The sequence below is a fragment of the Aulonocara sp. 'chitande type north' Nkhata Bay genome, linkage group LG15 (genome assembly GCF_057382095.1).
Source record: "Aulonocara sp. 'chitande type north' Nkhata Bay isolate Kocher_YH1m ecotype deep benthic linkage group LG15, A_spYH_male_GT1.1, whole genome shotgun sequence".
In the NCBI taxonomy this organism is placed as follows: Eukaryota; Metazoa; Chordata; class Actinopteri; order Cichliformes; family Cichlidae; genus Aulonocara; species Aulonocara sp. 'chitande type north' Nkhata Bay.
This window is the reverse complement of record NC_141358.1, coordinates 26,571,091-26,704,933: the sequence shown is the minus strand read 5'-3', so window position 1 is coordinate 26,704,933 and position 133,843 is coordinate 26,571,091. Positions and strand designations below refer to the sequence as shown.

The 133,843-nt window shown below is 42.5% G+C and overlaps 4 protein-coding genes and 2 long non-coding RNA genes across 15 annotated transcripts; 1 reads left to right on the top strand and 5 right to left on the bottom strand.

Annotated features, from left to right (window-relative positions):
- Positions 1-3,641: 3,641 nt before the first annotated feature.
- Positions 3,642-21,379, bottom strand: tiam2b (TIAM Rac1 associated GEF 2b). Its single transcript, XM_086265262.1, has 22 exons — positions 20,267-21,379; positions 17,791-18,259; positions 16,994-17,172; positions 15,662-15,886; positions 14,470-14,655; positions 14,239-14,382; positions 11,562-11,627; positions 11,349-11,427; positions 11,129-11,218; positions 10,670-10,894; positions 10,344-10,438; positions 8,041-8,229; positions 7,296-7,364; positions 7,080-7,205; positions 6,446-6,554; positions 6,186-6,365; positions 5,948-6,066; positions 5,750-5,858; positions 5,607-5,665; positions 4,827-4,917; positions 4,636-4,723; positions 3,642-4,550 (listed from the first exon to the last, which is right to left on the bottom strand). The coding sequence occupies exons 1-22, from the start codon at positions 21,377-21,379 to the stop codon at positions 4,004-4,006; spliced, it is 4,557 nt and encodes a 1,518-aa protein (XP_086121388.1). The 3' UTR covers positions 3,642-4,003.
- Positions 21,380-39,907: 18,528 nt separating this feature from the next.
- Positions 39,908-41,251, top strand: LOC147313227 (uncharacterized). The gene is made up of 4 exons (XR_015125178.1): positions 39,908-39,980; positions 40,270-40,493; positions 40,662-40,861; positions 40,983-41,251. It is a non-coding gene; the product is annotated as an uncharacterized LOC147313227 (long non-coding RNA).
- An 8,281-nt stretch (positions 41,252-49,532) lies between these two features.
- On the bottom strand, positions 49,533-58,784 carry LOC147313226 (transcription factor E2F6-like). Of its 2 annotated transcripts, XM_086265282.1 has the most exons (9): positions 58,523-58,784; positions 54,865-55,149; positions 53,611-53,642; positions 53,471-53,499; positions 53,154-53,340; positions 52,689-52,843; positions 52,174-52,289; positions 51,944-52,103; positions 49,533-50,112 (listed from the first exon to the last, which is right to left on the bottom strand). In XM_086265282.1, exons 1-9 carry the CDS (start codon positions 58,637-58,639, stop codon positions 50,084-50,086), a joined length of 1,110 nt encoding a protein of 369 aa, XP_086121408.1. In that variant the 5' UTR covers positions 58,640-58,784; the 3' UTR covers positions 49,533-50,083. The 2 variants fall into 2 exon arrangements, with proteins under 2 accessions (XP_086121408.1, XP_086121409.1); XM_086265283.1 differs by lacking the exon at positions 54,865-55,149 and having other exon boundaries at positions 49,534-50,112; positions 58,523-58,782.
- A 900-nt stretch (positions 58,785-59,684) lies between these two features.
- On the bottom strand, positions 59,685-79,312 carry LOC147313225 (uncharacterized). Its single transcript, XM_086265263.1, has 15 exons — positions 79,230-79,312; positions 73,397-73,499; positions 73,155-73,286; positions 71,864-71,974; positions 67,918-68,049; positions 67,136-67,234; positions 66,760-66,811; positions 65,597-65,822; positions 63,595-65,392; positions 63,325-63,498; positions 63,061-63,234; positions 62,737-62,910; positions 62,450-62,623; positions 62,032-62,078; positions 59,685-61,924 (listed from the first exon to the last, which is right to left on the bottom strand). The coding sequence occupies exons 2-15, from the start codon at positions 73,483-73,485 to the stop codon at positions 61,398-61,400; spliced, it is 3,909 nt and encodes a 1,302-aa protein (XP_086121389.1). The 5' UTR covers positions 73,486-73,499; positions 79,230-79,312; the 3' UTR covers positions 59,685-61,397.
- A 14,522-nt stretch (positions 79,313-93,834) lies between these two features.
- LOC147313224 (uncharacterized) lies at positions 93,835-102,077 on the bottom strand. Of its 3 annotated transcripts, none has more exons than XM_086265267.1 (11): positions 102,000-102,077; positions 101,594-101,751; positions 100,554-100,600; positions 100,257-100,359; positions 99,620-99,757; positions 99,430-99,528; positions 99,262-99,343; positions 98,665-98,887; positions 95,701-97,540; positions 95,205-95,251; positions 93,835-94,967 (listed from the first exon to the last, which is right to left on the bottom strand). In XM_086265267.1, the coding sequence occupies exons 3-11, from the start codon at positions 100,576-100,578 to the stop codon at positions 94,432-94,434; spliced, it is 3,093 nt and encodes a 1,030-aa protein (XP_086121393.1). In that variant the 5' UTR covers positions 100,579-100,600; positions 101,594-101,751; positions 102,000-102,077; the 3' UTR covers positions 93,835-94,431. The 3 variants fall into 3 exon arrangements, with proteins under 3 accessions (XP_086121393.1, XP_086121394.1, XP_086121395.1); XM_086265268.1 differs by having other exon boundaries at positions 101,594-101,820; positions 102,000-102,062; XM_086265269.1 differs by having other exon boundaries at positions 100,554-101,751.
- A 585-nt stretch (positions 102,078-102,662) lies between these two features.
- Positions 102,663-129,133, bottom strand: LOC147313223 (uncharacterized). 7 transcript variants are annotated; one of them, XR_015125171.1, is made up of 19 exons: positions 127,182-129,133; positions 126,840-126,997; positions 125,800-125,846; positions 123,013-125,605; positions 122,681-122,907; positions 121,641-121,687; positions 118,864-121,446; positions 118,466-118,623; positions 117,426-117,472; positions 114,649-117,231; positions 114,249-114,406; positions 113,209-113,255; positions 110,432-113,014; positions 110,034-110,191; positions 108,994-109,040; positions 106,217-108,799; positions 105,817-105,974; positions 104,777-104,823; positions 102,663-104,582 (listed from the first exon to the last, which is right to left on the bottom strand). It is a non-coding gene; the product is annotated as an uncharacterized LOC147313223 (long non-coding RNA). The 7 variants fall into 7 exon arrangements; XR_015125172.1 differs by having other exon boundaries at positions 118,466-118,692; positions 122,681-122,838; XR_015125173.1 differs by having other exon boundaries at positions 114,249-114,475; positions 122,681-122,838.
- Between the last annotated feature and the right edge of the window lie 4,710 nt (positions 129,134-133,843).

Genomic DNA, 133,843 nt, shown 5'->3' with positions numbered 1-133,843 from the left:
TGCAGGATTCACAGATAGAATAATCACTGATTTATTTTTATGCAGAAAGGTAAAGAAAACAAAAGCAAAAACAGTCACTGAGAAAATACACTGAGAGAGGACACAACAAAGACCAGATGCAGGAGATGTATATAGATGCAGATAATATATAGACACGAGAACATTAGGACAGAGTAGACACCCCTGGGAGCACAGTTGAACACGATGTAACTAGATAGGCATAAAAGGATGAAACACAGATTGACGATCGCAGGAAAGAGATGAATACCAGGACGAAAGACATAGCCAAGACAGGAAAACCACAAAAACACAGAGAGCAGAACGACACGGGGACAAAACTGGGGAGACGAAAAGGGTAACAAAGCACGGAGATGAAACTGGGACAGGCTGGACACGAAAAGGGAATCAAACAAGATCCAAGGAGTAGAAATATAAAAAGCTCAGAGGTTTTTGTATGTAAAAATGTCTCAAATTCAAGGGAACAAATACAGAGCCCTCCCACCACCAGCAGTTTCTTACAGCTTCTGACATCAAAGTATTCAAGCTTTCCGAATGGATGGTGAGAGTTTAAGCTAAAACCCTGTGAGCTCCTGTCCTGTATGTGTGTTTAAATGTCCTGCCGCTCACACTGACTATGAAAGCCGAGAGTGAAGTTAAAAACTCCGGGGCTTCATCAGGCCCCCAGCTCTTTCGGGGTCTCTGCAGGTCTTCAGAGGTTCCTCAGTCGGGATTAAAAGTCTTAAATGTAATTAACAGAAGCCTGACTCTGTCTCTGTGCTGCAGATGGAAACATCAGGTCTAAATGTTCCTGCCGATGCTCTTTGCCTGACGTGACAGTAACTGTGCAGGAGGATTTTTTTATATTACTGATAAAAAAAATAATAAAAATAATGATAGGATTATATGATTATATGATAAATAAATTAAAAAAAACAAAGGACAGGGAGCGCTGCGTGTGTTCAGCTGCACAGTCTCTCCTCTTTTACTGGTAGAAATGCTTTTATTCTAGATACTACAAAGTTGTGCATATATATATTTATCACACTATATTTCTGAATAAACAGGTTGTTTTAAAGAGCTCTCTGATTTCAAGTGTAGGGCTGAAACAGAATGCCACCACCACAAGTTATCTCCCTCTTAGATAGTCAAAACCCAGCTAGTGATGAACTTTACGGGGAGCGACTCAAGAGACGTCCAATAAGAGTGAAAAACACTGTTGATTGACATACGACCTGTGAATAAACACGTTAGAAGTTCACCTAGGCAACCGGAGCCTGAAATATCCTCACATGACCAGCTTTCAGCTCCTCAGTGACCATTAGGTGAACTGAGCGATGAGTGTTTAAAGCCTTCAAAGGTCTGAAATTATGTCATTTGGTGAGGCAAGCTGTTCAGTCTCCAAATAGATGCAGAGTTTTTAAAAGGTTTTAAAAAGCTGTAAATTTATGATAAATGTGCCAATTTTCTTCCTCCTTTCTACAGCGGTTACTCTGGCAACAAGAGCTGAAGAGACAACACACACCATACACACACACTCAGTTTTTACCTTCACTGCTTTTTAAAATTTAATTTATAGATCCAAAAGTGAGCTGAGCGTCCTGTTCCCCTGAAGGTGAAGTCAGACTGAAATGAGTGAAAGGAGGAAATCTGAGTATCATCACAGGAAATGATAATGTTCATGAAACAAACACGACTTCATGACAAGAACAACGAGAGTCTGCTGGGTTAGGTATGCCTGTAGAGTGTCTGTAGCTCGTGGACCGCTGCACAAGGTGTCGGTGTTTTAATGTTGGAGGGTAGAGCGCAAAGTGGAGAACTGGAGGCAAGGGGAGGATAGCTGCCCAAGACACATACAAATTCTGAAAGAATAAGATTTTATTATCTCTTTACATTAATAATGAGACCTGCAGAGAGCACAGGGACCTCAGCTTTACTCAGCAGTGCACAGACAGAGCTCTGCAGCATCACAAATCCACTTCAGTGAATCTTTTCTGTTTTTTCCCTGACAGCTTTACAACTACTCAGTGAGCAGCTGGGGCGAGTTTTGAGAAAAGTCAGCGTCTTCTATGCAAACCACGGCTAGCCGCAGCTAACCACCCACTAGCAACCAGTGGTTGCCAGGGGGGTTTCAGCTGGTCACAAGGCCTTGAAGTTTTCTGTTCAGAGACTGAATAAACAGCAATAGGAGGAGCATTTCAGGTCAAAAATCTTTAATTAAATATTTTTTTCATTTATTTGCCTTGAACAAATATTTAAGAAAATAAATTACCAAATACTTTAACATTTTAGAAAATATAAAACACAAATATAAAATAAAAACACTGGTGTCTCTCTAGTGCTTGGTCAACAAAACATTACAAATATATAAATATAAAAACTCGACTGAAGGCTTTGATCCAGCAGCTCCAGATTTTTCCAGAAACTGCTTTTGTCAAGAAAGTTTCTCTGTTAGACAGAAAAGTTCAAAATGAGTGCTGCACACAAGAATATTTACAACACAAGAGTTTGACAGCTGTCGCCGAGTTCAGGCAGCAAGTCCAACATTCGGTTTGGTCCATCATTAGCGAACAAGATGAAACTGAGCTGGTTGGACCCTTCAGAGAGACGCTTGGTTAAGTGAAAAGAACTGAGCACCATGTTCTCTCGAGGAATTTTTAGAAAGAACACTCCAGTTTCTGGAAAGTTTTGTGAGGTCTGCAGTTTGTCTCTGAGACAAATGATTCTGTTTGTTCTTTGAGGTTTGTGAGCTGTGTTAGCGAGATGCCTGAGATGGGTCTACAGTTTCAGAGCCTCTGTTAGAGAAAAAAGACTGAGAATAAAGTTGAAAAATTTGGTATAAATTTACATTTTAAAAGACAGATTATTATAAACTCGTGTAAAGAAAAAGACACTTTTCAGGCTGAATTTCATGCAGGAATTTCAGTAGTTTGAAGATAAAATTGTTTTTTAGAGAAAGCTATATTTAAAGATGTTGATAGAATAAAGTTTTACTGTGAGGGCAACATAAATGTATTATTTCAAAGCTGAAGTAATTTATTTAAAGAAAATGTAAAATTAAAAAAAATTCAGAAAGAAAAAAAAAACACTCAAAAAAAATTTTAAATGAAAAAACTAAAAACTGCTTGCCAAATGTTTTTTGGGTTTTTTTTGCATAAATAACGGTAATTTTAAAGGTTAACAGGTAATGATATTGATATTTAAAAAAATAAAGGTGCACTTTTGTGGAAAGAGGTCACATTTCTGAGAGATCAACCTGTAATTTTATGAGAATAAAATCTTATTTTTAAATATAAACAAATCAAATTTCTTTTTGAGACTAAAAACAAACAAACAAAAAAAATTCATAAATTAAAAATGAATTTTAGGAATTTAAGAACTTGCATGAACTGATGTTTCAAAGTGTTACACGTTTTCTTTAAATTTACATTTTTCTTGGACTTTATTGTCAGACTCTTTTCTCTCACTTTCCGGTGACGTTCGACTGCTGTTTATTTTTGTTACCATTAAATCACTGGTGAGCTTTTAATGCTGAATCAGAGAGATCAGTAAAAAAAATCCCAGATTGGCTGATATGACTTCCTCTTGTACAAAAATTTGTTATCAATCCACCTCCAGACCTTTTTTATTTGTTGAAGGTTTCAGTGTCATGAATCTCGCAGCCAATCAGAGGGCTGGACAGATGTCCTGCTATCTCATTGTCTCACTGAGAACAGTTCAAGTGTTGGAGAGATGAAGATCCTCTCAAAGGGTCAGTTAGTCTGTCAGCATTTCCTTTGGTGTAGTGACCTGTGATGACCTGCAGGAGGCGATGTGTGAGGAATGAAGCTGCTTCACACTCTCGAAAATGACCCGAACCTCGTCAGATGGCACCTTTTGGTCAGCGTGGACCTCCATGTTCAGGTCTGTGGAGCAGGTGTGATAAACTTCCAGCTCAATCGTCTGGATTTATTTAGACTCCCCACATTGTGACCATCCTCCTTGTGTTAGCATGTTAGCTTTGTCCCTACACTGCGGGCATGGCGGCGGTCGTCTGTAACCCCAGGAGGGGGTCATAGAAGCAGTCCTCGTTTATCATGGAGGTCATGCTCTGAACGCTGAAGTCTCTCTCCAGCAGGTTGCTGAGGTCCTGCAGATCTCCAGGACTTCGCCGTAGGCTAGAGCTCCGCTTATTTTTCTCCTCCTCACTTATAGATGTCCCTCTTTGTTCCACCTCCTCCTCTCTGAAGTTGAGCCTCTGCAGCTGGGCCTCCAGCTCGCTAGTCAGGGAGCAGAGTCTGCCTCTCATCCCTGCAGCGGCACTGGAGCTGGAGGCGTGGCTCGGCAGCAGAGGCTCTGAGCATGTGTCGCCCAGGACGCCGTCAGACCTGCAGCTCTCCTGCAGCTGGTGAGGAATTGTCTTCTGGGTGTCAGAGTGGCGCTGCTGCCTTCTCCTCCAGGAGGTGCTTCTCTCAGCCGTAGACAGCCTGCTCCTCCTCAGGGATCCCACAGGAGCTCGGTCTCTGAGGAGCAAGCGCAGGGCTCGCAGCACGCTGGCCTTTGTCTCCAAACCGCTGAAATACAAACACAGAGCTGAAGCTTAACATCATCATGCACAGAGTCGAGAACCACCACAGGAACTTGATTGGCTGTCCGTACCTGCTGCACAGCTGGAACACCGTCTCTGGTCGTCCCTCCACTTCAGACCGACTGTGAACCAGCTCCCACACACATGAGTCCTCAGAACCTACACACACAGCACAGTGAGCTCAGACCGTCACAGCGCCTCCTGCTGGAGAGCTGTTGCACCAGCACTGCAGTAACAAACCTCACTCTGATTGGTCACTCACCTGTGATGTTAGCCGGTCTGACCTGGACCGCTGAAACTGGGATTAACCAGCGGAATCTGAAGGGGTCAAGGTCAGCTGATCGGGACGAGGTCTGTGAGAAAAAAACATAAAAACTGACAACAAGAACAGGTGGAGGTGTTTTTTTCTTTTATTCAGTGACATCGCGTTGATGTGTTTACAGCTGAGGAGCCAATCAAGGACGAGGATTACATTTGTAAAGACAAAGAAGCAGATCATCTCTCCAGAACCAGGTTAAAGTTTTTCTGAGATGATCTTTGAAGAAATTAATAGAAACCAGCAGTTGTATGGAAGCCCATTACTGCCAATACAGGAAAAAACAGATTAAGCCAAATAGATTTTTATTGATATTTGACTTAAAAACTAGACATTTTTGGCCTCCATCTTTCTTTTAAAACCTCACAGTGTTTAGATTTATTTAAATGTGATGTTATCTCTCATATGTTTGGTTTTACTTTATCAAAAAATGAAAAGAACAACAATATTATAGTTGAAAAGGAAATTTTAAGTGATTTCATTTATGGGATTTATATCTTTGTTATGATCATTATTTTGATATTCTTTTGATATTTTTAAATATTCTTTAACACATAACACATATTGTTTTACTTTTTAATTGACAGATTTGCATTTTTAATATCATTTTTTTAACACTTTGTTAATTTTTTTGTCACTGTATTTTTTTGTTTACATTGGTATAAATAGACATACAAATCTGTTCAGTTATACAAATTAGGAGATGAAGAGTAGACGTGCACTCACCATCTTCTTCTTCAGTTTGCTGTTCTCACGGTAAACCAGGATGACGGCTCGTTTGAACACTGAGGACAAAGACAGACTTGTGTTATTCTCCATCAGTTATTACCTGTGCAAGTAAAGAAGTGTGAAGAAGAGACTTCACCCACCAAACAGCGTCAGCTCTGGTTCCTTCCTCAAGCGACCCAGAGAGGGCAGTGGGTTCAACCAGACCACCGACGAGTGGACCAGAAACTCCCCCATCGAGATCTCCGTCACCTGAGGGTGGAGGAAAAAAAAACCCTTCAGGGTACGTGATGCACACAGGTGACGCTCAAGTGTGTGTGTGTGTGTGTCATTGTGTTTACCTGTTTGTCGGCTCCACTCTGCTCTGCTGCCAGCTGGTCAAACACGCAGCCGTAATCCTCATAGATCTTCTGCATCTCGTTGATGTGACTCGCCACCTTTTCCATTGCTCGCAGCGCCTCTGAGTGGATGACAGTGGAAGTGCAGCTGGTCACAAAACATGTTTAAATACAATACTGTGAGGTCTGTTACCTCTCAGGTGTGTGTGTGGGTTACCTGTCAGGTGTATGTTTGGGTTACCTGTCAGGTGTGTGTGCTCGGGGCTCTCTGCATCTGTCAGGGACACGAGCTCTCGGAGCAGCAGCGGATACTTCAGGACTCTCTGAACAGGTTTGATCAGGTATGATTCCAGGGAAGACGAGTGCTGATTGGTCGGATTTCTGGCCTCCAGGAACTGTTTGAAGGCTGCGTCTGTTTTGGCTGCGTCACAGGTGGTCAGGGTTAAAGGTTAAATGGAGTGCTGCTTAAATGAGTTTAAAGTGCTCAGACTGTGTTTTCACCTCTTTCCAGAACTTTCTGGACTTTGATGTGATTCGCACAGAAGCCACTGTAGAGCTTGAAGTGATCGGCGTAGTACAGAAATGATCCACCCAATGGGAAGAGGAGTTTCTGAATGAAACACAAATGAGGTGTGAAAAAACTAAACCCATCGAACAAGCAAATAAAAACTTTTGTTCATTAAAATATGGAAATTCCGCATTTAAAATATTGAAACATTTAAAAAGGAGAAATATGTTAACAGCTTAAAATAAATAAAATAGAGTTAATAAATGAATAAAATGTACAAAAAAATAAAAAAAAGATAAACTGTGAAAAGACAAAATATCTCAAAAAATATATACTATGTATATAATGTAATTAAATAAATTGTTAAAAAATAAAAAAACTAAGTAAAAAATAAAATAACAATAATAATAATGGACCCGAAATGGAGTATATAATAAATATATCAGTTTTAACAATTGGGGAAAAAAATGCATAAAAGTAAAACATCACAGGGCCAAAATAAATCACTGGAGCTTAAATAAATAAAACAATAAAACTTGCATGCATGCACAACTAAAACAAAAAGAATAAAATAAAAAAATAAATGAAGGAAATAAAATCTGTCTGAACCAGCTGATGGACCTTCACCTTGAACTGCTCGGGGGTTTCCAGGCTGCTGAAGTTCGGACAGGCGGCGATTCTCTCCTCCAGCGTTTGGAGAAAAACTCTCTGAAAGTCCAACATCTCTGGCAGACTGCCGAACAGCGCCTCCATCTGACAGAGTGACAGAGAGACACACTGCGGTCAGAGTCACAACCACAACCTTCACTTCACAACCGTCACTTACTGTCGGCTCGTCTTTACCTCGTCTTTACTGAGGAACGTCTCCTTCTGCAGGGGGGTGAGGTAGATGTCGAACAGACAGACGAGATCCTGAAACAGAACCAAAAAAATGTTCTGATATTAATCAAAGTCTAATTTCTTTTTTCAAATTTAATTATCGGCTCGAATCAAATAGTAAGATCTTTCCAGCAGTTTTAAACACACAGGTTTGAAGATATAAAGATGTTTAAGCATACACTCTAATTAAGACAAAAATATTAATATAGCAGATTCTTTTAATATTTGTAAGGGACCCATTTTATACAACCATTTAAAACTAAAACTGTACAAATTGTGTGTAAAATCATAAGAATAGATTTCTTTATCACTTTAACATAAAAAAAATAGTTTCGGTTTTATTTTATTCTATAAATAAACTGATAAAAAACTGGAGTTTCACACAGTTTTTTCTACTCCTGGTTTAGTATGATGTCACAGAGAGGGGAAATCCCCAAAATGGTAATATCAGGGGCAGCCAATCAGAAGAAATCTAGACATAAGTGGGAGGAGCTAAAACAGCATGTTTCAGACAAAGGAGAGGGTAAAAGGTTGAAGGACCAGAATAAGATAAGGAAGGATTATTTTGAACTGAATCATGCAAAGCTACTCTTGTAGAGACAAAGAATAAAAACATGGAGCTGAAAATGAGTCAAAACGCGTCCATTAACATATCAGATGTACTAGCAGTAGTACCACAGTAGTACTACTGTTGCTGTTGTATTCTGACCTTGACGTAGGACTTCTCGGTGTCGACCAGCTCCTGGATGACCTTACGCAGACGCTGACACACACTTAGGTGGGTGGGGCTCACCGGCTGCAGGCTGACCTCTCTGCCGTACGGGTTTTTGGGGTTGTCGCCATCTCCTGTCTGGCCTTCTGGAAAGGTCTGGTAAAGCGAGTAGACCTGGTCTAAGTTCTGGGAGGGAAACACAGGAACCAAAGCTCAATGAAATCATTCAGGACAACACCACTGTTCATGTGCTTGACAATAAAGAAGAAAAATCAGAAAACAGACCCCACCCCCCCGGTCCTATTATAGCTGGGGTATTCTTCAGCTCCCACATGACCGTGAATTAGATAAGCAGAAGAAGATGCATGGATCCCAGGTGGAAGTCCAGTAACTGATTTTTGTTCCACTCACACTCAAACTTGAGTGACAAACCGGAGAGAACTGTGGCTCTGAGTCAGGAGAACGAGGATCAGTGGAGCAGGAGGTTAATCTCTCTGCTGGATTTTGGGGAGGTCTGGGAAGCCGCTGAGCCAGAGATGAGGTTAAACACACAAACACCAAAATCCAAACAGACAAACACAAACCTGTTCCCAGTCTGAGCGCCGCTGCTGCTATGACCCTGACTGAGGACGAGCTGCTAACCAATTGGCTGCCTCATCCGTCATCATAATCTGGGCTGCCAGCCTCTAACGCAGCGCCGACAGCCTGATGAATTCTGAGCTCCAATGCACTCACCCTGAAGCTGCAGAGCTTTTGATAAGCGGTGAGGAAGCGTCGCTGCACTTTAAACTCGAGGAAGGAGGAGTGCCCTGAGATCTGAACATGTGGGGAAAAGACTGCCCAGACATGTTCAATTCAACTGTTCATGGAGGTGAGGAGCAGTTTCGATGAAGAACTAAAGACCCACCTCCAGGTTTCAGCAGAGCAGATAATGAACTGGAAGATGATCAAACACGGGATATTAATGTGCAAATAAGTGCATCAAAGGCCTAAACAGCAGCAACTGGTGCTTGTTTGGAGTCGAGTTGAAAGAAACCAATGAGCCTTTGGATGGTCGAGAGTGCAGGATTGACCTTTGACTCCAAAAACACTGAAGATGAAGATCTTTAGGTTAGCGCGATCACAGCGTGACAGTTTTATTAACTCGAACAATCAATTAGTTCATGAAGAATCAAAAGATGCTGTGTAAACAGAAGAACCTTTTAACAGCTTCACTTTTGAGCTCCAGGACTTGTTTTTATCTTAATTTTTTAAATCAATTAAATATCTTTCCTTTTCAGGGTGATTATAGTTGATTTTATCTCACTAATTGGAATATTAGCCTCAAATATTTGATGTTACTTGATGTTTCAACAAGAGGTTTCCCGCTCCTCCAGGAGGATCCTCGTCAGTCCTAAGGTATCTAAACTGTTTCACGAAGGAGCAGCTGTTTGACTCTGAGCCGCCCGGGACATCTGAGGCTGGGATTACTGTCCTGTGCTGACATTCTCTCAGGTGGTGACTTGTTCCTATTGTCCTACTTTCTGTCTGAGCAGGTACAACATAGTCCTGTGGGCGTCTGCACACGTAACGCTGTGATAGTGGCGTGTACAACCGTCTCACACTGAGAAAATCTAAAGCACAGAAAACACTTGTGATCATTTCCTCTACACCAAGTTTCAGCTCTACACCAACCAGCAGCCCGTTTACCAGCAGGACGACGCCGTCAGCGGGACGCCAACAGCCCAGGCAGCTTGCCACCTTGTCCAGGAGCCTCAGCAGCCGCTCCAGGAGCCCCACCCCGGGGAACACCTCCCTTCCATCCTCCTCCTCTTCCTCCAGAGTCTCCCAGTCCTCCTCCATCGGCAGTACCCAGCACAGAGCACCCATGACAAAGGAGTGAAACAACGACGAAGAGGATCAGTTGGGGCCGGAGGTCACCTGATACTCCTTCCGCCGTCGTCAGAAATGAAGAGGCGGTCAAAAACAACACCTACAAGTTGTGTTTCTCCAGGGAAAAACGTTAATCCCTCAGCTCTGACTTTACAAACACTCCTGACTGTGTAAGCTGGATTATCAGGCTAACCAAAGGTCATGTGCACAGAGGTGGGGGGTGGAGCTCCAGGAGGCACAGGAGGATTTCTGCAGGTAAGTCTGAGCTGCCTTCTTTGGAAACCAATCACATCCTCATAAAACTTCTTGATTTCATATGACGGGGTTATCGCCGATCAAAGCAAAACACAAGTGGCTTGGTCATGAATAACATACAACCATTTAAAAAAAATCCAGATGTTCTCAGACTGTCACAGACTGAAGCTCACCTCCTCTGAGGGCTTGGTGTCCTGAGGTATCCTCGAAGAAGTGTCATCGAAAACGGGAGGCAGGATGCTGTCTGCATCTGTGATGACAGAGGAATCTGTGAGATGAAGAAGAAATGTGATCTGTGATCTTTACAGGAGAACTCCTGCTGCTTTAACTGGCCTTCACAATAAAAGCCTTTGATTCTGGTTTCTGTAAATGAATCTGATCAATAAAACAGCTGTGACTAAAATGGTTGAGTTTATATTTAAAACTGGAAATCGGTTTGATATAAATGTGAAATGTGTTTGAACATTATGATGCTGTTACCAGAGCGTCTCTGCTGTACCTGTGATCCAGGTGTGGATGTTCGTGGCCGGTGGTTGGCGGCCGGGGTGGAAGGGGTCAGCGTGGTCGGGCCAGAGGTCGGCAGGCTCTTCGGCCTCAGGTGACTCATCCCTCCTCAGCAGCAGCTGCAGCTTCTGATGTCTGAAGAGACTCTGCAGGAGGTCCAGGTCCAGTCCAGACACAGGAGCGCCGTTAACAGCCAGGACCTCGTCTCCGGCCCTGAGGCCTGATTGGAAACAGAAAAATTAAACTGCATCTTTTAAAGTTTTTTAAAGTTTCTACATTTTTTAAAATCCTAAACACAGACAGGGTTTTTCCCATTCTGGAGGTGTAGCGCTGCACAGGTGACAGCCTGATAGCAGAGCCTCGAGCGCCCCCCGCTGGACACCTTCAAAACCTCAAACTGTCAGAAATGCAGGGTCTCCCTCAAAATAAAACCTGAAACCATTCTCTGTTTTACCGTCTCTGGATGAAAGTCCCAGCGGGTCCACCTCGCTGACAAAAACATGACTTTTTCCCGCTCCGTCCACGTGACCCGTCACTGCAAAACCTGCAGATTCACAGAAGAAGAAGCACATCACACACAGGTAAATATGCTTATTATTTATCCTCTCAGAAGACAAACCAGTCATGTTTTTATACGAATTTTATTTATTCAGTGATGAGTTTTTCTTTCTCACCGAAGTCTTTGTGGCCGTCAGGTCGACAGATGTTCAGAGTAAAAACACCAACAGCTGGAAGCTGCTGTTCATCACGCAACTGAAAACACACACAGAAGAGTGAACCGGGAGAATGACCTCGCAGGAATCATGTGAATACAAATCCAGTAATTATCATCATTCTGCCCGCAGAAAAAAATTAAAGAGAAGTTGTAGGTAAGTCAGTGAACACACCGGCAGATCTGCACTATGACCGGCAGGGGGCGCTGCCTCCATCTGTTTGGGAGCGCAGTCCAGATTCTGCAGAAGAAGCACAGAGGAAGAATTTTACTTTCAATTAAACTTTTAACTCATCAGCACAGGTTTTAAAGGACTGAGCGACCTACGAGGTTTACCTTCAGTTATTATAACCGATTAGCTTCTATAAGCTCTGATCAGTAAAATCATCAATGCATTTGATAAAAACATAGATAAACTGAAGCTTTAAAGGCAGAAAACTATAAAATCATTAAACTAATAGGCAGGTGATTCTTAAAATTCAGACTTTCTCCACAGGACTTAAAGCGACGAGGTGGACTGGAAAATAAGAAAAGCCTGTGAAGAATCCGGAGCTCTGATTGGCTGAAAAGATCACAGGAGATGAAATATGGAGACAAAAGGGTAAAGAGGAACAGTGGGATACAGAGGAGACACAGGGGGAGGAAGGAGGTTAAAAGGGGAGCAGAAGAAAGAAGGTGGAGGTCATGTGACAACAGGAGGTGGGGTTTGGTGGGGAGGTCATGTGGAGAGGAGGTGTTGGAGTCATCTCCTGCCTCCTGTGAAGGATTAACTCTCAGGAACAAAGAAATCCTGGCAGAATAAAACAGCCTGGAAGCTTTTAATTCTCAATCACCTCCTCCCCTTCCTTCTCCTCCTCCCACCTCCTCCTCTTCAGAAGGTTGTCCTCAAAAAGCTGTGCAGTTAAACAAACTGTCCTCCTCCTCTTTCTCCCACCTCCTCCTCCTTTTCCTCCTTGGTGAGTTTGATGGGTGACAATTTTGAACACAAGTATCAGTGTCACATCATCTTCCAGCTTGAGTCGTCTTTTCTCTGAGCGATAACCTGTTTCATATTTGCTTAATCAGCAAAAGATCAGTGACTCCTGCTTCAGAGTCGCTCACATCCACCCGAGTGTTTCCTGACGGTGCTTCAAAGGAGCGACGCGACTTCTGTAAGCGTCATGATCTTTAACCAGTGAGCTGCTTTCTACAAAGTCCACATAATGTACTGCTGTAGTCAAACACAAACACACAAACACAGTCATGACTAAAGACAAACTAAAAATACTCCCTCCTATATTTAAACGTAATTAAAAATGATAAAAGACTTGGGATGTTTAATTCTGTCCTGCATCAAAACCTAAATTAGCCCCAGGGAATCATGGGAAAAAATGAGCAGGTTGAGCTGCACTGAAATTACAGGTTTGTGAAGCCGCCATCAGCCTGCCTGGAGTCTGGGACCACCGACTGACACTGAACACATCGGCATCATCATCATCGTGGACTCGCATGCCTTTCCTCGACACCACCTTAAAACATCCACAACAGTCGTAACTGTGGTCTGAGTGGACGGTTGGACACAGTGAGTCACATGATGACTGGAGACCAACATTAAGCAGGAAACACTCGTCAGTACGAAAACTTCTGTTTTCTGGAAGGATTCAAGGATTTTACAGTAATGACCCCCACCCCCCGACATGGCAGTGAAATGGAGGCGGCGAGTTCCGGTAAGTGTATATCTCCTGCAGAGTTGACACAGCGAGCAGCAATCAGCTCCACATGTCCTCTAGTGGAGCTGCTCCACCCGGAAACCACAGCCTGCAGCATCAGATCTGATCTGAAAGCAGAACCGGAATGGAGATCCAGCTGCACACAAACATGCTGCAGGTCTGTCTGACCACAAGTGCTCAGCACAAAGAACAAGCTGCCGCAGGCTTGACTACGAACACCTCCATCAAGCCTGAAGACGTCTCTGTCCACAGAAAGACCTTTCTGTGTTACCGTCTGCTGGGCTTCAACACACAACAAGTAGAGGTGCAGCAGCTCAGAAGGCTTTATTACGCCCTACATTCATTACATTTCGAAGAAAAATGAATTATGGTAATAAAAAGTTGCTGGAAATAAATCATTCTGACTTTCAAGAGCAGGACAGCATACAAAAAGCCCTCTGAGCTCTCTGATTGGTCGGTTTTGTGTAAGATGAAATAAACAGCTGACTGATTAGGCGTTCAGCTCGAAGCAGGACTCTCAGTCGAACAAAGGCAGAATGTGGCTAGAATTCCCCTCACCAAGGTATCCACAGATGTTTGGCTCAGAGCGGGAGTTACTGCTTGGAAGCATCCTGCGCAGTTCCTTGCTCAAGGGCAGGAGGGAGCAGGTAACGTGCTGCGATCCTGTAGACGCTGCAGCTATGAAACTATGAGGCAGTTTTTCCACTGAGCGTGTATTGGCTCAGTTGAATTGCGAGAATCCACGACAAAGCAAAGTGGCGCTGACAGATTTATCCTCCGGACCCTCAGAGGCCAAAAATAACCCACTGTTTATCACGAGGGGACCGTCAGGAGCCAGGCATGATGGTAACTGCAGCTGGATGATGCACTGAGGAGAGGCTAAACTTAGCCTCGTAACGACAGATGACAGCACGCTTCTTCTGGGCTGTTTTTAGAGAGCAGAGAGGAACGATGAGTTCAGCCTGAATCAGATGAGCTGGTTTTAGTCGTCCATGTGAAAAGACTTCAGAGTAGAACGTTTCTTAAACCTGTCTCTGACTCCATGTGAATATTTCACCTTTCAAACTATTTTCAGAAGGGTGCACGCTGCCTCTCACCATACTACAGCACTGAACTGGACAAGAAAAGGGTGCAGTGTAATACCTGGTGAGCTGAGTGTTTGCCACCCCTGCCGCGCCTGTTGAGATCATCCAGGACCTTCAGGGAGGACGGCAGACCCCTCCTCCGGTTTCCTCCCGAAAGAGACCGGCAGCGCCGCCTCAGTGTGGCCTCTTCTCGGCTGCACACCTGTGAGAGTCCAGAGAGGCAGATTTGGTTAATTTCCTTCTTCCTTTCTTTTTTTAAAAAAAAGGGAAGCGTCGAGCCTCTACTTACCAGAGCATGGAAGGAGGACACGGAGAAGACTCCCAGGCGTCCCAGCATGCTCTTGGAGGGCCTGCTGGCCACAGCGAGGAGGCTCTTTGGGTTTGGGAGCTCGCTGCCCTGCAGGCTGGACAGGTAGCACCTGAGCCTGAACAGATCCAGGTTCAGTTTCTCCAGATTCTGCTCCCACTGCTGGATCTGAGCACACACAGGGTCACACATAAACACAGCTTCTGTATAAAACAATGATAATAACTCATCAGACGGCCATGAAAACCATGAAACATGGTCAGTGAGTCATGGCAAGGCGCTGAGAGAAGCCATCTTTTCTCCATTCACTCATCAGGTAAAGTGTATTTCCTGGGTGGGGCAGACTGCTGCTGCTGTCAATTCCTGCTTCAGTCTCTGTTGTGATGAAGTTATTTTGTCCCTTACTGTGTGATTATCACCCATTATCCCTCATCCCTCCATCCTGTCCTCCCTTTCATCTCCTCTCCTCTCCTCCCCTCCTTCCTCTTCTCTTGCTGGACTCTCTCCAATAAATCGAGGCTCTCCTTCTCCTCCTCTGTTTGCCCTCCCCTCCCTCTCAGTAAATGTGTAATTGAATGTTGAGCAGGAAGATTAGCCTCTAATCTCAGAGTTCAAACTGCAGCGCTGGGATCAGTTTCACAGTTCAGAGGAAAGATTAGCAGGCTGCTAAATGATACGTTCTCTGTCTGCACATTGCTGTCACTGGAAATTAACAACAAGAACAAAGAAACCCGCAAAACAGCCTGAAGCTAATCTGTGGCACAACAAAGTCCATCCACAGACTCAGAAACTGCACGTTCATCAAGATTTACTGACAGTTCTCCTCTTACAGCTGTTACCTGATGTCCGTTGAAGCAATGCTGATGAAACCTAACTGACTCACACTGATGCTGAGCAGAAAAGAAACCCTTAAACTGAAACACAGTCTGCTGCACAGTTTCAGGATCGTCTAATTTCTCTGCAACAAACACAGAGACAGCAGCAAACTTCAGACACTGAAGGTATCGTGAAGCTCAAAGACAACAAGGCGAGAGTCGGGTCTGATGTTCATGTGTGCTTCACTCAAAGATGGCTGTGAGGGTCATTCTAAAGCATTGCCCATATTCAGGACCGGTGTAGGTGATAATACCAACGTGCTGTCCGCCCTGACCGGACCACTTCTCCCCGCACTCACCTGGCTCTCCACCGCCTTCCTGCTCTTGGGCTCCTTGATGATGGACAGCTGCAGCTCGGCCATCTTCTTCATCTTCCCATCCATGTCAATCTTGTGGAGCAGCGAGCGGCTCTGAGAGCGCAGGAGGCGCAGTGTGTCCTCCTTCTTCTGACGCTTCACCAGCAGAGAGGCACTCGCCGAGTGGATTGCCGTCACCCAGTTCTCCAGGTCAGTCTGGCTGGTGGCCTGGAGGGCGAGACAAGATGTAGTCAGACAGATTTTAAGCAACAGAACAGTATTAAACTTTGAGCCTCCTGCTTTATTAACTCTGAATATTCAGCTGCTGATTGCGCTTTGTTTTAACAACAAAAACCTTAAATACAGAAACTTTTAAATGTAAATTTGCTGCTGAAAGCAGGAAGCAAGGCTCAGTCATCCTCTGATGGTCTGGTTTCTGCGTTTAAGCAGCAGACTTAATGTCCTGATGTTAACAGCTGTTTTTGTTTACGAGGGGACGTGTGGCAGGGTTTAAAACTCGCTCTTCATCAAGTCATCATCGTAAAGAGGAACATTTGTTGCAGTAATTAGCTGGGTGTCGTGATTCCCATTAGCAGGCTTTCAGCCTTCTCCGCTCGTCATCTTCAGCTGCTTTCAGCCCTTGACAAAGCCTCCACCTCCTCCTCTGGGAGGAAGGTGATTTGTGTGTCTGCAGACTCTGCTGCATTAGTCAGAGTGACTCTGGGAATCAAGAGGAGCTCCTAAAAGTTTGAGGAGGTGATCACAGAAATAAATTATTAAATTACATGATGACATCACCTTTACCAACGAGAGTACAGGTAATAATCGGCCTCTCTTTTTATCCCCGCTGACCTCTGACATCCAGACTTTTGCCGCTCATGTCATTCAAGATCGACTAGAAGGAACGCCACGAGTTCATCCGGGGCCTCGACACATCTGTGCCTCCTCTTCTTTGTCGGAGTAAAAGTAAAATCTACTCTTTGTTTGTCTGCTTGCTCCTCGGTGTGGGTGGTGTGGAGCTGGCAGCAGAGGGGGAAATGCTCACAGTCATTACCAACAGAAAGACACGCAGAGAAAGTCCCACAGTGTGGATGTTTGTGGTGAGAAAACCAAATGCTGGTGTGACGCCACACCCCGTTCATTCACGCTGCTCACAAATGAGCCACAGCGATGGGAAAAAAGATGGAGGCAGCAGTTGGAGGAAAGCGATCACAGAGTGAAAGAATGAAGAGAAAACCTCAGAAATGTCCCAACACCACAGCTGCTTATGCTGGTGCTGCATTCAAGGATACTCCAGTAAAATCATGTTTCTCAGTGTGCTGGCGGTTCCCTCACCTGGAACAGGTACACGTCTCCATACGAGTTGCTCAGACAGAAGACATGCTCCTTCCTTGGGTGCTCAGGGACGGCCTGGACGATGCTGTCATCAGCCAGGAGAGCGTAGCGAGGAGAAAGCTCCTGGTCGGCGCTGCCGCTGCTCCTCCCATATGTCTCGTAAAACAGCAGAGTGCAACCTGAACAGACAAAATCCATCGTTAATTCTACGTTAAATAGTTTATTTCACAGAGATTTATAAATTTTAGCTGTTGATGCCACAGATGGTAAAGACTTCAGTAAAATGTTTAACATGAAACAGAACACTTTTTTTTAAAATCAAGTTTCATTTAGAAGTGCCTAAACTACATTCTCTCTGATGCCCAGCAGGGGGCGACTCCTCTGGTTTAAGAAGAAGTCCTAACCTTCTCTGTGCTGAGAGCAGAAGTGATAAATAGTTGTTGGTCGGTTAACAGTCAACTCAAAAACTACTCGTCAGTATTTCCTGAAACATGCTGAATCTATAATCAGCTGGCTGATTATAGACCTTCCCACTGCCTAACTGGAAACATCCTGGTTAATGTAACCCGAAAGTGACACTGAGGAACCTGGAAACTCACACTGTGCCTCAGGTGCACAAAGACTCTTTTGCTGCCTTGTATGCAGCATAAGCCTGGTTTCAGCTCTAGCAGTGGCACTAAAGGCATCACCAGACTTCTCCTACGCAAGTTTTCTGCCCTTCACTGAAAATAAGATCAGATCTAATCCTGAAACTTGAACTCAACTTTCTGTTTTCTGGTCCTTGCAGGCGGCCGTACCTTTCAGTGTGACCCAGTAGTGCCTCCACTTGCGGCGGGCGACCAGCTCCAGCTTTCTGTCCTTGTTAACAGTGATGAGAGGTTTGAAAGAGAGCCATCCGGCCCGCCGCACCACACCCTGCTCCTTCTCAAACAGGACATCCAGCTGCTCCCCTTCTCCCACCTCCACATCCCCATCTATCTCTTCCTCGTCCTCCTCACCCTCGTCTCCGTCCCCCTCTGATGGCTCCGTCCTGTCAGCCGTACTGCTGCAACCCATCTCCAGCTCCTGCATGAAGTTCTCATAGATGTTCTGCCGCTTAGCATCACTGTTCTGGTTCAGACTCCTGGAGGAGCCGCAGTGGAGCGTTGGGAACTGGTTGTGGTTCAGGGAGTGGAGAGGGTCGGAGGAACACAGCGTGCTGCAGCTAACAGCCCCAGCATTCAGTCCATTGATGAAGACATCGGCTGTGTCGGTGGCAAACGGCTCCTGCAGAGAAATCAGAGAGGACTTTATTTGACTGCTGTGATTCCGTCTGCGGCCACTAGAGGCAGCCCTCAAACACAGCGCCCAGCACCAGGCAGTATTATTCCAAACCACAATTTTCCCCTCTGTTAGCATTAACGGGGTGTGAATATGCTTCACGCTGCAGTGTCAGCGTTAAACAAACAATCCATCACTGCTCTTGAGCCAATAAGACAACCTGCTGGTTTTAGAGGGCGCGGGTTTGATGCCCGCTCTGACTTTACTTTAAACCTCCAACTGAGTGACTCGTCCAGGTTTGTGCAACACTTTTGAGCAGTTTTCCACATTTAACCGTCATTGTGAAGTGACAGTGACGACATGTGGAGACTTGCTGTTTATAGACAGGCAGAGTGAGTTGGTACAGAAACGCACAGTTCTTATCAGTCAGGGCGTTAAGCTGTTTGTTCTTTAGAGAAAATCTACCACGCAGGTCTTTTATTCCTGAGATAATAGTGGACTTAAAGGATCCTGGATGTTTACTGAAGTGCTTGTCCATGCAATCACTGTATCAAACTCCCCCGTATCAAACACAGTGCTGTGATTGGCCGAGCAGAGCCAAGCCCTCACGGAAATCTAAACAAGGGGTAAATGAAACGTAAGCCCTCAGATCGGTCTGGTTCCAGGTTCCCAAACATTTCTTTCTCCAGTGTCACTATGTGATGTTTTTGTTTTGGTGCTTTCCCATGAAAAGCTCCAGGAATTTTCCAAGAGATCAAAGTTCCTCCAGCACTGTGATTTGTTTTTGATGAGCGGGATCAAAGCCCCGGAAAGACTGAACAATAAAAAGTCCACTGTGATGTATCACTAGGACATCAATCTCAGAGAGCAAAGATGGATTCTCCTGTGACTGTGACACAAAGCTGCAGAGGATTTAAGCTAGACTGATGCTTTCAAAGGGTTTCTGTTTTGTTCCTCTGGGATTAATAAAGTTCTCTGATTGTAATTAATAATCCGGCACACAGACTGCGGCACTCCAGTGAAACATTGACGCAGTGCAAAGAAAGCTTTTTGGGTTAAACATCTTAAAAACCTTGCAGACGAAACAAAGACAATCAAGAGAGCAGATAATAAAAGTTTATTCGTCAGTCCTTTGATGTTTGACGTGCATCTGGAGGAACTCAAGTGTGGGAAAACGAGTCCTCATGAGGTCACGCTGATGTAAGGGGGTTACCCAGGTTGTGGGGGGTGGGGTGTTTGGGGTTTCCAGTGTGAGGAAACTACATCAGCGTCTGATTTCATTATCCCCGTCATCATCAGCACTGAGTTAAAAAGCACGAACAACAAGCTTCACTACTCCAGCTCCCTCACTGCAGACAGGATGTGACCTCATTCTGCTGGCTGTAAACAGGAAGCCGGGCTTTTTTGGACCAGCTCTCACAGAGAAAGCTTACCATCAGATTACTGATGTGTGATGATGTTTGAAAATGGCGTTCGTACTTAACTCCATGTGTAATGTTGTTAGTCATGATGAGACTTTAATCTAGTTCGACGACTTGTTTAAGTCTGAGGATTAAGGAAGATATTAATTTTAAAACCAGTTTTAAGTTTCTCAGAATATATTAAAAAAATGATCTACTAATGAGTTTATAAAAACTTTTAAAGGTTTTGTTTTAGACTGAGTTTACTTTGAAGACATTTTAAGATATTCTGATGATCTTTATTGACCTTGTTCTTTCTTTCTTTCTTTCTTTCTTTCTTTCTTTCTTTCTTTCTTCTTGTTTACAGGCTGTGATTATGTTCAAGTGATAAAAACATATACCTCTACTTTGTCAAACACTAGAATTCAAAGATTTAAAAAAATATTATGATTTTGTGCACTTTTATCAGGGATGTCAGTTCATGTTGAAAATCAACATTCTTAAATGTAAAAAGTCAGAAAACAAAAAATGATGTCATTTTGTCCATCATCAGCAGGTGGCAAACCACTGAGCTCCGCCCACAGCATGACTTCATCATCTTATTGTTTCTCACCTGGATCCTCCTCTTCTTCCTGCTCAGACTTCCTGTCCAGTCGCTCAGACGTCTGATTCGGCTCTTCAGGAAGTCTTTTCGGTTATTCCTGGCAGAGGCGGCGCTCGCAGACTCCACATTTCGGCAGGGCAGCGTGCAGGAGGAGTAATGCTCCTCCATATCACCGGCTGATCCCTCCTCTTTCTGTGTGACATCATCCAGCAGCGCTGCCTCCCCGGCGGGGGTCCCAGCGTCGGTGGGGAAGGCGGGTAGCGTGTTGTGACTGCTGTAAACCCCAGGAGCTGAAATCAGGCTGAAATCCGTGAGGTCCGGCTGCAGGAGCTCCGAGTCTCCAATGCCGCTATCCTCCGTCCGGCCAGAGGAGCAGGTGTTGTAACCTGCAGTTGCGGCGGTGAATACATTAGTCTCTGTGGTGGGGAAGAGGAGGCTGGAGCTAAATCCAGGTGAGATGTCCTCACCCTGAGCGGAGAAGAAGGTGTTGTAGCCGCTGCTGCTGGTGGCAGTGGTGTAGCCGCTGCTGTTGTCCGCGTTCTGCCTGCACACAAACACGTTATCCGTCAGCTCGCTGTTCCCCCATGGCGAGTCGTACCAAGAGCCATCGGAGCTGAGCGAGCTGCCGTTGCTGGTGCGCAGTGACACCTCTGCGCTCGTGGTGGTGGTCGCTGCGGCAGTGATGGCGGGGAGCCCACTCAGACTCTCTGGCTCCACCCGAGCTTTGGTGAACTCCACCCTCATGCTGCCATCTTTGCTGAGCAGCACCTTTGGGCTGCCGCTGCTTTCCAGAGACGCCCGCTCACCCCCCCCAAACTCCCCCCTGCAGAGCCTCTGAGGAGACCCCCCTCTCAGCTTGGCGCCTCCTCGGGCCGCTTTAGGGGCTGGTTCGTAACGCCATGAGGTGTAGGGTGAGCTGGCCATTGGGTGGTTCAGGTAGCTTTTCCCTCGGCTCCTGCAGCCTCCCTGGCTGCTCCTCCACCAGCTGCGAGCCGATGTCACCTCCTCCCTCCTGGAGGAAAACCTGAAGGAGCAGGAGGGCTTGGCAGGGGAGACGAAGCTGCTGTGGCTGTCTGCGTTTCCCATGATGACCTGGAAGAGGATGGAGGAGGATGACATCATCAGATGTGAGGCACAAAAACGAGCGACACAACAGCCAGGAAACAAACACACACACACACACACACACACACACACACACACACACACACACACAGCATGTATTAAAGCAACAGAGATTTCTACACACAATACTACATTAAATATTACAGTCAGTACTAAAATACTACATCAAATACTATGGGCAGTATTATAATCAGTCCCACTGGAAGCCAAAGATGAGTTAAAGACTCAGTGACCCCACATTTGTGAACACACATTAAACATTCACTCATTTACTGCAGTCCATTCTCAAATGCACAAAATAATTGAAGCATCTAAACTTCCTTCTTCCTTATCACAGCAATATTACCCAGATGTCACATGTTTATTTTCTGGTAGATTTGCAGATGATATTTGTAAGACAGCCGTCCAGCTGCAGTTCCTCTGGTGGCCACTTGAGGCCGGCTTCAGCCATGAGTCAGTGCCTCCCATGCTAAAAGCCTGTGGACAGCTCGCTGTATTAGCATGAGCCGATAACGGAGGTCATCTAAACGGTCAAACCAGCTCTACAGACAAGTGTTGAGGCTTTAAAATGCAAATTTCAAACCATCAAAAGACGACGATTGCTCAAACACACACACAGAAATGATCACTGCACCGTTTCTATCAATGCGACATCCTGAAGACCTTCAGTGCACCAGCTGGATGTATACACACTGCTGTTTGCTGATGTTAAGTCACATGACCGGTTCCTTTATCACCCTCAAAGACCTTTAAAACTGTGATCTGACTGAACACCAAACATACGATGGAGCTTCATCACGGACATTAAGCACACAGCTAACCTAATAGCTGCCTTCAGGTGAACCAAGGAAACTAAGTTTGGACCAACATGCTTATATTTGCTGTGTGTCAAACCATTTTTACACGTTCTCTGAGTGAAGTGACCTGAGCCTGCAGCATGACCCTTGACCCTGAACCGAGTCTGCACAGCTCACAGTACCACCTGCTGCTCTGACACCATGACTGCTGATGTGCTTCACATATGTTTTCTTCTTTATTCTGTGCAACCCACTATTCATTTTCACACATTCATTCACAACTTTTAAAACTTTAATTTTCTGAAATTTTCTTGCAAACAGCTTTGCTCACACTGCTCTGCTGCTCAAACTAAAAATGCAGAAAACAGCAGGACTATTTGGAGTTTTAATTTGAGACTCAGAAGACTAATGAAACTGCTCAGCAGAGCTTTGACTGTCGGACAATCAGAAAAATCAATTTTCACTGAAAGTGAAGAGGAGAGATCTAAATGTGACATTTCTTGTAAACCTTTAGGAACTAATCTAACGAGGACAGATTTCTGAAACAAAGTTTTTTTTATAAATGAATAAAGTTTTTTTACCTGTTTGTGTTTCAGACCCTCGGCAGCGTCTTCATCCTCCGTCCTGCTGCCTCCTCTCTCTCGTCTCTAATGAAGCTCTCTGCTCCGGCTGCTCTCGCGCTCTCCCTCCCCCTCTGTGTTAGTCTATGTGGATCGCCCTCTTTCTTCGCGCTGGCTCATCTGTTGGAGGAGAACAGAGAGAGGGAGGGGCCCGGTCAGCACACAGACTTTCCTTTTGTACGACTCCCCCACCCCACCCCTCCCCTTCCTCCCCTTCCATGACGTCTCCGCTTGAGTTTTTTTTCTTCCTGAAAACCAGACCCCGCTCCGTCCTCTGTTTATTTTGGTTTTCAGGAATGCTGACCAATTTTCTCCACGTTTTCTCTCTGTTTTCTCTGTGACATTTTTTTGTAACCGAGCAGCAGGCTGAGGTCATCACAGAGGAGCAATTTTAAGACCCTCAGCGTAATCCCAGAGATCTGGCCGCACATTCCCACAGCGGGACAACAAACCGAAGGGATGCCAGTGACAATTACAGTCCTTACTGATTAATATGACCATCACCTTCCCCCTCAGCTCCAACGATACTCAGACCCACAGACGCAGCACATAGAAAAATCATTACACAAGTCATGTTTGATTGGAGAGCTGCTGAGATCTTTGTGTTAACTCACAGCAAAAGTAGATCAAAGCCTGTTGTACAAAAACCAACCAGAGAATCAAAGTGTGATGTTTATATTTCCAAACATGTGAAAAAGACTGTTTTCCACAGGAGAGTATGCCTCTGCCCACTCAACAGACTCATCACGTGAGCATGATCCCCAAACTGCCCAGAGATGCATCGCTTCAGTCTGCATGACAAAAACACTGTGTGAATGAAACGAGCCAACAGTTTGGGATCTAACAGCCGGCCTGTGTGCAGTGAGGCAGCAACGAGCTACTAACATCTGTGAGCAGAGGAAAGCTTTTTCTGTTTGAGATTATTATTAATTATTATTCCAAGATTCGTTTTTCCTGTCGTGTTTGCTCTGATTTCCACTGCAGCTGCACTCGTCAGCAGTGTCTAAAACCCCCCAGAAAAGGTTTTAGTCTTCTGCAGTGCGATAAAGAGTTCCCTGGACTTATTTCCTGAGTGAGCACGGGAAGGGTCAAAGGTCATGGTGGACTTGATTTTCAGTGTGTACAGACAGCTAGCTCGGGCAGGACGACACCCATCCTGTCCCACAGGTCAGGAGGAAGGACGGGGGACGAGAGAGGAGAGAAGATGACAACACAACGCATTGCTGGCTCCCAAACGCATCACTGACCTTTGACCTTTATCCACTGAACCGAGACGGAAAGTGGTGAAGAGAAACCTCGACAGCTGACAGATGAAGAGGGGCGAGAGAAGTTTAATTAGAGAGAGAAGAAAGGATTTAAGGAACCTCCCACCAGGTGTCAGTGTCCTGGAGCTTCATGAGCAAACACTCCGTCCGTCAGTGCTCCCTGGGTTGAGTCTGAGGAGGTCAAGACCCGATCAGATCAGAAAAATCGGATCAATCCGGCCTTCAACCGCCAATTCTTAAAGGTACTACATCTCACAGCACATGAATCTTCAAAGGACTAATGTTTGTGCTCATCATGGCTTCTGTCCTTTAAAATGTTTGTTTTAATCTGAAACAATTCATTAAGGGAAACTTTAGCTAATCCATCCACACACTGAGGTCTGAGCATCTTTGCTAACCTTAAACCCAATGGCACGCTATGAGGAAACAAGAGAATGATAAGGTCACTGTTTAGGATCTAAGTTATGGACATTTCATTTAAAAATCACAATAATTTCATGTTTATGTGAAGCTAAAGTGAGCCTTCAGCCATCCAGGTGGGTTAAAGCATAAAACACCCTCCAACGCAGAGGAGGAGCGACTATAAAGTCTTCTCAGAGACATCCAGCATCCCAGACTCCGAAAGATCTTTCATGGCTCATTTTAAGGCATATAAAAAAGGACTGAAGATGTTTTCTGGTTGAGGACACTGACAGAGTTTAGGACACGGAATATTTCAGAGGAATGACTTCATGACACCCACGTATGATGATGGTGGGCCTTCACCCATCACTCCCTCCTCCCACCTCCCCCTCCAGCTGGTGCTGTTTTGTGTCTTGCTCTTCAGACGAGAAGCTCTGAAAGGAGAAAAGTCTGCCGGAGACTTTTGTCTGCTTGTCCCATCGGCCATCTGCCGGCTCACAGGACGCCCCGCCACGGGCAACCTCTCACATTCTTCCAAAACAAAGATCCCTCTGACACCCCACCCCCCACACACACCCTCACCCCTCCTCAGGCAGGCGCACGGCTGCCATATTGGAGGAATTCATCAGATGTGCATTGAAAAGAATCTGATTAAAGTGCAGATTGAATCTCCTCTGAGTCCGTTTGGAGGAATGCCACCTGTTCACCAAACGCAGGTCCAACAGTTTCTTTATCTGGTACTCGTGACGAGACACGCAGACCCCACCCCCATGTTTACAGCTGAGCTTTTCGACTTTTGTTTTTACGTTTTACAAATGTAATTTTACTTTATGTTCAGCGTTCACTGTGATGGAAGCCAAAATGCACTGTACACACTTTCCAACGGCCACAAAGACACAAAGAAATTCAGGGAAAATGTCTCCTGACTTCGTTGGAGTAGAAAGAGAGTGAGACCTGTGCGGGTTTGTAGGTAGTAAAAAAAAGTTCTGCTTCACCATCAGCTGAGGATAAGCTGCAACCAAAAACTGTACATGGCTGCTATGAAGCCTCCTGTTGGTTCATGAAGTTCGCTTGTGAAGCTTCATGCTGGGTGTTTTAGCCACTGTGGATCTGACACTGCATACGGTTACAACCTGTCAGTCTCAAGGCCTAAATCCTCCCTTGGTGTTTGAGTCTAATGTGACTTTCACTTCCAAAATTAACTTCACTGAATCCACAGCTGGCAGGAAGAAGGCTTGAACTCACTGACCAGCTGTCTGTTTCTCTGTTTGCCTCGCTGATGATTGTAAATTGGCTGCAGGTGTGAATGTGATGGACAGAGTCTACTTTGTCTCTCCCACTGTGACATTTGCAATAGGCTCCGCCCCATCACCACCCTGAAATTATTGATTGACCAAAGTGTTTTTGAGCTCAAAGATCAGATAAGCAGGAGGCTCATCTTCTCATAGACTTGTGAGAGGAGTCCCCTGCTGAACTTTACACAGAATGCAGCATCGATTGGCTACGCCCATCTTTACGTAAAGTTGATGCTGCTTTGCTGCACGTGCAGAAACCCCCCCCCCCAAAAAAACTCATGTCTGCATTACAATCTACGATCAGAAACAGGACAGACCATGACCGACCTCAGATTCGGAGCTCCCCCACTGCCAGCTGCTGGTTTCCAGTTCTTCATATGTTCAGATCACTTTGGGTTTCTGGTGATTTTAACATGAGTCAGACATAAGTGAGTGAAACAAACAAAATGTCCTGCCAGTGCAAAAAGAGATCCTATGAAGGAGAATGACTCAGAGCGAGCGTTCCTGCGTTTAACATCACATGTTAGGCGTTTTCTTTTCCCCTCCTCAGTGCAGAGAAGCTTTTGTGTTGAGGCTAAGGGGACGCAGGAAACAGGAAGTCCAGATCAGCCGTAAATAGCAGGAAACTGAGACGGCTCCTGCAGCAGTGGATACACAAACACGCTGCAAACACTCAGCTTTTGTACTTGATATGCTGATCTTTGCTTTTATTAATCTTTAATGAAGTATAGTATGGACTTGATGAGAGCCGATAGATGAGCCTTTGTGTGGGAAAGATTAAAGAAAGGAAATGATTAATCAACTGATTATCTGTAGCAGTCAGTTTTTCTTCTTTCAGACACTCGGCGAGGCCATCGTGTTTATGAACCGACGGATGGGAAAACGAGCACCATCCATCAGGCCGCTGTTCCAGCGCGCATCCCGTGAAGTGAAAACTCAATGGTGTAATTCAAACTTGAATGAAAAACTGCGCTCATATTTTAGTGTCATTTTACACATGTTTATTTTCCATGTACTTTTCAGTCCAGTGGTCTCAGCAAAGGCCTTAAAAATGTGCCGCAACTGGCAAAACACACTTTTTCTTGCCAGGAAAATGACGAGGCTCCGCTCTGTGACTGCTCCAATATGAATCTAAAGTTTCAGTTTAACACAAGAAGAGGTGGAAATGCAACAAAGTGAAAATACTTTCAAGATAAAAAAAACTGCTCTTCTCTCTGACAGGTTGTTTGAGGTCCCTCGGTGCTGCAGTGCCTCTGAGCAGGCACAACATCCAAGAAGACGTTGTGCGTTCTGCCGCTGTTGCCTGCCAGCTTGCTTCTCCACGTCCAGACTCCTTGCTGATGGGCCCAGACTATGTACTGGGAGAAAAATGCTGTTAATGGTGGTGTAAAGCCGCCCTGATGGCGTGTCCACAGCATTGGACCGAAGCCGCATAAGACCCTGAGGTCAGTGGGTGCACGCAACCAAACATGGAGCATTGATTAAATGAAGCCGGAGACTTTTTAAATATTAAAACTGAAAATTTAAAAATTTGTTTGCATTTCAAGAAGAACCTAAATATAAATGAGTGTGGTGCTACAGAGGAAACGTCCTGACATCATTCACATCTAAAGAATTCATCCTCAGGAGATGAAGTTAGATCAGACTTGTTTTAACACGTTACTGATGGTCCTGGAACCAGAAATGGCAAACATGACTCCAGCAAACGGGCTTCCAGGCAGATTATCTGTTCTTGATTTATTACTCAACCCTCAAAGACCCAACAGTGTCTGAACAGCACCAGAGAAAGAGCTGAGTTCACAGAAAACTACAGATTTGTGGCAGCTGCTGAATTGTCACTGCTGATTGTTTCAGTAAAACAGGAGGTGAAGCTTTTAACAGACTCAGTTCCACACTGCTCACCATACAACCAAACTTCATTCCCAGTTATGTTTTCAGAGAAACACATTTACTGTGACGTGGACAGGAGGATGACGGAGACACTGAAACTACTCATCTGGATCAGGACCAGTTTAGTTTAATACACCAAAGGTAACCATGCTTGGGTGGGTTTGTGACAGTGTTGTGGTCAAACAAAGGCTACAGGCGGTTAGCGGGACATCGTCTGCATGCTGTAGCTGTGCACTGTCACCAGGGAGCAGTGCCGGAAACAAGCGATCTGTGTGCTACTCTTACTTTCAGAAGAGCAAAGTGTTAAAAACAATGAGAAGAGTCACGGCAGTCACCGCCTGTGCTTCTCCTGTTCACGCGAGCTGTGCCGTTGGTTCTCCAGTTCACAGACTTTTGTGTTGGTTGCAGGCAAACATCTACACAACTGGACACAAACGTAGCACCACAGACCAGCCTTGCGACTGGGATGTAACTTAGGCTCAGCTGAGTGATTTATTGATTGATAAGATATAATAATATTAATAATAATTCATTTTTGTAACGCGTTACAGGAGAAATACCTCAAAGATAACAAAGAGGATGCAGTTTGGATATGCGGGAACATCAGTGCCTCCACATCGGCCTCGGGATTTACTCCACAATGGAAGTTAAACTGCTTTCCCTGAGCTGCAGACTCACAATTCTTCTTTTTCTTGCACTTTTTTGGGATTAATTGTTCAGCACAAATGGGGGGTTGGGGGGTGTTTGTGGAGGAAGATGCCAAGGAGCAAAATGAGTGCTCCCCCCTCCCCATGGGAAAGCACAGAGTGAGAGTTCGATAAGGAGGAGGAGGGGGTTGGGCTGCAGCCGCTTTCTGTGCATCAGGGGAAGTGTGCCTGGAAGGGAGGGGTGGGTTTTTGGGAGGGCGGTCTGTTTCCTGCCCTGGCTGACTGGGGTCCTTGTGTTGGCTCTGTGGGCAGACGGGCGGTGGCCCTGGACTCAGGTGGGGTTGAGTGTTGGGTTTGGTGTGGTCGCTGCAGCTGCTTCCTCCTCTGGAGATCCTCAAACCTCCAGCAGAGCTCTGCAGATGCAGGTCTGATGGATCCCACATGCCTGTCACAGCCTGAAGTCTGCTCCATGATTCAGCTTCATGCTCTGAAACCAGTGAGGAGCTGGTGGTACGATCGCATCGACGAAGAGCTGCAGCAGTCACAGCACACCGACAGACCCCATCACTTCATTCATCAACAAACAAACAGCCAACGCAGTATGATCGGTGCAATCAACAAACAACAACACACACACACGCTCTGTCCACCCCCACTTCCCACCACCCACATTACCATCATGCCTGCAGCTGCTGTGATGGATTGATCGTCTGGCTAATGGTCGGTTAACTGGATGAAGCATTTGTTGGTGTCGGGGCAGCTCACAATACTCGGGCCATGCTGTAGAGCTAAACAGACAGTAATCAGGTTTGAGTCCAGATCAAATGCGGTTTCAGTTCAGCCGGCAGGAGGTTATCCGCAGGTCCTGAGTAAACGGCCGATAAATCAGAGTTAGCATGTCAGGCCTCACACCCCCATAGTCTTTCCTCCTCACAGAATTCAGCCAGTGTTTATCGAATACTTCTCCTTAAAAACATGAAGCTTAGTAGCACACTGCATGCTAACAATGAATGAGTTACAGAACAATATCTGTAACTCATTCATCAGACTGTAATCACTCTTTGTTCAGTATGTGGCTGCTCGAGCATCCAAGACTGACAGATTATCTGGACAGTGATCATTTTATTTTCTATCAGTAAGCTGTTTCTGCTTTGGACTGTCAACATAATTTTATTGATACCTGAACAGCAGGAAGAAGAAAAAAATTCCCACATGTGGGACTAACAAAGGTTTATCTTATCTTAAATCCCACAGTGATAAAATAAAACTTTGCTTTTTGGGACCAACATTTTATCCTCTCATTTTTTTCTTAAAAAAAAAAAAGTGCTGATCAAACATAAAAAGATGAAAGTCGAGAGTCTGACTTGCAAACTTCCTCAAACAAATGACATCTACAATAAAACAGGAAATAATAAACACAGAGGGAGAAAAGATGTATACGTTCATCTGGTTGGATGAGTTAAGGAAGCGTGCCGAGGGGCAGATGTGATTTCTTATTAGTAATTCATGGTATAAGATTATGTCTCTTCCTCCGGTTCAGTAATTAATTGTAACTGAGTCGTGGACATGTCATAAAAAAGCCAAACACAGGAACAGGAAGTGGACTTTTCATTGCTCAGGACCGTCGTCGTCTTGGCTCAAACACGATGATGCGCTAGGTTGGTCTCAGGCTGACCGGCTGAAGCTCTGGGTTTCTGGAAGATTGATACTTCTGACTGTAACTAATGACATAAATTTTCTTCTTTCATATTTCAACATTACTGCTGCTGAATTCAACAATGTTTTGGCAACTCAGGGCTTTCAAATCATATATCAGGGTGACTCCCGTGGCCCCCTGGGGACTTGCAGAGGCCCCCGGTTCACTTAAATGATCGAAATAATCCAAACATCAGTTGACTGGAAGCTGACAGCTGACGGCCTCTCCATGACCGTGTACTCAAGTGTGTGATGGGTGAACAGAAGATGTGTGTGCGGGCCTTTTAAACCTTTCTTCCTCCTACTTTGTCCTTCAGCGGGTGAACTCAGAGGCAAAGGGGGGATGGAACGGAGACGAGTGTCCACAGCTCGTCCTTTCAGCCGCCAGATGCTGCTGCTGCTGTGAAGGCCTTTTTCCACAAAACATCCATCAAAACACAGAAAAACAGAGATGAGAGTACAGAGCGACTACGTTAAACCTTATAGGACTTATCAGCGATTAGCGTAGCTGCACACAGTGTCCAGGAGGCTCATTCTAATCATTCAGCTTCAGACAAATTGAAGTAAAGAGTAAAAACACAGAGTTCAGCTCAGTGCTGTGGTGCTCAGCAAGTCAGAAAAGCTGCTGCTGGATTTTCTATTTTAAAAAGTTGAGTTGATGCTCAGCTTTCTTATCCTTCAATTCTATTTTCCTGCAGATTAAATGTGTCAGATTACTCTACGTGCAGCAGCAGCCACTGCCTGGATGGATCGTACCTGAAAGATGATACAAAAAACATCCTCATGCAGCACAACCTACAAAACCTCTGCGTGGTTAAATAAACCAATCAGCCGCAGGATGAAATCAGATGGTCTGATAATGTGCACACCCACGATAGGCAGCTAAAACCATCTCCAAACAGTCAGGTGTGCTTATGGGAGAAGGATCCTTGTGGTCCCGTAGGCTGTGGGGTGGCCTCCATGGATCCAGCTTAGAAGTACTCAATGAGACACTCATGCCGTAGTGTGTTTCGCACATTCAGACTGAAGCGATATTTTTAGATGCCATTTTCTGAGAGTTACTCAGAGAGCACGAGGACTTTAATAGAGTTTTATCACATCTGTTCATGTACATGGACATTTGATCGAGCCAATTTAAATGATTTGTCCTCCATTTTAAATTGCAGTGTATGCAACTTCTTTTGTTGTTCTGCAGCTAAATGAGTCCAGAGCAGAAAGGAGTTTACTTCTCTCCGGGGACTCTGAATGTAAAACCATCAGAAGCGTTACACACAGTCACGGTCCCGTACGGGCGATTTGGACAAAAAGCCTTCATTTAAACAACACGTGCTGTTTCCCTCGGAGATAAAACTGCAATTAACTCCGACTGAAAGGAAGCAGTAGACTCAAAGGAGACGAAATGACACTGAATGATTACGTTGGTCACAAAACCCTCGCTGGGTAAAAGGAGCCATATGTTGGCAGCGGTACTCTGAGCCAAGAGTTTGCCAAGAGGCGGAGATGTGATGGAAACAGACTGTCGCCTAAGAGCAACAAATCAGAGTTCTGATGATGGTCCCGTTTATCGGCTGCATCGTTCACCTTTAATTGGTCTGAGTCAGACTGCAGATTCTTCAGGTTCACATCAACCTGCAGACAAGTTTGTGCAACGGCAGGACACCTGGCCAGGAGCAAAATTACACCCCCACACACATCGACAAACAGAAATTAACAGGATTCAGCGGTTAGACCAAAGTTCGTGTCAACAGAGCCCGACCACAGAGTAAACAGAGGCTGAAGGAGCAAAACAGACGGCATCTGTTAAGCTTCAAATCTACATCTCGATCTGCATCTAAATATACAACCATGAGGGGCAGGTGCCAGTTTTTATTCCATTTAAGTAAAGGCACGTCATTAGGAAAAGTGAAAACATTCCAAAAACATTCCAAAAATCCAAACGCAGGAAAATTCCTGGATTCACATCAGAAACTAATCACTTCTTCTCTGGCTCAGAGGATGTTTTCCAGCAAATCTCACTGAAATCTGACCACGACAGAAACCTGATCCTCCCTGGTGGAAGCGATTTAGGCTGTTTAATCCAGACCTGCTGAAGGCTGATGGTTCATGTGGTGATGCTCTGCAGGCTCTGTGGTAAACAAGACCTCTTTATATCCACCGGGAAAAACCCGGCATACGGCTGCTGTTTCAGGGGGCATAGGACATGTACTAGTTTCTTTGGGGAATAACTTCAGAATCCATTTGTCATCCACTGGGATCTTATCTTGGCTGTTGATCCAAATTTACCCACAGGCTCATCAATTACCCTCCAATAGCTGCCTTCTCAGTAATTCGTGTATATGTTAAATGAATATCTCTCTGTGTGTAACACAGGAATGATTAGTTTCACATAAACATAGCAGTTCACACAATCAGGACATCTTCAGCTTCATTCATCTGTTATAAATAAGGATTTTACTCCTAATTATTCATTCTGTATATAGTTGTAACAAAATTGCAGATACAAATTTTGGTGTCTGTTAAGTTACGTAAAGAGATGCTGAACGCAAAACAAACAAAAACAGAGAATTTTACATTGCATTCACAGGGAGATGATGAAATGTTCATAATATATATGAAAAGAATTAGGACTTTATAAATCTTTTTACAAACATATAGATGTTAATAATCGCTGCACGTGTGACGATGTTCATGCAAACTTTATTCTGATGGCCGTCCTGTGAATGAGGGACTTCTGTGCACACTGAGATGTTTAACCTGAGCTCAATCATTTGAGTATGAATGTGAGTGCTCCTTCTGTGAGCTCTCCTCAGGGTTTTGCTTATATAGACAGTTTTCCTCATTTTTCAGCTTTAATTTTTCTTAATTATTTTCGTTTAGCTTCTGATTTCATCTGCTTAGGCGGCACTGATGAAGGTGGACTTGCATTTATCATCTGTTTCTCTCTAAATGCGGTCCACACCCAAACCGACCATGACATTGTTTCATTGGTGCGATTACGTCAAACATCATATCTGATAGGAACAACTGCCAGAACACAATTAAGACTACAAAGGAAAAAAAAATTATTTTTCAAATCTCTGGCTGACACCTCCGCCCTCAGCCTGCTCTCCACAATGTTTGTGACATTTAGATGTTTGGTGGAGGCCGTAGAAGGACAATGTTCTCCTTGTTGTCTGTGATTGAAGAGCTTGTGTACAGTTGTAAACAAGCACAGCGTCCTTTAAGTGCATCTAAGAGGAAAACCAGAGAAAGGAGTGTTTGTGTAAGAGCAGGTAAGGCTGTGATTTACGGCTCTCTGTGGTTTGTTTCAGCCGGGTTTGGTTCTTGGAGGTCGGAGCCTCTGAGCATCAGAGGAATGTGAAAGCTTGTACAGTAAACTCACTGAGGTGAGCAAAGACAAACGCTGCAGCTGCGACTGCTGTGCGTTGTGTTTTCGGGCCTGTTTTGTGGGCAGAGTCATGGAAATGATCCTGATGTGACTGAGCAGCCAGACCGAAGCTGAGAAAACACCTCTGACACCGATGCAGACCAAAGACGAGCCGACACAAAGAGGACCGAGGGAATCTGCTGAGCTGACAGTTTGTAACGATGCTCTGAGGTCTGACCCAAAACCATCAAAGCATCACGGAAGGGGTTCATCACGAAGCGTGGACCATCCAGCTGATGTTTCTTGAAACACTTATGACGTTCATGGTGTAGCCCTCCAAGTCAGTCTGTGCGGAAGCCTCAATTCAATTCAGTTTTTTGTGCTGACTCGCTGATTTTTATACAGTGCCAAATTATAACAAAAGTCACCTCAAGATGCTTTACATTGTAAGGTAGAGCCTTCAATAATACATACAGAGAAAAACCCAACAATCATTTGACCCTCCTATGAGCAAGCACTTTGGCGACAGTGGGAAGGAAAAACTCCCTTTTAACAGGAAGAAACCTCCAGCAGAACCAGACTCAGGGAGGGGCGGGGCCATCTGTTGTGACCGGTTGGGGAGAGAGAAGGAAGACAGGATAAAAGAAATGCTGTAGAACAGAGACAGAGATTAATAACAAGTATGATTCAGTGCAGAGAGGTCTCTTAACACACAGTGAGTGAAGAAGAAACACCCAGTGCATCATGGGATTCCCCCAGCAGCCTACACCTATTGCAGCATAACTAAGGGAGGATTCTCTCTCAGTTTTATCTGAATTTAGAAGCAGAGCATTAGAGGTCAAGAACTTAGCGACGCTAGATCCAGACTTCAGGCTGACAGCTCTCCACATGGTTGACTTTGTGAAACATTAGCACTGCGTCGCTTTCTGTGGCTCATCACTGCAACAACTACCAATGGGAACAAAGAATACTGTCAGAATGTCATCTACGTCATCTACACAATTAGTTTGCACCATCCAGAAGCCAATCCTGTTACGAGTAGGGATGGGTATCGTTTAGGTTTTATCCGATACCGGTGCCAAACCGGTACTTTTGAAACGGTGCCAGTGCTTAAACGGTGCTCGAACCGGTGCTCAAACCGGTGCTTAAAGAATGGAGAACACAAAATTGGTCCAAAAACCTCTCATGTTCAGCTGTTTTTTTGTAAAAAGATAACAATGTTAGCCTTTTCTGCAGCTATATGGGATTTATGGCATCACTCTTGGCTGGAAGCAGTGCTTATACAATTGAAAAAACACAAACTTTGTCCAAAGACCTCTCATGTTTAACTGTTTTCCACTTTTTCTTTGGTCATTTTAGCCTTTTTGTCCAGGGTGAAGGGAGAATCTGCCATCAAACAAGAAGACAGCCGCATGTAGCTATGATGATGTTTGCTAGTTCACCTTACATGCATTAATTTAATAAGTGGTTAGCCTACTCAACGTAAATTACACACGAACAACATTACGCTACTCACGCAGAGAAGAACGGCTGCTGCTGCCATCATCATCCGTCATCATTTCTGCTACACTGGCAGGGCTAGGGGCCAGGACTCTCCTCTTCGTGTTTTTGGGGGATGTTGCTAACTCCGGGTCCGATAACAGGCAACCCACCCGCAGTAGATGTGCTCGGTGTGAGGTCTCGCAGCAAGCTATCAAATACGGCGCATTTCTCAGCTTTTAAAAAAAAAAACGCTATGAGTCGCCAGGTGTTTCGTTCGGATTTGAAGTGTTACCTCCTTTGACAGTATCACAGTATCAGCTTAAAGCACTTGTTGCAGGCTGCTGAGTTTGCATATTTTGCTGTGAAGTACAGCCAGACTTTTGACCGCTTCGCCTTGGGCATTTTTAATCTGTAGCTCTGCTCTAAAAGAACGTACGTACCTGGACCCGCCTACTATCCTCGGAAACGTAAAATGATTGGCTAGAAGTGTATCACAGCTCAGGAAAAAAAAGCACCGAAATAAAGCACCAAAATGTGCGCTGCTTTTCGGTCTGGTTACTACCGTTTATGTCAGAACCGGTACCCATCCCTAGTTACGAGTTCAAATGACATAAAACAACAACACAGCAAACTAGTGGAAATGGTTGACTAATGAAATGTAAGCTATTTCTCTGCAGGCAGCAGCATGAATGCATTTTAAATGGTTTCATTTCTTAAAGGCTAAAGAAATTTGTGCACTTGCTTTAACTAATTGTCCAGAAACAGTCATATGGCAGCCCAGAGGAAAATAAAAGGACCAGATATTCAAATAAATTCAAGGGCAGAGTCTAATTTGACTGACAAAACTTTAATTTGGGTACAGTCCTCGCAGTCAGACGGTAACTTCAAGGAGGACCTGCTCAGCTGTCTTATCAGAGGCTGACACTTTCTCACCTGTCTGAACCAAACTGGCACACAGAAACAGATTCAATCAGGCGGAACCACCTGTTCAGTTTTTTGAATTATCTGTTTTTTATTTGCACACACAGGTCTTGTGTCTCTGTCGTAGAAACGCTACCTGCACAGCTACAGCTTCGGGGACGTGAAGCAGCAGAAAGACAATAACAGCACAGCGATGAGGGAAGGTGGCGAAGGACAACAGTTTCCCGACACATACATCAACAGATCGGGTCACCTACACTCAGTCACAACAACATCACACAAACCCTTTTAAAACCTTCAGAAACACCACACAGGAACCAGAAACCTGTTACTATCATGTAATCTTCAGTAACTGAATCACTGCACTGTGAACACTAACGCTGAGGAGTTCAAGACAGTCGAACTCGTTAGACAACATTTCACAGCCAAGCCTGAGAAACAGGACAGTAGCTTTTCAATCCGGATGAGTGGATGTTCAGGTCGGCTCAGGATTGCCAGCTTCCTGCTAAACAGACCTGAAGACAAACTGCAGCAACATCTGGCTGCAGCTGCAGGAATTTCCTACCCTGCCTGTAAACATTGTGACATCAGAAATGCACTCAGACACGCACAACACAGGACATGCTGATTTCCTCTGAGCTGCACTTGATTCGAGCACCTCTGAAGGGTCAAACATCCCATCACATGCTTCCTGTCCTGATGTCACCATACGGACATGGCAACCTTGGTGAAAGAGAAAAATACACTGCTGGAACAAAGACTCGCCTGGACCATTATATTTGTGAAGTCACAGTCTCCGTTCCTGCTGATAATTTTCCAAGGATTATTCCTAAATGCTGATCAGTTTTAAGCCTGGTTTCCAAAATGGCTTGCAGATATGCAGCAACCACAGGCACTCAAAAGCAGCTCTATTATTGCAGCCTGTAGAAGATCTGCCAACAGGACACACAGGGCCAGATTTACTAAAGCAGCACAAACTGGACTTTGGCATAAAATCAAAAAAGGAACCGTCAGTATTTTCAAAGAGAACAATGTGATAAGTGGTGGGAATGAGAGCTGATTTACAAACCTTTATGACACACAGTTTAACACTAATCACTCAGATATTTAACACAGAAAAAGGTCTTTTACTGTGCTTGATATTGAAATGGACTGACTGTTTTAAATCACCTGTAAAACTAACTACGCCTACAAGCACTATTCACAAGTTTAGTTCATCTGGCTCATGAAAGAGAGTCAGCCAATCACGTGGGCTTGCACTGAGCTCAGCTGAGCATGACTCTGGGGTCTGTTCAGTCTCTGTCTGTCATCCTAAAGTCAATTTTTATCAAACATCATCAAATCTTTGAATCTTTGAATCTTTTTGGATACATGGTGTACATGTTTTCAGCCAGGAGCCTCCAGGCTGAATGCTGGGAGAACATAAACGTCCCTCAGCAGGTAGACATGGTTGGCTTAAAGTTGGGAGCCACCCTGTCCAAACACTGTTGGAGGAACAAAAAGGTGTGACTCTGAGACTTTGTGTTATTTACTTAAATGGTGTCCAAAAGGTGATTCTGTTCATCTGGAAGTAGCGCCCACTGAAGGAACAATGGGCTCCCAGCCCATGTGGGCTGATTTCAGTCATTATGCAAATGCACTGTTTATAAGATTTGGGGAAACCTGCAGTCAGCTGAGACTGAAGAAGTCACTTGGATGAGTGACGAAACGTTTCTCCCACAAAACGCTACGTCCAGATGAACAGAATCAACTTTTGGAGATTTATTTTCCTGGATGATTGAGAATGCATCAAGACATACTTATATGATGGTTGTTGTACTCTTTGCTTACTGGAACTTATTTAACAGCCACCATAATTAAAAACACACCAAACATGTTAAATCCTGAGCAGAACCTGTTGTCTTACATAAGAGCTGCCCCGAGCCAGAGAATACCAAAAGGGCGAGAGTCACCAGAAACCACAGGCAGCCGAGTGCCGACTCGCTTTGCTTGTTACACAACAGTTGGAGGAGCCGGAGCTGGAAAACAATGAAACATGGAGAGAAACTGGAGGAGGAGAAAAGATGGAATAAACCGAGCAACAGTGAAAATATAACGGGAATATTACATAAATGAAATCACAGGCTTTAAAAATTTACACGGTTTCATGGTTCAGTGGTCGATAAAGCCTCCAGCCCTAATGATGTGAAACCTTCCCATGAATCCACCCTGCATTAAAGCTTTTATTTTGAAGGAAATCACTTATTATTTAGCTAACCTATTTAACTTATTATTTATTTATGGCTGCAGGCTGAAAAAGTGGCGTCTCACCACAAAGTAACTACCAGGAAAATCTGCTTCAGTGGTTTGATTTCTGTTTCCACACCAGGCCCAGTGAAAGTGTTTGACAAAAAAAACCTTCCTGTTCCTTCACAGTAAACTTCCTCAAGCTGCTTCGCAGTGCATGAACTTCTGCATCAGAGTGAAAGATCAGCCTTGTGTCTGAACTGGATTCACTGAAAATAGAAAATAAACTTTTACAGCTCTCATTAAAACAAACAGGAGCTTCTATCCTTACATATTTTAATATTTAGTCCAACTTTGGAGGCTGAAGAATGAAGCTACTAACTGTGGAGCTTTGCTGTGTGCAGCTTCTTTTCAGCAGCTTTTGTTTTTCACAGCTGGGTGGTGATCAAGACCCGGATACATCTGGGAGCTTCACCAGTCAGTCAGTATACCGTCACTAACCAAAGTGAATTCAGAACCTGCTGAGCAACAACGGAAAACAGCCTGAACAGAGCCAGCAAGACAACGACACAATGCTCGAAAGCAGTGGAAACAAAAGCCACAACACATCAGGACTCGTTTTCCTGAAGAACCGAAGCTGGAAGGACGGATGGAAAGATGTGTCCAGGATATAGGAAAGAGGATAACTGGATATATGCTTTTCCAATCCGTACAAATCCTATATGAAGACAGAGGAGTTTAAAGAAGGGCCGGGGCTCTGCATGAGTCTTTTTATAAAAATGTAAGAGAGGAAAAAAAGGGACCTGGGACCTTGTGCACCTGGTGACCTGGTGCACAAAGAAATGAAAAACTAGAGTTCACCTGATGGGTCTTCCCAACAACAGTCACACTTCCTTAGAAAGTAACGAGGTACAAAAGAAAACAAAAAAAAGTTCATCATAAAACAACTGAAAACAAAAACAAAATACTCTGGAGTAAAACTTCATGGGTGCCATCACCATGTAATTTAGGGTAAAGCCACAAGTATCTGAACACTGAGTTTCTGTCCTGTCACAGCTAAATGTGACTGCGAGCGTTTTTACTTTCACACAGACGTTACTGACTTCACGCCAAGTCCACTTGTATGACTGTGGACGGGGAGGGCCAGCAAGGGCAGTTTATCATGATGTGGGAAAACACACACAGAGGAAGGGAGAGAGAGAGTATTATGTGAGTAATTGGAAGCAGCTGTGGAGGGAAACGCTGTTTGGTTGGAAGCTGTTCTGAGAACAGCAGCAGCAGGGTGATGTAACACAGTGACAGCCACACAATGCTAACACAAAGAGGTTATGGGGCTTTTATACAGGAGCTTTTTAAAATCTGATACCAAGCAAGCACTTTGGCGACAGTGGGAAGGAAAAACCCCCTTTTAACAGGAAGAAACCTCCAGCATAGTGGTATCCAAACCCAGGCCTTGAGGGCCAGTATCCTGCAGGTTTTCGATGAGTCCTTGATCCATTACAGCTGATTTAATTGGCTAAATGACCTCCTCAACATGTCTTGAAGTTCTTCAGAGGCCTGCTAAAAAAGTAATCATGTGATTCAGGTGTGTAGACCCAGGGTGAGATCTAAAACCTGCAGGACACCGGCCCTCGAGGCCTGGAGATTAATAACAAGTATGATTTAGTGCAGAGAGGTCTTCCTGAGCCTGGTTCTGCTGGAGGTTTCTTCCTGTTAAAAGGGAGTTTTCCTTCCTGCTCATAGGGCAGGGGTGGGCAACTCCAGGCCTCGAGGTCCAGTGTCCTGCAAGTTTTAGATATCACCCTGGGTCAACACACCTGAATCAAATGATTAGTTCATTACCAGGCTTCTGGAGAACTACAAGGCATGTTGAGGAGGTCATTTAGCCATTTGAATCATCTGTGTTGGATCAAGGACACATCTAAAACCTGCAGGACACCGGCCCTTGAGGCCTGGAGTTGCCCACCCCTGTCATAGGGGGTCATATAATGGTACGTTTTTTCTCGGTGTGTATTATTGCAGGATCTTCCTTACAGTATAAAGCACCTTGAGGTGACTGTTGTTGTGATTTGGAGCTGTATGAAAATAACACTGAATTGAAAAATCCAATAACTGTGAAGTTTACCTGTTTAGAAATGGAGGATGAGTTCTCAGATAAATTTTAGTTGGCCTGGACGCAGAAACAAAGCTAACACCTCTTATATGTTTATATTATTATTATTGTTATATACATTATTAGAAGAAGCTGAAGCCTTTTGACTTTCATGGGTATCTTTGCAGCCATATTTGGAATTTCATTCATATTACAGGATTCTGCTCCTCGTCATCAAGCCCACCACAGCGGTTCCCATTTCACGGTCATGTTGAGATTTTCCACTGCCGTCTTCACCCTCAGCAGGCCGACCAAAGCCTTTCAGACAGACGACTCCTGAAATTACAGCTGCAGGCACCCAACAAACCTCATTATCACGAGCTGTACTATTACAGTTTCCTCCATCCTCCAAGTAATCAAAGCATGATGAGTGTGTGTGTGTGTCTGTGTGCGTGTGTTCAGCGGCCCCTGATGTTTGTGTTTATTGTGTTTGGAGAGTGATGCTCTGTGATTCAGATGCTTGTTTGATTCTCAATTCAAAAATTTTCTCCAAACTGCGTCTCCTTTGTCTTTTGTTCAGAGACACTTTAAATCGTCTCTTTGCTCCAGTAAACTGGAGTCTGAGCTGTTTGCAGTCCACTCTGAATGGGTCTTTTCGTGAGCACTGCCCCACACTCAGCTGAGTCCACAGCACCGCAACCAAAGCCACAAAGTGGGAAAAAAAGAAGCAGCAGCGGTTTCTGCCAAGAACAGCCCCGGCCTTGTTAAATTCAGGTTGAGGTATGCTGGCTGACAGCTCCGTCCACTTTCTGTGTTGACGCTGAAGGCCACAGAGCTCGAACAGATTTAATTCAACAGCACGTGAGCCTTTATGACGTTCCTACTTCTTTGCTCTCCTCAGACTTGGAGCCAGCAGGAGGTGCTCGAGTTGGTAAGACTGTTCTAAAACTTTAGAAAATGAAGACAAACATAACTGAAAATGAAAGAAAGATTCAGATATATATGTTTCATTAAAAAAAGAAGCATCTCGACTGCAGCCGCTGTGTCTCTGCACTCCAACGTCAGTGAGAAAACGGGCAGACATAAACCCACAGAGAAATTTGGATGGGCCCTGCTCTAACTGGAAAGTGATCAACATCATGTTAGGATTCTTAACCATTGCCTCATAGAGTCATTTAACACCACAGCTTCACAAACAAAGCAACTGAAGCAACAATAAAGCAATAATGTTCTTAAAAAATTATAAACTATCAGGATCTACTCATTTAAGATGTTTTTGGGTAGTTGGAGCTGCACTTTGGTCTTTTGGCCTTTCAGTATTTTATTCTGGATTTTCTGTAAGCTCTCAGCTCTGACCTTCTTAAAAGGCTACTCATTTTTATATTTTTATCCAGTGTTGATTGCAGTCTTGTGCTCTCGGTGTAAAGAATCTCAAACATCCAGCTGAACCTCCTGCCCGTACCAGGACGACAATCATGGTGAATATGTGATCCAATTAGATTTATTATCCTGGAGCGGCTTCACTCTGTGGTCTAACGGAGTTCTGCTTGGCTGAGGCGGATCTTATCAGCTTGGTCTTGTGCCTCGTGTATGAACAAAACCTCTCAGTTGCTGGACACTGAAAACTAAACAGCTTAAAGAAAGAACAACAGAGCGGCTGAGCCTATCGCCTGTTTCCATCGAGCAGAAAGTGGTGGTCTTGCACGACAACGTGGAGGTTAATTAGGTGGAAAATCCACTGCACATTCCAGCCGAACACAGACACCTTTTTTCTTTGAATCATGCTTGGTGCAGCAGCAGTGATCACAGCAGCTCGTGACCTGAGCCACAGCCTGCTTAAAAACTGCAGAGAGAAGCAGCTTTAAAGTTCTACCAGGTGTTTTCAACTTTAACAAAAGCAGGAGTTATTGTGTGTTGCTCTGATGTTGCACATATATGACTAAAATCATGACTTAAGTGATAAATGTGGATTATTTTTGTCTGCTCTGGTTCCCACTTCAGTTTTTGAGATATAGAAAAACATGGAGATACACACTTCGGATGTATATTGAGGAAAAGAGCAGGAAATCCCTGCAACATCCTCCATCTGTCCCCCAAAATTAAATTCCATCGATCGTTGTTTACATGGAACGTCTGTTTTAAGTCAGACTGGAAGAAAAACAAATGAACTGCCTATAAACTGAGCAGCTATATTTACTGGAGGATTTCCCCATGGACCATTGTAGTGGAGGCTGCAGGTCATCTCAGTTTGATGGCCGGGTGTATCTACTGGACGTGGAGTTCACAGATGAGAAGTTTGTGGAGTTGGAGGCAGAAAGACAGCAGGACATCCTGCTACTGTGCTGCTCAGAATTGGACCTGCTGATGGAAGAGTCCTCACAGATCTGGAACTAAAACTGCAGCTCTGATTAACATGTCTGTCACTGTAATGGTGATGTACGTCCCCATAGTCAGCCAGGAAAGGCCCATCAGTGAAGGCCAGAAAAAAAAGTTTGCTCTTGTCCGGGATGTGTAGTCTGATACGACCTCTGCAGTTAACATGTCGATCTTTGAATATTACACAAACACTGAGTGGAGGTGTTTGTGTGGAGCACCCACCCAAAAACCTGATGTGTTTGTTCAGTCTCCAACATCTGAAATGATTCATGCACTCTGATACATGCTGTTTTGTGCAACTCATCTCCCAACAGACACAAATTAGCCTGACAAAAAGCAACGCAGAGACGTATTAATGGACAATGAAGCAGCTGAAACTGAATCATCAAAACAAACAAACAAAAAAAAAAACAGGCATAAAAACACAAAGAAATCTTGAATCTCTCAGGTTTTTACAGTTTTCTCCAGGTTTCGAGGAGCAGGCGTCCGTATCTGTGTTTAGAATGCAAACAGGAACAAATACGTATAAAAACAAACTCCAAAGGTGCATCTGTGAAGTGTGATGTGAAGTTTTTTCTTTCATGACTGAAGTTGACAAAGACATAATTCTGATCCACATAATTCTGGGACACTGACTCTCTCCATCAACGGACCTAAATCATTATCACACCGAGAATCTTGCCATCTTTCACTGACTATACACTGACTCTCATTAGCACACAGCAGAGCCTAATGATGCTACTCTGTATTCATTAACATGCTGTTTAGATGTCATGTGACATACGGACAGCCAAGACCAAACACTCGACTGACAGAGCATCGAGCTCAGTAAAATCAGGTTCTATTGTTGGTCAGAGACCTAGGCTGATCTCTGGCCTCCCACATGTCACGCTGATCACTGAGGTGTTTCAGTTATTGATCTCTGAGGCCTCCATAGGGGATCAGTGTGGCTTTTATTCTTACTCATGCTGAACAAAACATCCTCCTTCTAGCTTTGGACTGACCTCCTTCTTTCCTCACTCACAGAAGCTGTTTTTATTTTACTGGTAGAATCTGTTTGCAAAGAAATCCTGAAATCTGTCTACTATTCAAGTCATCCATCGGTTTGTAGAGACTTTTAGAAACGTTATTTGCAGGGTAGGGAGGGAACGTTCCTGGCGTGATGGCACCACATTCGTAGCAATAAAAACGTGAGCTTTGGTTTCCTCCAAATATATTTTGGTTCTGGCCCAAAACGCTGTGAAAATATTGGTGTGTGTATACAGCATGTTCATTTTGGCATGACTTTGGGCCTGCAGCTTCCACAGTGGTTTTCTGGACAGAGCGCTGCAGTGTTCGACCCGCTGGGGCGTTTCCCCGCCACCGCGCTGCCACCTGAGCCGCTCGTCTTACAACACAAACAACCACAAACCAGGTCAGCGACAGCGCAGGAAACTCACCAGCAGCCATTCCGTCAGGAGGGCAGAGAAGCACGCAGCGCCAGGGTTTGTTTACAGCTTCATCTGCTTCACACTCCTACAAGAAGTGTGTAAACTCACTGATGTGTGAAACTAATCACGTCTGGCTTGACCGACTGCAGACGTGCGGGGTGCATCATGCCAAAAACTTCTCAACACTCCATTTTAAAGTTTGGGCTCATCTTAATGCTAGAACTTGTGATAATATACATGTCTGCATACCTGTGGCCACTGGATGTCATCACTAAACCCAAGTGTGTGTGTGTGTAACTGTGACTGAGGATGAATCTGAGCTAACACCATGTCTGAGTCGAAGTTTAACTGAGTCGAAGCTTTGGTGCTGCTGATGGGGAAGACCCATCATTTATGATCACAGCTGTGACATTCATGTTATACACCAACATGTGTTCAGAAACTTTACAACACTACACCCACAAACCAAAGCCTTCATGCGTACCTGCTTCAGAATAAAAATACCAATTTAGTTTCCTGACAAGAACACCTGCTGAGCTTTGAACTCCTCACAAACACACAGGTGCTCACCTGTGCAGGACCACATGCAAGACTCTACTGCGAATACCTGAGCTTGCTGAAATGTGTGCACCTGAGGTCTTATGTTGATGCTGCTGCTTTTAAAAAAACAAAAGACATCACAATTTCATTGTTTAACAATGACTATATTGAAGATCAGTGAATAACAGCACAGGTAAATGTGCCTTTTAGTTTAAGAAGATGCAGTTCAGCCAAAGTATGTTGTAAATAAAGTTTTCTACAGAGATTTTATTCAAATGTTTTTGAGAGATGCTCTGTTTAATATGCTGCTGATAGTCTGCTGCTGTTTCAGAAAGAGAGATCACAATGGAGACCCAGCATGTCCGTCTGCAGCCGTAAACGCATGATGTGCGAGCGATCCAAGCAGCTTTTGGATTCAGAGTTTAGGTTTACAAGCAGGATGGGCCCCAGAAATCCATTATACTGATGAGGGGCCTCAAAAAGACAAAAGCATGAATATGCGTGTGTGTGTGTGTGTGTGTGTGTGTGTGTGTGCGCGCGCACGCGCGCGCGTTTTCAGGTCCTGAACTCTCCTCTCTGGAGGTTTTGGGGGCACTACAGGACGCCACTTACCCTTTAATGAGCCTGCTCTTTAGTTTGTGCCTCACACACACACACACGCATCTGGTTTGCTATCCTCGTGGGGACATCCCATTGTCATAATGCTTTCCCTAGCCCTTAACCCTTACTAAACCTAACCATAACCTAATTGTAAGCCTGACACTAAAACCACATTTTGAGTGTGAAAATTGCTTTCAACCCCGAGGGGACCTGGATTGTGGTCCCCACTGAAAGTCCCCACCAGTATAGTAAATGTCAGATTTTGGTCCCCACCAGGATAGTACGCACGCACGCACGCACGCACGCACGCACGCACGCACACACACACACACACACACACACACACACACACACACACACACACACACAACAAAGCCACCACAGGGGCCTGCTGGGGTTTATTTAACAGGGTTTCCCCTAATAGATAGATAGACAGCTGTTGGATTTCACGCTCAGTTTCCTGCTGTGAAATTCGGGGAAACAACAAGTGAAGAAAGGCTGTGGATCATCAGGAATTTAATGAAGAAGAGTTTGTGCAATATGTTTTAGGCCACATGAAGAAGATGGTAATTTTATGACATATAAAATAAGTGTAATAAGTCTTTCTTAATGCGCCACAGCGGCTTTGATGTTAATTACGGCCCTGACATGGACACAAACCGCAGTGATACATCAGTCCAACGATGTGAAGAATGCAAATATGTGGCATTCTGTGCTTCTGTATCTGAAAAGTAAAGACCATCTGCCTGCATTGTTTTTAATGGCCTACAGGGGGCAACTTCCCTGGTTATAAAAACTATTCAGACTATACTGAGTTTTTGCACATGAAGCGATCACTAACCACATGTTATGTTGTTTGATATTTTTGACATGTGGCAATCTAGGATCAAGTGAAAAAGGCTCCAGTCATATGAGCCTAAAGACTGATCTGCAACCAGCTGCCAACAACCCAGTCACCAGGGAAAAATTAGTATTTCCTATAAAATATATCCATCCATCCATCCATCCATCCATCTTCTTACGTCTATCTGGAGCCAAGTCGCGGGGGCAGCAGCCTAAGGAGAGAAGCCCAGACCTCCCTCTCCCCTGCCACCTCATTCAGCTTGTCGGGGGAACACCAAGGCATTCCCAGGCCAGCCGAGAGATATAATCCCTCCAGCGTGACCTCCTTCCAGTGAGGCATGCCTAAAACACCTCACCCAGGAGGCATCTTTGTCAGATGCCACAACACCTCAACTGGCTCCTTTCGATATGGAGGAGCAGCGGCTCTGCTCTGATGGCTGAACTCCTCACCCTATCTCCAAGGGAGAAGCCAGACACCCTTTGGAGGAAGCTCATTTCCACTGCTTGTATCTGCGATCTCGTTCTTTCTGTCACTATCCACAGCTCGTGAGCATAGGTGAGGGTAGGGATGTAGATCGACCGGTAAATTATTATAATAATATTATGTTATTAGTAGGGATGGGTATCGTTTAGGTTTTATCCGATACCAGTACCAAACCGGTACTTTTGAAACGGTGCCGGTGCTCAAACGGTGCTCGAACCGGTGCTTAAAGAATGGAGAACACAAAATTGGTCCAAAAACCTCTCATGTTCAGCTGTTTTTTTTGTAAAAAGATATCAATGGTAGACTTTTCTGCAGCTATAGGGCATATATGGCATCACTCTTGGCTGGAAGCAGTGCTTAAACAATGGAAAAAACACAAACTTTGTCCTAAACCTCTCATGTTTAGCTGTTTCCCACTTTTTCTTTGGTCATTTTAGCCTTTTTTGCCAGGGTGAAGGGAGTATCTGCCATCAAACAAGAAGACAGATGCATGTAACTACGACGGTGTTTGCTAGTTCACCTTACATGCATTAATTTAATAACGTGGTTAGCCTCCTCAACGTAAATTACACACAAACAACATTAAGCTACTCAAGCAGAGAAGAACGGCTGCTGCTGCCATCATCATCCGTCATCATCTCTGCTACACTGGCAGGGCTAGGGGCCAGGACTCTACTCTTCGGGTTCTTGGGGGATGTTGCTAACTCAGGGTCCGATAACAGGCACCACACCCGCAGTAGATGTGCTCGGTGTGAGGTCTTGCAGCAAGCTATCAAATGCGGTGCATTTCTCGGCTTTTAAAAAACCGTTATGCATCGCCAGGTGTTTCATCAGATTCGAGGTGTTACCTCCTTTGCACAGTATCACAGTATCAGCTTAAAGCACTTGTTGCTGCTGAGTTTGCATATTTTGCTGTGAAGTACAGCCAGACTTTTGACCGCTTCGCCTTGGGCATTTTTAATCTGTAGCTCTGTTCTAAAAGAACGTATGTACCTGGGCCCGCCTACTATCCTTGGAAACGTAAAACGATTGGCTAGAATCTAAAGTGTATCACAGCTCAGGAAAAAAAAGCACCGAAATAAAGCACCGAAATGTGCACTGCTTTACGGTCTGGTTACTACCGTTTATGTCAGAACCAATACCGGTACCCATCCCTAATTATTAGTATATGAAACTAAGTAGTTCCTGGAGGTTGATAACTGATGATGGTTGATGGGATAACAAAGGTTAGTCACACAGGCCAACACCTTGGTCAGTGACTCTCTGGCACCACCGGTAGCTAAAAACCACCACAACCTCATGTGACTGCTAACAAATGAACTTCAAATACCAACCAGCTGCTCTTCAATCTGTAGATAAACTGAAAACAACGCAAACCATAGTTTCTTTAAAGTAGAAGTTGCACCTTTTGAAACTGAGGCACGTCTTTTACTTTGAAGGCGAAGTTTCTTTATGTCCAGTCTGTGTTATAGTTTTATAAGTTTCACTGCTGTTCAGCTGGTAGTTAGTATTTGCAAACACTTTCCTAATTAGTCGCTAGTTTCAAACTTCAAACAGTACAAGATGATGTTGATTTTTTTCATTGTTGATTGCACCATGACACATTCCTTGTTTGTGTAAATATGATTGTGATACACATGGTATCTGTGAACTGCCACCAGGGGGCATTGTCCACCGGAGGCCCTGTCTGAGTGGCTAATGCTGCTTTTTGATTTGTAGTTTAGTTTTGTGCTTTTTCCTCATTGTGAGGATCTCTGCTGTCACTCATCACCCAGTTAAAGCCAAATTTTCAACCAATCAGAAATCTACATACAGTGTCACAGCTGCTTTAGTCAGATCTCCATCTTTTATATACAGACTGTAGTAATAGTGAGCATGCTGTGGAGGACAGAGGAGGTTAGCAGAGGCCCCAAACACATTTTACTCCACAGGCTCACTGGAGAATAATGATCACTAATTATAAGTCATTTAATATTTCAAAGATCCCAAACCACAAGCAGAGAAGAATGCTCTGATGATGCATTTTCCTGCCATCAGTATACCTCAGAGCTGATGGTCACATGTCTGTAAAGTTTCAGTCCAAAGAGGAAACATCTGCTTACAGCTGCTGCTGGAGGAGGACATGCCATGTCTACTCACGTTATGTAACCAGTTTCAGTCTGCAGACACACACACCAACCTCCAGGACCTGCTGCGCACTGTTAGCACTCTGCTCACATTACACAAGCACAAGTCATCTTCTTTAAGGACTGTCCGAGAGAACAGCACACAAAACCTGCAGCTTCTGCTCAAAAACACCACAAAACACTCACTCCTACAGACTCACTGCTGTGGGAGAACACTCCCACACAAACATCAGTAGAGAAAAGACAAAAACTCACCCAAAGTAAAGTCCTGGAATAAAAAGAATTATGTCCGAGGAACGATCCTGGACTTTTCCTCCGCTCTGCTCACATGTTGTGTTTCCGTCCTGACAGCAGGAGGGCGGGGTCCTGCAGCTGGACCACGACCAGCCACACGAAGAGGAGGAAGATGATGTGCTGTAACCAGGCCACCCCTCTCAGACTCAAGTAGATTTCTTAAAGTCAGTTCCACGGTGAGCTCTGTGTCCTCTCACCGTCCACACAGCGGGGTGAAGGCTGTTCCCCGAATGTTGTCTTTAAGACAGAAGAAATTAAACTGCAACAAGTCTGACGAGCCTTTGGGACACTCGGAGCTTCATAACTCACACGATCACAAATATGAATGCAACACGTGAGAGTCATTTAAAACATTCTAAAGCTGCAAAAACAAAGCTGAGAGAGAGGAACATGGATTTCTTACTGATGACGTATTTATTTATTTACAGCTGATTGAACTTTTTTATAAACTCGATCAATGCGATCAGAACCAGTTCATTATTAAATGTAATCAGCTCGAAACACGAGATGAAGTGAATACACATTAGGTGTAGTATACTGCCCCCTGCCTGCTGTACCTGTGTATTACTACAAGCAGAAAGCAGCAGGAGCTAGTGGCTCATGCTGACCTGAGACTCCAGACAAAAACAAAATGTGTGGTAAAATAAAAAAGCCGAAGCACAGAACATAAATTCACATTTATTTTTATTATGAAGTTTTTCTTTTTGAACCATTAATATTATGACCATTTGTTAAGTATTTATTTTTATTGGAAATGCTTATGGTATGTTCTAGATTCTAGTTGATGCCACTAAAAACTCCTTTATTATTACTTCTGATTTTCAGCTGTGCACTTCAGGAAATTTTAAAGGGAGGAACAGAGTATTGGGACTTTCTGCTGCTCAACACTTTTGTTGGAGCTTTTTTTTTTCCTCATGAATGAAAACAGGAAGTGATTCACAACTTTAAAGTAAAACTTTATTGGTCCAAGTATATTTGAGGTATTTGTGAGATGAAGAAGTAAACATTTATACATTAAAAACACAAAGCAAAGGACAGAAAGACAAACAGTGAAATACAGGCACTGTGCATCAGACTGAGCTCAGCAGGTTAAAGCCGTTTCATTGGTCCAGATGAAAACTGTTTTTTTCCCTTTTCTGTGCTCAGACTGTTTCCTCTGGTAGGAGGAGCTTGCTGCTGTCATGTCGTCACAGCATCAAGCATGAGTTAAAGTGAGCCACCGTCAGCAGGTACTTCCTCATGTTCTCCCTGTGTGCATTTATCAGACACATGCAGCAACACGCCGGCACCCCTGGAGGTCAGCTGGTGTTCATGGGCTCTCCAGGTCAGTGAGTGACCCTGAAAACAGCAAACACAGAATAACTTCAGAAATGAGACCAGAGACAAGCTGCCAGGTGACACACCCCCCCGTCCCAAATGAGCCAATCAACAGGATTGCAGAGTCATTTTCACTGCAGCTTCAAAGTAACTGGCTGATAGCTGTGTGACGTCTTCATTTTGAGGGACACTGAAGTGAAGATGTTAGTATCTCCATAACAAACACACCAGGAAAAGAAGGCAGGATTCACAGCAACCTCACGTGCTCGCGGTTGGCACTGATGCCAAATAAAGATGGCACGATACCACTTTTTTATGTCCGATACCGATACCGATATCATAAATTTGGATATCTGCCGATACCGATATGAATCCGATATAGTGTTTTTTAATCAACAAAACAGTTTTTTAAATATCTTGCTGCATTTTGTATAAGTTCATACTCAAGTTTAAAACAACAACTACACTAAAGCTATTCTGTTATACCTGTATGCAAAAAAAAATATTTCATAGTTCAGCAATACTGATCAATCTAATAAACTTAAACCTACACCATCCTCACTATTCTGGTATTTTAAAGAGTACTTAGCATAAATATTAAGCAACCTAACTAATAGGGTTCCAACTCCCAGCAACAACAAAAATAAATAAATAAAAAATAGGGAACCACCCCTCACGCTCCACCTCATGATGCTTAATCGACGTAATCAACCTTAATTTGATGCAGTGTGAAAAAAAATGCACAGAAATCAATTATTTTTCAAGAAATATTAAATAGATTCAACATCTTTCTTCAACAAAATTGCAGACTGCACAGATGGTACCTTCCCAAAGGAAAAAGTACTATAGCTTACTAGGGTATATATATTAGACTTAATAGTCACTATATACAGTAATTGACTTCTATTCATTTTACATCAAATTAAAACTTTGGGTGTCAGATAATTATTTATTAAAAGCTAGACATTTTAAATGAGAATAAGAAAGAAAAGTATGTCTTTGTGCCCCCTTTTCCCTGTTAATGCCCTATCGGCCCCCCTGGCTAAACTTTGCTAGATCCGCCCCTGCACAGTTACCAGCGTCAGCTACGTAGAAAAAGATCCTGGAGTAGAAAGTAATATTAAATACATTCTAACAACAGCTGATCAAGCTTAAACGTGCTGCTGTTGTTCAGCCGCTGGTTTCCTCTTTCTGGTGCAAAATGGGCCAAAAGCAAACTAGAGACACGGACTCGCGACAGAAAAGCCGATCAGCTGATCGTTAAGCAGTTTCATGATTGAAGTAGCAGCAGGAGAGGCAGTCGCTTGTTAAGCTTAACGCAGGAATGCTTTACAAACATTCAGAGATGGACTTACACACTTGCTTTACTTCTCTCGGGATAACTTTGTCGGAGATGAAATGCCGGGTTGCTAGCGAAGCTCCAAATGCTATCCAGACCACCGACAGGTCCTGCATGCCACAGCCGCTCTATCACGTGATGCATACTGCTCCGACGTGCTAACGTTCTGAGGTGAGTTACGGCGTGTTGCAAGTTTTGTGAGGTGCTTTCGTGATATTTAATGGATCGGATTACATTTTTTATTTTTCTCCGATATCCGATCCAGTAATTTAGGTCAGTATCGGACCGATACCGATACGTAATATCGGATCGGTCCATCTCTAATGCCAAATGGCCGATTGCTGTTTGTTCGCACGGCAGACAAAAAAAAAAGTTCTGGACAGATGTGCATGGAAACTTTAACCAGAGGTGGCTGGGGTTTAGTCATTAACCTTTAGAGGTGATCTGGAATTTTTTGACAGATTCTTTTTCAACATCGGAGCCAAAAGAAAAAGCAAGGGTTTCTTTTCATACTTTCGTGCAGCTCCGTCGTCCTGATGCGGCTCTCGTTCAGAGTTAAAAATGAGGTAATCCTCTGCATGGGGTCAGAGGTCACAGCATTGTCAGAGCCAACCTCACAGGTCATCACCAAGATGGGACCTTTCACTGCCTTCAGCCAGAGTTGAACGCTCTCCTAAAGAAACACAGACACACTTATAAATGACTGAGGCAGCAGAGACGTGGCCGTCTGAACTCTGCATCACCTCTGTAGGAGCAGGAACGTCCAGCTTAGTGTCCTCGGGAGCTTTGACAATGATGGCCGTCTGATCCCGGTACACTCCAAGTCGACTGATGTCCTCGAACGTCACATAGGCAAGCGTAAAAAAGGGTTAAAGAAAACTTCTCACTTTAAAGAAAAGAGCAAAAATCTGTAGACTTAAGGCACTTTTATATACCTGATGCTGAGCAATGTGACTGATTCTCAGACTTATTATAGATTTTTCCTGCAGTTTCACTGAACCCAGGATCTCTGCATTATTATTTTCATATTTCTGGAGATGACTCTTTCAGCTAACAAGAAAGAAATCGAGAATGCTAATCCTACTACTTTCTTAAAATACCATAATAATCCAGGAAAATGGGCTCAACAGGAGACCCTGGGCCGGACTCGGCACATGTTTGGAGCTCGCATGAGGAGCTGGAGGACGGTGGCCTGTCGAAAGGCTGACGGCCTCTGAGAGGGGTGACCTCTGACCTCAGTCCCACATGGAAGGATATGAAGAGTTTTCCACGTTGTCCGTAAGGCTGAAAAGCTGCTGGGCACAGCTTCTGATGAAGCCGTCCAGCGCTTCCTCCACCAGCTTCAGCTTCTGAATCTCTCTATGGAACTTCTGCTGGTTCCTCCACAGGAAGCTGGAGATGGAGCTCCAACCTCTGCACACAGAGAAGGTTCATGCTAAAAGAGGAACTACCAACTCCTAACCCGAACTGGAAAAAACATCTTCAGCTGCTCTCACAGTCTCCTTGCACACTGCGTTTAACCTGCAATTTAACCTGAAGATGATTAACTTCCCTCCAAACCTGCTGTTTATCAGTGAGAGGCACTCAAACAAAAACTGCACTGCAGAACAAACCTGCACAAATTTGACTGGAGGAAAATTAGAATCACATAAAAACTTAATTTATGGAAAAAGATAGTGAGGCAGATCCTAACACATCCATCATGCTCTCGTTCAGGACTCACATCCACTTGATCTTGTGGGCCGACTCTCTCTGGATGAGGCTGATGCCGTCCAGGACCCTGGCGATGGCGTGCACTTGCTGCACGGAGGTCTGCAGGTTCGCTGCCACCTGCCTGATGTCCAGGGAGCCGTCAGGAGCTGCCAGCAGCAGCTCCAGGAAACCGCGAGTCAACGAGCCCAGAGGTTTGCCTGAACACAACGGAGCCGTTTGCTTCACAGTGCCGAGCTTTCACCAAAACTGTGTCTGATTCAGTAACAATCATTCAAAGGTACTGCAGTAGAGTCCAGGATTAGAAATGAGTAGAATACTAAGACTCACCGCGCTTGATGCTCTGCTGGAGGGAAGCACTGCAGAAGAAAAGAAGACTGCATTTGAGACTGTGCTGAACTAACAAGCTGCGAGAGGCAGTTAGAACTTTTTAATTAACAGACAACACAAAACACAGAGACGTAAGTTACCTGATATTGTCGTCCCAATCCCAGCCCGGACCCTGGAAAACAGAAACTATAAAATGAATCAATCGAATCACATTAGAGTCAAGATCAGGGCCAATGTTTCTCACTAGGGCAGCTTTGCATGACTGACATGTTCATCCTCTGCAGCAGCTTTTTTTTTTTTTTTTTTTTAGCTCCTATCGCTTTAAAGCTGCACTACTGTACTACTTTTCATTGATTAGCCATCCTCTGGAAGCCTACTGAGGGGCAGTTTATTTATGTGTAAAAGATGATGGCTGAGCAAGAAAAAAATGGAAACCAGATGATTGATGAATGAGCCTCGGCTTTTAATGCTTGACTCATGTTGATGACTTTGAATTTGGCTGGAATAATGGCACCAGTGTGACAGGGCTGCTCATGTGTGGCTCTGCTTTTGTGACCCATGTCATTCATGAAACCAAGTCTCTGTGTCATTGCTGCCACTGTAAATGAAATGGTCAGTGAAGCTGAAGTTTCACCAAGGAATTTTTCTCCTGTTTTCCGAACAGCGCACGGATTGTTCCTAAGAATTTTGTGTCTGTCTGAGCGACCCCTGGATCCTGTTGATGCCTGCTTGGTGCCCGTGCACTAATGCTCTTTAACTGCATGCTTCTGGCATGTGATTCTGGTAACCACATTGTTCTGGTCTTGCTTCACCTAACAGCTGCCTTTGACACAGTAGACTACAATAGTCTACTATCTAGATTAAATGATCTAGTGGGCATTGGTGGCACTGCACTTAATTCGTTTAGGTCACACTTAGCAAACAGAACTTTCTCCACCATCCTTCTCGGTTCTGAATTGTCTTCTGCTTCTCTGTCATTAGGCGTCCCACAGGGCTCAATTTTAGGGCCACTTCTGTTTTTGCTGTATTTACTTTAGTTTTTCTTTTAGTTAATTGACCTTTCTAATTTGGTGATTGAGTTGAACCAGATTTATGAAAGAACAGCAGTAAATCTCATTAGAGACTTTCCGACATACTTTTTATTTCACAGCTTTAAAGATGATTCATTTTCTTAAAATATTAGCTAATTATTATCAGAGAAATGTTTCAGCACACGTCAACACGCTGCTCATTCCTCTTCATGTCCAACTAACAGTGAAGCTGCTGTCATTTTTCTGCACATGTGCTGCGTGTGTGCAGTTTGTCCAAAGCACGCAGCTATCCACAGAGACCTTCAGTTCAACCTCAGCAGTTTCTGAAAAATCACAACTAACCAAATCAGAACAGACTCCCACCTGTTGCTGTGGATTCGGTGCAGTTGGACGTTCCTCTCTAAATTCATCTTCCTCTCTGTCGTTACTGCAGCCTCCGGCGTGCCACTGCTCGTCTTCCTCAGAGGAATCGACCTCCCAGGCACTGAGCAGACCCAGCTGCCCATCCAGGCAAGGGGGCATGAGCGGAATGGCATCACTGGTGACTCCCTTTCTGCAGATATCCTCCGGCAGGAAGTGGTCTTCACAGATTAAAAGGTCCTCTCCAGTGTCCTGCCTGTGCGTCTCCCTCAGGGCGGCCAGCCAAACCTGAGCATAGCCGCCAGAGTTACTGCAGGTCAGTTGGACCTGATCACCCCACATGAGGCACTGCAGGGGAAACTGCACCACACCTCAACACAGTGATTTCATGACCTACACCAAAGTTCTAACGCCTATTTCATCTTTTATTCCATCTGCCTGCTGCCGCACGCCCTCAGAATCACAATAACTCATCTCTAATGAAATTAAAAACCAGCATTATTAGTTCATGGTTTGGTCCATGAACTAATTTGGCAAATTTGGCAAATTTGATCACGCCGCCATCTTCCTCGTGCCAAAATACAAACAAAGGCTGAAACAGGAAGTTCCGGTTCAGAGGAAGGTCGCGCGCTGGACGGATCGATCGGTGGCCGCTTTACAGGACGCACTCGATGACGCACACTGGGGCATGTTCAGAAACAGCTCCGATAATGATGTCAACGTGTTTACGGAAGCGGTTGTGGGATTCATCGGGAAACTAGCGGATGATACCGTGGAGACAAAGACTGTCACAACGTTTCCCAACCAGAAGCCGTGGGTGGATAAAACCATCCGCGACGCTCTGAGATCCCGCACCGCTGCCTACAACACGGGACTCACGACGGGGGACATGGACCCGTACAAAGCTGCGTCATATAACGTGCGGAGGGCGGTGAAAGAGGCGAAGCAGCGCTACGGGAGGAAACTAGAGTCACAACTGCAACAGAGTGACTCTAGGAGCCTGTGGCAGGGACTAAGGACAATAACGGACTATAAAGCACCAACAACCGGTATGACGAACGCGGCCGTGACTCTGGCAGATGAGCTGAACACTTTCTATGCTCGCTTCGAGGCTGCAGCTAAGGACTCCAACAATGCTAGTGCTAGCAGCGCTAACGGCTGCAGACAGGAAGATACTGCCAGCACCGGAAACGTGCTCGTCATCTCCGAGCATGAAGTAAGGAGAGCCTTCAAAAGAGTGAACACCAGGAAAGCAGCAGGACCAGACGGCATCCTAGGTCGTATCCTAAGAGACTGCGCATACCAGCTAGCTCCTGTGTTCACTGAGATATTCAACATCTCTTTATCTCAGTCGGTGATCCCCACATGCTTCAAAGACTCCATCATTGTTCCTGTGCCGAAGAAACCCCACCCTGCTTCTCTCAATGACTATCGCCCTGTAGCCCTCACCTCAGTAGTGATGAAGTGCTTTGAACGCCTGGTCAGAGACTTCATCATTTCTTCACTACCAGACACACTGGACCCACTACAGTTCCACAGACGATGCCATCTCTCATCTCCTCCACACATCACTCACTCACTCACTTGGACACTAGAAGGGGGAATTATGTTAAAATGCTCTTCATAGACTACAGCTCTGCATTTAACACCATAATTCCCTCCACACTCACCACCAAGCTGGAGCATCTGGGACTCAGCTCATCTATGTGTCAGTGGATCTCCAACTTCCTAACTGGCAGACCACAGGCAGTAAGGATGGCGGACATGTCTCAGCCTCCACCACTCTCAGCACTGGAGCCCCCCAGGGGTGTGTCCTGAGCCCCCTGCTGTACTCTTTGTACACATATGACTGTGTGGCCACTACCAGCTCCACCATCATCAAGTTTGCTGATGACACCGTCGTGGTGGGCCTGATCTCTGATAACAACGAGACGGCCTACCTGAAGGAGATTAGGAATCTGGAGAACTGGTGCCAGAGGAACAACCTCCTTCTAAACGTCAGTAAGACAAAGGAGCTGATAGTGGACTTCAGCACTAAGCAGGAGAGGAACTACCAGACCCCCGTCATCAACGAGTGCCCAGTGGAGAGAGTGGACAGCTTCAAATACCTCGGAGTTCACATCACGCAGGACCTGTCATGGTCCTGTCACATCAACACCGTGGTGAAAAAGGCCCGTCAGCGTCTCTACCACCTCAGACGCTTGAGAGACTTCCAACTGCCCTCCAAGGTGCTCAGGAACTTTTACTCCTGCACCATAGAGAGCATCCTGACGGGAAACATCTTAACCTGGTTCGGGAACAGCACCATGCAGGACAGACGAGCTCTACAGAGGGTTGTGCGATCAGCTGAGCGCACCATCCGCTCCGAGCTCCCTGACTTGCACTCAATCTACAGCAGGCGGTGCTGGACCAAGGCCAGGAAGATCGTGAAGGACCTCAGCCATCCCAACAACAGACTGTTCTCTCTGTTGAGGTCAGGAAAGCGATTCCGCTCCCTGAAGACCAACACAGAGAGACTGAGGAGGAGCTTCTTCCCGCAGGCGATACGGTTTCTCAATCACACCACCACACAGTACTGACCCACACATACAGTTCTTACACACACACTGGACATTCTGGACATTGTTTTCACTTCATCACTTAAATCACTTTAAGCATATCTGCACTGTACAAGACATAATGTGGATTGCACAACACTGGACATTATATTCTTCATTTCCAGTTAATACTTGTACAGCTGCTGTTATTGTGTATATATTTATTTATATTTCTTCATACATTCTTATATAGTTCTATATTGTGTATTTTGTTGTACAGTTATTTTATTTTCAACTTTAATTTATATATTTTATCTTATTCTTTCCCAGTTAAATTTACCCTTCATTCTAATTTGTGTTGTACAGTTATTTCATTTTTAACCTTAATTTATATTTTATTCCTTCCTAGTTAAATTTACCCTTTTTAATTCTTCATATTAATTTCCTATCTTATGATTTTGCCTTTTCCTTTTTTGTTTTCTTTAGGTCACGAGCAGTTGTCCAAGCATTTCACTACATATCGTACTGTGTATGATTGTGTACGTGACAAATAAAATTTGAATTTGAATTTTTAATCAGTGTTTCATGAGAGCAAACAGCAACGGTTGCTTTTTGGTTGATTTTTTTATGTTTTAGCTTATGTGAAGCACTTTGTGATTTTTATCTTGAAAGGTGCTATTTAAATAAAATTGTACTCACTTACTTACTTTTACTTGCTGACGTCACTCAGTTTGGTTTTCATGTGTTTTTAAAAAAAGTTTCCAAACCATTTCTTTACTTTAAAACTAAAAACAAAGACGTAATAACGTGAGCCTGGGAATGTTTGCAAACTGAGTTTGAAAACTCAGTCAGTCAGTCTGCCCCAGGGCAGCTGTGGCCACAGCTGTAGCTTGCGTCCACCAGTGTGTGAATGTGAGAGTGAATGAATAGTGGAATTGTACAGCGCTTTGAGGTTCTCGAAAAGCGCTATATACATGCAATCCATTAAAACATTTTCATGGTTTAGAAGGAAAGGTTTGGAAAAGTCTTTGAATGTTTTGGAAATTTTTTCAGGATAATAAAATACTTTTTTCAAAGTAAACCTCCTTCATACAAAGCCAGCGGACACACAGCGGAGCTCGTACCTGGACCCGAGTCGGGTCTTTGGGGAAGCTGAAGAACCTCTTGGGGGGTGGCTGGAAGGCCCCCCGGGTGTAGTGAGCTACGCGGTTCGGACACCCAGAAACCACACACTTCACCATGCTAACCGCCTCTCCAACTGCATCCGGGATCTGTTTGTTACCGGTAAGACTCACAATCCGGACTTAACCCACGTACACCCGCCGCGTGCCGTTTGTTTATGTCTCGTGTCACCGGAAAAACACGTGCATGACCCGGATGTATAAATGCGGAAGAAGGTAAAGTAAAGAGACACGCCCCCTCTTCCTGCGCAGATTATAAAGCAGAGATTTAGAGTTTAAGACCGACGGAGACAAACTCCCCAGAGGTCTCCGAGCACAGTGTACATGGCTTCAGTGCTGGATCAGTGGGACAAGTAGGTCCAGATCGCAAGAACAAAGTATGTTTCCTTCTTAAAGTTAATGAGCCTGAACTTCAGAAGCCTAAATACTGAGGTTAGATTTGGATGTTTGGAGTTTTTACAGGGTGGGGTTGCTAGCCCCACGCCCAACCCTCCTCCTTTATCATCCGGGCTTGGGACCGGCAATGGCAGAGTTATGGAGATCACTAGCTGCCCGATGCGCCGCCCGGCATAGGAGGAACCAAGTGCTAAGATTTGGATGATCCTCCGTGTTTTCTGTGACAGTGAGACTGAAACTCTGGATCAGCCGAATCTTCCTGTGATTTTGGATCAATATTCAGTGCATTCCACAGTGACGGCTTCTGGCCGTGAAAATAGTCTGGAAGTTATGTGACCTAAATCTGAACAGTTTTATCTCCTAAAAAAATAAAGTTTCACATGACAGGAATCATAGGAAAGCCTTCAAGGTTAGTTTCTTTAGTTTTACATGAGTCTGAGATGAGCCCTTCTCCGAGGGACAGCTCATAATTGAGTTTGATTTTATTGCTCTATTTGTTTATACTTTAAAAATACATCTATACACACCTGTCAGCATCAGCTATTGTCCCTCTGACAGATCCATTTTAGAAAATGAGACATCTTCAGCATGGAGACCTATGGTTGATTCCTGGGCCACAGGCAGGAGACGGGGGAGAAGTCAAGGTACAGAGTAGGGAAAAAGAAAAGCCAGAGTCCATCCCAGTAATGCTTTATTAATGTCTCACAGGCATAAAAGTGTCCAATATTTTTTAATGGAACTACTTTAAATTAAAACAACAGGCTGTGCATTTTTAAAATTTCACAGTGAGAAAGAATGAAGGGCAGATCACGTAAAATGACAAAAATAAAAATTCAATTTAATTCAGTTCACTTTTATTTATATAGCACCGAATCACAGCAACAGCTGCCCCAAGGTGCTTGATAATGTAAGGCAAAGACCCTACAACAATGCAGATAAAATGCCAACAATTTACGAGCAAGCACTTTGGCGGCAGTGGGAAGGAAATGCTTGCTTTTAACAGGAAGAAACAGGCTCGCAGAGGGGCGGCCATCTGCTGCAGCCAGTTGGGGGTGAGGAGAGAGAATAATGTATAAAAAATAAGGGACACTCTCATCATGGCCGGGGTTTGGCTGCTTCTTTTATGTGTTCAAGGTTAAAAACAATTATGCAAAGTGTACGTGTCCTTGATTATAGCTCCTCCTACAAGTGTCCTCTGTCGTCCTGAAACATTTTACGATTCACAGACTGGAGGACACAGGGACAGTGTCTATAACAGTAAAATTAACATAAAAAAACAATAAAGCACTTTTCAAAATCAGTCATAAATCACATAGAAGTGCATTTATTGCTGCAGGTCTCTAAGTAAAGACAACTCACAGAGTGGGAGTGGACCAACACAAAGGTATCTGCACTTTGATGCTTCCTTTACAAGAGGATACACTAATATACCTTTTGGAAAAGAAAACAAATCCCACAATTCAAAGTGTTAAGTGCTTATTTGGATTTTAACGAATGAATTCAACTTCAGTAATAGAAAAGCTGGATAGCGACAGATGTCACACTGTTACATCTCTGCAGCAAAGAGAAAAAAAATGAGAGTGAATAATATAAACATGATAAATTGGATACATCCTCCCTCTGTGTGATGGTTGCCATTATTGCAATGCTGTGTGGACTGTGTGGCAGCTGAAGGCTCTCACAACAACGGGTAGTGTAGAAACAATGGCAGACTTTAAAAAAGGCTCACATTTCTCTAACGGAAGCAGGTACCTCTAATAAGCATCTGTGCTGATGCACAAAAAAACCTGGTCTCACAGAAATAGATCTCCTAACACTGTTTTAATGTTACAATGTCAGAGCCACGTTAGAGTCAGTTGTGAAGTCTGTAGTAGTGCACACATGAATTATTTCATGTGAGCTAGCAGTATTGAATAATTATGTCTGTCAGTGATGAATCATTGATTTTTGATTTTTAAACTTTTTCAGTCAAAGGTAACTCTGATGCTTAACCCTCACCAAACCAAACAGACACTTAAACAGACATATCACTGATGTCATTGATGTGTCTGTTTAGGTGAAGAATTTGTTGTAGTTCAAGATTCATTCAGCTTTTTTGGTACGTCGTATGTAAGGTCATGGTATGTTGTCATCTATTATTATCTATTGCCTGCCTTTTATTATTGTTTTATTTTAAAATTTGTGTTTTGACTATTAGTTCCTGAAGATTAATACTTTTACAATGACCATCTTCTTTTTGATTGCTAGATGTTAGTAATGGTAAGACTACTTCTAGTAATTTCCTCTTATCTAAGATATGCAGTTAGTGTTGAGCTGGTCTTCCAGCGTCGATACGGAAGATGACAGAGCGCAAGTGGAAACCCAAGTGAACCATCATGCATCATCAACATTATCTGAAGCTGCGGTCATTTCCCACAGACTCTTACACAGAACACAGAGACACTGAGGAGTCATATGACCTAAGTCTAAACCCAGCGTACAGACTTTCAGTGAATGTGGTGCTGAAGGTGTGGAGGTGAATCAGAGTGTCAGAGGAGACTGTATAGAAAGACAGAGTGCCAGCAGGACAGTCCACATACACCCCTACTCTGCTCTTGATGAGGGAGGAGGAGATGGATGTTTCCCGGTTATTGTGCCACACAGAGTAACCACCATCAGAGCAGCTCAGACTCCAGGACTGATCATTCCAGCCAAACCTGCAGTCGGTCCTATCTGCTTTTCTACTGATTCCTCTGTAACTTACTGCTATAAAGACCCCCCCACTCCACTCGACCTCCCAGTAACAGCGACCAGTTAGAGCATTTCTACACAGCAGCTGAGAGCAGGTATCAAATCTGTCTGGATGATCAGGATACGACTGTTCCGCTCCCACTATCACCTTCCTGTTGTTGTTAGCAAGTTTGAGCTTCCTGTTTACTGAGTTTGTGTCCAGTTCAAGTTCAAAGAAATCTGATGGAAGAAGAGAGGAGACATAATAATAACTAACAAAAATATCATTTAAAGATAGGGTTTAAAGACAAACTGACAGGTGGCTTTTTTTCAGCAGTCAAACTTACACTTCCTAACATCAGGTTTCAACCTGTGTGCTCCACCATGCTCCACCCTGGATGAAAGAAGAGTTGGGATGACCATCAGCACCATCATGAACATAAAGAGTGATTTAACAGACATCTGTACCCTGACCTCAGTTTACATTTTACATTTTTTTGAAACCTGCTTGTGTTGCTTATAACCGTATCATGATAATAATCCAGTGTATTTCACTGGATTATTGACAAAGTTCACAAAAGAATACTCTGCATTATAGATGCATGTTGCACATAATTATGACCATTAACCAATCTATTCAGAAGAAATATATTACACAAAAAATGTGAAAAGTATAAACTTCTTATGTGATGTAGATTCATTCTTCGGAAACCTCTGTGGTTCATCTGTGAAAAGAAATTTTAAGATCTTGTCATATTCCTGTACCTGAGAACATCAAGTCTCCAGTGTGAATCCTTTACTCCAGCCCATAGCTGTTCCACTCCTAAGTGTCCTGGATGATTGTAACTCAGATCCAGCTCTCTCAGGTGAGACGGGTTAGAACTAAGAGCTGAGGCCAGAGAAGCAAACCCTTCGTCTGTTACCAGACAACCTGATAGACTAGAGTTAGTAAAAACAAAATTCAAGCAGAAAGTAAAGAAAAACCTACACGTATTGACCATCTGCACCATTGGATGAACATTAAGATAGATTTAAGACAGTTGTATTCTGACCTCAGAGTTTCCATTTTACAGTGTGGACTTTTTAGTCCAGCGGAAAGCAGCTTGACTCCTAAATCCAGCAGATTGTTGTTGCTCAGGTCCAGATTTCGTAGATGAGAATGATTGGAGCTAATAGCTGAAGCTAAACAACCACAGCCTTCATTTGTGACCTGACAACCTGACAAACTGGATAAATAGAGGTCATGAAGTTAAAAACAAAGAATAAAACAAAACAAAAAAAAAAACAACCCAACAAAAACAACAAAAAACAGATGTTGGCCACCCATTTCAACATTTGGACATTTTCACACGAGCATTAGTTGGCTATATTCTGACCTCAGAGATTCAATTTTACAGTGAGGACTCTCAAGTGCCATCGAAAGCTGCTGTACTCCAAAATCTTTGAGATTGTTGTTGCTTAGCTCAAGCTTTCTCAAATGGGATGAGTTGGAACGAAGAGCTGAGGCCAAAGGAGCGCAACCTTTTTCTGTTACCAGACAACCTGACAGACTGAGATTGAATCATGATTAAATCACACAACATTAAAGAAAAACCTTTAAAATAAGTCAAAATCTAAACATTAATTAATTGTATCCTTACCGGAGTGTTTCTAGTTTGCAGTGAAGACTCTGCAGTCCATCAGATAGCGGCTTCAATCCGGAATCCTTCAGGTTGTTGTTACTTAGGTCCAACTCTCTGAGACCAGAAGGCTGAGAGCTAAAAACTGAAGATAGAGTTTCACAGCTTCTCTCTGAAAGGTTGCATCTGTTGAGCCTGGGGAACAATTGCCAATGAAGACAAAGTGATTTATTTAAGTCATACAAAATAAAAAATATCCAATTTCCTTGACCTATTCACAGATCCACCTACAGAGCTCTGTTGGAAGCTTTGATGACTGGCAGGAGATTTACAAGAGCCTCATCTGAAGCAGAGTATTTCTTCAGATCAAACACTTCAAGTTCTTTTTCAGAAGACAATAAGATGAAGACCAGAGCTGACCACTGAGAAGGAGACAATTTTTCTGTGGGGAGACGTCCTGAACTCAGGGACTTTTGGATCTCCTCCACTAGAGAATGATCATTCAGCTCATTGAGACAGTGGAACAGATTGATGCTTTTCTCTGCAGACAGATTCTCACTGATCTTCTTGATGTATTGGGCTGTTTCCTGATTGGTTTGTGAGCTACTTCCTGTCTGTCTCAGTAGACCCTGTAAAAGAGTCTGATTTGTTTGCAGGGAAAGACCCAGGAGGAAGCGCAGGAGCAAGTCCAGGTGACCTTTTGGACTCTTTAGGGCTTTGTCCACAGCACTCTCATGGAGATGTTTGAGTTTAGATTTGGGTCTTACTTTAGACAGCAGAGATGTTGTTTGTTGTTCTCTCAGCAGGTTGACTCCAGAGTTGATGAAGGTCAGATGGACATGAAGAGCAGCCAGAAACTCCTGAACACTCAGATGGATGAAGCAGAACACCTTGTCCTGGTACAGTCCTCTCGCCTCTTTAAAGATCTGTGTGAACACTCCTGAGTACACTGAGGCTGCCGTGATATTGATGCCACACTCTATCAGGTCTGATTCATAGAAGATCAGGTTTCCTTTCTGCAGCTGATCAAAAGCCATTTTCCCTAGAGACTTGATCATCTTCCGACTCTTTTTATTCCAGTGTGGATCTGTTTCAGCTCCTTCTTCATACTTCACATTATTCACTTTGGCCTGAACCACCAGGAAGTGGATGTACATCTCAGTCAGGGTCTTGGGTAGCTGTCCTCCCTCTCTGGTTTTTAGCACATCCTCAAGAACTGTAGCAGTGATCCAGCAGAAGACTGGGATGTGGCACATGATATGCAGGCTTCGTGATGTCTTGATGTGGGAGATGATCCTGTTTGATTTTTCTTCATCTCTGAATCTCTTCCTAAAGTACTCCTCCTTCTGTGGGTCAGTGAATCCTCTGACCTCTGTCACCATGTCAACACAGTCAGGAGGGATCTGACTGGCTGCTGCTGGTCTTGTGGTTATCCAGATGCGTGCAGAAGGAAGCAGGTTCCTCCTGATGAGGTTTATCAGCAGCACATCCACTGAGGTGGACTCTGTAACATCAGTCAGGGTCTCAGTTTTGTGGAAGTCCAGAGGAAGTCGACACTCATCCAGACCATCAAAGATGAACAAAACCTGGAAGTCTTCAAAGCTGCCGCTATCTTCTTCTTTGGATTCAGGAAAGAAGTGATGAACAAGTTCCACCAAGCTGAACTTTTTCTCTTTCAGCACATTCAGCTCTCTGAAAGTGAATGGAAACATGAACTGGATGTCCTGGTTGGATTTGTCTTCAGCCCAGTCCAAAGTGAACTTCTGTGTTAGGACTGTTTTCCCAATTCCAGCCACTCCACTTGTCAGCACTGTTCTGATTGGCTTATCTTTAACAGGTGAGATTTTAAAGATGTCTTCTTGTCTGATTGTTGTTTCTGGTCTGTCTGATTTCCTGGATGCTGTTTCGATCTGTCTGACCTCATGTTCATTATTAACCTGTGCAGTCCCTCCCTCTGTGATGTAGAGCTCTGTGTAGATCTGATTCAGAAGAGTTGCATTTCCTGCTTTAGCAATTCCCTCAAAAACACACTGGAACCTGTTCTTTAGGTTAGCCTTGACTTGACGCTGGCACTTTGCAGTCTGAATTCCTACAAAATAAAAACAATGACAAGTTAATAAAGCTTAATAAAAGGTCAACTTCTTTTTTTTTAAACACACTCCATTAAATCTATTCTGCCAGAAAACTTCATAGATGTGATGGAGATGCGTAGAATCTATACAAACAGAGTTTGAAATGTCAACTTTTTCTGTTGCTTCTTTTTCTGCTTTCCATTGTGTTAAAATTCTCTTACTGCACTGCAGACGGTCAGCCAACTCTTGCTGCTTCATTCGCTTCAGGAAATCCACTGTAATTCTCAGAAATGACTCGCTGGTACTCTTCCTCTCCTCCTCGTCAGATTCCAACACCTCCTCATTTTCCTTCAGATTCTCTGCATTTTTGGGGTAACCTGGACTCAGAATGTTCTGGATCTTTTTCAGCTCATTCTTCACAAAACTGAAAATGTTTTCCTCCAACATCTGGAACCCAGAAAAAGGTTGTTTAACTTCAGTTGAGACTGACGAGAAATGTACGCCTTTGTAATAATACACTACAGTTAATGTGCCAGAATTTATTCATTGCTTCCATTCATCCTCCCTCTTCCGCTTATTTGAGTCACAGAGGAGCTGGAGCTGATTCCATGAGGTGAGAGGCAGTGTGCGCCTTGATCCAGGGCTAACTCAGAGAGACAGATAACATTCACACCTATTGGCAATTTAGAATCAAATTAACCTAACCCCAACAACTGCATGTCTTTGAACTGTGGGAGAAAGCCAGAGCACCTAGAGACAAACACAGGGAAAACTTTACACAGAAAGCCGCTGGCCAGATGGTGGAACAGTGCTACCACCACACTGAACTGCTGAAGTTATAATAAAAATAAAATCAAATAAATTATTTATATTTATATACAGGCATAACTAAACAATGTACCCAGTTGTCACGGCATGGGTCTAGGGGTCCAAGGCTCATGTGTTTATTGTGTTCTGCTATCTCTCTCCTGTTACTCAGTCTCTCTGTGTGTGTTTGTGTGTGTGTTATTTACATCCGCGTAAATAACATACACACGTTTTGGTTTGCTGGAGGAATTATTCCTGAGCTGGAGGCAGCCACACCTGCCGTTCGATATCCGTGGCCAGCTGATTACCGTTGTCAGGAGCACTGGCTTTAAGAGGGTGGCTGAGCTCCTGCCGGCGTCAAACACTTTAAGTACAGCCGTTGACTAATGTGTGTTAAAGACCTCGCTATAGTGGATTATTCTGCTGAGCTGTGTTTTTTTGTGTGCCACCACGAGTTGGGAGCGGAGTGCGTCTATTGTCATGGAGGGAAGTCACGGTTTGGAACTGGGGTTTTGGAACATAATAAAATAAAGTTTAATTACTTTACTTCTAGAAAACAATCTAGACTTCCACTCACCATAAATACGTAGTCCAGATGTGTTTGATGGTGCAGGACCTGCTGGTCAACACTGCAGAACACATTTAACTTTAGTATAAGTACAGTTTGTTTAAGGGGTTCCTTTCTATAATAAATTCTGATGGAAACAAAGTAAATACTTGTATGTGATCCCAAAAGCTTGATTCTGTTCATCTGGATGTTGTGTTTTCAGTGGGAGAAATGTTTCATCACTCATCCAAGTGACTTCTTCAGTCTCAGCTGACTGCAGGTTTCCCCAATCCCACTGAAAACGCTACATCCAGATAATCAAAATCAACTTTTGGGGACTTACTTATCTAAATGTTGGATATGATGTATTCAAGGAGGACGCAAAATGAAATTCTTATATTCTTACCTGTTATCAACAGACTGGGGTCCATCTTGTAAAAATATCTTCCATTCTATAGACCCACAGCTGGGTGCAAGCTGTGCGTCTGGACTTTCCTGAAGGACACTGTTAGAAGTACACAGATTTAACACACTCCACTGAAAAATTCAGCATAAAACATCTACTGAAAAAAAAAGTAGGGCATGTAAGGTAAAAACTTGGTGTGGAGGCAAAAAGTAAAAACATGCAATCAAACCAAAAAAAACTGGTACCACATGGATCAAATGATTTCAGTACAAGGAGGCATACTGAAGGAGTCCTTAGGAAGGATCTCCAATGATGCACTGAGCACTCAATCTTCTCCTTTACTCTCTATACTTTTATATGACGCTATTGCATGTCACTATATTTGTTCCAGCTCTTTCTTGTAATCTGCAGTCACACAGATAATTGTACTTAGTGTTCTTGGAGCTGCTTTTTTCAGTGTGTAAAAAACTTCTGGTTTTATGGACAAAATTTCTTGGTGTAGCCAAGAAGAGGGTTTCCAGACAGATATTACCTTTTTCAGGATTATCTGACCATCATGAACTCTCCTTATGAGGCCATTGCTCTCAAAATGTGTGAATACAAATTTTTTTTTTTTGCAACATCATAACGAAACAAAACCAGTGGGCGCAAGAAACTATATCAAACACACATATGCAAATGCACGCACGTACACACACACACACACACACACACACACACACACACACACACACACACACACACACACACACACACACACACACACACACAGTGAAGCTTACTAGTTTTTAGACAACTGCCAGCTCTGAAATTTGCTGCGTCTGTCTTTCGTCTGTTCGCTCTTCGCGGACTCGCAACTTGATTCAGGTCCAGTTTCTGTTACAGCAGAGTCCAAGCTGCTCTGTGTCTTTTTGCTTAAACACAACACACACACACAGACACACAGACACACACACACAAGTGAATACAGAAGAACAAGAAGACTCAGCACAAAACAAACTGTATCAAACTTTAGGATTGTTGAGTTATTTTTTGAAGGAGGAGAATTAGTAACATTGTTAACTTCACCATTGTAATCTCTGCCCCACATTTACTTTGTTCCCATCTCATCACCTAAAGCTTGGGGCTATTGTGCTGCATTGGCTGTGCACAACATGCAAATCACTACTAATCAGTAAAAGAACTTGAAATTTAACAGGCTGTGAGAGAAGAAGTTGATGACATAGAGCTACATTCCAGCTTCCGCTTGTTAACTGATGCTATAAACCACCGAGTTAAAGTGCTTTAAGAGCACAGGTGGAAGACGTGTTATGTTTTTAAGTGATGATGAGCTCCTCTTCTCCTCTTGCCTGGCAGCTACATATTCACATCCTCTGTCTCTGCTCTGCACATGTCCAAACTGTCTTTACTCATCTCTAATCTTTCTGAAAATCTGAACTCGGACTTGTCCCTTCTTTATAATAGTTTCTGTCTCCATATCTATTTTTTTTTTTTTTGTGTGTCCCGTTTGGATCTTTAGCCATCAGAATTGTTGTCTTAAGGCCAAGAAAGATGCCAAGCGGATTTATTTTACCAAGTGGATCATCATGGCCTTGCCATATTGGTCCATTTGATTGACCTTTATTATAATTATGAATTTATTTTATTTTCAGTTGCTACAAACTGAAAATAAAATAAAGACATGACTGGGGGATAGGACAGGGAGAAAGAATGAAAAGAAAGAATGAAAGAAAGAGAGGGAGAGAAAGAAAACCAAAGGGGAGAAGAGACGGTGAGAAGGGGGGGAAGAAAGAGAAAAAAACAAACAAACAAAAAAACAAAACACCTGGGTCACCTGTATGGAGAAAAAAAACAGAAGAGAAAGCAAACAGCAAAGAGCAACATAATAAAAAAACAGCACCATCACAATAAACTAGCTAGCAGTAGATATCAGTAGATACTAAATAATAAACGATATTGTGCAGCACGCAAGATAGACAGCGCACAATGTGCTTTGAGGCAGCAGCCAAGAAAGCTGTAGTCCGCGTCTGTGAATACCCGTGTGTACACCTGTGTGCATACCTGTGTGGATCAGCATGCTTGCATTCCAAAGGTTTCTCCATGTAATGATCTGCTAGGGAGTGTGGGGAGCCACAGCCCCGTCCTCCAGGGTATGAAGCAGGTATGGAGGAGATCAAAACTCCAGACATCCAGAGGCCCCCAGAACACAAGAGACCAAGGAAGACCAACAGAGGGGCAGCTGCGCCACTGTCCCAGTAAGAGCTGAGGAGAGTCCCAGATGAGGGCTCACTCAGCAGCCGCGGAGCAGAAGCCAGGGGGAGTTGCAGTGACGCGCCCGTGAGCTCCGCCGGCAGCCAGCTGTGCCTGAGTGACCGAGCCCCAGGCCGAGAGGCCGGGGGCACCCCACCTCTGAAGTGGCCCGAGCGAGCCCCAGGCTCCAGGCCCCGATAAGCGGCCGCCAAGGAGTGAGCTGGTGTGTACCCGGACGCCCACCCCCAGACACAAAGAACCACCAACGCACCGACACCTGAGGGAGTCCGCCACTGGCAGGGGAAGTGGTGGTGGGTGGAGATAGGCCTCCAAACCTTGGAGGGCCTGAGATGTCCCCAGAGAGGTGGCGTCTGATACCCAACCTGACATATAGACACAGACATACAGCCACACACAGACACAAACATCCATTCCCACCCTCATGCTCTCATATGCACTTACTCCACACTCAACCAACGTGGAGACAGACATAAAGAGACGCTGTACACACGATCACACTCCCCAAGCGTACTCTACGAACCGGGTCTAGGTACCCTTGTATCTCCCCCTCCTGCAGAGAGTTCCTGGCACAGAGAGTTCCATATCTACTGACATTCCTTTTCTCTCTGGAGCACACCTCCACCACTCCACGCTCTCTGATCCACCCCACTGACCCCACACTGATTGTTATTAACTTTACAAATTATCACTTCTGTAGTTTGTTCTACATCACCTCAGAGATGTCCACTACATTCCTGCTTTATTGAAGTTTATGCAGGTGGATGCTTCTCTAGTGTCCTGGATTGTTGATTACCTGACAGGAAGACCACAATATGTACGTCTCCCACAGTGTGCGTCTGACAAGGTAATCAGCAACATAGGGGCACCCCTTCCTCTGCACCCTCTACACCACAGACTTCAGCCACTGCACAGAGACCTGCCATCTTCAGAAGTTTTCTGATGACTCTGCGGTGGTTGGATGCATCAGCAGGGATGATGAGACAGAGTACCGGGCTGTGGTCGACTCCTTTGTCACGTGGTGTGAGCAGAATCATCTGCAGCTCAACGTGGCAAAGACCAAGGAATTGATCGTGGACTTTAGGAAGACCAGGAAATACTTGACCCCTGTTTCAATCCAGGGGGTCAGAGTTGACATTGTGGAGGACTATAAATACCTTGAAGTACATATCGACAATAAACTGGACTGGGCTACAAACACCACAGCACTTTACAGAAAGGGCCAGAGTCGTCTCTATTTCTTGAGGTGACTGAGGTCCTTCAACATCTGCCAGAAAATGCTCAGGATTTTCTACGAGTCTGTTGTGGCCAGTGCGATCCTCTATGCTGTTGCATGCTGGGGGAGCAGGCTGAGGGTCGCAGATGCCAACAGACTCGATAAACTGATTCGTAAGGCCAGTAATGATGTGGGGATGGAGCTGGACTCCCTCAAGGTGGTGTCGGAGATAAAGACAATGTTGGATAACACCTCCTACCCACTCCATGACATGCTGGTCAGTCACAGGAGCACGTTCAGTGAGAGACTGAGATTACCGAAAAGCACCACTGAATGACACAGGAAATCATTGCTGCCTTTGGCCATCTCCCTGTACAACACATCCACTTAACACACTGTTTACTGCAACAGGCATTATCGAATTTCCCAGAGGAACCCACCCGAGGGATTAATAAAGTTCTATCTTATCTTATCTTATCTTAACAGCTACACCCTTCTTGCACATGTTCTTTTTCAGCTATTTATTAATAAGTGACTTTTATGTATATATATATACCTGTATATATTGTGCTATTCTTAGTTAGAGTATTGTCTGTCTTTGTTAATGTTTGTTTATAATGGAGCACTGTAATAAAAAATAATTTCCCCTAGGGATCAATAAAGTATTCTGATTCTGATTATTAAATCTCATCACTGTGTCCTCTTGAGTCTGCATTTGGGTCCACCCCCAAACATCCGCCCCTAGGCCCCCTCAACACTGACCTTGTTGTTTTTGTAAAGTGCGCCGAGATTAACCTTGATTTGTATGAAGTGAACTTTAACCCTTTCTTGCATGAATTATGACAACCTCAACCAGGATTTTTTTCTTAAGTATTTTCATCCATCTTTAAACATGAAGATTTTTGAACTTCTTTTTTTTTTAAACATGTACTTTTCAAAGAGTTATTTTTTTTTTAACCCATAACAAGGGTTAAGGCCGCAGGAGTAGAAGAGTAATTGGTTCACAGGGAACTGAGACATGTAATTTTGACATGTTTAGCTCTAAGATTTGCAGCAGCAATTTAACTCAGACTCAGTAACTTTAAAGCAAAGTGGTTAGCAGTGCAAAGAGTGGAGCTGTGCTTTATTTAACTCATTGGGTTTATATGGGACATGTTATCATTTTACACACATCGCTCTGGTCATAACATGCTAACTTCTGAATAATAACTGATTAATTATTTCTGTATAATAAACAGACTTACTGTTTTTTAAATAAGGGCTTCTTTTTCAGTCTGATATGATGTTTGCTGCTCGCTGACATGGGTTCAGGTTCAGATCCAGCAGAGTATGATTTGTACCACAGCTTTTTTCTTCTACATAAAACACACACACAGATTTGAGTGATGACATCACTGCCTCATCGGTCAGACATGAGCATCTCTGATCAGTTTGGACTCACAGAGGTTACAGCAGTGTAATGTGGAGACAAAGGCTGTATCCCAATTCAGGGTCTGCAGCCTGAAAGGCCGCATTTTAAGGCCGATTACGTCACAGCGACGTGACGAAGGCTGTCCCAATTCGAAGGCTGCTCAAAATGCGGCCCTAAAATGCGTCCTTCATTTCCCTGAATTTTAAGGACGTGGCGGTGTAGACTTCTTGGCCCAACATATCCCAGAATGCATAGCGCGGCGGTGGGTGTGGATAATTTTGCCGAAAAAAAAACGCGGATGAGGGGCGGCCGAAGAGTAAACTTTAAGTAAGTACTGAATATTATGTCACTTATTTATGTGCAAATGTTTAATAACAAAGAACATTAAACATTACTGTTGGCCACATGTCGGCAAAGTTATGTGACATTAGTGACGTTTGTACTAACTTGGTTTTAAAGCCTTTACTTTAAAATATACGCCATTCAATAGCTGACCTTAATCTTACAGAGAATGATCAAAGCTCATGTAGAAACAAACAAACAAGTGAACAAAAGATTTTCTCTTTCATTTCTGTCAAACAAAGCTGTATGAAACGTTTCCAGCTGTTACTATCATGGTTGCTAGGCAACCTGGGCAGCGCAACGGAGGCTAGACTGTCCCATTTCACAAGCCTCGCACTTCTGGCCTTAGCGGTCTTTAAGTACGCGGCCCTTGAGGATCGTTGAGGCTGTGTACTTTAAGGCTGCAGACCCTGAATTGGGATACAGCCATTGAGCAGTAGTGAAAAACAGGAAACCAGTGAGAAGGTTTACTGGGAAACAATCAGGATGTAATTTCTGTGTTCATGTTGCTTTCAGGCTCCTCTTCTGTGGAACCAGCTTCCAGTTTGGATTCAGGAGACAGACACTATCTCTACTTTCTCATAGGAGATTATGATTGTTGGGTCTAGATTACAGTATTAAGGGCCTGAGGTGACTGCTGTAATATCTTTATTCAGAACACTGAAGTTTCACTCTGTCAGTGTAAAATTTGTATCTCTCTGTTTAATCCAACCTCATGTTGGTGTAGTGCCCTGAGTCACTGTCCTCTGAAACATATACATGAAAACAAAAACTTACAGTACCTTTTAGAACTTTTTGAAGACCATTGTTCTTTATAATCAATCGGCTCGTTGAGGGACCTGTCACTCTTTACAGACACAGAGCTGGGTTCATGTTCAGGTCCAGCAGAGTGTGATTTGAACCACAGCTTTGGTCTAACACAAACACAAACAGAGCTTTGAATGTGAATAATGATGGAGCAGTGATGTGAGTGCTGAGCTGTGACATGGAGAAGAGTCCTGATAGTCAGAGACGGTCCTCTCACCTCTGAGCTTTGGTCTGGCTCTCATGTTCCCCACACAGAGTGGCTGCAGAGGGAGGGACTCCCTCCTCTCTTTGCTCACACTGATCCATAGCAAAGCCCACACCTTCACACGGAAACAGCAAACTAATAGTTAACAGTGAAAGAAACATTGGTGAGACAAGCTGAGACAGGCTGGACAATTATGGACAAATGTATTAAACCCTCCAAAATAGGGCTAGCCAGCGTTGGGACCAGGAAGTAGAGTTGCAGTCTTACACGCCTCTCTGCAGCTTCTCTCCTCCTGTTACCCTCCCCAAAACCCATCTCCATAGAGACTGTGTCAGCTCCCAAACAGACAAAAAACAAACATAAAAAACACAAAGAAAGAACAATACAGCATCCACATCTGAACTAAAGAGTAAAACAGTGAAATGTGGATTATTAAACATTAGGTCTCTCTCTTCCAAGTCTCTGTTGGTACATGTCTTAATAATTGATCAATAAATCGATGTCATATGCCATGGGAGTGTCTGGTCGGATGTGGTCCAGGTTCCTGCGGTGGAGTTGGCCAGCTCATCACCTGCTTCCAATTTCCGGGCCTCCATCTGGAGGGTTTTTAAGCCAGCGTTTCCTGCCACTCCTTGCCAATTCATCCTGCTACCACTAGTGGTAAACTTGGCCTCCGCTGTGTTTGGACTCCGTTTGCCTGGATCGTGGGTTGATCCTGTGTTCTCCAGATGCATCACCCGTCGTGCTCATCAGCAGCGCTGGTTCTGTTTCCACTCCGTTCTCCAGTCTGCCTAGAACCCTAGGACTCACCATCTCCTCGGCCTGCCCTCCAGCCCGTACTTCAACGGTGAATTCCTCTCCCCTGGACACCCTGGAACCTGGACCAGCTTCCCCGCATTCTCAGCCATCCCTGGGACGCTCCCACGGCAACCCCTCCTCTGCCTAATAGCCGGTGTTTTCAAGTAAGCACAAGACTCTCCACTAGTACCACTCTAATTGTTTTCCAGATCAGTAAAACCTCGTGTTCTCCTTGTGTTCCACGTCCGTTTCTCCATCCTCTGGTCTCCCTCAGTTCCTGCGTATAGTTTCTGTTAGAATCAGCCTTGTTTAAGTACTTTTTTCCTACAAATAAATTGTACATAGTTCGAGCAATTGAGTCTGCTCTTGAGTCCACAGCATCCTTGTTTGAGACAATCAATTTACTTTACCTTACAGAAACCTGGTTGCAGCAGGATGATTATGTTAGTTTAAATGAATCAACACCCCAGAGTCATTCTAACTACCAGAAACCTCGAGGGGGCGGCCTGTGCTTTACCTCGCCATGTATGACACTGGATAAGGCCTCAAATCAGATGTGCTTGACTCCCTGTTTCAAGGTACTGGGTCGTGTGACCCAGTGTTTGAGTTTTTATGTATCTTACCTTTTGTATTCATTTGTGTTCTAGTTTAGCTCATCTAGTTAATTTCTAGGTTACAGTTTAGTCCTTTGTTTCTTAGTTGTTTCTGTCATCTCCCCCTCTACTGTCTCCTGGGCCATGCGTCTACCTGTCATGTTTCATGTCTGTGTGGTCCTTGTTTTGAAGTTTGTGTCATGTCTATGTCTCAATGTTTCCTGTTTTATTTTGAAAGAGTCTGGTGTTCTTTGTTCATTGTATTTAGTTTTCACTTCCCCTATCCTGTCATTAGGTTCATGTGTGTCAGCTGTTCTTCCTCGTGTGTTTCCACTTCCCCTGATCATCCCTGTGGGTATTTAGTCTCTGTGTTTCATTCAGTCTGTGTTGCATTGTCTGTTATCATTCCTGTCACTCTAGCTACACGTCATGAGTCATAGTTTTTCGAACTCTGTTACTAGTCATGTTCATAGTAATCTGCTCCTGTCATGTTTTCATAGTCTTTCATGTACCAATCCAGAATTCTGTTCTTAGCTTTTTCATGTTGTGTTCATAGCTCATAGTTACAGTTCAAGTCAGAGTCTTAGTTTGTCTTAGTCTTTAGTTGTTTCCCAGTTTAGGCTCTTTGTTTAGGTCATTGCCTTAGTTTATTTTTGGCTATTTTTGCTTTAATGTTTACCGGCCCTAATAAAGGCTGGCTTTGAGTTTAGTAAAAGTTTTGCCTCCTTCGTCTGTGTCCGCACCTGGGTCCTCCAAACACCCTCCACATGGTCTGCCCCCGCTGACTGTGACATTCTGGTATAATTCTTAAACACGTAACCTAAAGCAGATAACTCGTAAGCTGGAGAGGAAATGGCGTGTCACACATTTAGAAGAGCATCATTTATCCTGGAGAAATAGTTTGCTGCTTTATAAGAAAGCCCTCCGTAAAGCTTACTATTCGTCACTGATTGAAGAAAATAAGAACAACCCCAGGTTTCTCTTCAGCACTGTAGCCAGGCTGACAAAAAAGTCAGAGCACTGTTGAGCCTATTCCTTTTCCTTTAACATTAACTAGTAATTCTTGAACTTTTTCACAAATAAAATTTTAATCATTAGAGAAAAAATTACCTATAATCATCTCACAGATGTAATATTATCTACAGCTACTTTTAGTACCATTGATATTCATTTAGGCTCTTTTTGTCCAACTGATCTTTCTGAGTTAACTTCAATAATTACTTCCTCCAAACCATCAACGTGTCTTTTAGATCCCATTCCTACAAAACTGCTCAAAGAAGTCCTGCCATTAATTAATTCTTCGATCTTAAATATGATCAACCTATCTCTAATAATCGGCTATGTACCACAGGCCTTCAAGCTGGCTGTAGTTAAACCTTTACTCAAAAAGCCATCTCTAGACCCAGCAGTCTTAGCTAATTATAGGCCAATCTCCAACCTTCCTTTCATATCAAAAATCCTTGAAAGAGTAGTTGTCAAACAGCTAACAGATCATCTGCAGAGGGATTGATTGATTGATTGATTGAATCTTTATTTTGAACATGTTGAAAAAGTATAAAAAAAAATAGAATTAAAAGAGACAAATGAACAAAGCAAACAAAAGGAAAACGAGCAAACACAACTCCAAATAACGTCCATGTTCAAAAAGGAGCAGGAAGAAGCATAAGCTTATTTAATCCCACCCCTTTTCCACTATCTAGTATCAATAGACTACAGAAATACCTCCTTGCAATTACATTATATGTTATGTGTAATTTTTAAAAAAAAAAATATACACATATATGTTTCTATCTATCCATACATACGTATATACACACATACGCACATATACACATTTTCAATAACCCCATTAACACCTCAAGGATACACAACCTACAATTATATATATATTATACCCATACCAACAAACCCGTGCATGCGCACACACATGAAAATATTAGACAAGAACACCCTATCAAATCTCTACCTTTTCCCTGTACCCTGTAAAAACCATATCCTTAAACCACTTTTTAAACTGCGCCATGCTTGGACATTGCTTCATATCTTTACTTAGTCTGTTCCACAGCTTCACTCCACACACAGAGATGCAAAAACTTTTTAATGTTGTACGGATACGAGGATGTTTTAAATTTAATTCCCCCCTCAAATTGTATCCCCGTTCCCTTTTAGAAAACATTTTTAGAATATTGTCAGGAAGCAGGTTATTTATTGCTTTATATATAATTTGTGCTGTGAGAAAATGAACCAGATCTGTGAATTTTAGAATTTTTGATTTTAAGAATAGTGGATTTGTATGATCTCTGTAACCAGTTTTATGGATTATCCTTATGGCCCTTTTTTGCAATATAAAGATTGATGATAGCGAACATTTGTAAGTATTGCCCCAAACCTCTGCACAGTAATTCAAATACAGTGCAATCAGGGAACAATAGAGAATGTGGAGTGATTTGTGGTCCAGAATGTGTTTTACTTTACTCAAGATTGAGACACTTCTTGAAATTTTGTTATGTATATGATTTATATGAGACTTCCAGTTTAATTTATCATCTATAATCACACCAAGAAACTTATGTTCAAGTACTCTTTCAATTTCCACACCATCTACATGAATCTGCACTTGTGCATTTCTAAGGGAATTCCCAAATAAGATAATTTTAGTTTTACTTAGATTTAGCGATAGTTTGTTCCTGTTAAACCATTTTTTAATTTTGCACATTTCTGAAGTAATTGTATCCAGCAGCTCCTTTAGATTCCCCCCAGAACAAAAAATATTTGTGTCATCTGCAAATAATACTAATTTTAATATATCAGATGCCTTACAAATATCATTTATATAAATAATAAATAATTTTGGACCCAGTACAGAGCCTTGTGGAACACCACAAGCAATGTCCAAGCATGATGAGGAATGGACACCCATTTGGTTTATTTGAAGAGTTTCAGTCAGGTTTCAGAGCTCATCACAGCAGAGAAACAGCTTTAGTGAAGGTTACAAATGATCTTCTTATGGCCTCTGACAGTGGACTCATCTCTGTGCTTGTCCTGCTAGACCTTAGTGCAGCATTCGATACTGTCGACCATAATATCCTATTAGAGCGATTAGAACATGCTGTAGGTATTACAGGTACTGTACTGCAGTGGTTTGTGTCATATCTATCTAATAGACTCCAATTTGTGCATGTAAATGGAGAGTCCTCTTCACATGCTGAGATTAATTATGGAGTTCCACAGGGTTCAGTGCTAGGACCAATTCTGTTTACATTATATGTGCTTCCCTTAGGCAGTATCATCAGAAGACATAGCATACATTTACACTGCTATGCAGATGACACCCAGCTCTATTTGTCCATGAAGCCAGATAACACACCAATTAGTCAAACTGAAGGAATGTCTTAAAGACATAAAGACCTGGATGGCCACTAACTTTCTGCTTCTTACTTCAGATAAAACAGAGGTTATTGTACTGTGCCCTGAAAATCTTTGAAATATGGTATCTAATGACCTTGTAGTACCATATCACCCCATTAGAGCACTTCACTTTCACACTGCAGGCTTACCTGTTGTTCCTAGAGTATTTAAAAGTAGAATGGGAGGCAGAGCCTTCAGTTTTCAGGCCCCTCTTCTGTGGAACCAGCTTCCAGTTTGGATCCGGGAGACAGGCACTATCGCTACTCTTAAGATTAGGCTTTAAACTTTCTTTTTTTGCTAAAGCATATAGTTAGGGCTGAATCTTCCCTTAGTTATGCTGCAATAGGCATTTTTACTGTGTAACTGGAGAAAGCGTCTTAGATTACTGTTTTCTCTCTAATAGAAACTGAGACTGTTGTTGAAAATCTATATGTTGGAACTTCAAAGTCCAAAAACTTCATAACCTGTATAAACTGTGGCAAAATCCACTCAGTATGTGTGACACCTAATAGGATGTTATGGATCAAATGCATACAGCTAGTGAATCATTATGTAATAATAATATTAATAATAACTTTTTATTATATTTTTACTATGATGTAACTAGTATATTATTTCACTTTGGTGTCCCAGAGCTTCAGGCGTCCACCCAGGGTGACTGATTTAAAAATGTCTCTTTATGCTGAGCTTAGACCGTAGACTATTTAATCCACACCTTGTGAATTAAAATTGAACCTCAGCCAAGCTTATGTGGGCCGTTCAACCACTTCACACATTCTCTACATTTTTCCCTGCAGACTTAGGTTCAGATTACAATCAAACTGTAATTCACATTACCTGCTAATCACAACAAGAACACATGAAAATCACTGGAAAGTCATTGTTCTTTACCTCAGAGAGAAGACCTTTACAACATTTATACCCTAAAGCAGCAAACAGCCAATCAGCATGAAGAGACATCTCTCCTGTACAGCCGGTGATCCAGCTCACTGTGATCAGACTGATCCTGTTCGCACATTTACAGATTTCTCAGGTGGGATTCTTACCCGCTGATTTCACTTCACATCATCTTCCAGACACTTCCCAGCTTTCTGCGTGGAGGAACCATCTGGAGAGAAGTAGCTGCTCATTCAGCCCGTTTGTTAGTCCTGGTGTCTGTGAGCGTCTGATCTGATGACACTGACGTGTTATCGTAAGTTAACTTTAGAGTGACGTCAAAACCAGTTTAACCTGTAGAAACTGAGCAGCTAAGTGTAACCCTGGTAAGATTCACAGCAATCAGAAGTACAGGGTTCTTTAAATGCATCATAGTTTCCCATATTGTAGCTCTTGTCTGATAGTTTAATTTCTGATCTTGCCCTGAAGGCATTACCTGCAGCTTGGTGCGCGTGAAGGTGTGGTGCAGAGGAAAAAGGACGGCAAGGAAAAACTCCAGTTAAAAGGGAAAAAGAGGTTCCATTAACATTTGTGAGAGAGTTTCCGTTAGCGGTGAACCACAGACGGGTACCTACCTCAAAGGAGTCGGAGTGTTTCTTTGAACCTTTTGAACCATTCTGAATGTTTTTTTTTTTTGAGGGACAGTTCCATGTGTGCCGAGTGAAGAGCTGGTATTGTGGATCTAGGACACTGTTGCTGCTGTGGAGAGCTTCTGTGTGTCAGGACGCCGACACATTGATGCCTACCGTACCAGGAGGGCGGTAGGAGAAAAAACAAAAGGAAGTCCACCTGAGAGATACCTTATCATTTTCTTTTGCTACTTTTTTCTTCGCCTGGGACTCAGGTTGTTTTTTGTTCTCAAACCCAAATAAACTGGTAACTAAATGAAACTGACATCATAAAAACTGACTGTTGACAACCAGTAAAAGTCCAGTGGTACCACATTTTCCATTCTTTTTCCTTTTCTTTGGGGTGTTGAAATATTGTTTTTTCTTTCTTGTCTTACATCTGTTTTGATTGTTTCAATTACTTTTGTGATGCATTTGAGATGGTTACTGCATTTGAAGGTATCCCTACATTGAGAATGAGCAAAGGGAACTGATCCAAAGAAAATATATATAAAGCAAGGGCGTAGATTTGGCATGGACGGAAGGGACATGTCCCCACCAATATTCAGCGATTATTGAGTTGTCCCCACCAATAATTTGATCTATTCGAGTAAAGAAAATCAAACCCGATAGAAAGAAAAAAAAAACAAAAAACGATCTGTCAACGTCTCATTTACCCAGCGGTGAGTCCTACTGGAGTCCTACCTCATGTGACAAATATGGCCAATGTGAATGGCTGTGCCTTTCACAGAGCTCTTCAGGTTGTTTTGTTGCTATAATTAATTTATATTAACAATAATATAAAATTATGCACAAAAAAAGTGGTTTTATTTATATATGTTTATATATAAATATATGTGGTGGCCCCTAGAGACAAAACACGTACAAACTCCAAAACACATTTCTAGCATGAACTGAAATTCCAAAGCAGAGCTACTAGATCACTTAAATTACACAATTGAAAGCATGTGTGTATTGTTTGTGTATTTATACACAGGCACTCATATATATTCAAATAATTTAAAAAAAAATGTTCATTTACCTGTTATTACCACACACCAAATCCAGTCGTTGGTACTTGCTGGCTTACCTAGTGGCTACAGCCACTAGGTAACAAAAGCTCAACCCTAGCATCCTGGAGCACTTCTGTTGTCTTTTGTATGTGTTTTGAGTTTTTATGTGCTTCTGAGTTCTGAGTCAGCTTTTTCCTTTTACAAATTTAAAGTGAAACAACACAAAACACTGCAAACCACAACACAATTAAATATAAATTAAAATATGAAAACAAAAAGAACATGCACATTCTCTGTCATATGGACCTGCATGAATAAACTTTCTGAATCCTTTATCATCTGCAACTGAAAATAGTTGTGGATGATTACTATACCTTTCTAATGTGACGTTGTTGTCCCTGGCTCTCTTTCTCTCCCTCTGGCTCTGTTCCTGTGCTACTGAGTGTAACTACCGCCCCTCCCCCCTCTGCCCAGCGTAAAGCACAAGGCTGAGTGAAGCAGAAAAAAAGTGCGAGAGAGAGGCTGAGAGAAAGAAAAAAAAAAAACCCACGTGATGGCTTGCGATAAGGAGCCGGCTCGCGTCGTTCACGTCAAAGAGCCGGCTCTAAGAGCTATTTCGTTCGCGAACGACCCATCACTGCTGTTTAGTTTTAGCAGCGGCAAACCTGCGCTGCGAGGAGGAGAGGAGGACAGCAGCAAAAAGGAAGAACCTGGATATAAGTATTTTTCAAAGAAACCTGCAAGTTACTTAAAGCCAAATTAACTCATAAAATGTGTCCGTCATAATAACGTTACAGGCTATGCTAGGCTTTGGCCCACATCAGTCTAAAATTGTATGTAAGTATGAATAACGTGTTTTGGAAACGAACTGCACAACATGCAGCACTATTAGTTATCTCAGTCTCCCACAGTAGCATTTCTAATTTTGATTGAAACTTTCAGAGAAAACAGCAGCTTTGAGCAAGCCAGGATATTAGTTTACGGAGGTTGTTAAAATTATATGTCTAACATTAAAATGTTGGTGACACAATAATTTCATCCTAATGGTACTGACATATTCATAGGGTTAATTTTTGAGACAAAATGTCATGAGGTAGTCATGATTTTGCAAATATCCACCTTGTAGTGCAGCACACAAATGATAGGTTTTATATTTGTATAAACATTTTTATAAACAGTGCAAAAAGCACATTAAAGTAATCCCACGACCCCTTTACAGGAAGTGTGTTTCGTGTAGGGGTGACGGGCAAAGGCTATTTCATGTCTTTTCATGTCTTCATTTTATGCTTTTTGACTTCAGTTAGATTTGTCTGTAACAAATCCTCACAAGAACATTTAGTTTAATCATAATCACTTTTAAAGCAGTCACAGGAATACTTGTCAATCCCAACCCTAACCCACAGATTAAAGTTTCCTCCAACTTTTCCGTACAATCCACTTTTTACTAAATCACTTTAAAAGTCAAAGTGTCGTGTGTGTGCTCTCATTCACTCTCATATCTGTCAAGGCCGTTTCTACCCAGGCTTTCAGTTAGACCAGAGTTAGACCTGTCTTGTCACAGTGACCGGATGGGACCTCAAGCGCAGACTGAAAATGACAGTTCAAACAGTTCTTTATTTATAGAAAACACCAGGTGCTAGATATGTACAGGTGAGGAGAAATCCGGGGTCCCAGGGGTCCAAAGGGATGATCCAGAGAGGGGAGGTCGCTTACTCTAGTGCTCCACAACACAGTTCCACACAAAAGGGAATCATCACTTAGCCACAACAGTAACTCCTGAGAGGCAGGGTTGTTCAGTCAGGGGAAACTGTTCTCAGGATAAGGGAAGTCAAAACTAGGAAACACCTCCTGAAGGTAAATCTTAGATCTTTTCACCAAGAGAGAATCCAACACTAACGTGTCAAGCACAATCATCCAGCAATGAGAGAATCTGAGCCCCGGCTTTAAATGGCACAGGAACACAATAGCTGAGTGACTGGAGACAGGTGCGTGGGACAAAGGCAGAAGCCCGCAGTGAGCTCCGCCCAGGCAGAGTGATGAGAGAGAGCAGTATTACAATAAACAAATGTAGCATCACTGGGCTGGCCGGGAAGACACAGGGACCATGACATGTCTCTAGAATCATTATTATGTTTGCCAACATAAACATAATTATATTTAACTTATGATGTTCTGATCAGTATTAAACATAATTAACTATCAGAAAAGTCACATCTGAATCATAATCTTGTGTTTAACCTTTGCAACATTTAACTTTAAAAGTATAATGATGAGTTTGTAACAGAGTTCTTATCTTTAGTTACAGGCTGATAACACTCAGTCTTTATAGAGACTGGTGTCATAGACAGAGATGTTCCTCTCACCTCTGACTCTCATGTTCCCCACACAGAGTGGATGCAACTGTTTTTTCAGATTTACAGTTAAGTGGAAACTGATATTCAAGAGGAACAAAATGTAATACAACATCAACTTTAAATATAAACTAAATATGTTCAATATAGTTTTTGTGCCTAAGCTACTCATTTAAAAAAAATCTCTCTCTCTCTTTTTTGGGGCATTGCCACTTCTCCACACCCACCTTCCTTCTCTGTGCGTCATCAATTCTTACATTGGACCATTACTGCTCATGCTTTCTAATGATGGACCCTAAAGTTTGGTAAAGCTCGCCTTCTCATCTTTCAATAACCGTTTGAAATATCTCTCTTGACCAAATGCTCGAGAAGTTACATTAGTGCAAGGCGCACATGGTAAAATCTAGGCGGAATTGAGTTTTCCTTCTATGTTCAGATAGCAGTAGGTTGTGAATGTTTTGAGCTACCATAATACACCAAATATCGCTGTAAAGCGCAGCTTCACTTCTTTCTGAAACCATTCGCATTTTTGCTCTAGCGTGAACAATGACGAAGTTACAGTTGTTTAAAGAGCACTTGTAAAATGATCAATAAAGGTTCAAGGTTTATTTGTCACTTGCATAGTTATACAAGTATAACACACAGTGAAATGTAGCCTGACACGCTCCTCGACATGTGCAAAAAAATTGGGGGGGGGGGGGGTTGAGAGGAAGAACATTATATATATATAGTATATACATTGGGTGATTGTGCAGTAGTAGCAGCAAGCAGGTGAATTCTGTACATTAATATGAATAGACATCTGAGTATTTTACAGGATAGACAATATAAACATATTTAAAATTAAAGGAATTGAAATGTACATTGTGCCTTGGTTTAGTGTCTGGAAGAGTCCTGTCTCAGTCAATTATAGATGATGTGAGAGGGCGGGTGTGTGTGTTTAGGGCACGGATGGCTTGGGGATAGAAGCTCCTCTTGAGTCTCTCTGTCCTTGCCCGGATGATGCGGAACCTTCTACCAGATTGCAGAAGTTGGAACAGTTTGTTGCCAGGATGGGACGGGTCCTTCAGTATCTGCGCTGCTCTAGTCCGGCATCTCCTGGTGTAGGTGTCCTGAAGCGGGGGGAAAGCAATCCTGCAGCAGCGTTCTGCTGTACGGATCACTCTCTGGAGAGCTTTTTGGTCCTTCACACAGCTGTTCCCAAACCACGATGTCATGTTCTGTGTGAGGATGCTCTCCACAGCGCCTGTATAGAAAATCCTGAGGATCTTTGGGGAGACCCTGAACTTCCTCAGTTGTCGTAGGTGATACAGGTGCTGCCTAGCCTTTTTGGTCTGGACCAAGATACTTGAAGGACTGCACCCTCTCCACTGGAGCTCCATTGATGATAATGGGCGTGTAGTCTCTGTGCTGACTCCTTCTGAAGTCCACCACCAGCTCCTTGGTCTTGCTGACGTTCAGCTGGAGGTGGTTGTCCTGGCACCATGATGCCAGATTCGTCACTTCATCCATGTAGGCCGTCTCATCGTTGTTGGAGATGGCACCCAACACCACTGTGTCGTCAGCAAACTTCACAATGGTGTTGGAGCCATGGGTGGCCACACAGTCTGAAGTGTAGAGGGAGTAGAGCAGTGGCGAGAGGACACATCCCTGAGGTGCTCCTGTGTTGATGGTGATGCTGTTGGAGAAGCACCTGCCCACCCTCACCACCTGAGTTCTGCCAGTGAGGAAGTCCAACACCCATGCACACAGACGGCTGTTAAGTCCCAGATCCCTCAGCTTTGTGAACAGTCTGCAGGGCACTATTGTGTTAAACGCTGAACTGTAATCAACAAACAGCATTCGCACATAGTTACCCTGTTTCTTGTCCACATGGCTGAGAGTGGTGTGTAGGACGTGGGCAATAAAGTGTTAATGGTTATTTTTAACATATTTTGAAAAGATTAGATCCCAAAGTCATCACGATCCCATAAACAAGGCACGCCCACCATTTTTATTTTACAAGGTAACTTTCCAGTTTTTAAAGTTGTGTGTTTGAAGCAGGACTGAAGATTTTACAGAACAAGAATTTTAAAACCCTAAAAGGTATTAGTTTCTCACTAAAAGCAGTAAAAATAGCATCTTATTATTATTATTGAAAAGATGTTCAACATGAGGAGGTTGCTGAGAGTTTGAGTGCTTCACTGCTTTCTCAGTCTGATCAGTCTGAGCTTCATGTGCTTAGTTTCCTCCTCCTCTCACACTTCATTCGTAGATGCACGCTTTCCACCACGTAAAGGTCCTTTAAAGGAATCCAGTCATTCAGGATGGAAAACCTGTTTAAGAGTTATTCCTGTTACAAATGTAATGTGGACGTTTTTTTTTATTTTTATGATTGTAACAGACATTTCCCTCTAAAGTACCGGGAGCTGAAGCAAAAACATATACAGTGTTCGTATGAGCCAGAATACACCTGACAACATACATTCCTTCATCACGCTCTTGCTTCTGTTACCAATAAGACTCAGATGAGTTCAGCATCAGTTCTGGCGTCACTGCTGCGTTTAATCCAAAGTGTCAGTCGAGCTGATCCAGGCTGTTTTACCAGTACACAGTCTCTTCACTTTTCACTGCTGACTCCAGATCACATTACAGCCAACCTACTGTTCACTTTAGTATCAATCACTTTGAAGAACTTAAAGGAACAGGAAATACATAAAAGTCACACAAGGACAAGATGCCAGATTTTTAAAAAGAAGTTAGTGTCTGTAACTCATAAACACGAAACACCATTCTTTAACTCGGAGAGAAACTGTTCACAGCTTCCAGAAACTGTACAGTCGGTGATTCAAAACAATAAGACCTTAGTCACAACAAGGAAGCAGCGGAGCAAAGTGCTCTGTCAAGGTAATAATGTATAACCTTAGATGTGAGGAGCAGGATGACGAGAAATATGTCCTCTCTATCTAGATCAAGCATTTTGGATCAACTGGAGTTTTTTTTTTTTAAATTAAATTTGAGAACTTTCTCATAACGGTGAGTTACTACATGTAGTGAAGTAGATTCTGGGGTAGGATTTTATATGATGTCCACAAATGCACCACTGACATCCACACATTCCCAGCCGATAATTAGCAGGCTTATAAGAAACAGCTGCGCTTCACTACCAGAAGGAGGCATTTGGCAGTCTTGTTCATCCAAGGTGGCTGAGAGGGGAACCTGTTTAGCAGGATTTGAGAAATTTTTTTTTTTTTTTTGGGCGTCGTTCCAGACCGTACTCCATACCAGTTGGTGGCGGTAATGCACCTTTCACTTGTTTGCCAACCGCCAATATAACTGTAAGAAAGAAAGAAAGAACGAAGGTGGCTGAGAGCATTAGGCAGTTAAGTGCTGCAGATCTCTCAAGGAAAGCTACTCAGTTTAGTATTGCCCTTTAGAGAGTGGTGAGTGGGACTCTTGTGTTCATCATAACGTGGCATACAGTAGGGTGGACTTTAACAACTGTTTCCCTCTTTTGTTGCAGGTTTGCACTATACTGCTGCTGTCTTGTCATATGCTGTTTTGTTTGTTATGTGATGCTTTTATAACGAACAGTACTTTGGGGTGTATTTGTTTCATGTAGATCTTTTATTAATGTGTGTAATGTTTTATTGCTTTAGTGGAGGTGCGGCCGCTTGCTGAGTGGCTAGGCACGTGAGGTGGAATCCCCTTCCCGATGCATGCGAGTGTACACACCGGGCATAGGTAGATTGCACCATTTAGAGTTTAGTGTGAGTGACAGTGAGGTCTGCAGTGAAGTTACAACGGTGAGTAATTGGTGGCACCCTTGGGCACTCCTCCCTGTCGGTTGCCTCCTCAAGTGGCCGGTCTCCGCTATTTTGTTTAGTTATTCTTTTATCATGCTGTGATTGTTTTAGGGTAGCATTGTGAGAGGGAGTCTGGTCATTTTAATCATCGTTTGTTAATAAAGTGTTTTTATTAACTATTTTGCCGTCCCCAACCCTGCTACCCTAGGTGCCTTCCTGTTTTTATACAAGGAGTGCAGAATTATTAGGCAAGTTGTATTTTTGAGGAATAATTTTATTATTGAACAACCATGTTCTCAATGAACCCAAAAAACTCTTTAATATCAAAGCTGAATGTTTTTGGAAGTAGTTTTTAGTTTGTTTTTAGTTTTAGCTATTTTAGGGGGATATCTGTGTGTGCAGGTGACTATTACTGTGCATAATTATTAGGCAACTTAACAAAAAACAAATATACCCATTTAAATAATTTATTTTTTACCAGTGAAACCAATATAACATCTCCACATTCACAAATATACATTTCTGACATTCAAAAACAAAACAAAAACAAATCAGCGACCAATATAGCCACCTTTCTTTGCAAGGACACTCAAAAGCCTGCCATCCATGGATTCTGTCAGTGTTTTGATCTGTTCACCATCAACATTGCGTGCAGCAGCAACCACAGCCTCCCAGACACTGTTCAGAGAGGTGTACTGTTTTCCCTCCTTGTAAATCTCACATTTGATGATGGACCACAGGTTCTCAATGGGGTTCAGATCAGGTGAACAAGTAGGCCATGTCATTAGTTTTACTTCTTTTATACCCTTTCTTGCCAGCCACGCTGTGGAGTACTTGGACGCGTGTGATGGAGCATTGTCCTGCATGAAAATCATGTTTTTCTTGAAGGATGCAGACTTCTTCCTGTACCACTGCTTGAAGAAGGTGTCTTCCAGAAACTGGCAGTAGGACTGGGAGTTGAGCTTGACTCCAACCTCAACCCGAAAAGGCCCCACAAGCTCATCGTTGATGATACCAGCCCAAACCAGTACTCCACCTCCACCTTGCTGGCGTCTGAGTCGGACTGGAGCTCTCTGCCCTTTACCAATCCAGCCACGGGCCCATCCATCTGGCCCATCAAGACTCACTCTCATTTCATCAGTCCATAAAACCTTAGAAAAATCAGTCTTGACATTTCAGCTTGTGTGTCTTGTTCAGTGGTGGTCGTCTTTCAGCCTTTCTTACCTTGGCCATGTCTCTGAGTATTGCACACCTTGTGCTTTTGGGCACTCCAGTGATGTTGCAGCTCTGAAATATGGCCAAACTGGTGGCAAGTGGCATCTTGGCAGCTGCACGCTTGACTTTTCTCAGTTCATGGGCAGTTATGTGGCGCCTTGGTTTTTCCACACGCTTCTTGCGACCCTGTTGACTATTTTGAATGAAACGCTTGATTGTTCGATGATCACGCTTCAGAAGCTTTGAAATTTTGAGACTGCTGCATCCCTCTGCAAGATATCTCACTATTTTTGACTTTTCTGAGCCTGTCAAGTCCTTCTTTTGACCCATTTTGCCAAAGGAAAGGACGTTGCCTAATAATTATGCACACCTGATATAGGGTGTTGATGTCATTAGACCACACCTCTTCTCATTACAGAGATGCACATCACCTAATATGCTTAATTGGTAGTAGGCTTTCGAGCCTATACAGCTTGGAGTAAGACAACATGCATGAAGAGGATGATGTGGACAAAATACTCATTTGCCTAATAATTCTGCACTCCCTGTAGTTATATGTTTTTAGTAGTTCCTCTTAATAAATTTTGATTTGGTAACTTCCTTTGTCTCACCTCTGCCGTTAATAACGAGTCTGTGGGCTTTGGTAGCCAGTGCAACACGTACATTGGCTAGAGAAATCTTTCCTGGGGTGTAACGCCCTCCCCCAGGTGGCGTTGTCAATATCTTAGTTACCGTCCCCGGTTATTCCTCAATCGCGACACCACATATAGTCCAGTGAAGAAGCAATATGAACCAGGAGGGATCTGGTCAGATGTGTAAATTAACTCACCTGACTCCTTTCAGGGTGGAGGAGTAGCAGCTGTACCCCGATTGAACCTCAACTCTAAGGGCTAGCCACTCTTCGGAGAACGCTGCCTATATTCGCAATCTCATTCTTTCACTCCGAGAGCAACTCGGGGTTAGTATGTTGCCCAAGGATATTTGCAGCCAACAACCAAACAGCTGATTACTACATGACCTGCTCTACCTACTAGGCTACAGCCACCCCTCAAGAAGGAAGGTGACTTTGTGAGCAGTGTTGGGGAGTAACCAGTGTTGGGAAGGTTACTTTTAAAATGTATTCCACTACAAATTACAGAATACATGCCCCAAAATGTATTTTGTAACGTATTCCATTACGTTACTCAATGAGAGTAACATATTCTGAATACTTTGGATTACTTAATATATTATCATGCTTTTTACAACTACATGAATGTACTATTGCTGTGTGATTTATTACTATTACTGAAGGTCCGCGGCTCCAAACCATAGTAAAGGGACCTCTGGCTAATACGTCGGGTTCCGTGTCGGGGTCATAGCCAAAAAATAGCTTTACTTTGTTGTCTGGGTCAACTTTGCTTGCGAGAGACAGAGAGGCATTGAAAGGCTGCTCCAATGGAACTTATAGTTTTGGAGGAAAACACAAACACAATGTACAGTCGAGTCTTAATAGCTTACTTACAACTGGGCTCGTCAGGCACTCTTCTTGGCTGCAGTTGTTATTATTAGAGATGGCACGATACCACTTTTTTTTTATGTCTGATACCGATATCATAAATTTGGATATCTGCCGATACCAATATGAATCCGATATAGTGTTTTTTAATCAACAAAACTGTTTTTTTGTTTTTTTTTTAAATATCTTGCTGCATTTTGTATACCGTATTTTCACAACCATAAGGCGCACTTAAAAGTCTTAGATTTTCTTCAAAAAGTACGGCGCGCCCTATAGCGCAGTGCGCCCTGTGTGTTGTAATGAGGACGTAGTAGAGAACACCATGAGAACGCTAAAGGGTGAAGTGTGTGCGTTGACTTTATCGCACATACCTGTATAAAAGAACAGGTGTGTGCGTTATGCAGGACATCGTTGTTTTAACAACCCTGAAAATGGCAAAGAGACACGCTTACAAAGCACAGTTTAAACTGAAGGCCATCAGCTACGCGGAGGAACATGGAAATCGAGCAGCGGTGAGAGAATTTAAGATTAACGAATCGATGGTTCGCAAATGGAGGAAGCTAGAAAACAAGCTCCGGCAGGTCAAGAAAACGCAGCTGAGTTTCCGCGGACATAAGGCGAGGTGGCCCGAGTTGGAGGAAAGACTCGAGCGGTGGATCATCGAGCAAAGAACAAGCGGGAGAAGCGTTTCGACGGTCACCATTCGGCTAAAAGCAGTTTCACTTTTTATGAAACGGTGCCATTTTTCCATCCGGACCAGGACTACGGTAGCGCAGCAACTTCCAGCGGATTATAAGGAAAAGCCGGCCATCTTCCGCTCCTACTGCAGCAAACACATCGGCGACAAACACATCCAGCGATGGATGACCGATGGAGACCACAGTTTCACCAAGAGTGGAAGGCAGCGCCCGGCGAGTTACGCCACAATTTGCCAATGGATTGTAGATGCTTGGGCTAACATGTCTGCTGGCACTGTTGTTCGAGCTTTCGCAAAAGCCGGCATCATTTCCGAGGAACCGCACGGCACGGAAAGTGACTCTGACAGTGAAGAAAGTGAACCTGGGCCCTATTTCAGGAAGCCGGTTTAGAAAACTCAGAGTGAAAAACGATACTCAGGGTTGAGTAACCCCGAACTGTCCAACTCGGAATATTCGGTTTCAGAAAGGCTGATAACAATTAGTTCAATCAACGCGGAGTTGCTTTAACCCCAAGTTAAGCGCGCGCACGAGGATACATAAAGCCCTGATTAGTGGAGCACAGATTAAGCGAGTCACCATGGAGACGGAGGGAAAGAAGGCGCGGTCAATGTATTTTACAGCGCTTGAGGCCGAAATTCTGATGGCAGTATAGGGCTTTGGAGTGTGATGTCACGGGGGTGGGCGATAACATGCAAATTTTGCGGAAAAAAAGTAACACAGCCTCAGCTGCAAAAGAACACAAATTAGCATCCATTACTATAATGAAATAATTTGTTAGTTTGAAATGCTACGGGGAACTATGTACCTGTACATTAATGCTGTGGAAAGACGTCCTGTTCACATAGTCTCCTTCATTTACTGAAGGAGCAATGATTGGAATGTGAGTGCCATCTATACAGCCAATCACGCCTGGGAACCGTGAGAATAAATGTAAAATTTAAGTAGTAGTTCAAGTATCACCACATCATGAATTAAGTTTTGGTCATCCTGATACCTGCAATTTTGTGGAATCCCTCTTTGATAAATCTTGTGGGTCTATGACCGGGGAACACCACAAACGAGTACAGGAGACGTTTCAGTGCAACTGTAACATTCCTGACTGCCCGACAGACGGTAGCCTTGGAAACGTGCTCAGCGTCACCAATATTATACAGAAAGCTCCCGTTTGCAAAAAACCGAAGTGCAATACAAATAATATTTACAGAACTGAGAAGATGTCCGCGATGTGTCACATGAGCAATATTAGTCCTGAGGATGTTATTCAAATAAATTATAGATTGAACGTTACCGTTTTTCAGCACACACAGGAAATCATCAGGAAATGATAAAATGTCCGAACGCGCTCTAATCACTCTCTCCCGGCGGAGAGCTCTGCAGAGAATTTGGGCTTCAACATCTACTGGCTCTTCAAGGAAGGAGCACGCCATGTCTGACACTTCCTACAGTCAGGTTTCCGACAAAGAGGCGGAGAAAGTCAGGGTTAGTTGAAGTAAACCTGCTAGGGGGCAGGTTAGCTTCACGGAGTGTGTTGTCATAGTAACTCACTCAGAATTAATCTAAACTCGCTTTGTGAAACCGAAAACCCAGAGTTTTCGTTAACTCAGGGTATACTTACTCAGAGTTTGCTCTAAACCGGCTTCCTGAAATAGGGCCCTGGCATGTTCGATGGAGATTTAGCGCAGCTGTTCAATTCAGACACAGAGGATGAGGACTTCGATGGGTTTGATTGATGATAAAAATGTGAGTACCAAACTTTGTTTTGCTACTGCTTTATTTTTAAATACGCACACTTGTATGCTTGTGTGTTGTTGATGATGACGATTACTGGTAATAAAAATGTGAGTAAGGTACCGAACTCAGGTTTGCTCCCGCTTTATTTTTAAATACGCATACAGTACTTGTATGAGCCCTATGATCCAGTGCGCCTTATGTGTGTGTTAAATACAGTAATGGCACACATAACTGAGACTGCGCCTTTTAGCACAGTGCGTCTTATGGTCGTGAAAATACGGTAAGTTCATACTCAAGTTTAAAACAACAACTACACTAAAGCTATTCTGTTATACCCGTATGCCAAAAAAAAGAAAAAAAAAATTTCATAGTTCAGCAACACTGATCAATCTAATAAACTTAAACCTACACCATCCTCCCTATTCTGGTATTTTAAAGAGTACTTAGCATAAATATTAAGCAACCTAATTAATAGGGTTCCAAATCCCAGCAACAACAAAAATGACTAAATAAAAAAATAGGGAACCACCCCTCACGCTCCACCTCATGATGCTTAATCGACGTAATCAACCTTAATTTGATGCAGTGTGGAAAAAAAAATGCACAGAAATCAATTATTTTTCAAGAAATATTAAATAGATTCAACATCTTTCTTCAACAAAATTGCAGACTGCACAGATGGTACCTTCCCAAAGGAAAAAGTACTATAGCTTACTAGGGTATATATATTAGACTTAATAGTTACTATATACAGTAATTGACTTCTATTCATTTTACATCAAATTAAAACTTTGGGTGTCAGATAATTATTTATTAAAAGCTAGACATTTTAAATGAGAATAAGAAAGAAAAGTATGTCTTTGTGCCCCCTTTTCCCTGTTAATGCCCTATCGGCCCCCCTGGCTAAACTTTGCTAGATCCGCCCCTGCACAGTTACCAGCGTCAGCTACGTAGAAAAAGATCCTGGTGTAAAAAGTAATATTAAATAAATTCTAACAACAGCTTATCAAGCTTAAACGTGCTGCTGTTGTTCAGCCACTGGTTTCCTCTTTCTGGTGCAAAGTGGGCCAAAAACAAACAAGAGAGACGGACTCGCGACAGAAAAGCCGATCAGCTGATCATTAAGCAGTTTCATGATTGAAGTAGCAGCAAGAAGAGGCAGTCGCTTGTTAAGCTTAACGCAGGAATGCTTTACAAACATTCAGAGATGGACTTACACACTTGCTTTACTTCTCTCTGGGATAACTCTGTCGGAGATGAAATGCCGGGTTGCTAGCGAAGCTCCAAATGCTATCCAGACCACCGACAGGTCCCGCATGCCACAGCCGCTCTATCACGTGATGCATACTGCTCCGACGTGCTAACGTTCTGAGGTGAGTTACGGCGTGTTGCAAGTTTTGTGAGGTGCTTTTGTGATATTTAATGGATCGGATTACTTTTTTTTTTTTCTCCGATATCCGATCCAGTAATTTAGGTCAGTATCGGACCGATACCGATACGCAATATTGGATCGGTCCATCTCTAATCTGTAGTGGAATACATTTTAAAAGTGACCTTCCCAACACTGTTTGTGAGTTGTCACGCTCACAAGATTTTCACAAAACCTGACCGCTGACATGACTGTACTGAATCCTAAATCATTTCAAAACACAAATAAAATCTCAAAGACACTCAGTATTTGAACGCATCTCAGCATTTAGTAAAACTGAAGTAAATTTGCATATACATACTGTGCACAGTGGCTTTACCAATAACTCTGTATGACAGACAGTACAAAAGACAGGACAGACACACAAAAAGGATAGTAATCACAATAAACATTTAATATAAAATTTAATGGAAAAGAAAAAAGGGAATGCTCAGACATCCAGTCATCCTTTGATCTCAGATTATCAGAAACCCTATAAAAACATTTCTGGAAGAACCTGTTACAACATGTTATAGTTACACCAAAATCTCTGTGGGAGGAGAATACTATGAAAAACAATGTGCTGCCGATACTGCAGTACCATTATTTGATATGATAAGAGACTTTAAGGCATGTATGACACTTGACTTCGGTTACTATGACTGGTTATTCTGCCAACAGAAAAAAATACAGTTTGACCGTCCTTAATGCCTGGGCCACGTGATGACACGTTATCATTTATGAACATATGCATTATTCATTATTATCAACATACACACACACACACACACACACACACACGCATTGACATGACATCATCAAATTTCAATGCTGTTCCATTCACTGATTTTCTATGTTGATAATTTCGTACATTAAAAACATTTCTGCCCTTTAAAATAAAATTTGAACAGTCAAATATCTCTACATGATTCTCTTAGCTGGTCTAAGCAGCTGCAGTCAGTCAGCAGTGGGAACATTTTTCCACTCATGCGGAAACGCTCCCTCCTACACAGAACACAGAGACACTGAAGACCCATACCACACTTCAAAACCAGGATAAAGAGGTTCGGTGAATGTGGTGTTGAAGGTGTGGAGGTGGACGAGTTTGTCAGAGGAGACTCTGTAGAAGGACAGAGTGCCAGCAGGACAGTCCACATACACTGCTACTCTGTTAGAGACGGAGGAGGGTAGGGCCAAATCTACGTCCTTCCTAAAGTTGTTGTGACAAGCACGGTAACCATCTTCACAACAGTTCAGACTCCAAGACTGATCGTTGGAGCCAAGCTTGCAGTCATCGCTGTCTCCTCTCCTTTGAATTTGTCCGTAAGTCACTGCGACGTCAATCACTCCTCTACACTCGATCTCCCAGTAACAGCGACCTGTAAGCTCATTTTTGCAGAGAAGCTGATTCCAGTAGTCAAATCTGCCTGGATGATCAGGATATGGCTGCACCGCTCTCACATGTGTCACCCTCCTGTTGTTGTCAGACAGTTTGAGGTTTCTGTGCGCTGTATTTGGGTCCAGTTCAAGTTCGCAGAAGTCTAACAGAGAAAGTACAATGTAAAAGCAAAGACATTACAATAGTAGTTTATAGATCTTAATTCTTGCACAGTCAAGCACGAATAGAAGATCAGTTCCACAATCGGTGCCCCTTCAGAGTGCCAGCAGAATGAAAACCTTTGAGAGTAAGCTGAATTATCTAATCAGCTTCTCACTTGCATCTTAAGTGATTTAGGAATTTGAATTTAATAAGAGATGAATAAAAAGTGCAAACTTACATTTTTGCAGTGCAAACCTTAACACCTGCTCTGTGCTGTGGTCCACTCTGTAGATAAGTATAGTGACAGCGACATACAAATTATCAAGCACAATACATTAGTCATGAATGCAAAGAATTCAAATTTCCTGATATGAGACACTGTTTTAGATCAAATTGCTATTTTACTGATGGGGGCGAACAAGTTACTTTTGTTGGTGATGTCAAATTGTAAACCACAAAAGTGTTTTAAGAATCTAAGAAGTGCAAAAGAATCTGACTTTGATTTAAAAAAAACAAACAAAAGTGCATAAAAATGTTGGTCTCAATAGTTTCATCCTATAAAATGTGAAAGCCAAAAAATAACCTTTGAAAATGCGTTCGAGTTCAATGTTTTTATGAGTCACTTGCTAACAAAAAGAATTAGCATAGTATGCTACTATACTGTATCATTAATGAAAACAGCAATTGGTTTAGAGTATAATTTAAAAATGTTAATTTATATTTCCATTTTCTACCTCTTTAGTTGTTTCGGATACTCCATACGTCTATCAACGTGCTGAGATTTATTAGTTTTCACCACTGGCAGCAGCCTCAGAAGAGCCTCCTCAGTAACTGAGTATTTCTTTGAGTCAAACACATCCTGATCTTCTTCTGATGACAGTAAGATGAAGACCAGAGCTGACCACTGAGAGGGAGACAGCTCATCTTTGGAGAGACTTCCTGAAATCAGGGACTGTTGGATCTCCTCCACCAGAGAACGATCATTCAGCTCGTTGAGACAGTGGAACAGATTAATACATTTCCCTGCAGACAGTTTCTTGCGGAGTTTCTTCTTGATGTACTGGACTGTTTCCTGATTGGTCTCTGAGCTACTTCCTGTCTGTGTCAGCAGGCCTTGTAAGAGACTCTGATTGGTCTGCAGGGAAAGACCCAGGAGAAACCGCAGGAACAAGTCCAGGTGTCCATTTGGACTCTTTAGGGCTTTGTCCACAGCACTCTCATGGAGATGTTTGAGTTTAGATTTGGGTCTTACTTTAGACAACAGAGATGATGTTTGTTCTTCTTCTAACAGATCAACTCCAGAGTTGATGAAGGTCAGATGGACATGAAGAGCAGCCAGAAACTCCTGAACATTCAGATGGATGAAGCAGAACACCTTGTCCTGGTACAGTCCTCTCTCCTCTTTAAAGATCTGTGTGAACACTCCTGAGTACACTGAGGCTGCTGTGATATTGATGCCACACTCTTTCAGGTCTGATTCATAGAAGATCAGGTTTCCTTTCTGCAGCTGATCAAAAGCCAGTTTTCCCAGAGACTTGATCAGCTTCCTGCTCTCTAGACTCCAGGATTGATTTGTCTTAGCTCCTCCATCATACTTGACCTTCTTCACTTTGGACTGAACCACCAGGAAGTGGATGTACATCTCAGTCAGGGTCTTGGGCAACTCACCTTCCTCACTGGTTTTCAGCACATCCTCAAGAACTGTAGCAGTGATCCAGCAGAAGACTGGGATGTGGCACATGATGTGGAGGCTTCGTGATGTCTTTATGTGGGAGATGATCATGCTGGATTTTTCTTCATCTCTGAATCTCTTCCTAAAGTACTCCTCCTTCTGTGGGTCAGTGAATCCTCTGACCTCTGTTACCATGTCAACACAGTCAGAAGGGATCTGATTGGCTGCTACAGGTCGTGTGGTTATCCAGAGGCAAGCAGAAGGAAGCAGTTTCCCCCTGATGAGGTTTATCAGCAGCACATCCACTGAGGTGGACTCTGTAACATCAGTCAAAATTGTAGTGTTGTGGAAGTCCAGAGGAAGTCGACACTCATCCAGACCATCAAAGATGAACACAACCTGGAAGTCTTCAAAGCTCCAGATTCCTGCTTCTTTGGTTTCAGTAAAGAAGTGATGAACAAGTTCCACCAAGCTGAACTTTTTCTCTTTCAGCACATTCAGCTCTCTGAAAGTGAATGGAAACATGAACTGGATGTCCTGGTTGGCTTTGTCTTCAGCCCAGTCCAGAGTGAACTTCTGTGTTAGGACTGTTTTCCCAATGCCAGCCACTCCCTTTGTCAGCACTGTTCTGATTGGCTTGTCTTTAACAGGTGAGGCTTTAAAGATGTCTTCTTGTCTGATTGTTGCTTCTGGTCTGTCTGGTTTCCTGGATGCTGTTTCAATCTGTCTGGCCTCATGTTCATCATTGACCTCTGAAGTCCCTCCCTCTGTGATGTAGAGCTCTGTGTAGATCTGATTACAAAAATTTGGGTTTCCTGCTTTAGTGATCCCTTCAAACATGCACTGGATGTTTTTCTGTAGATAAACTTTCAGTTTACGTTGGCACTCTGCAGCATGGGTTCCTAAAGAAACATACAAAAACTATGATTACTGTCCAGGCAGTTCTACGGAAGCAAAACATGATCCGAAAAATGTAAGGAACGAGTGGAGCGGAACAAAAAAAATCACTAGGATTAAGGTGACAGACAATGAGTGGGCAGCCTGTAGACAACAAAAAGATAAATAATTTCAACAGGTTTATTTCTCGACTTTTATTTCTGAAGTCTTCTCCACCACACAACACCTTTCACACATTCGCACTACTAGTCTTCTGTCATCAAGGGAATCCTGACATCTGAGTGTGATGTAGTCAGACTCGAACGTCAAGGAAGGTGGTAAGGAAGCAGACTCAGCAGACATTTAGAGAATTTACAGTGAACTCCATCATACGTGAAACTTAATTAACTTAATTACCAAAACTCAAAAGTACATGAGTGCAATAACACAGCTCACCTCTCCTCCCTCATCTGAAGCTCCTCACACTTCTGATTAGCACATTTACACAACTAAACGGCTCTATTTACAAAAAACAAAACAAAAAAACAAATTCAAAAAACCCCTGCAGACCTAGAAAGAAGCAAAAGGAAGCATTTCTATGGTAGAAGGATCCCCCCCCCCCCCGTTTCCACCTGTTGATGTCATGTCTGACATTATCAGCACTTTAAAATCAGGAAATGCTAGGGGGGCCTTTCCACACACCTGACCTACATAAAGACTGAAAACAAAAAAAAAAAAAAAGTCAACACATCTGGGACAAGTGGAGAGCATTACAACTGCTTATCCCTTTGTCACACTGAGAAACATCCCCTGCTGGACTGTGATGTCAGTTTTAAGGTCCTGAGGACTTGTGCTGCCCAGCTGTCACATTTACAGCTGGATTGACTCCAGTCCAGTAAAAGTCTCACTATGCTTGTCAAAAGCATAGTGAGACTCCAGTGTTAGTGAAAACAACACGCTTAGTTCCTTTAGCAAAGAAAATCACACTATCACCAGTGGAAGCTGGTGACACCAGCAGATTAAATAAACTGACCATGAAGGCTGGCTCTATAATAGGTTGCAAACTGGACCTCCTCTCCACCAGAGCTGGAGGTCACCGAACAAACTTTTATGGGTGGTGTATTTCTTATCTTATTTTAAATTATCTTACTGGTTTGTAGACAGTCGGCCAGCTCCTCCTGCTTCATTCTCCTCAGGAAGTGTTGTGTGATCTTTAGAAATGACTCTCTGCTGCTCTTCTGCTCTTCAGCTGTACCACCCAGGCCCTCATCTTCACTCTGATCAAGTCCACCGTCTCTGTAATCTGGATTTAGGACCTCCTGGAACCTCTTCAGCTCGGTCTTCACAAATCTCATAATGTTCTCCTCAAGTTGCTAGAAAGAAATGTTAGCTTCTGTTAAACACAACACCACATTTAGTATATCTAACTGTCTGTGAAGTGCTCAGTGCAGAAAAAGCACCAACTCAGTCACGGTCACTGTCTTTGAGATATTTTTGTCATTACTTGTACCATATAAGTAATGACAAACCTGGAAAGAGTACAACATTTCAAGCCCCAGCTGGCTCTGATGAAAACAGAAACATGAACTTTGGACTAAACTAAATTTAAGAGAGCAGAGAGCAGTGTTGTTCCCAAACAGCAGGAGCTGTGATGAAAAAGATTGTAGGTAGATTGATTGATAGTAGTATTAAGCAGAAACACTGCAGTATTTCTCCATGGTGATATGTGTTTTCTGTGCTTACATACCATAAATATGTCCTGCAGAGCTGTTTGGTGCCCACTATCAGGCTGGTGATGGGGAACCTTTAAATTCTGCTGCTGCTCGTCTCTGTGGAAATGTCAGAAAAAACAGGATACATTTCATACACCGTATCTTCTAAAAATATCAAATGATAATCAAATTTTCATCCTTACGTTGAGCCTTTAAATTTAATTTCACGGTTGATGGAGCCACTGGATGTCACAGTCAGACATGTGGTTACACAAGGATCAAATGTCTGCTTTTTATTTGGTCTTGAAACATAAAATAGACACATTATAAGCAGAGGTTTATAGAAGCTTCTAGAAACGACAGAAAGAAATGTAGTTTTCAGTCAAAGCTCACGTTTTGTCAGAGAATGGCATCTGAGAGATGGGAGTGTAAATGTTCATGACCCGTTCTCTATTCAGGGATTCAGACACCCAACCCGGTTCAGGATCAGCTCCAGGTCCGGCAGAGTCTGGTCCAACCTGCTGCTTTACCCTTAAATGCAACACATATAGTGCTCAGAGCACGAATCGTGACGATGAAGATTCAGTTCCAACAGTTACTTCAAAGTGCTTAATGTTGTACAGGAAAGATGCTGGAATATTTTAAACAAACTCCAGCACTTATTGACAGTGAATCCAAGCTGGTTCATTAAGAAGCTGCAGCTCTGCTTCCTGGTCTCAATTAGGAAGCAGTTTGGGGGGTTTGATAAATTTGACCAGATTTCTAGAAATGAGAGCTGCTCCATCCAAAGTGGGATGGATGCCGTCTCTCCTAATAAGACCAGGTTTCCTTCAGAAAGTTTCCCAACTATCTAGACAGCCAGCAATTTAAGGAGAACATGCAGCTTCATATGTCACAGGGGACCAGAGAAAACTACAGAGTCCGACATTGTTCTGGGAAAGTTACACACTGATTCAATATTGATTTTGTGATGGGAGAGCTGAGCTGTGACCTGGAGAAGAGTCCTGACAGTTAGAGACGGTCCTCTCACCTCTGAGGTTTGATCTGGCTCTCATGTTCCCCACACAGAGTGGATGCAGAGTTAGGGACTCCCTCCTTTCTGTGCTCACACTGATCCACAGAAGAGAACACACCTTCACACAGACACAACAACACGCTCAGTCAGCACAACAACATTTATACTTCAGACTGTGTTGCTGTGTATACCAAGACTAGCTGCAGAAAATGGAAGTCATATGATATATCATTTCTTTCTTAAGAATGGTGTCTGCTCTCGTGTGGAGCAGCAGACAAGTCAGCTGCACGACAGAATAAAGAAAATCCTCACCACCCAGATTCAGGTCCACGTCCATTACAGAGTTGTTCTATCTTCACCTTTAGAGGAAACACAGAGAGAAGCTGCTTTAACCCAAGGGCTCTGTTACATTCTCATAATCACCATCAGAGCCGGTCAGACTGCAGGTCAGTGAAACCTTCATACTACAAAGAGCAGAGCCCAGCTGCTTCAGTAGGAGCTTAATTTGTTCAAACAGTGATGTCATCATGGTTTAAGGTGCAGTAATACTAAAAGAAACATGTTTTTTTGTTTTTCCATCAGTGCATTTTGAATTATGAGGTTGTGTTCTTCATAACTTCTGTCAGGAAAAGAAAACATCCAAATAACATTTGTAGATGATTTTGTTGCTACAGTTTGTTTATGATGAGGATTTTCTAAAACAATTAAGTTTGCTGAAGATTTTTAGAGCGCAGTCTTCATGTATCATTCAGCCTGGTTTATAGAAGACATGGTGAAAACTAATGAATTTTCTCTCTTTATGGTATTTATGATTTAATAAAAATGCTAAAAAGATAACTTTATAAAAAGCGTTGATTCAAATTTATCATCAACATGAAACATGAAGCATTTCTCACATGGCAACAAGTCCATGGAAATGTTCAGAGTTTTATAAAACACTTCAGATATCTGCATAAAAACTTTATGAACCTGAACATGAACACATTTGATTAAACATTAAAATCCTTCCTGCTGAGATTAATCATTTTATATTCAATGGTCCTGTTTGATTCTTTTCTCCTGGCTGCAGGTGAGTCATGATTTGTTAATCAGTGATAAATGTTAACAATATTTTTGTAGCTCCATGTAAAGAACTTTGAACCTTGCTGTTTCTCAGTAACACCACCTGCCAGGTCAAAGTTAAAGTCTCCCAATCGTTAACAATAAACATCTCACTTTGTGTAACTTTGCTCAGTTTGGTGTTAAAATACTAAAAATGTTTGAACTGATCAAATGATCATAATGAACACCGAACAAAATAAGTCTGCAGGTTGATTTTGTTAGGTTTTGTGTTCAGAGTTAAAGTACGTTACCTTCTGATGGAGAAAATAATCTGCATGAAGCTTAAGTGAATCCACAGCTTCAACGGGAAACATGCAGAGAGCAGGAGATTCACACACAGTCTCAGCTCTCTGGATTTATCTACAAACTGAAGTCTTCCTTAAGGAAACCTGAAAACTGCACCATGACCCTTGGAATAAAGAGCAGAAGTCACACAAGTACACACAGCACGAGTCCTTATCAGCTGCATCATAAAGTTCTGATAACACAAAAAAAAAGAGCAAAGAAGGCTTTTATTAAGCAACACACACACACACACACACACACACACACACACACACACACACACACACACACACACACACACACACACACACACACACACACACACACCTCAGTCTGAAAACAACGCAGCATATACTGAAAACATTCACTAACCATCACATCATGATGAGTCCATAAACCCACTAGAAAAACCAGCCATTAGAACGATGTCAGGCTCAAGCCACTTCTGCAGTACCTTCACTTGTTATGTGTTGAGCATGAACAAAATTACAATACGTCATGAGTCTCTGTGGTCTCAGTGTAGTTCTGGCTGCAGTCAGTAGATGGCACTGCTACACAACCTCTACACCATTACCTACAGGCAGCACTGCAGGACTAAACTCAAATAAAAGCAGTGAAACTGGAAAAATTTCTTTATGAGACTGGAAACACAAACTGGCTACAAACCAGCTCATATCCACCCATCCATCCATCCATCCATATACCTATCATCTATCATCCATCCATCCATCCGTTCTACCACGCATTATCCATCCATAGACTGATCCATTGATTTGTTATTTGAAGTCATGGATGCAGCAGTCTGCACAGAGGTGCAAAGACTCCCACATCTCCCTGAAGCATTGAGGTATTGCCAAGGCAGCAGAGAAGAATACGCTTATCAGTCTCAGGCTGTCATGTCCCAAGTGAAAATGGCAGAAACGCTTTAGTTATGGGGGACTATGAAGACCTTTCATAGTCTCGTAGTTCTTTTATATTTAACTTCATGAAAATGTGAAACAAGTGTTCAGTAATCAGTACTTAAAAAGTCAGCGGTGGTGTTCACAGGTTGCTTTTAATTGTTGAAGTAGTTAAACATATCTACAAAGTAAATGTCCTTATTTGATGCTTTACATTATGAATGTTTGGCATTCATGACATCATAAAAACATTATTTCACAGACGGTTCTGTTCCAAGCTTCATGTTACAGAAACATTAATAACAGGATTAAATTTTATATGTTGTCTTGTGTCTGCCAAGACTGAGAGAAAATACCTGCTGCATTTTTGTATGATAAGAGCAGCGTAATGTGTTCTTAATTACGTGAGATCCATCTCTGTTTATCTCAGCAGGTGTAAGAAGGTCCTGTGTGAGTAATCAAAGATGTTTTACTGCCTCATTGGGGAGAAAAACACCTGAAACTGTTTCAGAATCAGAATCAGAATCAGAATACTTTATTGATCCCTGGGGGAAATTATTTTTTGTTACAGTGCTCCATTTTAAACCAACATTAAGACAAGACAGACAATACGCTAACTAAGAATAGTACAATATATACATATATATACATACATACATACATAAGTCACTTATAAATAAATAGTTGGAAAAGAAACATGTGTAGCTGTAGCAGCAAACAGTGTGTTAAGTGGATGCGTTGTACAGGGAGATGGCCACAGGCAGGAATGATTTCCTGTGTCGTTCAGTGGTGCTTTTCGGTAATCTCAGTCTCTCACTGAACGAGCTCCTGTGACTGACCAACATGTCATGGAGTGGGTGGGAGGTGTTATCCAACATTGTCTTTATCTTGGACAGCATCCGCCTCTCCGCATCATTCAACAGTTTGAGCTTAAGAAGAGCAGGCTTTCATTTTTACAGTGTTGAGAGAGTATAGCAGGAAAAAAGCTCAAACATCAATCATCATCAGAGAGTTAATGGCCTTTAAATAACCAAGGCTTCAGACAGGTGATTAAAACCTCCCTGTGATTGGTCAACCATCATGACATTCTAGTATCTCCTACCTGTCAGTCAAAGCACCCACACCCTGAATGCTAACTTAAGGTTGTTATGAAGGAGTAAGTTAGCTCTTAAAATGAACACTTAAAAATAGATTTTAATTCCACAAGAAATTCAATTGAATACTCTTTGAAAAGTCGTGTTGGTCAAACATTAACAGAAAAGCCAGAGAAACAGCGGCTCCTAGAGCTGCTTATTAATTACACGATTATGTGATTGGATTCTAACTTTTGGCTTTACTTACAGCCCCTTTAATGATCACTGGTTAATTAGCATACTCTGTACACAGACTCTGCAAAAGTCTTTATGCTTTAATAGCCCCAATTTAAACAAGAAGTGTTTTGCAACAGTGGGAAGGAAAAACTCAACACATATAGTGCTCAGAGCACGAATCGTGACGATGAAGATTCAGTTCCAACAGTTACTTCAAAGTGCTTAATGTTGTACAGGAAAGATGCTGGAATATTTTAAACAAACTCCAGCACTTATTGACAGTGAATCCAAGCTGGTTCATTAAGAAGCTGCAGCTCTGCTTCCTGGTCTCAATTAGGAAGCAGTTTGGGGGGTTTGATAAATTTGACCAGATTTCTAGAAATGAGAGCTGCTCCATCCAAAGTGGGATGGATGCCGTCTCTCCTAATAAGACCAGGTTTCCTTCAGAAAGTTTCCCAACTATCTAGACAGCCAGCAATTTAAGGAGAACATGCAGCTTCATATGTCACAGGGGACCAGAGAAAACTACAGAGTCCGACATTGTTCTGGGAAAGTTACACACTGATTCAATATTGATTTTGTGATGGGAGAGCTGAGCTGTGACCTGGAGAAGAGTCCTGACAGTTAGAGACGGTCCTCTCACCTCTGAGGTTTGATCTGGCTCTCATGTTCCCCACACAGAGTGGATGCAGAGTTAGGGACTCCCTCCTTTCTGTGCTCACACTGATCCACAGAAGAGAACACACCTTCACACAGACACAACAACACGCTCAGTCAGCACAACAACATTTATACTTCAGACTGTGTTGCTGTGTATACCAAGACTAGCTGCAGAAAATGGAAGTCATATGATATATCATTTCTTTCTTAAGAATGGTGTCTGCTCTCGTGTGGAGCAGCAGACAAGTCAGCTGCACGACAGAATAAAGAAAATCCTCACCACCCAGATTCAGGTCCACGTCCATTACAGAGTTGTTCTATCTTCACCTTTAGAGGAAACACAGAGAGAAGCTGCTTTAACCCAAGGGCTCTGTTACATTCTCATAATCACCATCAGAGCCGGTCAGACTGCAGGTCAGTGAAACCTTCATACTACAAAGAGCAGAGCCCAGCTGCTTCAGTAGGAGCTTAATTTGTTCAAACAGTGATGTCATCATGGTTTAAGGTGCAGTAATACTAAAAGAAACATGTTTTTTTGTTTTTCCATCAGTGCATTTTGAATTATGAGGTTGTGTTCTTCATAACTTCTGTCAGGAAAAGAAAACATCCAAATAACATTTGTAGATGATTTTGTTGCTACAGTTTGTTTATGATGAGGATTTTCTAAAACAATTAAGTTTGCTGAAGATTTTTAGAGCGCAGTCTTCATGTATCATTCAGCCTGGTTTATAGAAGACATGGTGAAAACTAATGAATTTTCTCTCTTTATGGTATTTATGATTTAATAAAAATGCTAAAAAGATAACTTTATAAAAAGCGTTGATTCAAATTTATCATCAACATGAAACATGAAGCATTTCTCACATGGCAACAAGTCCATGGAAATGTTCAGAGTTTTATAAAACACTTCAGATATCTGCATAAAAACTTTATGAACCTGAACATGAACACATTTGATTAAACATTAAAATCCTTCCTGCTGAGATTAATCATTTTATATTCAATGGTCCTGTTTGATTCTTTTCTCCTGGCTGCAGGTGAGTCATGATTTGTTAATCAGTGATAAATGTTAACAATATTTTTGTAGCTCCATGTAAAGAACTTTGAACCTTGCTGTTTCTCAGTAACACCACCTGCCAGGTCAAAGTTAAAGTCTCCCAATCGTTAACAATAAACATCTCACTTTGTGTAACTTTGCTCAGTTTGGTGTTAAAATACTAAAAATGTTTGAACTGATCAAATGATCATAATGAACACCGAACAAAATAAGTCTGCAGGTTGATTTTGTTAGGTTTTGTGTTCAGAGTTAAAGTACGTTACCTTCTGATGGAGAAAATAATCTGCATGAAGCTTAAGTGAATCCACAGCTTCAACGGGAAACATGCAGAGAGCAGGAGATTCACACACAGTCTCAGCTCTCTGGATTTATCTACAAACTGAAGTCTTCCTTAAGGAAACCTGAAAACTGCACCATGACCCTTGGAATAAAGAGCAGAAGTCACACAAGTACACACAGCACGAGTCCTTATCAGCTGCATCATAAAGTTCTGATAACACAAAAAAAAAGAGCAAAGAAGGCTTTTATTAAGCAACACACACACACACACACACACACACACACACACACACACACACACACACACACACACACACACACACACACACACACACACACCTCAGTCTGAAAACAACGCAGCATATACTGAAAACATTCACTAACCATCACATCATGATGAGTCCATAAACCCACTAGAAAAACCAGCCATTAGAACGATGTCAGGCTCAAGCCACTTCTGCAATACCTTCACTTGTTATGTGTTGAGCATGAACAAAATTACAATACGTCATGAGTCTCTGTGGTCTCAGTGTAGTTCTGGCTGCAGTCAGTAGATGGCACTGCTACACAACCTCTACACCATTACCTACAGGCAGCACTGCAGGACTAAACTCAAATAAAAGCAGTGAAACTGGAAAAATTTCTTTATGAGACTGGAAACACAAACTGGCTACAAACCAGCTCATATCCACCCATCCATCCATCCATCCATATACCTATCATCTATCATCCATCCATCCATCCGTTCTACCACGCATTATCCATCCATAGACTGATCCATTGATTTGTTATTTGAAGTCATGGATGCAGCAGTCTGCACAGAGGTGCAAAGACTCCCACATCTCCCTGAAGCATTGAGGTATTGCCAAGGCAGCAGAGAAGAATACGCTTATCAGTCTCAGGCTGTCATGTCCCAAGTGAAAATGGCAGAAACGCTTTAGTTATGGGGGACTATGAAGACCTTTCATAGTCTCGTAGTTCTTTTATATTTAACTTCATGAAAATGTGAAACAAGTGTTCAGTAATCAGTACTTAAAAAGTCAGCGGTGGTGTTCACAGGTTGCTTTTAATTGTTGAAGTAGTTAAACATATCTACAAAGTAAATGTCCTTATTTGATGCTTTACATTATGAATGTTTGGCATTCATGACATCATAAAAACATTATTTCACAGACGGTTCTGTTCCAAGCTTCATGTTACAGAAACATTAATAACAGGATTAAATTTTATATGTTGTCTTGTGTCTGCCAAGACTGAGAGAAAATACCTGCTGCATTTTTGTATGATAAGAGCAGCGTAATGTGTTCTTAATTACGTGAGATCCATCTCTGTTTGTCTCAGCAGGTGTAAGAAGGTCCTGTGTGAGTAATCAAAGATGTTTTACTGCCTCATTGGGGAGAAAAACACCTGAAACTGTTTCAGAATCAGAATCAGAATCAGAATACTTTATTGATCCCTGGGGGAAATTATTTTTTGTTACAGTGCTCCATTTTAAACCAACATTAAGACAAGACAGACAATACGCTAACTAAGAATAGTACAATATATACATATATATACATACATACATACATAAGTCACTTATAAATAAATAGTTGGAAAAGAAACATGCGTAGCTGTAGCAGCAAACAGTGTGTTAAGTGGATGCGTTGTACAGGGAGATGGCCACAGGCAGGAATGATTTCCTGTGTCGTTCAGTGGTGCTTTTCGGTAATCTCAGTCTCTCACTGAACGAGCTCCTGTGACTGACCAGCATGTCATGGAGTGGGTGGGAGGTGTTATCCAACATTGTCTTTATCTTGGACAGCATCCGCCTCTCCGCATCATTCAACAGTTTGAGCTTAAGAAGAGCAGGCTTTCATTTTTACAGTGTTGAGAGAGTATAGCAGGAAAAAAGCTCAAACATCAATCATCATCAGAGAGTTAATGGCCTTTAAATAACCAAGGCTTCAGACAGGTGATTAAAACCTCCCTGTGATTGGTCAACCATCATGACATTCTAGTATCTCCTACCTGTCAGTCAAAGCACCCACACCCTGAATGCTAACTTAAGGTTGTTATGAAGGAGTAAGTTAGCTCTTAAAATGAACACTTAAAAATAGATTTTAATTCCACAAGAAATTCAATTGAATACTCTTTGAAAAGTCGTGTTGGTCAAACATTAACAGAAAAGCCAGAGAAACAGCGGCTCCTAGAGCTGCTTATTAATTACACGATTATGTGATTGGATTCTAACTTTTGGCTTTACTTACAGCCCCTTTAATGATCACTGGTTAATTAGCATACTCTGTACACAGACTCTGCAAAAGTCTTTATGCTTTAATAGCCCCAATTTAAACAAGAAGTGTTTTGCAACAGTGGGAAGGAAAAACTCAACACATATAGTGCTCAGAGCACGAATTGTGACGATGAAGATTCAGTTCCAACAGTTACTTCAAAGTGCTTAATGTTGTACAGGAAAGATGCTGGAATATTTTAAACAAACTCCAGCACTTATTGACAGTGAATCCAAGCTGGTTCATTAAGAAGCTGCAGCTCTGCTTCCTGGTCTCAATTAGGAAGCAGTTTGGGGGGTTTGATAAATTTGACCAGATTTCTAGAAATGAGAGCTGCTCCATCCAAAGTGGGATGGATGCCGTCTCTCCTAATAAGACCAGGTTTCCTTCAGAAAGTTTCCCAACTATCTAGACAGCCAGCAATTTAAGGAGAACATGCAGCTTCATATGTCACAGGGGACCAGAGAAAACTACAGAGTCCGACATTGTTCTGGGAAAGTTACACACTGATTCAATATTGATTTTGTGATGGGAGAGCTGAGCTGTGACCTGGAGAAGAGTCCTGACAGTTAGAGACGGTCCTCTCACCTCTGAGGTTTGATCTGGCTCTCATGTTCCCCACACAGAGTGGATGCAGAGTTAGGGACTCCCTCCTTTCTGTGCTCACACTGATCCACAGAAGAGAACACACCTTCACACAGACACAACAACACGCTCAGTCAGCACAACAACATTTATACTTCAGACTGTGTTGCTGTGTATACCAAGACTAGCTGCAGAAAATGGAAGTCATATGATATATCATTTCTTTCTTAAGAATGGTGTCTGCTCTCGTGTGGAGCAGCAGACAAGTCAGCTGCACGACAGAATAAAGAAAATCCTCACCACCCAGATTCAGGTCCACGTCCATTACAGAGTTGTTCTATCTTCACCTTTAGAGGAAACACAGAGAGAAGCTGCTTTAACCCAAGGGCTCTGTTACATTCTCATAATCACCATCAGAGCCGGTCAGACTGCAGGTCAGTGAAACCTTCATACTACAAAGAGCAGAGCCCAGCTGCTTCAGTAGGAGCTTAATTTGTTCAAACAGTGATGTCATCATGGTTTAAGGTGCAGTAATACTAAAAGAAACATGTTTTTTTGTTTTTCCATCAGTGCATTTTGAATTATGAGGTTGTGTTCTTCATAACTTCTGTCAGGAAAAGAAAACATCCAAATAACATTTGTAGATGATTTTGTTGCTACAGTTTGTTTATGATGAGGATTTTCTAAAACAATTAAGTTTGCTGAAGATTTTTAGAGCGCAGTCTTCATGTATCATTCAGCCTGGTTTATAGAAGACATGGTGAAAACTAATGAATTTTCTCTCTTTATGGTATTTATGATTTAATAAAAATGCTAAAAAGATAACTTTATAAAAAGCGTTGATTCAAATTTATCATCAACATGAAACATGAAGCATTTCTCACATGGCAACAAGTCCATGGAAATGTTCAGAGTTTTATAAAACACTTCAGATATCTGCATAAAAACTTTATGAACCTGAACATGAACACATTTGATTAAACATTAAAATCCTTCCTGCTGAGATTAATCATTTTATATTCAATGGTCCTGTTTGATTCTTTTCTCCTGGCTGCAGGTGAGTCATGATTTGTTAATCAGTGATAAATGTTAACAATATTTTTGTAGCTCCATGTAAAGAACTTTGAACCTTGCTGTTTCTCAGTAACACCACCTGCCAGGTCAAAGTTAAAGTCTCCCAATCGTTAACAATAAACATCTCACTTTGTGTAACTTTGCTCAGTTTGGTGTTAAAATACTAAAAATGTTTGAACTGATCAAATGATCATAATGAACACCGAACAAAATAAGTCTGCAGGTTGATTTTGTTAGGTTTTGTGTTCAGAGTTAAAGTACGTTACCTTCTGATGGAGAAAATAATCTGCATGAAGCTTAAGTGAATCCACAGCTTCAACGGGAAACATGCAGAGAGCAGGAGATTCACACACAGTCTCAGCTCTCTGGATTTATCTACAAACTGAAGTCTTCCTTAAGGAAACCTGAAAACTGCACCATGACCCTTGGAATAAAGAGCAGAAGTCACACAAGTACACACAGCACGAGTCCTTATCAGCTGCATCATAAAGTTCTGATAACACAAAAAAAAAGAGCAAAGAAGGCTTTTATTAAGCAACACACACACACACACACACACACACACACACACACACACACACACACACACACACACACACACACACACACACACACACACCTCAGTCTGAAAACAACGCAGCATATACTGAAAACATTCACTAACCATCACATCATGATGAGTCCATAAACCCACTAGAAAAACCAGCCATTAGAACGATGTCAGGCTCAAGCCACTTCTGCAATACCTTCACTTGTTATGTGTTGAGCATGAACAAAATTACAATACGTCATGAGTCTCTGTGGTCTCAGTGTAGTTCTGGCTGCAGTCAGTAGATGGCACTGCTACACAACCTCTACACCATTACCTACAGGCAGCACTGCAGGACTAAACTCAAATAAAAGCAGTGAAACTGGAAAAATTTCTTTATGAGACTGGAAACACAAACTGGCTACAAACCAGCTCATATCCACCCATCCATCCATCCATCCATATACCTATCATCTATCATCCATCCATCCATCCGTTCTACCACGCATTATCCATCCATAGACTGATCCATTGATTTGTTATTTGAAGTCATGGATGCAGCAGTCTGCACAGAGGTGCAAAGACTCCCACATCTCCCTGAAGCATTGAGGTATTGCCAAGGCAGCAGAGAAGAATACGCTTATCAGTCTCAGGCTGTCATGTCCCAAGTGAAAATGGCAGAAACGCTTTAGTTATGGGGGACTATGAAGACCTTTCATAGTCTCGTAGTTCTTTTATATTTAACTTCATGAAAATGTGAAACAAGTGTTCAGTAATCAGTACTTAAAAAGTCAGCGGTGGTGTTCACAGGTTGCTTTTAATTGTTGAAGTAGTTAAACATATCTACAAAGTAAATGTCCTTATTTGATGCTTTACATTATGAATGTTTGGCATTCATGACATCATAAAAACATTATTTCACAGACGGTTCTGTTCCAAGCTTCATGTTACAGAAACATTAATAACAGGATTAAATTTTATATGTTGTCTTGTGTCTGCCAAGACTGAGAGAAAATACCTGCTGCATTTTTGTATGATAAGAGCAGCGTAATGTGTTCTTAATTACGTGAGATCCATCTCTGTTTATCTCAGCAGGTGTAAGAAGGTCCTGTGTGAGTAATCAAAGATGTTTTACTGCCTCATTGGGGAGAAAAACACCTGAAACTGTTTCAGAATCAGAATCAGAATCAGAATACTTTATTGATCCCTGGGGGAAATTATTTTTTGTTACAGTGCTCCATTTTAAACCAACATTAAGACAAGACAGACAATACGCTAACTAAGAATAGTACAATATATACATATATATACATACATACATACATAAGTCACTTATAAATAAATAGTTGGAAAAGAAACATGTGTAGCTGTAGCAGCAAACAGTGTGTTAAGTGGATGCGTTGTACAGGGAGATGGCCACAGGCAGGAATGATTTCCTGTGTCGTTCAGTGGTGCTTTTCGGTAATCTCAGTCTCTCACTGAACGAGCTCCTGTGACTGACCAACATGTCATGGAGTGGGTGGGAGGTGTTATCCAACATTGTCTTTATCTTGGACAGCATCCGCCTCTCCGCATCATTCAACAGTTTGAGCTTAAGAAGAGCAGGCTTTCATTTTTACAGTGTTGAGAGAGTATAGCAGGAAAAAAGCTCAAACATCAATCATCATCAGAGAGTTAATGGCCTTTAAATAACCAAGGCTTCAGACAGGTGATTAAAACCTCCCTGTGATTGGTCAACCATCATGACATTCTAGTATCTCCTACCTGTCAGTCAAAGCACCCACACCCTGAATGCTAACTTAAGGTTGTTATGAAGGAGTAAGTTAGCTCTTAAAATGAACACTTAAAAATAGATTTTAATTCCACAAGAAATTCAATTGAATACTCTTTGAAAAGTCGTGTTGGTCAAACATTAACAGAAAAGCCAGAGAAACAGCGGCTCCTAGAGCTGCTTATTAATTACACGATTATGTGATTGGATTCTAACTTTTGGCTTTACTTACAGCCCCTTTAATGATCACTGGTTAATTAGCATACTCTGTACACAGACTCTGCAAAAGTCTTTATGCTTTAATAGCCCCAATTTAAACAAGAAGTGTTTTGCAACAGTGGGAAGGAAAAACTCAACACATATAGTGCTCAGAGCACGAATCGTGACGATGAAGATTCAGTTCCAACAGTTACTTCAAAGTGCTTAATGTTGTACAGGAAAGATGCTGGAATATTTTAAACAAACTCCAGCACTTATTGACAGTGAATCCAAGCTGGTTCATTAAGAAGCTGCAGCTCTGCTTCCTGGTCTCAATTAGGAAGCAGTTTGGGGGGTTTGATAAATTTGACCAGATTTCTAGAAATGAGAGCTGCTCCATCCAAAGTGGGATGGATGCCGTCTCTCCTAATAAGACCAGGTTTCCTTCAGAAAGTTTCCCAACTATCTAGACAGCCAGCAATTTAAGGAGAACATGCAGCTTCATATGTCACAGGGGACCAGAGAAAACTACAGAGTCCGACATTGTTCTGGGAAAGTTACACACTGATTCAATATTGATTTTGTGATGGGAGAGCTGAGCTGTGACCTGGAGAAGAGTCCTGACAGTTAGAGACGGTCCTCTCACCTCTGAGGTTTGATCTGGCTCTCATGTTCCCCACACAGAGTGGATGCAGAGTTAGGGACTCCCTCCTTTCTGTGCTCACACTGATCCACAGAAGAGAACACACCTTCACACAGACACAACAACACGCTCAGTCAGCACAACAACATTTATACTTCAGACTGTGTTGCTGTGTATACCAAGACTAGCTGCAGAAAATGGAAGTCATATGATATATCATTTCTTTCTTAAGAATGGTGTCTGCTCTCGTGTGGAGCAGCAGACAAGTCAGCTGCACGACAGAATAAAGAAAATCCTCACCACCCAGATTCAGGTCCACGTCCATTACAGAGTTGTTCTATCTTCACCTTTAGAGGAAACACAGAGAGAAGCTGCTTTAACCCAAGGGCTCTGTTACATTCTCATAATCACCATCAGAGCCGGTCAGACTGCAGGTCAGTGAAACCTTCATACTACAAAGAGCAGAGCCCAGCTGCTTCAGTAGGAGCTTAATTTGTTCAAACAGTGATGTCATCATGGTTTAAGGTGCAGTAATACTAAAAGAAACATGTTTTTTTGTTTTTCCATCAGTGCATTTTGAATTATGAGGTTGTGTTCTTCATAACTTCTGTCAGGAAAAGAAAACATCCAAATAACATTTGTAGATGATTTTGTTGCTACAGTTTGTTTATGATGAGGATTTTCTAAAACAATTAAGTTTGCTGAAGATTTTTAGAGCGCAGTCTTCATGTATCATTCAGCCTGGTTTATAGAAGACATGGTGAAAACTAATGAATTTTCTCTCTTTATGGTATTTATGATTTAATAAAAATGCTAAAAAGATAACTTTATAAAAAGCGTTGATTCAAATTTATCATCAACATGAAACATGAAGCATTTCTCACATGGCAACAAGTCCATGGAAATGTTCAGAGTTTTATAAAACACTTCAGATATCTGCATAAAAACTTTATGAACCTGAACATGAACACATTTGATTAAACATTAAAATCCTTCCTGCTGAGATTAATCATTTTATATTCAATGGTCCTGTTTGATTCTTTTCTCCTGGCTGCAGGTGAGTCATGATTTGTTAATCAGTGATAAATGTTAACAATATTTTTGTAGCTCCATGTAAAGAACTTTGAACCTTGCTGTTTCTCAGTAACACCACCTGCCAGGTCAAAGTTAAAGTCTCCCAATCGTTAACAATAAACATCTCACTTTGTGTAACTTTGCTCAGTTTGGTGTTAAAATACTAAAAATGTTTGAACTGATCAAATGATCATAATGAACACCGAACAAAATAAGTCTGCAGGTTGATTTTGTTAGGTTTTGTGTTCAGAGTTAAAGTACGTTACCTTCTGATGGAGAAAATAATCTGCATGAAGCTTAAGTGAATCCACAGCTTCAACGGGAAACATGCAGAGAGCAGGAGATTCACACACAGTCTCAGCTCTCTGGATTTATCTACAAACTGAAGTCTTCCTTAAGGAAACCTGAAAACTGCACCATGACCCTTGGAATAAAGAGCAGAAGTCACACAAGTACACACAGCACGAGTCCTTATCAGCTGCATCATAAAGTTCTGATAACACAAAAAAAAAGAGCAAAGAAGGCTTTTATTAAGCAACACACACACACACACACACACACACACACACACACACACACACACACACACACACACACACACACACACACACACACACACACCTCAGTCTGAAAACAACGCAGCATATACTGAAAACATTCACTAACCATCACATCATGATGAGTCCATAAACCCACTAGAAAAACCAGCCATTAGAACGATGTCAGGCTCAAGCCACTTCTGCAATACCTTCACTTGTTATGTGTTGAGCATGAACAAAATTACAATACGTCATGAGTCTCTGTGGTCTCAGTGTAGTTCTGGCTGCAGTCAGTAGATGGCACTGCTACACAACCTCTACACCATTACCTACAGGCAGCACTGCAGGACTAAACTCAAATAAAAGCAGTGAAACTGGAAAAATTTCTTTATGAGACTGGAAACACAAACTGGCTACAAACCAGCTCATATCCACCCATCCATCCATCCATCCATATACCTATCATCTATCATCCATCCATCCATCCGTTCTACCACGCATTATCCATCCATAGACTGATCCATTGATTTGTTATTTGAAGTCATGGATGCAGCAGTCTGCACAGAGGTGCAAAGACTCCCACATCTCCCTGAAGCATTGAGGTATTGCCAAGGCAGCAGAGAAGAATACGCTTATCAGTCTCAGGCTGTCATGTCCCAAGTGAAAATGGCAGAAACGCTTTAGTTATGGGGGACTATGAAGACCTTTCATAGTCTCGTAGTTCTTTTATATTTAACTTCATGAAAATGTGAAACAAGTGTTCAGTAATCAGTACTTAAAAAGTCAGCGGTGGTGTTCACAGGTTGCTTTTAATTGTTGAAGTAGTTAAACATATCTACAAAGTAAATGTCCTTATTTGATGCTTTACATTATGAATGTTTGGCATTCATGACATCATAAAAACATTATTTCACAGACGGTTCTGTTCCAAGCTTCATGTTACAGAAACATTAATAACAGGATTAAATTTTATATGTTGTCTTGTGTCTGCCAAGACTGAGAGAAAATACCTGCTGCATTTTTGTATGATAAGAGCAGCGTAATGTGTTCTTAATTACGTGAGATCCATCTCTGTTTGTCTCAGCAGGTGTAAGAAGGTCCTGTGTGAGTAATCAAAGATGTTTTACTGCCTCATTGGGGAGAAAAACACCTGAAACTGTTTCAGAATCAGAATCAGAATCAGAATACTTTATTGATCCCTGGGGGAAATTATTTTTTGTTACAGTGCTCCATTTTAAACCAACATTAAGACAAGACAGACAATACGCTAACTAAGAATAGTACAATATATACATATATATACATACATACATACATAAGTCACTTATAAATAAATAGTTGGAAAAGAAACATGCGTAGCTGTAGCAGCAAACAGTGTGTTAAGTGGATGCGTTGTACAGGGAGATGGCCACAGGCAGGAATGATTTCCTGTGTCGTTCAGTGGTGCTTTTCGGTAATCTCAGTCTCTCACTGAACGAGCTCCTGTGACTGACCAGCATGTCATGGAGTGGGTGGGAGGTGTTATCCAACATTGTCTTTATCTTGGACAGCATCCGCCTCTCCGCATCATTCAACAGTTTGAGCTTAAGAAGAGCAGGCTTTCATTTTTACAGTGTTGAGAGAGTATAGCAGGAAAAAAGCTCAAACATCAATCATCATCAGAGAGTTAATGGCCTTTAAATAACCAAGGCTTCAGACAGGTGATTAAAACCTCCCTGTGATTGGTCAACCATCATGACATTCTAGTATCTCCTACCTGTCAGTCAAAGCACCCACACCCTGAATGCTAACTTAAGGTTGTTATGAAGGAGTAAGTTAGCTCTTAAAATGAACACTTAAAAATAGATTTTAATTCCACAAGAAATTCAATTGAATACTCTTTGAAAAGTCGTGTTGGTCAAACATTAACAGAAAAGCCAGAGAAACAGCGGCTCCTAGAGCTGCTTATTAATTACACGATTATGTGATTGGATTCTAACTTTTGGCTTTACTTACAGCCCCTTTAATGATCACTGGTTAATTAGCATACTCTGTACACAGACTCTGCAAAAGTCTTTATGCTTTAATAGCCCCAATTTAAACAAGAAGTGTTTTGCAACAGTGGGAAGGAAAAACTCAACACATATAGTGCTCAGAGCACGAATTGTGACGATGAAGATTCAGTTCCAACAGTTACTTCAAAGTGCTTAATGTTGTACAGGAAAGATGCTGGAATATTTTAAACAAACTCCAGCACTTATTGACAGTGAATCCAAGCTGGTTCATTAAGAAGCTGCAGCTCTGCTTCCTGGTCTCAATTAGGAAGCAGTTTGGGGGGTTTGATAAATTTGACCAGATTTCTAGAAATGAGAGCTGCTCCATCCAAAGTGGGATGGATGCCGTCTCTCCTAATAAGACCAGGTTTCCTTCAGAAAGTTTCCCAACTATCTAGACAGCCAGCAATTTAAGGAGAACATGCAGCTTCATATGTCACAGGGGACCAGAGAAAACTACAGAGTCCGACATTGTTCTGGGAAAGTTACACACTGATTCAATATTGATTTTGTGATGGGAGAGCTGAGCTGTGACCTGGAGAAGAGTCCTGACAGTTAGAGACGGTCCTCTCACCTCTGAGGTTTGATCTGGCTCTCATGTTCCCCACACAGAGTGGATGCAGAGTTAGGGACTCCCTCCTTTCTGTGCTCACACTGATCCACAGAAGAGAACACACCTTCACACAGACACAACAACACGCTCAGTCAGCACAACAACATTTATACTTCAGACTGTGTTGCTGTGTATACCAAGACTAGCTGCAGAAAATGGAAGTCATATGATATATCATTTCTTTCTTAAGAATGGTGTCTGCTCTCGTGTGGAGCAGCAGACAAGTCAGCTGCACGACAGAATAAAGAAAATCCTCACCACCCAGATTCAGGTCCACGTCCATTACAGAGTTGTTCTATCTTCACCTTTAGAGGAAACACAGAGAGAAGCTGCTTTAACCCAAGGGCTCTGTTACATTCTCATAATCACCATCAGAGCCGGTCAGACTGCAGGTCAGTGAAACCTTCATACTACAAAGAGCAGAGCCCAGCTGCTTCAGTAGGAGCTTAATTTGTTCAAACAGTGATGTCATCATGGTTTAAGGTGCAGTAATACTAAAAGAAACATGTTTTTTTGTTTTTCCATCAGTGCATTTTGAATTATGAGGTTGTGTTCTTCATAACTTCTGTCAGGAAAAGAAAACATCCAAATAACATTTGTAGATGATTTTGTTGCTACAGTTTGTTTATGATGAGGATTTTCTAAAACAATTAAGTTTGCTGAAGATTTTTAGAGCGCAGTCTTCATGTATCATTCAGCCTGGTTTATAGAAGACATGGTGAAAACTAATGAATTTTCTCTCTTTATGGTATTTATGATTTAATAAAAATGCTAAAAAGATAACTTTATAAAAAGCGTTGATTCAAATTTATCATCAACATGAAACATGAAGCATTTCTCACATGGCAACAAGTCCATGGAAATGTTCAGAGTTTTATAAAACACTTCAGATATCTGCATAAAAACTTTATGAACCTGAACATGAACACATTTGATTAAACATTAAAATCCTTCCTGCTGAGATTAATCATTTTATATTCAATGGTCCTGTTTGATTCTTTTCTCCTGGCTGCAGGTGAGTCATGATTTGTTAATCAGTGATAAATGTTAACAATATTTTTGTAGCTCCATGTAAAGAACTTTGAACCTTGCTGTTTCTCAGTAACACCACCTGCCAGGTCAAAGTTAAAGTCTCCCAATCGTTAACAATAAACATCTCACTTTGTGTAACTTTGCTCAGTTTGGTGTTAAAATACTAAAAATGTTTGAACTGATCAAATGATCATAATGAACACCGAACAAAATAAGTCTGCAGGTTGATTTTGTTAGGTTTTGTGTTCAGAGTTAAAGTACGTTACCTTCTGATGGAGAAAATAATCTGCATGAAGCTTAAGTGAATCCACAGCTTCAACGGGAAACATGCAGAGAGCAGGAGATTCACACACAGTCTCAGCTCTCTGGATTTATCTACAAACTGAAGTCTTCCTTAAGGAAACCTGAAAACTGCACCATGACCCTTGGAATAAAGAGCAGAAGTCACACAAGTACACACAGCACGAGTCCTTATCAGCTGCATCATAAAGTTCTGATAACACAAAAAAAAAGAGCAAAGAAGGCTTTTATTAAGCAACACACACACACACACACACACACACACACACACACACACACACACACACACACACACACACACACACACACACACACACACCTCAGTCTGAAAACAACGCAGCATATACTGAAAACATTCACTAACCATCACATCATGATGAGTCCATAAACCCACTAGAAAAACCAGCCATTAGAACGATGTCAGGCTCAAGCCACTTCTGCAATACCTTCACTTGTTATGTGTTGAGCATGAACAAAATTACAATACGTCATGAGTCTCTGTGGTCTCAGTGTAGTTCTGGCTGCAGTCAGTAGATGGCACTGCTACACAACCTCTACACCATTACCTACAGGCAGCACTGCAGGACTAAACTCAAATAAAAGCAGTGAAACTGGAAAAATTTCTTTATGAGACTGGAAACACAAACTGGCTACAAACCAGCTCATATCCACCCATCCATCCATCCATCCATATACCTATCATCTATCATCCATCCATCCATCCGTTCTACCACGCATTATCCATCCATAGACTGATCCATTGATTTGTTATTTGAAGTCATGGATGCAGCAGTCTGCACAGAGGTGCAAAGACTCCCACATCTCCCTGAAGCATTGAGGTATTGCCAAGGCAGCAGAGAAGAATACGCTTATCAGTCTCAGGCTGTCATGTCCCAAGTGAAAATGGCAGAAACGCTTTAGTTATGGGGGACTATGAAGACCTTTCATAGTCTCGTAGTTCTTTTATATTTAACTTCATGAAAATGTGAAACAAGTGTTCAGTAATCAGTACTTAAAAAGTCAGCGGTGGTGTTCACAGGTTGCTTTTAATTGTTGAAGTAGTTAAACATATCTACAAAGTAAATGTCCTTATTTGATGCTTTACATTATGAATGTTTGGCATTCATGACATCATAAAAACATTATTTCACAGACGGTTCTGTTCCAAGCTTCATGTTACAGAAACATTAATAACAGGATTAAATTTTATATGTTGTCTTGTGTCTGCCAAGACTGAGAGAAAATACCTGCTGCATTTTTGTATGATAAGAGCAGCGTAATGTGTTCTTAATTACGTGAGATCCATCTCTGTTTATCTCAGCAGGTGTAAGAAGGTCCTGTGTGAGTAATCAAAGATGTTTTACTGCCTCATTGGGGAGAAAAACACCTGAAACTGTTTCAGAATCAGAATCAGAATCAGAATACTTTATTGATCCCTGGGGGAAATTATTTTTTGTTACAGTGCTCCATTTTAAACCAACATTAAGACAAGACAGACAATACGCTAACTAAGAATAGTACAATATATACATATATATACATACATACATACATAAGTCACTTATAAATAAATAGTTGGAAAAGAAACATGTGTAGCTGTAGCAGCAAACAGTGTGTTAAGTGGATGCGTTGTACAGGGAGATGGCCACAGGCAGGAATGATTTCCTGTGTCGTTCAGTGGTGCTTTTCGGTAATCTCAGTCTCTCACTGAACGAGCTCCTGTGACTGACCAACATGTCATGGAGTGGGTGGGAGGTGTTATCCAACATTGTCTTTATCTTGGACAGCATCCGCCTCTCCGCATCATTCAACAGTTTGAGCTTAAGAAGAGCAGGCTTTCATTTTTACAGTGTTGAGAGAGTATAGCAGGAAAAAAGCTCAAACATCAATCATCATCAGAGAGTTAATGGCCTTTAAATAACCAAGGCTTCAGACAGGTGATTAAAACCTCCCTGTGATTGGTCAACCATCATGACATTCTAGTATCTCCTACCTGTCAGTCAAAGCACCCACACCCTGAATGCTAACTTAAGGTTGTTATGAAGGAGTAAGTTAGCTCTTAAAATGAACACTTAAAAATAGATTTTAATTCCACAAGAAATTCAATTGAATACTCTTTGAAAAGTCGTGTTGGTCAAACATTAACAGAAAAGCCAGAGAAACAGCGGCTCCTAGAGCTGCTTATTAATTACACGATTATGTGATTGGATTCTAACTTTTGGCTTTACTTACAGCCCCTTTAATGATCACTGGTTAATTAGCATACTCTGTACACAGACTCTGCAAAAGTCTTTATGCTTTAATAGCCCCAATTTAAACAAGAAGTGTTTTGCAACAGTGGGAAGGAAAAACTCAACACATATAGTGCTCAGAGCACGAATCGTGACGATGAAGATTCAGTTCCAACAGTTACTTCAAAGTGCTTAATGTTGTACAGGAAAGATGCTGGAATATTTTAAACAAACTCCAGCACTTATTGACAGTGAATCCAAGCTGGTTCATTAAGAAGCTGCAGCTCTGCTTCCTGGTCTCAATTAGGAAGCAGTTTGGGGGGTTTGATAAATTTGACCAGATTTCTAGAAATGAGAGCTGCTCCATCCAAAGTGGGATGGATGCCGTCTCTCCTAATAAGACCAGGTTTCCTTCAGAAAGTTTCCCAACTATCTAGACAGCCAGCAATTTAAGGAGAACATGCAGCTTCATATGTCACAGGGGACCAGAGAAAACTACAGAGTCCGACATTGTTCTGGGAAAGTTACACACTGATTCAATATTGATTTTGTGATGGGAGAGCTGAGCTGTGACCTGGAGAAGAGTCCTGACAGTTAGAGACGGTCCTCTCACCTCTGAGGTTTGATCTGGCTCTCATGTTCCCCACACAGAGTGGATGCAGAGTTAGGGACTCCCTCCTTTCTGTGCTCACACTGATCCACAGAAGAGAACACACCTTCACACAGACACAACAACACGCTCAGTCAGCACAACAACATTTATACTTCAGACTGTGTTGCTGTGTATACCAAGACTAGCTGCAGAAAATGGAAGTCATATGATATATCATTTCTTTCTTAAGAATGGTGTCTGCTCTCGTGTGGAGCAGCAGACAAGTCAGCTGCACGACAGAATAAAGAAAATCCTCACCACCCAGATTCAGGTCCACGTCCATTACAGAGTTGTTCTATCTTCACCTTTAGAGGAAACACAGAGAGAAGCTGCTTTAACCCAAGGGCTCTGTTACATTCTCATAATCACCATCAGAGCCGGTCAGACTGCAGGTCAGTGAAACCTTCATACTACAAAGAGCAGAGCCCAGCTGCTTCAGTAGGAGCTTAATTTGTTCAAACAGTGATGTCATCATGGTTTAAGGTGCAGTAATACTAAAAGAAACATGTTTTTTTGTTTTTCCATCAGTGCATTTTGAATTATGAGGTTGTGTTCTTCATAACTTCTGTCAGGAAAAGAAAACATCCAAATAACATTTGTAGATGATTTTGTTGCTACAGTTTGTTTATGATGAGGATTTTCTAAAACAATTAAGTTTGCTGAAGATTTTTAGAGCGCAGTCTTCATGTATCATTCAGCCTGGTTTATAGAAGACATGGTGAAAACTAATGAATTTTCTCTCTTTATGGTATTTATGATTTAATAAAAATGCTAAAAAGATAACTTTATAAAAAGCGTTGATTCAAATTTATCATCAACATGAAACATGAAGCATTTCTCACATGGCAACAAGTCCATGGAAATGTTCAGAGTTTTATAAAACACTTCAGATATCTGCATAAAAACTTTATGAACCTGAACATGAACACATTTGATTAAACATTAAAATCCTTCCTGCTGAGATTAATCATTTTATATTCAATGGTCCTGTTTGATTCTTTTCTCCTGGCTGCAGGTGAGTCATGATTTGTTAATCAGTGATAAATGTTAACAATATTTTTGTAGCTCCATGTAAAGAACTTTGAACCTTGCTGTTTCTCAGTAACACCACCTGCCAGGTCAAAGTTAAAGTCTCCCAATCGTTAACAATAAACATCTCACTTTGTGTAACTTTGCTCAGTTTGGTGTTAAAATACTAAAAATGTTTGAACTGATCAAATGATCATAATGAACACCGAACAAAATAAGTCTGCAGGTTGATTTTGTTAGGTTTTGTGTTCAGAGTTAAAGTACGTTACCTTCTGATGGAGAAAATAATCTGCATGAAGCTTAAGTGAATCCACAGCTTCAACGGGAAACATGCAGAGAGCAGGAGATTCACACACAGTCTCAGCTCTCTGGATTTATCTACAAACTGAAGTCTTCCTTAAGGAAACCTGAAAACTGCACCATGACCCTTGGAATAAAGAGCAGAAGTCACACAAGTACACACAGCACGAGTCCTTATCAGCTGCATCATAAAGTTCTGATAACACAAAAAAAAAGAGCAAAGAAGGCTTTTATTAAGCAACACACACACACACACCTCAGTCTGAAAACAACGCAGCATATACTGAAAACATTCACTAACCATCACATCATGATGAGTCCATAAACCCACTAGAAAAACCAGCCATTAGAACGATGTCAGGCTCAAGCCACTTCTACAATACCTTCACTTGTTATGTGTTGAGCATGAACAAAATTACAATACGTCATGAGTCTCTGTGGTCTCAGTGTAGTTCTGGCTGCAGTCAGTAGATGGCACTGCTACACAACCTCTACACCATTACCTACAGGCAGCACTGCAGGACTAAACTCAAATAAAAGCAGTGAAACTGGAAAAATTTCTTTATGAGACTGGAAACACAAACTGGCTACAAACCAGCTCATATCCACCCATCCATCCATCCATCCATATACCTATCATCTATCATCCATCCATCCATCCGTTCTACCACGCATTATCCATCCATAGACTGATCCATTGATTTGTTATTTGAAGTCATGGATGCAGCAGTCTGCACAGAGGTGCAAAGACTCCCACATCTCCCTGAAGCATTGAGGTATTGCCAAGGCAGCAGAGAAGAATACGCTTATCAGTCTCAGGCTGTCATGTCCCAAGTGAAAATGGCAGAAACGCTTTAGTTATGGGGGACTATGAAGACCTTTCATAGTCTCGTAGTTCTTTTATATTTAACTTCATGAAAATGTGAAACAAGTGTTCAGTAATCAGTACTTAAAAAGTCAGCGGTGGTGTTCACAGGTTGCTTTTAATTGTTGAAGTAGTTAAACATATCTACAAAGTAAATGTCCTTATTTGATGCTTTACATTATGAATGTTTGGCATTCATGACATCATAAAAACATTATTTCACAGACGGTTCTGTTCCAAGCTTCATGTTACAGAAACATTAATAACAGGATTAAATTTTATATGTTGTCTTGTGTCTGCCAAGACTGAGAGAAAATACCTGCTGCATTTTTGTATGATAACAGCAGCGTAATGTGTTCTTAATTACGTGAGATCCATCTCTGTTTATCTCAGCAGGTGTAAGAAGGTCCTGTGTGAGTAATCAAAGATGTTTTACTGCCTCATTCGGGAGAAAAACACCTGAAACTGTTTCAGAATCAGAATCAGAATCAGAATCAGAATACTTTATTGATCCCTGGGGGAAATTATTTTTTGTTACAGTGCTCCATTTTAAACCAACATTAAGACAAGACAGACAATACGCTAACTAAGAATAGTACAATATATACATATATATACATACATACATACATACATAAGTCACTTATAAATAAATAGTTGGAAAAGAAACATGTGTAGCTGTAGCAGCAAACAGTGTGTTAAGTGGATGCGTTGTACAGGGAGATGGCCACAGGCAGGAATGATTTCCTGTGTCGTTCAGTGGTGCTTTTCGGTAATCTCAGTCTCTCACTGAACGAGCTCCTGTGACTGACCAACATGTCATGGAGTGGGTGGGAGGTGTTATCCAACATTGTCTTTATCTTGGACAGCATCCGCCTCTCCGCATCATTCAACAGTTTGAGCTTAAGAAGAGCAGGCTTTCATTTTTACAGTGTTGAGAGAGTATAGCAGGAAAAAAGCTCAAACATCAATCATCATCAGAGAGTTAATGGCCTTTAAATAACCAAGGCTTCAGACAGGTGATTAAAACCTCCCTGTGATTGGTCAACCATCATGACATTCTAGTATCTCCTACCTGTCAGTCAAAGCACCCACACCCTGAATGCTAACTTAAGGTTGTTATGAAGGAGTAAGTTAGCTCTTAAAATGAACACTTAAAAATAGATTTTAATTCCACAAGAAATTCAATTGAATACTCTTTGAAAAGTCGTGTTGGTCAAACATTAACAGAAAAGCCAGAGAAACAGCGGCTCCTAGAGCTGCTTATTAATTACACGATTATGTGATTGGATTCTAACTTTTGGCTTTACTTACCGCCCCTTTAATGATCACTGGTTAATTAGCATACTCTGTACACAGACTCTGCAAAAGTCTTTATGCTTTAATAGCCCCAATTTAAACAAGAAGTGTTTTGCAACAGTGGGAAGGAAAAACTCAACACATATAGTGCTCAGAGCACGAATCGTGACGATGAAGATTCAGTTCCAACAGTTACTTCAAAGTGCTTAATGTTGTACAGGAAAGATGCTGGAATATTTTAAACAAACTCCAGCACTTATTGACAGTGAATCCAAGCTGGTTCATTAAGAAGCTGCAGCTCTGCTTCCTGGTCTCAATTAGGAAGCAGTTTGGGGGGTTTGATAAATTTGACCAGATTTCTAGAAATGAGAGCTGCTCCATCCAAAGTGGGATGGATGCCGTCTCTCCTAATAAGACCAGGTTTCCTTCAGAAAGTTTCCCAACTATCTAGACAGCCAGCAATTTAAGGAGAACATGCAGCTTCATATGTCACAGGGGACCAGAGAAAACTACAGAGTCCGACATTGTTCTGGGAAAGTTACACACTGATTCAATATTGATTTTGTGATGGGAGAGCTGAGCTGTGACCTGGAGAAGAGTCCTGACAGTTAGAGACGGTCCTCTCACCTCTGAGGTTTGATCTGGCTCTCATGTTCCCCACACAGAGTGGATGCAGAGTTAGGGACTCCCTCCTTTCTGTGCTCACACTGATCCACAGAAGAGAACACACCTTCACACAGACACAACAACACGCTCAGTCAGCACAACAACATTTATACTTCAGACTGTGTTGCTGTGTATACCAAGACTAGCTGCAGAAAATGGAAGTCATATGATATATCATTTCTTTCTTAAGAATGGTGTCTGCTCTCGTGTGGAGCAGCAGACAAGTCAGCTGCACGACAGAATAAAGAAAATCCTCACCACCCAGATTCAGGTCCACGTCCATTACAGAGTTGTTCTATCTTCACCTTTAGAGGAAACACAGAGAGAAGCTGCTTTAACCCAAGGGCTCTGTTACATTCTCATAATCACCATCAGAGCCGGTCAGACTGCAGGTCAGTGAAACCTTCATACTACAAAGAGCAGAGCCCAGCTGCTTCAGTAGGAGCTTAATTTGTTCAAACAGTGATGTCATCATGGTTTAAGGTGCAGTAATACTAAAAGAAACATGTTTTTTTGTTTTTCCATCAGTGCATTTTGAATTATGAGGTTGTGTTCTTCATAACTTCTGTCAGGAAATGAAAACATCCAAATAACATTTGTAGATGATTTTGTTGCTACAGTTTGTTTATGATGAGGATTTTCTAAAACAATTAAGTTTGCTGAAGATTTTTAGAGCGCAGTCTTCATGTATCATTCAGCCTGGTTTATAGAAGACATGGTGAAAACTAATGAATTTTCTCTCTTTATGGTATTTATGATTTAATAAAAATGCTAAAAAGATAACTTTATAAAAAGCGTTGATTCAAATTTATCATCAACATGAAACATGAAGCATTTCTCACATGGCAACAAGTCCATGGAAATGTTCAGAGTTTTATAAAACACTTCAGATATCTGCATAAAAACTTTATGAACCTGAACATGAACACATTTGATTAAACATTAAAATCCTTCCTGCTGAGATTAATCATTTTATATTCAATGGTCCTGTTTGATTCTTTTCTCCTGGCTGCAGGTGAGTCATGATTTGTTAATCAGTGATAAATGTTAACAATATTTTTGTAGCTCCATGTAAAGAACTTTGAACCTTGCTGTTTCTCAGTAACACCACCTGCCAGGTCAAAGTTAAAGTCTCCCAATCGTTAACAATAAACATCTCACTTTGTGTAACTTTGCTCAGTTTGGTGTTAAAATACTAAAAATGTTTGAACTGATCAAATGATCATAATGAACACCGAACAAAATAAGTCTGCAGGTTGATTTTGTTAGGTTTTGTGTTCAGAGTTAAAGTACGTTACCTTCTGATGGAGAAAATAATCTGCATGAAGCTTAAGTGAATCCACAGCTTCAACGGGAAACATGCAGAGAGCAGGAGATTCACACACAGTCTCAGCTCTCTGGATTTATCTACAAACTGAAGTCTTCCTTAAGGAAACCTGAAAACTGCACCATGACCCTTGGAATAAAGAGCAGAAGTCACACAAGTACACACAGCACGAGTCCTTATCAGCTGCATCATAAAGTTCTGATAACACAAAAAAAAAGAGCAAAGAAGGCTTTTATTAAGCAACACACACACACACACACACACACACCTCAGTCTGAAAACAACGCAGCATATACTGAAAACATTCACTAACCATCACATCATGATGAGTCCATAAACCCACTAGAAAAACCAGCCATTAGAACGATGTCAGGCTCAAGCCACTTCTGCAATACCTTCACTTGTTATGTGTTGAGCATGAACAAAATTACAATACGTCATGAGTCTCTGTGGTCTCAGTGTAGTTCTGGCTGCAGTCAGTAGATGGCACTGCTACACAACCTCTACACCATTACCTACAGGCAGCACTGCAGGACTAAACTCAAATAAAAGCAGTGAAACTGGAAAAATTTCTTTATGAGACTGGAAACACAAACTGGCTACAAACCAGCTCATATCCACCCATCCATCCATCCATCCATATACCTATCATCTATCATCCATCCATCCATCCGTTCTACCACGCATTATCCATCCATAGACTGATCCATTGATTTGTTATTTGAAGTCATGGATGCAGCAGTCTGCACAGAGGTGCAAAGACTCCCACATCTCCCTGAAGCATTGAGGTATTGCCAAGGCAGCAGAGAAGAATACGCTTATCAGTCTCAGGCTGTCATGTCCCAAGTGAAAATGGCAGAAACGCTTTAGTTATGGGGGACTATGAAGACCTTTCATAGTCTCGTAGTTCTTTTATATTTAACTTCATGAAAATGTGAAACAAGTGTTCAGTAATCAGTACTTAAAAAGTCAGCGGTGGTGTTCACAGGTTGCTTTTAATTGTTGAAGTAGTTAAACATATCTACAAAGTAAATGTCCTTATTTGATGCTTTACATTATGAATGTTTGGCATTCATGACATCATAAAAACATTATTTCACAGACGGTTCTGTTCCAAGCTTCATGTTACAGAAACATTAATAACAGGATTAAATTTTATATGTTGTCTTGTGTCTGCCAAGACTGAGAGAAAATACCTGCTGCATTTTTGTATGATAAGAGCAGCGTAATGTGTTCTTAATTACGTGAGATCCATCTCTGTTTATCTCAGCAGGTGTAAGAAGGTCCTGTGTGAGTAATCAAAGATGTTTTACTGCCTCATTCGGGAGAAAAACACCTGAAACTGTTTCAGAATCAGAATCAGAATCAGAATACTTTATTGATCCCTGGGGGAAATTATTTTTTGTTACAGTGCTCCATTTTAAACCAACATTAAGACAAGACAGACAATACGCTAACTAAGAATAGTACAATATATACATATATATACATACATACATACATAAGTCACTTATAAATAAATAGTTGGAAAAGAAACATGTGTAGCTGTAGCAGCAAACAGTGTGTTAAGTGGATGCGTTGTACAGGGAGATGGCCACAGGCAGGAATGATTTCCTGTGTCGTTCAGTGGTGCTTTTCGGTAATCTCAGTCTCTCACTGAACGAGCTCCTGTGACTGACCAGCATGTCATGGAGTGGGTGGGAGGTGTTATCCAACATTGTCTTTATCTTGGACAGCATCCGCCTCTCCGCATCATTCAACAGTTTGAGCTTAAGAAGAGCAGGCTTTCATTTTTACAGTGTTGAGAGAGTATAGCAGGAAAAAAGCTCAAACATCAATCATCATCAGAGAGTTAATGGCCTTTAAATAACCAAGGCTTCAGACAGGTGATTAAAACCTCCCTGTGATTGGTCAACCATCATGACATTCTAGTATCTCCTACCTGTCAGTCAAAGCACCCACACCCTGAATGCTAACTTAAGGTTGTTATGAAGGAGTAAGTTAGCTCTTAAAATGAACACTTAAAAATAGATTTTAATTCCACAAGAAATTCAATTGAATACTCTTTGAAAAGTCGTGTTGGTCAAACATTAACAGAAAAGCCAGAGAAACAGCGGCTCCTAGAGCTGCTTATTAATTACACGATTATGTGATTGGATTCTAACTTTTGGCTTTACTTACCGCCCCTTTAATGATCACTGGTTAATTAGCATACTCTGTACACAGACTCTGCAAAAGTCTTTATGCTTTAATAGCCCCAATTTAAACAAGAAGTTCTGGTTCTCCATTAAAACCTCCTCCACATGTTGCCTGGGACATTAAACACATGAACATAATCATAAACTGTAGTGAAGCAGCATGTGAGGCTGGGAAAGAATGTCTCGGACTCCCGGACCATCAGCACCGGCTCCCCTCAGGGCTGTGTTCTTTCTCCCCTGCTCGTCTCCCTGTATACTAACTGCTGCACCTCCACCCACCAGTCTGTCAAGCTAATCAAGTTTGCAGATGACACCACCGTTATTGGACTCATCTCGGACGGGGATGAGTCTGCCTACAGGAGGGAGGTTGAACGTCTGGTGTCCTGGTGCAGCCACAACAACCTGGTGCTGAATGCCCAGAAGACAGTGGAGATTATTGTGGACTTCAGGAAGCACACAGCTCCACTCCCCCCCATCATCCTGACTGACACCCCCATCACCTCTGTGGACTCATTCTGCTTCCTGGGTACCACCATCACCCAGGACCTGAAGTGGGAGCCCACCATCACCTCCGTCATAAAGAAAGCCCAGCAGAGGATGTACTTCCTGAGGCAGCTGAAGAAATTCAACCTGCCAACACGGACGATGATGCAGTTCTACACTGCAATCATCGAGTCCATCCTCACCTCCTCCATCACCGTGTGGTACGCTGGAGCCACTATCAGGGACAAACAGAGACTGCAGCGTGTTGTGCGCTCTGCTGAGAAGGTGATTGGCTGCAGACTCCCATCTCTGCAGGACCTGTACACCTCCAGGACACTGGGGCGTGCAGCTCAGATCTCAGCTGACCCTTCTCACCCTGGACACAGTCTGTTTGACCTGCTCCCCTCAGGCAGGAGGCTCCGGTCCATTCGCACCAGAACCTCTCGCCATAAGAACAGTTTCTTCCCCTCTTCTGTTGGACACATGAACAATAACCGTATGACTGTTCCCACCACTAACACATGACCCTACGCTGTGTTCACTGCATCATTCCATGTTTGGCACTGATCACCACCTGCACTCATGTATATATCATGTATATATCTATCTATCTACTTAGCACTTTTAATTCTTATTCTCATTTTTATTTTCATGTCCATTTAAGCTTAATTTATAACAGTATTTATAACAGTATGTTTGCACTGAAGCACCGCAGCAATTTCCTAATGTTGTAAACCCGCTCAACATTTGGTAATAAAACCCTTTCTGATTCTGATTCTGATTCTGAAAGTATACATGTGGTTGGAAAAGGTTTAACACAATGTGCTGTAGATGAAAAATGTTGTTAATCAGCCACATTTTTATGTCCAACACCAACATTTTTTATATTCTCCACCTGGCTGCTTCTCCCGCTTAAAGTCAGAGGTTAGAGAAGGATTGCAGGTAATGAAAGATGAGTGAAGGGGAAGATGTATACATGGCCTACACCCACATCCATCACCTCAGCCTCCACACATTCACATTCCCCTGGACTCATACTACAAGGTTCACTTCCTGCTGCACTGACAGTAAAGAGACAGACTAATAACTCCTGTAAGATAAGATACAACAAGACCTGCTTTATTGCTCCTGAGAGGAAATTTGTCAGAAACGCACGAATAACAAACTGTTTCATACCTAATAAACTGATAAAAAGTACCTTAGTAAACTTCTCATTGTTGCCTGTCAACATAAAATTCCTGGATTTAACTTTTAATATAAAATGATTGTTGTATTTTTATTGTATTAACAGCAGATTCAATATGATTTTATTTATATGGTGTCAAATCAAATCAAAGAACTTTATGTTGTAAGCTAAAGACCCTTCAATCATATTACCCGCCCTCCATGAGAAAGTGTTTTGCAACAGTGGGAAGGAAAAACTCCCTTTTAACAGGAAAAAACCTCTGGGTTTTTAGGGGTGAGGGGAGGAAGACGGGACAAAGACACGCTATGGAAGAGAGCCACAGATGACTAATGATTTAAATGCAGAGAAGTGTATTATCACACAGTGAGCGAAGAAAGAGCAGGAGAGCAGAATTATCATAATGTCCTATAGTTCTGACATGAAAGATTTTTCTCTAATTTCATAACACTATTTAAAACCACTCACTTTGTCTCAGCAGTGAACCGTAAAGTTTAGTAAACTGAAAACAAAACAAAATTATGACTCTATGTTTCTGTCTCACCCCAACCAGTCGCGGTGGATGGCCCCGCCCCTCCCTGAGCCTGGTTCTGCTGGAGGTTTCTTCCTGTTAAAAGGGAGTTTTTCCTTCCCACTGTTGCCAAAGTGCTTGCTTATGGGGGTCATATGATTGTTGGATTTTTCTCTGTACCGTATATATTATTGTAGGTTCTATAATGATATATACAGTCCCCTTGAAGCGACTGTTGTTGTGATTTGGCACTATATAAATAAAACTGAAATGAATTGCTAAATAATCTTGCTTGTTTTTGTTTTATATGGTGAGGAACTTTGTCACATGGAGTCACACAAACCACCTGCAACTCAACACTTCAAAGACCAAGGAACTGGTTGTGGATTTCGGGAGGTCCAGACCAGGTCCACTGCCAGTTCAGATAGAGGGAGAGGAGGTGGAGGTGGTCAACACATACAAGTACCTCGGGCTGTTGGTGGACAACAAACTGGACTGGTCATGCAACACGCAGAACCTGTATAAAAAAGGCCAAAGCCGACTGTACTTCCTCAGGAGGCTGAGGTCTTTCAACATCTGCAGGAAGCTCCTGAGGATGTTTTACCAGTCAGTGGTCGCAGGAGTCCTTTTCTATGGCGTGGTGTGCTGGGGGAGCAGCACAGCAAAGAGGGACTCATCCAGACTGGAGAAACTGATCAGGAAGGCTGGCTCTGTGGTCGGCATGAAGCTGGACACTCTGGTGACAGTGGCAGAGAAGAGGACCTTAAAGAAACTGATGGACATTATGAACAATGCCAGGCATCCTCACTGGAGGGGAGAAGGAGGAGAAACAGGGGGACAAGGGACGGCAGGAACAACTGAGCTGTAGGTGCTTTTCTTCACTGTGCAATATTTGCAATATTTGTTTTTTGTTTTGTCTTTTTTCTTGTATTTGACTGTGCAATAATCACTGTGCAATATACTCACTCAAATGAGCAGCCAGGGGTTTCCGCACCCGCTGGCCCTACAGCTGTGGCTCCGTCACCCCCCGCTCCCGTGCCGTCGCCTGGTCCAGCTTCAGCCTCAGCTTCTGCTTCGCCTGGTCCTGCAGCTGCTCCTCAGCCACCGCCGGCGCCCACGCCGCCTCCTGCAGCTGCTCCTCAGCCACCGCCGGCTCCCATGCCGCCTCCCATGCCGCCTCCCATGCCGCCTCCTGCAGCTGCTCCTCAGCCACCGCTGGCTCTCACGCCGCCTCCTGCAGCTGCTCCTCAGCCACCTTCTCCTCGTCGCCAGCGTGGTCGACCACCGGACCGGCTCAGTGGCCGCCGCCGTCCTCCTCGCGGCCGCCCGCCGGACCTGTCCCATCTCGGCCACCGGCCACAGGGCCGCCCGCCAGACCAGTCTTTGTTTTGGACTCCGTCCCTCCATCCTGGGCCCCCTCCGCCCGCCCTGTTCTGGTTTTTCTTTTCTTTTGGCCGTCGGGTGCCGGCCTTTGAAGGGGGGGGGGGTACTGTCAGGGTTTCTGGGTCGTTGACCCAGTATTTTCAGTTCACGTTCACTGTTTATCTACTGCCTGTTCCACTTCCTGTTTTATTGTGTTAGCCTTGGCCTGTGTGCATTATGTTCAGTCCTCTTCCCATTTATCATTAGTTCATTAGGTTCAGCTGTTCACTCACCTGTCTCCAATCGTTGCATTGTTAGTCGTGTATTTAAGCCCTCTGTCTGTGAAGGTTCTCAGTCATCCAGGTCATCATAGTCAAAGGAGCTTGCAAAGAAAAGCGTCTGGACTTCTTTAAGTTGCTTGAAGACGTTTCACCTCTCATCCGAGAAGCTTCTTCAGTTCTAAGGTCAAATGGTGGAGAGTCCCAGATATAAACCTAGTGGGAGTGACCCCCCACAGAGGGACAAAAGGACCCCCTGATGATCCTCTAATATTTCAAGTACAACGAAGGCTTTTACAGACAAAAACATGGCTGTGCCATGGGCTCCCCCGTGTCACCTATTGTAGCCAACCTTTACATGGAGGAAGTGGAAAGGAAGGCTCTTGGCTCTTTCAAAGGAAGAGTACCCAGCCACTGGTACAGATATGTGGACGACACCTGGGTCAAAATCAAGACACAAGAAGTGGAATCCTTCACTGCGCACATTAACGCGGTGGATAAAAACATCAAGTTCACCAAGGAAGACACAAAGGACAACTGTTTGCCTTTCCTGGACTGCGCTGTGCACATTGAAGAGAACGGCAACCTCAACATCGAAGTTTACCGGAAGCCCACACACACGGACCAGTACCTCCTCTTTGACTCCCATCACCCTCTGGAACACAAACTTGGAGTAATTAGGACCCTACACCACCGGGCAGAACATGTTCCCTCTAAGCCTGAAGGAAAAAAGAAGGAACACACACATGTAAAGAAGCATTCAAAACGTGCGGCTATCCTAAATGGGCGTTCTTAAAGTCAGCAAAGAGGCACAGAAAAGAAGACCAGACACCAGCGAGGGAGGATAAGAAGGACAGACGCAACAACATTGTCATCCCCTATGTAGCCGGTGTATCAGAGAAACTCAGGAGAGTTTTCTCCAAGCATGACATCCCGGTGCATTTCAGACCCAGCAACACG

Bases quoted from the DNA above. Each gene is read 5' to 3' on its own strand.
- tiam2b (XM_086265262.1), bottom strand. From the start codon at position 21,379: ATGATGTCATCCTCCTCCATCCTCTTCCAGGTCATCATGGGAAACGCA. The intron at 11,628-14,238 runs GTATTACACTGC...CTTCTTCTGCAG, and splicing joins GCAAACACTCAGCTCACCAG to AATCTGGACTGCGCTCCCAA. The intron at 5,859-5,947 runs GTAAACACAATG...CTCCACCCTCAG, and splicing joins AGAGTGGAGCCGACAAACAG to GTGACGGAGATCTCGATGGG.
- LOC147313226 (XM_086265282.1), bottom strand. From the start codon at position 58,639: ATGGTGAAGTGTGTGGTTTCTGGGTGTCCGAACCGCGTAGCTCACTAC. The intron at 53,500-53,610 runs GTAACTTACGTC...TTTCTTCTGCAG, and splicing joins GATTGGGACGACAATATCAG to TGCTTCCCTCCAGCAGAGCA. The intron at 52,104-52,173 runs GTGATGCAGAGT...GTGTTTCTTTAG, and splicing joins ACGTTCCTGCTCCTACAGAG to GAGAGCGTTCAACTCTGGCT.
- LOC147313225 (XM_086265263.1), bottom strand. From the start codon at position 73,485: ATGGATCAGTGTGAGCAAAGAGAGGAGGGAGTCCCTCCCTCTGCAGCC. The intron at 65,393-65,596 runs GTAAGAGAATTT...TTTATTTTGTAG, and splicing joins GGCTGACCGTCTGCAGTGCA to GAATTCAGACTGCAAAGTGC. The intron at 63,499-63,594 runs GTAGGTGGATCT...ATTGTTCCCCAG, and splicing joins AAAGCTTCCAACAGAGCTCT to GCTCAACAGATGCAACCTTT.
- LOC147313224 (XM_086265269.1), bottom strand. From the start codon at position 100,578: ATGGACGTGGACCTGAATCTGGGTG. The intron at 95,252-95,700 runs GTAGAAAATGGA...ACTTATCTACAG, and splicing joins TATCCGAAACAACTAAAGAG to AGTGGACCACAGCACAGAGC. The intron at 94,968-95,204 runs GTAAGTTTGCAC...TTTCTCTGTTAG, and splicing joins AAGGTTTGCACTGCAAAAAT to ACTTCTGCGAACTTGAACTG.